The 124,822-nt window shown below is 36.2% G+C and overlaps 15 protein-coding genes across 20 annotated transcripts; 5 read left to right on the forward strand and 10 right to left on the reverse strand.

The window, feature by feature from the left end:
* Nucleotides 1–1,666: 1,666 nt before the first annotated feature.
* Nucleotides 1,667–14,737, reverse strand: LOC137721726 (uncharacterized). Of its 2 annotated transcripts, XM_068460748.1 has the most exons (11): nt 14,476–14,737; nt 13,646–13,836; nt 13,480–13,540; nt 13,300–13,348; nt 6,099–6,153; nt 5,935–6,022; nt 4,949–5,067; nt 4,630–4,755; nt 4,140–4,233; nt 2,643–2,797; nt 1,667–2,424 (listed from the first exon to the last, which is right to left on the reverse strand). In XM_068460748.1, exons 1-11 carry the CDS (start codon nt 14,663–14,665, stop codon nt 2,371–2,373), a joined length of 1,182 nt encoding a protein of 393 aa, XP_068316849.1. In that variant the 5' UTR covers nt 14,666–14,737; the 3' UTR covers nt 1,667–2,370. The 2 variants fall into 2 exon arrangements, 1 of the variants encoding a protein (XP_068316849.1); XR_011066708.1 differs by lacking the exon at nt 1,667–2,424 and having other exon boundaries at nt 2,658–2,797; nt 4,673–4,755.
* Nucleotides 14,738–16,540: 1,803 nt separating this feature from the next.
* Nucleotides 16,541–21,890, reverse strand: LOC137723685 (uncharacterized). Its single transcript, XM_068462880.1, has 11 exons — nt 21,411–21,890; nt 20,134–20,273; nt 19,333–19,466; nt 19,006–19,214; nt 18,572–18,850; nt 18,416–18,474; nt 18,138–18,174; nt 17,957–18,028; nt 17,657–17,807; nt 17,376–17,519; nt 16,541–17,269 (listed from the first exon to the last, which is right to left on the reverse strand). The coding sequence occupies exons 2-11, from the start codon at nt 20,258–20,260 to the stop codon at nt 16,859–16,861; spliced, it is 1,623 nt and encodes a 540-aa protein (XP_068318981.1). The 5' UTR covers nt 20,261–20,273; nt 21,411–21,890; the 3' UTR covers nt 16,541–16,858.
* Nucleotides 21,891–28,480: 6,590 nt separating this feature from the next.
* LOC137723305 (uncharacterized) lies at nt 28,481–36,293 on the reverse strand. Its single transcript, XM_068462465.1, has 7 exons — nt 35,691–36,293; nt 34,235–34,334; nt 33,629–33,694; nt 31,250–31,364; nt 30,464–30,546; nt 29,609–29,670; nt 28,481–28,960 (listed from the first exon to the last, which is right to left on the reverse strand). Exons 1-7 carry the CDS (start codon nt 35,888–35,890, stop codon nt 28,852–28,854), a joined length of 735 nt encoding a protein of 244 aa, XP_068318566.1. The 5' UTR covers nt 35,891–36,293; the 3' UTR covers nt 28,481–28,851.
* Nucleotides 36,294–48,690: 12,397 nt separating this feature from the next.
* Nucleotides 48,691–51,446, forward strand: LOC137723307 (probable peroxidase 26). Its single transcript, XM_068462471.1, has 4 exons — nt 48,691–48,948; nt 50,024–50,203; nt 50,656–50,815; nt 51,003–51,446. The coding sequence occupies exons 1-4, from the start codon at nt 48,691–48,693 to the stop codon at nt 51,428–51,430; spliced, it is 1,026 nt and encodes a 341-aa protein (XP_068318572.1). The 3' UTR covers nt 51,431–51,446.
* Nucleotides 51,447–51,610: 164 nt separating this feature from the next.
* On the reverse strand, nt 51,611–62,348 carry LOC137723306 (rab GTPase-activating protein 22). Of its 4 annotated transcripts, none has more exons than XM_068462470.1 (12): nt 62,228–62,348; nt 61,735–62,022; nt 59,339–59,437; nt 58,634–58,737; nt 57,190–57,998; nt 56,936–57,058; nt 56,705–56,793; nt 56,422–56,622; nt 55,499–55,894; nt 54,214–54,297; nt 53,096–53,281; nt 51,611–51,868 (listed from the first exon to the last, which is right to left on the reverse strand). In XM_068462470.1, exons 2-11 carry the CDS (start codon nt 61,861–61,863, stop codon nt 53,240–53,242), a joined length of 2,076 nt encoding a protein of 691 aa, XP_068318571.1. In that variant the 5' UTR covers nt 61,864–62,022; nt 62,228–62,348; the 3' UTR covers nt 51,611–51,868; nt 53,096–53,239. The 4 variants fall into 4 exon arrangements, with proteins under 4 accessions (XP_068318571.1, XP_068318570.1, XP_068318567.1 ...); XM_068462469.1 differs by having other exon boundaries at nt 51,611–51,861; nt 61,723–62,022; XM_068462466.1 differs by having other exon boundaries at nt 61,723–62,022.
* Nucleotides 62,349–64,639: 2,291 nt separating this feature from the next.
* Nucleotides 64,640–67,750, forward strand: LOC137723308 (ubiquitin-related modifier 1 homolog 2). Its single transcript, XM_068462472.1, has 5 exons — nt 64,640–64,783; nt 65,754–65,803; nt 67,008–67,083; nt 67,196–67,278; nt 67,446–67,750. Exons 2-5 carry the CDS (start codon nt 65,781–65,783, stop codon nt 67,561–67,563), a joined length of 300 nt encoding a protein of 99 aa, XP_068318573.1. The 5' UTR covers nt 64,640–64,783; nt 65,754–65,780; the 3' UTR covers nt 67,564–67,750.
* Nucleotides 67,751–68,891: 1,141 nt separating this feature from the next.
* On the forward strand, nt 68,892–72,015 carry LOC137722318 (peroxisomal membrane protein 13). The gene is made up of 5 exons (XM_068461286.1): nt 68,892–69,048; nt 70,074–70,310; nt 70,405–70,733; nt 71,037–71,129; nt 71,459–72,015. Exons 1-5 carry the CDS (start codon nt 69,024–69,026, stop codon nt 71,690–71,692), a joined length of 918 nt encoding a protein of 305 aa, XP_068317387.1. The 5' UTR covers nt 68,892–69,023; the 3' UTR covers nt 71,693–72,015.
* Nucleotides 72,016–72,401: 386 nt separating this feature from the next.
* Nucleotides 72,402–77,002, reverse strand: LOC137722317 (uncharacterized). The gene is made up of 5 exons (XM_068461284.1): nt 76,785–77,002; nt 76,475–76,580; nt 73,632–75,276; nt 73,279–73,372; nt 72,402–73,077 (listed from the first exon to the last, which is right to left on the reverse strand). The coding sequence occupies exons 1-5, from the start codon at nt 76,874–76,876 to the stop codon at nt 73,038–73,040; spliced, it is 1,977 nt and encodes a 658-aa protein (XP_068317385.1). The 5' UTR covers nt 76,877–77,002; the 3' UTR covers nt 72,402–73,037.
* Nucleotides 77,003–82,105: 5,103 nt separating this feature from the next.
* LOC137723193 (uncharacterized) lies at nt 82,106–89,024 on the forward strand. The gene is made up of 10 exons (XM_068462364.1): nt 82,106–82,274; nt 83,137–83,293; nt 83,397–83,580; nt 83,900–83,970; nt 84,580–84,717; nt 84,811–84,902; nt 85,893–86,164; nt 87,432–87,517; nt 87,731–87,832; nt 88,630–89,024. The coding sequence occupies exons 1-10, from the start codon at nt 82,159–82,161 to the stop codon at nt 88,789–88,791; spliced, it is 1,380 nt and encodes a 459-aa protein (XP_068318465.1). The 5' UTR covers nt 82,106–82,158; the 3' UTR covers nt 88,792–89,024.
* A 299-nt stretch (nt 89,025–89,323) lies between these two features.
* Nucleotides 89,324–92,300, reverse strand: LOC137723194 (pentatricopeptide repeat-containing protein At1g62350-like). The gene is made up of 3 exons (XM_068462365.1): nt 91,874–92,300; nt 90,290–90,676; nt 89,324–89,613 (listed from the first exon to the last, which is right to left on the reverse strand). Exons 1-3 carry the CDS (start codon nt 92,234–92,236, stop codon nt 89,587–89,589), a joined length of 777 nt encoding a protein of 258 aa, XP_068318466.1. The 5' UTR covers nt 92,237–92,300; the 3' UTR covers nt 89,324–89,586.
* A 520-nt stretch (nt 92,301–92,820) lies between these two features.
* LOC137723629 (uncharacterized) lies at nt 92,821–93,491 on the forward strand. Its single transcript, XM_068462825.1, has one exon. It carries the CDS (start codon nt 92,908–92,910, stop codon nt 93,394–93,396), a length of 489 nt encoding a protein of 162 aa, XP_068318926.1. The 5' UTR covers nt 92,821–92,907; the 3' UTR covers nt 93,397–93,491.
* A 2,168-nt stretch (nt 93,492–95,659) lies between these two features.
* On the reverse strand, nt 95,660–98,224 carry LOC137722892 (peptidyl-prolyl cis-trans isomerase Pin1). 2 transcript variants are annotated; one of them, XM_068462006.1, is made up of 3 exons: nt 98,061–98,224; nt 96,971–97,373; nt 95,660–96,059 (listed from the first exon to the last, which is right to left on the reverse strand). In XM_068462006.1, exons 2-3 carry the CDS (start codon nt 97,209–97,211, stop codon nt 95,935–95,937), a joined length of 366 nt encoding a protein of 121 aa, XP_068318107.1. In that variant the 5' UTR covers nt 97,212–97,373; nt 98,061–98,224; the 3' UTR covers nt 95,660–95,934. The 2 variants fall into 2 exon arrangements, with proteins under 2 accessions (XP_068318107.1, XP_068318106.1); XM_068462005.1 differs by having other exon boundaries at nt 98,053–98,224.
* Nucleotides 98,225–103,248: 5,024 nt separating this feature from the next.
* Nucleotides 103,249–103,745, reverse strand: LOC137723251 (uncharacterized). The gene is made up of 2 exons (XM_068462406.1): nt 103,596–103,745; nt 103,249–103,491 (listed from the first exon to the last, which is right to left on the reverse strand). The coding sequence occupies exons 1-2, from the start codon at nt 103,743–103,745 to the stop codon at nt 103,249–103,251; spliced, it is 393 nt and encodes a 130-aa protein (XP_068318507.1).
* A 1,917-nt stretch (nt 103,746–105,662) lies between these two features.
* Nucleotides 105,663–109,464, reverse strand: LOC137723010 (peptide methionine sulfoxide reductase A5). The gene is made up of 5 exons (XM_068462164.1): nt 109,150–109,464; nt 107,217–107,540; nt 106,700–106,812; nt 106,460–106,604; nt 105,663–106,162 (listed from the first exon to the last, which is right to left on the reverse strand). Exons 2-5 carry the CDS (start codon nt 107,517–107,519, stop codon nt 105,965–105,967), a joined length of 759 nt encoding a protein of 252 aa, XP_068318265.1. The 5' UTR covers nt 107,520–107,540; nt 109,150–109,464; the 3' UTR covers nt 105,663–105,964.
* Nucleotides 109,465–113,128: 3,664 nt separating this feature from the next.
* Nucleotides 113,129–117,389, reverse strand: LOC137723080 (peptidyl-prolyl cis-trans isomerase FKBP16-3, chloroplastic). Its single transcript, XM_068462234.1, has 8 exons — nt 117,291–117,389; nt 117,019–117,181; nt 116,289–116,572; nt 115,497–115,580; nt 115,019–115,068; nt 114,007–114,055; nt 113,463–113,537; nt 113,129–113,383 (listed from the first exon to the last, which is right to left on the reverse strand). The coding sequence occupies exons 2-8, from the start codon at nt 117,053–117,055 to the stop codon at nt 113,264–113,266; spliced, it is 699 nt and encodes a 232-aa protein (XP_068318335.1). The 5' UTR covers nt 117,056–117,181; nt 117,291–117,389; the 3' UTR covers nt 113,129–113,263.
* Nucleotides 117,390–124,822: the final 7,433 nt, after the last annotated feature.

Raw genomic sequence — 124,822 nt, forward strand, 5'->3', positions numbered from 1 at the left:
AGATACCTCTTAAATCTTGGTTTGTTTGGTTTCTTTACAAATTGAAATGAAATAATGATTTTTGTGAAATTGAAAACTAGTTTGTTAACTACTTCTGTACTCTAGCTCGTAATTATTTTCAGTTTTTAGACCAAAAAGTGAAAGCTTCTTTGGTTTTAGTTTTCGATTTTTTTTTAACTTGAAAATTAAAAGTGATTACTAAACGAGTTTTCTATATTTTAACAAACATATACTAAAACTAAAATTTGAAAAAAAAAAAAAAAAAAAGAGTTATGAAATGGGGTGTTTCGGAGCCTTGTCAGGGCAACTCCACCATGGGGGAAAGTGCTTTAAGAAAAAGAAGAGAAAAGCAACCAAAAATAGAAAAGTTACTTGGTGAGTATATGAGTTAAGAGACTAGTAATCGTTGATTTTTAGGTTAGTATCACAGAAGTTAGGAGTTTGAACTTTTTAAAGTGAAAATGATAATATAACTTTTTTAAGTGAAAATGATAATATATATTGATTGAAGAAAGGAACAAAACCTAGTGGGAGAAAGTTTGACTTGTGTCATAAAGGATTATGCGAGTTGGACTACAATGACCAAAGCAACATACCATTTCCCTGCTCAGGGAAATTGAAAGGAGTCAGACCCCTAACTAAATGCCCCTCTTTCTTATGTTCACAAGCTAATAAAACTCAAATAAAGCATCCAAAAGAAAATGTAGAAGATCCTCGACCCACAGTCTCCACGTTAAATGACATCCCGAACTACGGTTTGAACTTAAAACTTGTGCTGGGGACCTTTTGATCAAGTTGGGTTTGGGCCTAGGTGAAAACTCCTAGCTCCCCTTATTCGTTTCCATTGAAATAATTTGAAAGAATTAGCATGTCTTAGAAAGTATTCTAGTTGAATTAATGACTCTAATTAAAGCGTGGCGTGGAAACTAAATGCTTATTAGTTTAGGGTGAGAGAAAACCTGTGCATGCTTACATACTTTTAAAAATGTTTATGTGGTTTCAAAATTTATCGGAATTTAAATATTTTTAGGTTAAAATGTTCATAAAATTAATTTAGGATAGCCTACATAATTTTTTTTTTTAAAAGTTAATTTAAAAAAAAATAGCCTTAATTCATTCTTTGATAATTTGGGGCTAAAATTTTGAGCCAGAAGAGTTGGAGTAGAAAAACTGTTTCTGGGCTAAAACCTAAATTTTCTGGGCTAAATATTTTTAGGTTTTAGGTCACCATTGGAGATGGTCTTAAGTGAGGAGGATAACCTACTCTAAGGGAAGGTTAATTGAATCAAGTCCAACACTAACGTTCTAGCCATCCACATGAGTCAAACTTGAAATCACTCACTCACAAATAAAGAAAAATATCACTCATACCACGTTACTAATTGGTTCCACTTTCCCTGTGTTAGTTAAGTCTTATCAACATCTGAAGGGATATCCCTATACCTATGGGATGGCTACACGGAAAACGATAACGATGAGAACTTGAAAAAGGAAGTTCACGAGAAGTAGTGAACAAAAGCTTGATGTCTCTCTTTATCCAACACCACCTCACAAGTCATAGGCACATTTTTTGTATGCGTCTCACTGCAAGTGTTGGAGGGATTTTGAACATGAATCTTAGTTAGGTACAAAATTATTGTATTAGCCAAAAGGATTCATTGATTGCTCAAAAAAAAAAAAAAAAAAATATTACAAATATTCTTCACACGTAACATTCTTTTCGGCGTTGCATAGTATAGACGAATTAATAATTCTATGAAAATGTCGAAGCATGCTTAAGTAGAAAACTACAGAAACAAGTGAAGAGGGTAACTAGGCAAGTAATAAAAGTGGATTCACCAGAGAAAAATACATGGAAAATAAGAACTTGTTTGGATGTGCTTTTAAAATAACTGAAAGCGTTTTTAGAGAAAATGTTTTTTGGTTCCAAAAGCACTTAAAGTTCTTTCTGCAAGAAGCATCAGTTATTTGCTTCTTTCAGGAAACACTTTATGTGATTTTCCTTACTAAGGATTGGTTCCAAAAACATTTTTATAAAAAAACGCTTTCAATCATTTTAAAAGCACATCCAAACGAGTTGTAAGACGACAACATCATCTGATCGTTGCAAGAAATCGGAAAAGGTGATGGTGATTCTGAGATATTATGTGGATGATTCCTATGGCTGGCGCAGTTACTGGAGAGATCTCGATAGCCTATCCATATGAACAATTGCTAGAATGTACTTCCAAGTGCATTGCGAATTTAGTGTGGAAAAGAAAGAGGAACAAGTTTCAAACATTCATCAAGACAGGGATCGGAGAATAGTACTTGAGAACGCGAAGCCTTGTCTGAATCAAGGATGCTAAAGGCAACATCTTAGGAACCTATTTAGTGCATCCATCTCTTTGAGTGCTCCATGTATGGCTCTAGAAATCCAATAAACTGAAATGCCACGAGGAACACAATCATTTTGTTGCTTCTCGAAAATTCAAAACTAGAAGCTTAAGCTAATGTAATGCGTTTTAAGTAAACGATACAACTGTTGTTAAGCTCATAAAAAAAAAAAATCCAACTGTATTAATTAGACACAATCTAGGGCCATGGTGAAACCTTAGATTGAGAGTACAGATAAAAACACAGTTAGAAATGGATGCAGATACCTTACTACCATCACTCGACCACCGTGCACCATATCCTTCAGCAACCCTGATTTCAAAGACGGCGGCATGTGGTTGAACAATATGCACATTTAACCAGCAACAATGTGTCATTAAACGACTGATCACATCCAATGCAAGCCTGTTTTTATTGGAATCTAAAAGGAGAAAGAAAGGTAACAAAGCCTGATCTTAATACAAAAAATACAAAAGTTTACATGTATGAATAAAACTTGGTTTCAGACACAACGAAAACGAAAAAAAGACAAGTGGGGCACAAAGCTTGTCATATTCAACCGTGGAATTAACATTTGCAATTTATTACCACAACCCAAAAACATGACAAAATATTAGGAGCTTATCGGATCATTCAATGCTTTTAAGGAGGTCGACATCAGATCTGGTATGACAGATGATAGCGTTATTCAATATTGCCCTTATCCTCAGGCCTACAATTTTATGTAAATATCTAAGAAATATGAATGATTCTTCTGTACTAATCCACAGAGCCGTATCACTACTTACAACTTTTAAAGTGTTCGTAACAGATGTATTAGCCGTTATATTTACTACTATCTATTACACAGATAATAACAGATGTGTTGACTACTATCTACCAAACACAATCTATGATAAATATAAACGAATGGAAATAATACACTTGTAAGGCTGACACAATATCAAAAAGAATCATATTGCATAAGAGTACTCTACCCGTGAAACAAATAACACTATCTTCATGTGAAAGAGTGACTTGTATTGCATTAGGATAATTTATCTGTCCCATGAGCAGGGACAGAGCTAGGATTTTTTTCTCGGGTGGGCTGTAACTCTAGGTTACATAACCTGTTAAAATCTTAATATAATGAGAAAACCTCAAAGACTCAAACATACAACAAAAGCAAGAAACAAACATGCAATGCAAATATGTACAACATAAACTACTTATAAAATCAATATAATGAGAATACTTCGAAGACTCAAACAATTGCACAAAACAAGCTCGACAAACAAAAACAACCGAGTACAATCCTCAATCACATAACCTAAATTAAGTGAAACGCGTGAAGTATTAAAGCTTCTCAACACTTACTCAGGAAGGCTGAGTTTGACTAAATCATTACAACTACTACTAATTTTTTTCCCTTCTAATATTCTCACTTAGGCTGCAGCCCAAGGCCTGCCCACAAATAAATTAGTTCAATTTTTTTCTCCATAATTATATTCATTGTGGGTCTTGTTTGATAAATATTGATGAGGTTTACACGAGATACAAATTTAGAAAAAAAGGACATATGCAAGAAAAGTTGGAGATTTGAATTTTGTAAAATGTAGTACTTATTATATTGCACCCTCTGGTTCTGATACTTAAAAGATGTATAAACATTCAGACTCAGAAGTAAATATCATAATTATATGTGTAACTCAACCCATAAAAAACAAGATGGTAATGACATCTCCAGAGTCTAGATTTAAATCAGGGCACTAAAAGTTGCTCACCGTTTCCATCTATAGTACCCCAATATTTACTGATACTCCGCTCTGCGTGTTTTGCCAGGGCCCTAGCTCCATGAGTCAATGTGCTATGTTCAACCTTTAGCCAGAAAGAACAAAGTTCATTAAGCATACAAAGATACATAAAATCAATCTCCAAAGCCTCTAGGAATAAAAGACATGCCGAAAAGAGAACCTCAAATTTTTAGTATATTTTATTCCTTTATCAATATATAATCAGACTTTGTTATGACAACCTGATCTACGTTTAATTGACAGGGTCCAATGTCTGTTGAAATATATGTAACAGAAAACACCAGAAGATTGATGCAAATACATATGCCTACATGAAAATCAACAGTCAAGCTTTCCTTTTTCTGATTTGATCATTTTAGATGTTAAAAAAGTTTACATAAGTGGTTCTGAAATGCCTACCATGCAAAGTTAAAGGGAATGCACAACACATTTTTCCAAGAAAGGATTATCAGTGTCTTACATTCAATTTATATGGCAGCATAAACGATGACAGAAGAGTAGACCTTGGAGGGGGAAGAGCCTCTGGAATAGTCCCTGTGGTATGTGCCAGACCAAGAAGGCCTTGAAGACCTCCCTTATTCAATCCCTGAATAGAACAATATACCTATCAAAACTTTCATAAGACGTAGTGAACTTTTATCAACTCAAGGCAGCTTGATTACAGAATTCCTCAATATGATGGTATCGAGCACAAGGTTTACAAGTGATCAGACTAAACTAATTTACCCTATCCACACGATGAGGTGAATGTCTAAGAATGCAGAAAGAAATACACTTACAAAGAGCATGCCAGCTAATAAATTGTAAGGCTGGAGAGGCAATTTTGAAACACTAATCGCTAGGACACCATTTGACATTTCCTTCTCCTTGGTGTAAAACTTTCTGTAAACTTGCACACCTGTAAGTAGCATGCCCTTTAGTCTTGAACAATTGTAATCAAGGCCATAAATCACTTGTTGATGATTAAAAAAAAAAAAAAATTATTAAGACATTTAGGGCCTATTTGTATTGAATGAGTTCTGGTAATGGATTTGGATTCGGAGGTCCAAATCCAAAACCTGTTGCTTGGGGCTGGTTTTAGTAATTGAATTTGGATTTTCCCCAAAGGCTTCCAGAATTCGAACAGCTAAATCTAGGATTTCAAATTATTGCGAAATCCACAGTAAGCCCTCCCTCCTTCCTTTGATCAGTGTCTCTATGATATTATGTATCAGTTAGCAAAATCCAGAAACAATAAACTTCTGACTCTTCTTCCAACACATGAATTAGTTTCGCAACTCATATTGTAAATGCAAGTGCAAGGGATATGCTAAACTTTGCACCAAACCAGTATCGCTGCCTTTTCTTCCCCCATCTTCTGCTCAAAAAATTTGGTTCTTATGCAACATTAGAACACAGAACACACGAACTAGCTCCACTTTTAACATGGTCATTTGACGGTTAATAACTTACTAGTACATGATAAATCATTACAGCATGTGAGGCAGATTGTTTAGACAGTTTTCTCATAATCAAGGACGGACAAAAAATTTTGCACAGAATCTCCCTTTTACATTCAAAAGATTATAGTTTCATGGTATTTTATAAATAGCTTTCTGAATAAGTTCCAATTCTTGTGAATACCAAGAATTGAGATACTCTCACAACAAGCGCTATCTTTTTTTGCTGTACATTGAACCTTTTTATCATGGTAGCATCTAAGATTCTAAGCTAATAAATAATAACTACAAACTGGCACAGTAGGAAATAAAATATAAGCAGCTACCTTGTTCAATGGTTTCAACTCCAGGAAGGACTTTAGATAGACCCTCAGCCTCCATCATATCAGAGAACAAAGAATAACTGTGAACATCCTGCAAATCCATTAACTCATAGCAGAGCCAAGGTGAATATATGAAACAAGAAACTAATAACAAAAAGCACAGGCACCTGAACTTCAATTAGTAGACATTTATTGAAGAGAATCGAAGATCCTGAGACAATTCTGCATCCATAGAAAATAAAAATTAAAAACATGAAAGATAAATTCATTCGATATACAAAACCCTAGTGGATGAATAACAACTATACACATTGTAACATTGATGAGATGGAAGTAAAACCCAAAATGAAGAGAAATCTAGATAAATTCTTTTCACTTAATCACACAAAGCAACAAAAGCATGGTCCATAAAATACATAAGCTCGTGCAACGTCAAAGCCAGTTCACAAGTAGCTATGAAAGCACAATATGCTGCAAGAATGAGATATTTTCTACACCAAATTAATATAAAAAAAATGCATCTAGTGAATAGAAAAAACATAAAGCTTATAGTGGACAAGAAATTAAATAAAATATACAATCCCCAAAACAAAATCAGTCACCAACAATAATCAGAGCACCACTCCATTACACCCCCCATGAAACTTTTTCGTTCGGGAGGAAACATGATTATGGTATTAAGAATGTGAAGTACAATGCAGATGGAACAGCAGTGCGAGATCCACAACCCTCATCATAGAATAAACAAGAGAGCCAAAACAAAGAATATGACGCTACAGCATCCACCCATGCCTAAAATAGAAACAGAAGACACCCAAACAACAGCCAGGACAGCTAGACAGAGAGTAGACAATCATAAAAGACAAAGAGGCCAAAGCCTACAGAGACCCAACTTTTCTCTCAAAAACTAACTTTTCCTTTCCTCCATCTTACCCAGAAAATAGCTAGCACATTATCCACATTCAAAAGCACAAAATTGTAGAAACAAGTATCTACATGAAAAGGCCGCACCCTACTCAACGATTGAGTGTCACCTAGAAACCTGAAAACAATTATAACGCAATCAAAAGGTCACTGAACAATGAACAAAGAGATGGTCAATGCTCCCAGCATCCCCATACAGTGAGATGTGGCCTCTTCAGTTGATGAACCTCACTAAGTATTCACCCTTCCACGAGTAACAATTGAAGCAAAAACTGAACCTTAGCCTTCCAAATCTACAAGGGATGGACTGAAAGTGGGAAATTGTAATCCTCAAATAAGGAGCGGCAAAAGTTAAAACCTAAGGCTTGAAGACTCAAGATGTTCCATAAATTCTAAAAGGTGTCTTGAGCTCACTCAAATTTCTGTAAATGTTCAAGGGCCAAATCCTTTGGCTTCCAAAACTAGATCTGAGAAAACCAGTCTACATAATGATATGCCTTCTAAAAGCCCTTTTCTCAGTGATATACTCTTCTGCCATCTCATATGCTACCACCACTCTGTGTATAATTTGGCTAGCTCTCACCAAAGGCACTTTAGGAAGGCAAGATTGAGTTGTCAAGAACCTCCCTAAATCTGAATGGCAGTACTTTGGCTAGAACTTTTTATAAACTAGAAACAAGGCTAATAGGTCAGTAAGCATGAATCTTCAAGGAGTCCAATTTTTGGTTATTGAGTGCATGATAATAGGGCAAATGACAAGTCATCCAATGTAGTTACTGTTAAGTAGTATGATAAAGCTAAATGTAATCAGTTATGTTAGTTACTGTAATTAGTTAAGATAGTTGAGGGTATTCTTGTAATTAGACTAAGGCAGCTAAGGCTATATATATTCACATCTGTGTAACTGATTATTCTATTCAATACAATCAGAAAACTTACAGAGGAAGTTTTCTGTTTCTATATGGTATCACGCCATTCTGCTTCCCAGCACTGATCTTCTCTTCCGCTCGACAAATCGATCGTTTCTTGATCGTTTCTCTCTGATTCTTTGCTTTTTTGTCTTTGATCTCTCTTGAATCTTGATCTCTTCAAGATATGGCTGCTCAATTTGACTCACCACCCACTGGATCGTCTTCTCCGATCATCTCTCCTTCGATCCAAAACCCTAATTCTTCCTCTAATCCCAGTCCTTTGAACTCGTATACCTCTCTTACGATTCACAACATTGGCAGTATGGTGCCGATCAAGCTGAAACGATCCAACTATCTGCCATGGCGAGCACTGTTTGCTCCCATTTTCCGCCGCTACAAACTTCTTGGTATCATTGATGGCACTGAGATCTGTCCTTTGCCCTTCTTGCCTGATCGCTCGATGAACCCTGCCTTTGAGGATTGGTATGAAAAGGATCAAAATCTTTTGATTTGGCTTAATTCTACCCTCTCCGAAGAAATCATTCTGTTCACAGTTGGTGTTTCTTCTTCTCGCGAGCTCTGGGTAAAGCTTGAACAGCGCTTTGGTGGTGTTTCGGAGGCTCATATTCACCAATTGCGATCGCGGCTCCAATCAATTCAGAAAGGCTCTTAATCCATCTCTGATTATCTGCAACAAATCAAGGAAATTGCTGATTCCTTGCAAGCTGCTGGTGCCTCAGTGTCCGATCGTGACCTAATTGCTGTTTACACTTCATGGATTGCCTAATGACTTCGAATCCTTTATTGATTCAATTATGTTGCGGTTATCTTCTACCTCCCTTGATGAGCTCCATGGTCTCTTACTCACCAAAGAGTTATCTATGGCTCGCCGCCGGCCTATTATTCCTTCTTCTACTACTGAGCCTTTTCAAGCTTTTTCTGTCCACTCTCAACCTCCCCTGCTTCCTACTCCATATGCTTTTGCTGCTCAACATCAACCTCTTCACTCTGCTTCTCGGTTTAACTCCAACCGTGGTAAGCCATCTCGAGGTAACTTCTCTTCTAATCGCAACAGTCGCAATTTTCACAATTCTCGTGGTACTTTTTCTACAAATCGTGGCAATCGCAATTATCAAGGATCTCGCCACTTTCAAGGTTCTTCCACCTTCAAAGTTCCGTGTCAGATCTGTGGTTCTACAAGTCATGAGGCACTTGACTGCTTTGATCGTATGAATCCGGACATCTGTGGTCGAATCCCTCCAGCCAAACTTGCTGCTATGTGTGCGCATAATTCAGTCAAACCATCTCAGCCTTGGTTAATTGACTCTGGTGCCACTTCCCACATCACCAATGATGTAGCCAATATTTCTTCTCCTACTCCCTACACTGGAGAGGACAAAGTCTACATTGGCGATGGTAAAGGATTGTCTATTCATCATATTGGTTCATCATCTCTGCACACTCCCCATAATTCCTTTAAACTGAGCAATGTTTTACATGTTCCTTTTATGAAACACAATCTCCTATCTGCTTATCAGTTTCTTAAGGATAATAACTGTTCATTGACTCTTGACCCTTATGGATCCATTGTCAAGGATCGCATTTCGGGGAAGATGCTTTTGCACGGCCCTGTTAGGGATGGTTTCTATCCTCTCCAAGGTTCCACCAGTCTCCATCCATCTCCCTCAGCTCTTCTCAGCATCAAAGCACCTGTCACACTATGGCACAAGCACCTTGGCCATCCTTCCTCCTCCATTTTCCGAAGGGTTATATCTACTAATAATCTTGCACTACAAGGCAAGAAGAGTGTTGATTTTTTCTGCTCAGACTGTGCACTTGCCAAGAACCACAAGCTTCCTTTTGGAGTGGCTTCTTCATCAACAACTCAAAGTCTCCAACTTCTGCATTGTGATCTATGGGGCCCTGCCTCTGTTACATCTAATAGTGGTTTCAAGTATTACCTACTTCTTGTTGATGACTTTAGCAAATATAGTTGGTTTTTTCCATTGAAGTCCAAATCTGATGTATTTTCTACATTTGTTACTTTCAAAAGCTATGTAGAAAACTTTAGTGGCAATAAAATCAAGATTCTGCGCTCAGATTCAGGGGGTGAATTCACCAGTCACTCCCTTGCTTCTTTTCTTCGAACACATGGCATATTACATCAATTTAGTTGTCCACATACTCCTGAACAAAATGGTTGTGCAGAGAGGAAGCATCGCCATCTTGTTGAGACAGCTCGAACATTACTTGTTGCCTCTCATGTTCCTCAAGTTTTTTGGGTTAAAGCCTTCTCCACCGCCATATATCTTATTAATAGGCTTCCTATTTCTGGTCTTACACAGTCTCCTTGGGAACTTCTCTTCAAGCAACATCCAGATTACTCTAAACTGAAAGTTTTTGGCTGTCAATGTTATCCCTGGCTTAAGCCTTACATTCCTAGCAAACTGGATGCTAAAAGCAAAAGTTGTGTGTTTTTGGGGTATAGTCTACAACATAAAGGCTATAGGTGTCTTGATCCCGTGACCAACAGGATCTACATATCTCGACATGTTGTGTTTGATGAACATTCTTATCCATTCAAGTCCCTGCTGAGTCACAGTTCAACTTCAGAGACTTCCTCTTCAGCCTATTCTCCATCCTTGGATCTTCACTTCCGCCACTATGTCTCAAGTTCTCCTACACCTAGTACCTCTTCAGAATCATCATGTCCTTCTAGTTCTGCCCCTCCACCTCCACCTCCACCTCCACCTCCACCTCCACCTCCACCTCAGCTCTCACCTCCACCTGAAGTTCCTTCATGCACTCGGTCAGTGGATCATTCTTCTAGTTCTCCCAGTTCTTCCAGTTCTGTCTCTCTCAGTAATTCCTCTCTTTTGCCTCTTCAGCCAAGTCATCCACCATTTTCTGGGAATACACATCCTATGATTACAAGATCTAAGGCTGGAATATACAAGTCTCGAGCTTATTCAGCAACCAAACATCCACTTCCTGTTGATCTTGACCTTGTCCCTAATACTTATCTGCAAGCATCAAAGCATGCTCACTGGAGAGCTGTCATGCAAGCTGAATATAATGCTTTAATCTCCACAGGAACCTGGTCTCTTGTTCCTCCTCATCCTTCTCAAAATGTAGTTGGTTGTAAATGGGTTTTCCGGGTTAAGAAACATCCTAATGGCACTCTTGACAAACACAAAGCCCGCTTGGTGGCAAATGGATTTCATCAGCAAGAAGGGGTTGATTTTCAAGAAACCTTCAGTCCTGTTGCTAAACCAGTTACCATTCGAATTCTTTTTGCACTTGCTGTCCAATATAATTGGTTCTTGAATCAGTTAGACATTAGCAATGCCTTTCTTCATGGTGACTTAAAGGAGGTGTTTACATGCAACAACCCCCAGGTTTTATTGATTCCAATTCTTCCCATTTTGTTTGCAAGCTGAAGAAATCCTTATATGGTCTTAAACAAGCTCCTCGAGCTTGGTTTGATAAGTTGTTTCACGCCCTTCATACCCTTGGGTTTCACCAATCCCAATCTGATGCTTCTTTGTTTGTCCTTCATGGTCCTCAGTTAGTCATTGTTCTTGTTTATGTGGATGATATCCTAGTCACTGGCCCCCATTCTCAACTCTGTCAACATTTTATCCAGCAACTTAGTAATCTGTTTCCAGTGAAAGATCTTGGTCCTTTACACTATTTCTTGGGATTGGAAGTTCACAGGTCTTCCAATGGCCTCTTTCTTCATCAGACTAAGTACTTACTTGATCTCCTCAAGAAAACAAATATGGAAGGTGCCAAACCTTGTTGCACTCCTCTCGGGTCTCAGAAGCTGGACCACAGTGGGCCTCTCTTATCCAATCCCACTGAATATCGTTTCATAGTTGGTGGACTACAATATCTCACTTGGACTCGACCGGATCTTGCATTTGCTGTTAATCAGATATGTCAGTTTATGCATGCTCCAAGAGAACAACACCTTCAAGCAGCAAAAAGGGTTCTCAGATTTCTTAAAGGTTCTCTGTCTCATGGGTTATGGTTTACTAAAGGTACCCTCTCCCTTTCAGCTTACTCTGATGTTGATTGGGCTGGCTGCACTTTTGACAGGCGGTCTACTAGTGGATATTGTGTTTTTCTTGGCTTTAATCTCATCAGCTGGAGTGCAAAGAAACAAAGCACTGTTGCTCGTTCCTCTACAGAAGCTGAATATCGTTCTTTAGCTCATACTGCAACAGAACTCACTTGGGTTTGCAAAATTCTCAAAGATCTTCATTTCCCTCTTCCTACTCTACCTACCCTATGGTGTGATAATATTTCTGCAATCTCTTTAGCCTCTAATCCTATTTTTCATGCTCGAACCAAGCATGTTGAGATTGACTATCACTATATCCGGGAGTTGGTTCTTGCAAATCTCATCAAAGTTCAATATGTTTGTAGTGAAGACCAATTGGCTGATCTTCACACCAAATCTTTGTCCAAGAACAGGTTCTCTTTTCTCTGTTCCAAGCTTCCAATTGGAATCCTCACTGATTCCTCCTTTAGCTTGAGGGGGTGTAATAGGGCAAATGACAAGTCATCCAATGTAGTTACTGTTAAGTAGTATGATAAAGCTAAATGTAATCAGTTATGTTAGTTACTGTAATTAGTTAAGATAGTTGAGGGTATTCTTGTAATTAGACTAAGGCAGCTAAGGCTATATATATTCACATCTGTGTAACTGATTATTCTATTCAATACAATCAGAAAACTTACAGAGGAAGTTTTCTGTTTCTATACATGACTGTTGCATTTGCAATCCCAAAGATGAAACCGCTATGACACCACCGTACCCACGTGAACCAAATCTAATGAAAATTCCCTGTTTGCTAATCGTGAAACTGAGACAACTCTTGTATCCCAAGCTACTGTTGTCACTCCAGACCTACCTTAAGAGGGAAGGAACACCCAATCCTTGAAATCTTGAACCTTTCACTCTACCAATTATTCTCCTGTCTATGTTTTCTTTTTTTCAGTTCCTGGAGCAAAACAGTGGCAAGAGCTGCTTTGAAACACATCACTGGGGTCTGATTTGAAACACATCCCTGCAAGAGATGGAGGACCCGAATTTATACCTATGTTTATCTTGTATATGCATTGTCTTTGTGGTGTTACATGGTTTTTACACAATTCAAAATCTTGTCTTAGGGCTTTCATCGAATAAGTTGATGGGTGTGAAAGTTCATTTTAGATTGAACCTCCAGTTAAAGACTCTTCATCACTTTTACTTAATGCAAATTACACACACCATTAACAGATAATGTGAAATGTGTGTACAAAATTCATGGAAAAAGAACATAGCAATGCGTATAAGTAACTAATTAAATAAGACTCTTGGTTATCATATTAGACACCAAAACCCATGCCAGTCAATTGAGTTTAGAGAATGAACTTCAATTGGAAACAAGAAATTGTATGGTACTTTAAACTGAAAATACAGATAAAAATATACCAATAAGCCTGCACAGAAACCGGTATATGCATAAAACTTGAATGGTCATACCTACAGTAGTCACCAATAGCACACCTTCCTTCAATTGTTTTGAGGCCATCTACAGGCAACGTCAATTAAGTTGATAGAATAAGCTTCAATTCATAGAGGATGTTTTATCATCCTATTTAAAATGAAAATTATAAATCTCGTCATGTGCCTGCAAACAGTGAATTTTATAGAAATAACTACCTTTAAGCTGTGAAAAGAAAGGCTCCTGAACATGAAGCTCAAAGTCAACAGCCTTTAACATCTGGTGACAGGCAACAAGTTTTTCTTCACTAATTAATCAAGCTGCTCTTAAAACTGAAAACATCAATAAAAACAAGCAAAACCGAAAAGGCCAATTGTACTCTACATTAAATAATTCAGATCCCTTCTCTGATATCAGCTTCTGCCATCCATTTTCTTCTTCTTTCAAGGAACTTTCCTGAACATCCGAGGCCACATTGTGACGTGTGCCAAGAAAGGTGCCAGAAATTATGGATTCGTGCAAAGCCAATGCCAGACACTTGTATAAAGGATACGGTGGAATCCCTTGAAAACAATCTGCAAACAATTGCCATATTTGAACACAATACAATCAAGTAGACCCATGAATATAATTCAGATCAAAAGTCAACCTAGACATCATGCATTGCAAATATACGTTTATGGTTCTCCGCTTACATTTGCTAGTACCATGTTGCCAAATCATCATTATGACTAGTTACAACAGTTTTGATTAGTTTGGATATCTGTCAAGATTAGTTAGTTAAAACTTAAATATGATTAGTCATCCGTCAATGTATAAATAGCCGAAGTTTATCGTAGTTGTAATTTAGTTCAGATCAATTGAATGAAATCAGTTCTTCATTTCTTCTTTGTGTTATGCTTCCTTAAGAAACCCTAGAATTTTCTTCTCTTCGATTCTTGCTGTGAGTAAAGCTAATTTTAAGGATTATGACGGATTTCATGGCTTCGATATCAGCATACATGTGTGTGTGTGTATACATATATACACACAGTTGTTAGTCATACACATACATATGCATGAATACACACACATTGGGCAAGTTCTCTGTTTGGTAGATAGGAAAAAATTTGAAAATTCAAAAATTCGAGAAAATAAACACATAAAATTTTGGCTAGAAATTGTTGGAAAGCAACGGAAACAAAAATAAAATAGAAAAGGATGAATTGATATACCTGTAGTATCGGAGAGGGAAGGGGGGAAGAGGTCGTCGTTTGGTTCGGGTTCGGGTTCGGGTTGGAGTAGTTGAGAGCAGAAGTCCTTGGGCAACCCTAGATCGAATTCTAGGGTTCCATTTACGAAAGATTGGAGAGTGAAGTTAAGGAGCTCTTCGAGAGTGTCTGCCAGGTTTACCCGTTCTGCCATTTTCTTGCTCAGCTTTCGGATTCTTCTCCCAGTTTTCTTCCTAGCGCCTTTTCTTCCCCCTTTTACCAGCCAAATAAATCAAAGACACGTGGTTGGCGCCAAACTACTATTTTGGTTTTAACCTCTTGCACACTCTGATTATCGTTACGTGTTTTCGTTTGATTTATTATATTCGACGGTCAAAAAATAATAATAATAATGTGTATGAGAAGTTAAAATATGTGTAAAAATTATCTCCTTTTATTTATGAGTTCATTAGGAAAACTACCTCAGTTCTAAGAGTGATTTTAAATTGATCTGAACATGCATTTTAAAAATTTGACATTAATTAGGTCATCAACGTGAATGAATAAATAAACTAAACAAAGTCTTTCTAACCGACAGAAGCAGTCGTTGTAACGGATGTATGATATTGAAATAAAAGAATAAGTAATATATAATATTGAAATGTTTTTAAAATATTGTATGAGGTTGCAATTGAACACAAACCTAAAGGTGAAAATATATTTTACCCTTAAATATTTGAAATTCAAATTTATGTAACTGATGCATTAGTTATAAGACCAACTCCAACTCTTGGAGTAAGTCTCAAATTTTCCCTTATATTCCCCCATTTCATCCCGACGCTTGTGCTAGAATGGGGTTAAGTGTTGGAACTAAAAGAAAAAAAAAACCCAAATTCCGGCCAAAATTTAGGCCAAACTCAGTGATGGAGCCCACATATGAAAGTGAAAAATAACAATTGAAACACCCATGCCAGGCAAGGACACGCGCCTGCGCCAAGCCCAGCAGGTCTGCCGGCATCACCCATGTGGGCTTGTCGCCCACTAGTCCCATGCAATAATGAGCCTAACGGCTCTATTTCTGATTGGGCGGTCAATTTTAAATGGGCCGTTGGTTGATCCAACGGTCCACGTTCAAACTTTTTTTTTTTAGTTTTATATTTATATATGTATTGAATCTAACGACTAAGATCGAATATAATCAAATCTAACTGTAAAAAAAATAATAATAATCTAACTGTCCAAATTTAAATCCAACGGCTAAAATAATTAAAAAAATTATTTAACTCAAAATTCACCCAAAAATCTATATATCTCTATCCTATGTTTCATATTCTTCCATAGTGTTTTATGTGTCAATTTAGTGATTTTTCAATATTTATCGGAATTTAAATATTTTTAGGTTAAAATGTTCATAAAATTAATTTAGGATAGTCTACATAATTTTTTTTTAAGTTAATTAAAAAAATAGCTTAAATTCATTCTTTAATAATATGGGGTTAAAATTTTAGGTCAGAAAGGTTGAAGCAAAAAAGTTGTTTTTGTATCAAAATCTAAATTTTCTGAGCTAAAAATTTTAGGTTTCAACCTAATGATTGGAGATGTTCCAAGAAATTCAAATATTTTCTATCTTTTACCACAAACATGATTGGACTCACTTCAAAAGTAGTCTATGATTTTGAACCTCGATCTAAAAATCCGATTTAGCTTTTAAGTGCACTCTCAAGTCTCAACTAGTATAACTTCAAGTCCCCACAAGCAATACTTTCACACACAAAGAAAATAATAACGTATAAAGTTGACTAGAATGAAGTAAATATCTCTTGCACTACAAGTTTCCATACTTTGGAGGCAAGTTAACAACTACACGCTAGTCCAGAGCCGTAGATTACAAGCTCAACTCCAAGTTTTGGGGTCCATCTGTGGTTTTATGCATATAGCTGTTGAACGTATGTGTGTTAGATGGTTAATGAATGAAATAATTGTGAACCACTGTTTTGTGTACCAAATTACATTCGAATAAATTTAAGGTTCCATTATAAAATCAATGACAACATAGAAAGTTACCCAATTTACTTATAAGCTAACATGAAGCACGTGGTCGTTGGACTTCATATGTGGGACAACCTGCTTTGATACCATGAAAAAAGTTGAGGTTCCACCATACGACCAATTGGCAATATGCAGAGTAATCCAGCTTACTTATAAGCCTATGCAAGTCTCTCATCCCATCAATGTAAGATTTACTTTCAACAGTATTCCCTCATTCAAATATTCTCTCTTGTTTTTTTCCATTTATATCAGCGTATGTACATGTACAATTTTGTATCTCTATAGTCTATGTATAAGAACTCCGATGGAACTCGCTTGCGCTTATCATTCCATATATCTGAGAATTGGTTGCTATATTCTATGCTAAGCTAGGATTTGGGTTGTCCTTAACGGCAGTAGCGGCGCCCAACTCCATCACATTTTCTGTTGCAGACACAGAACCATCTGCAGAATGGTGGTTTCGTTCATGATTGGCTTGTATTATCCATAACAGAACCAACAACACCATTAGTGTTGCAAGAAAGGCCATTGCTGCCCAAACCATCTTAGCGTATCGCTTCAACGGTTTGCAGTGTTTGACAAGGATTTCAGAAAATGCATCCTTCACTGTCTGACATTCTACTAGGCTTTCCATTCCTGGGTATGAATTTAGTATACCTTGTATTGAACTTGTGTAGAGTTCCACCAGTTTGTAAGCGCTGTCCGATATAACTGTTCCATTCTCGCAGGTTCCACTGTTGGCGTCTGAACAAGTAGCTACTCTCAAGACCTTCGGAAATTAAATACAGATGATCGAGGGTTAGACAGTGATAAGTACCCAACATGTTAAAGCATAAGAGCCTTGGTCAAATTCATAAAACTTGTATTGAGCATACCTCTGGGATGTCTCCTATTGGAACGGAATTATTTGGACATTTTTGTGGTTGGTATTTGTATTCTGGTGGTTCTGAGAAGGGATTGCAGACATATTCTATATTCTGAGATGATGTTTCCTGTAGAGATGATATGTTTGCATTTACCTGGAGATTTACCAAAGGTATAAAATTTCAGATTTGCAAGCATTTTTATGTTGAATGCAGTCGACAAATTAATTTAGATTGCTAAACCAAAAGACATTAATCACTCTGCTAAACCGAAAAACATTAATCTCTCTTACCTCATTAACAAGTCTATAGATCCCGGCACCAACATCATTTAGAAGCGATTTTGCTGAGACCAATTCATCGCAGGGGAGGATTGAGCTCAAGCTGTTGTTGTTCGGATTTTGTTGGAAACTTTCGAGAGCTGTGCATGTATCGTTTGAGAACCTGAAATCGAACAAACGGTTTTCAATTAACATTCCTAAACCTTTTGTTGTATATTGTTTCTTGTGTTTTCATTTACGGAGTCCTATCAAATGTTCTTTAAGAATATACATGTATAGAACACTTAAGGAAAGGAAAAGAGCTACACATACTCTGCCAAGAAGAAATACAGCCCAAAAAATACCCAGAAAAGAGTAGTTAACAACCAGCATAGTATAATGAGCCTGCAGTAGACAGAGAAAAAACAGTGTGTTAGGATTTATATCGTTCTAAATTGTTTCATAACTAATTTAGTACCTGTACAAATCAATTTAGTAAATTTTTTACACTTACAGTTGAACTAGCCGTCGTAACTTCAAAACTCCAGACACTGCAACAGGGAGAATTACAGCTTCAGCAATAATTACAGTTGAAATGATATACAGGAATTCCGGCAGTTTTAATAGCGACTACTGGACATATCCGATTCTTAAAAGGCTTATATTGCCTTGATCGTCTTCATGGAATCGACCTAATGTGTGGTCCTGATTCACAGTCTAACAATAAAAAATTTACGAAGAACTAGTAAAGCAGATGATAAAATGAATCTTGCAAACAACTCAAATACCCACCTGACAGAGCAATCACTGCAACCAGGCCCAAGGAAATAGGCACTGTTGTTACAATATACCTGCAGGCGCAAATATATCACATTATTATTAACATCCAATGAAGGGAGTCAATTGTTACTTGAGACTTGGGAGGGAACTGAAAGTAGAAAGACTTACACTATCTTGAGACCCTTGTCAATCAAACGCCGGTTCTTCCTAGCCTGCCTTTCTATATCTGCAGCTGCAGTATCAAGCTTTTGGGATGTGGAGGTGAGGAAGCTCGAAACCTCAGTGTTTCCAGTTGAATCAAAGTTGTTGCTCATTTCTTTCATGGCTCCTGTTGTGTTGTACACGGTACCTGATGCTTCATTTGCAGTAGTTATGATAATGTCCACCACTGATTTTGCTTGTGAATGAAATCTCGCGTTGCCCCCTAAAACTAATCCGAATGCAACTCTGCACGCATGGATGATAAAGGAACTAGTATCATGAAATTATATATTTGGAAGTCATTGGAGAAACTTGTTTCCATTTAGAAAAATACAGAATTTGTGTGCAAAATTAGATTTACGTGTTTTAAATTCGGTGCTAGAGTTGGACTGACTACTTACATTGCAAAGATGGTGAAGAATATGGCGAGGAAAATGTGCCATTGCCAGAGGTAACACTGCTTATGACAAAGTAATCTTTTCTTTAGCTTTCCACTCTTCCTATTTTTACAACAAAGTTTGGTTGCTAATAGGAAGCATCCATATAAAATTCCACACAAAAGCCACAGCATCCCAAGTGCATATCCATGAATTCCAGTAAATATCGTTGACTGCATAAACACCATCAAAGTTAGTTACTTTTGGATCAAATTTGAATTCGAAGCAATGGATGTGTATGCGAGCGCAGGCGAAGAGAGTGAGAGAGAGGGAGGAAGAGGAAGGGCTTACACTCCAGTAGTGCTTGTTGGTAATGTTGTATCCTCCTCTATATTTTTTCAAATCATCTAAAGGATCCACCCTTACAGTATCATCTGACTGTGTCAAGGGCTCTGAATCATTGTTTGCCTGAAGCAAATTGCTCCCTGGAAACGAGAATTTAGGTAGTTAGAATTGAATCCCATTCCACTCCCTCAGTAATCATGTTTGGGAATTAATGCACTACTTAAGCAATACTAATCTATCTATGCTTCTATCCATATTAAGAATCTGTGATTTTCTCGACATTTTTCATCCTCAATATTGCAGTGGTGGAAAGTAATCATGCTTATATACTCTAGTGTAGGTTCGATCCACACCGGTCTTCCTCTCTCTTAATATTAATAATTTAACTCACTAACATAATTATTTTAGAAAAATAAAAAGAATCTATGGTTTTTTTTTTTCATGACTTAAATTTTTTACTGTGTTTGACTTGCTTTTTCTTTATTTAAATTTTTTTGAAACTTTGAATTGGAGAGCATTTAGAAGTGTTTCCAAGATTGGAATCATAATAGGAATACCTTTTGGAATTTTTTTTTCGAACATAGTATTTCGGGTGTAATGACAAAAGCTCTTAATTAACCAGCTAAAAGATAAAAATAAATAAAAAAGACGTGTGTTTCCATGGCAGGCCGTGTTACCAGCAACAGTGTATACAAACACTTAAGTGCTTTTATCTTACGTGACAAATGGGGAAGAAATAATGACGCATAAATTGTACAGCACCAAGATGCAGGAAAGTTCACTACGGGTATATGCCATGCAACTCACCTGGTACTTGTGGTGGGGGTGCAAAGTTGGTCGACCCAGTAGACTGTCCTTGTATTTCTGTGATCATCCTCAAGGATAAAATCAGCATCATGGAAACAACTAACGATGTGCTATATGTGGAAGCCATCTGTAACCTTAACCTGCCCAAGTAAGTAATAGATCGATGCTCTGATTAGCAAGATGATCACAATTCTTTTGCAGAGAGAGGGAGAGGGAGAGAGAAAGGAATGACAATTTGAATGATTTTCATGCTTTAGTATTGGATTAGTTGTGGTTAATTTATATTAGGTGGTGTCATTCACATATCCGTTTTACCTTTAAAAAAAAAAAAAAAAAAGGAAAAGAAGAGAGTGCGTGGATAGCATCACACTTTATATTTGAGCAAAAGAGTTGCAAAAGGAAACTAAATTCTCAAAAGAAGCATGTATTTTGGGATTTGCATGAATTTAATACTAATTACATTTCCGTCTTCTACAAAATAGACTAATAATGTATCCATTCAAATTAGTTTTTATCAGATTTTTTATTAATTTTGTGTTGGATTTGTTTAACCACTACAATATGCTGATGCATGTATATACACGTTTACGTACTTAGAATGTATATGCAATTTCTTCTTCACAAAATAAAGAACAATATTAATTAATGGAATTGTTATTGGCACTCTAAATTTCTCATTCTACACCCCAAATTTTCTATATTTAAAAAAAAAAAACATTTGTAGAGAGTGTAAAATAAAATTTTTAAAGTACCGATAACACTTCTCTTAATTAATTTAGGCAGCAAAATTTTGATCAAGAATGCCTCGTAGGGGCGCACGGCCCACTAGGAATGGGTAGCAAACAAAAAAAAAAATTGATCAAGAATATAGGAAATAGGTAAAGTGCGTATTAGTTAACAAATTACTTTGTAACGAAGAAAAGAGATGGTGTTTTACTGCAGAAGCAGAAAACAATATTGTCTATATATATATATACTCTGGTGCTGGTTCAATTGCCACCAATATCTCTCCTTTAACAATTAACTATTTAACTCGTTAATGCTATCGTTAGTAAGAAAACAAAAAGAAAAAAAAAACGATGAAGTTCAATGAATTGTTTGTAAAAAAACGAAAGATATGTTGAAGTTCAATGAACGGCAGGAAATTTAGGGAAGAAAAAAAAGTTAACAATATTTCCCGGAAAAGAGGTCGGTGTGGATTAATTTACGAAAACAAAACCATTAACGTGCGGTAGAAATAAAGGAAAACTCGTTTTAATTTAATTCCACGAAGTTACCTGAAATTTAGAGATGAAAAATGGCAGGTTTCTCAACGTTGAATGAATACAGATCAGTTGCTTCCAATTCTTCTTCAATGGCTTCTTCTTTGCAAAGGCTTCGTCTTCGCAAATTGATCACTAATTGCCTTAAATAACTCAACCAAATGACTAAATAACTTCAAATCTCTCTCTCTCTCTCTTCGAAGTGATCGATCAGCCATCTGTCTCTTTCAAAAACATCAGATATTATTTGATGAATTTGTGAACGTGTAGTTATCTAGAAACTGAGACTCTTCAAATGCTTGCATGTCTTGGCGTCCTTCTCTCCGTCAGAGTGTTAAGGGACAAAACAAAGTCACGACCCTCAACTGAATAATCTTTTTCTTAATTTTCAAACTCGCAGAAGAAAAGGCTGCTGCTCCAGAGCCTCCTGATTAAATTGGTAATTAAATAAGAGAGAGATGGAGAATACATGAAGGCTAACGAAACCGTGTCAAACACTATATACTTGTTTCGTCTGCAGATGTCATCATATTGCTAGAGAGAGAGAGAGAGAGAGAGAGATTTGGTTTGGTTTTTCCAGCTTAACCCATTTCTGACGTTCAACTACTTCATAACTAGGTTCATACATAAAAGTGTATGTACATACATACATACATATATATATATATATATATATATATATATATATATACGTGTGATAGGTATCACTATCTCCCACATTTGATGGAGTTGGAAATTAAATACTTATGCTTCCCTACCAGAACCTCTTTCTCTCTCTCTCTCCTTGAGTCAAAAAACAACAAATATTAGTCTGGTCAAGTTAAACGACTTTCAGGTAATGGAGTCGATCCATCGAGGGCAAATACGTCAGCTAACTGTTCATCACATATGCTTTGATTCATTTTCCTTTATTTTTTCTAGTAAGGTGGGTGCGTAGAAAGGAAATCTAAATACGGTCAAAGCTCTAGAACGCAACTTCACGTATTCAAAAACAAAACCCCTTAAGCAAAATAAAGGTGGCTTCAAGCCTAAAGTTACCAAAACCAGAGACCTCTCTCTCTCTCTCTCTTACTTTTTTTTTTAACGACATAAATAAATTACAACGAAGATGCTCGTCAAATTTTAAAATCATACATGTCAAAATTTAACCTATGAATAACTAAACTAGAAAAGTTATTAAACTGGATACAAAATTAAGAATAATTAGATTTTTTTTAAAGTCAAAATGGTATCAGAGATTGACATAACTCCTCACTTTGATCTCCAACATTTGAAATCAATAAAAGTAGTCATGAGTATGCCTACTATCAATCATTTTGCTCATTCCGTGAAAATTCTGTTAAACAACGATCAAAAGGACAAAAATGTCTTCAACTTAATAAACAATGAGCCAAAATAATTTGACAAAAATTTAGAGTATTTTTGTCATTTTATCTTTATTTAATGAAAATTTTTCATGGAATGATCAAAATGCTTGATGGTGGACAAATTCAAGGATCACTTCTATCGATTTTAAATCTCATGAAAAGTGAAGAATTATGCAAATCTTAAGAACCATTTTAACTAAAAAACCGAACAATAATGACCAAGAATAGCAAATCCGTCGGCTACTATATTTGCTTCCCTATATATATGTAATAGTGACATAAGAAATTTTCTCGTTCTCTTCCCTTTCGTCCATACTTTGTATATGGATCTTTTCTAAGTATTTATATCAAAAAAATGGAAAGTCAAAAACATACAAAATAAAAGAAGAAAGAAAAGCAGCCCAAAATTGTCAAGGTCCTTTGCGTCATAACATGTTGGAACAGAGAATGGTACCGATGGCTTCGCGGCAAGAAACTCATGCGCTGTTCTTCAAAAAAAAAAAAAAAAAAAAATATGAAGGAAGCCGCGCTACATATATCCAAGATGTGACTGGTATGCATTTGGAGGGTTAGGAACTTAGGAGTTAGGACTATATATAGTAGATAGATTAAATTCTTGCAACACTTATTTTTTAGGAAAATATTCTAAAATAGGATAATTTTTTAATCTTATGATAAAAAAAGGACAAACCGGTTATACACACCATGCACAAAATCAAAATTATTAAAATACCCACATATAATGAGTTATTCCTCTCATTTTTTATTTCTCTCTCTACTCTTTCTCCCTTTCTCAGATCTCCGAGCTTCGATTTTGAAGAGATGGAAGTTCAAAGAGAAGCGAGAAGAGTGAGCTGGGTTTTGGGTTCACCACATACCTTTGATTTTGAACAAGGGGATCCGAGATAGAGATGAGAAGAGTGAGCTAGGTTTCGCACCATATTTTCTATTTTGGTCAGAAAGTTCTATTTTTGTCCAGCGACTGAAGCTTTGGCAAGCATAGTAAGGTAGGGTGTTTAGTTTCAAGTTCCTTCATCAATGATTTATGGAATAAATGAGTTGTTTGTAAGATGAATTAATACTAAGAAGTTAAATTAGGGTTTGTGTTTCATGTTAGCAGTCTAGGTTGTGGAATAAATTTCAAGTTTTGACGTGTTACAAGACTGGGATGGAACAATTTTTGGTTCAAGTGTTCAATTGCATAAATTTGTGAAAATTTTTCCGTAATGTGCAAGTGGTGTGCATATGGTATGCATGGCTACATCTTAATATGAAAAGCTGGAATGTTCACTAGTTATGATGCACGTATGTTGTGCCCCAGAATTTGGCGAGTATGACCACAACCTAGTTGGCCTCAGCGAAAAACAAAAATTAAGAAAAAACTTAGAGGACGTTAAAAGTCATGCGTGTTCGTGAAATAACGACAACGAATATCATATTTTCCATATGCATAGTTAAGCGGTGGTTGATATACGTAACAAGACTTTTGAAACTATCATTGTAACCTTATATACATAACAATTATTTTTTAATTGTATCCACTATACCAATATGTTGCCGTTAAAGTTTCTCTCATTCTATGCATATCATATGCATGTGACTGTACATATTATATGCATGTGGTGTGCATATAGTGTATTATGTGTAGATAGTGCGTATTTACTCTTTGATATTCTTCGCATTAACGTAGTTTATTACTTTTTCCTTTGATTCAGAGGTAGACCCTACAAATACAAAAAAAGCGAACGAGTTCGTGAAACATTTCCTTTGATTTAGTTGGATTCATTTGTACCCATTCAAACTGCAATTTTATTTCAAATTCTTAAAATATTTGAACCCAATCAAATTTGATACCAAATTCAAATTAATGAATCTTGATTCTTCATATAAAGTTTAGGGTCATTTATCTAATTGCGTCATTTTTGCTGATTTTGAAGAGAGAACTGTGAGTTATGGATTTTTGGGTTGAACTCAGATTTGTGAGCATAACATGTGCATGTCGTGTACACACAGTGTATGATGAGCTTAATACGAAGAAAGTGAACGAGTACGCGAAACAATTTCGTCCATATCCTTCTCTCTTCCTTCTTTCCACTTTGATTTCTCTCCTTTCCCTCAAATTTATCTCTTTTCCAAAAGGCAACTGACCTTTAATATGTTTTTTCATTTAATTGCAGGAAAAGCAAAACCCTAATTTAGTGTTCGTAAATATAGATCGAGAGAGGGAGTAGAGGAAGGGAGAAGACATAAGAAATGAAACCCCACATATAAATCAGAGAAATGATAAAAAATCAAAAATCAAAATTTAAGGATTTGGGTTCCTCCAAGAAACACCAAAACCAATCACTTCAATTCCAAAAATCCATCAATCAAAAAGCAAAATTAAGCAAATCCAGTTCACAAAACCTACTAATGAAAAGGTAAAAATCAAAGAAGATGAGTAGGATAGAGAGAGAGAGTTCTTGTGCATATTCGAAATGTAGAGAGAGAGGAGAGAGAGCTTGGATGAAGAATATGGGTGGGTTAGATGATAAGAGCATATTTATGCGACTTTGTTATCTTATTTCTTTGCATCTACTTAGCTAATTTCAATTTATTTTGGTAATCTAAGTTATTTTTGTATTATTGTAGGTCCAGTTGGTAAAGATGACAATAAATAGTCAAATGGAGCAATTTGAAGCAATTTTGGACTTGGATTGGATAGCATGCGTGGATAGTATATGGGCTAAATGTTTTTGGTGTTTAAATGGTTAGACACGTGCTAAAATATGGAGAAATTAAAGTTGATGCTTGGAAGGCCAGGAATTACACAAGAAAGAGAAATCCTAGTTGGAGAGGAACATTATCTTATCCTATCTTATCTTATATTATCCTATCTTATCATACATTATCTTATTTTATCTCCAGCTGCAAGGAAGAATCCTAATCACATTCCAACACTCTCCACCTAATTTTTAGAGTTCTAAAACGTCAAAAACCTTTCATCCTTGGATTCAGCCATTCCCTCCCTATATATATGAAATTCCTGCATTGATTTAGGTGTGATGCGCCTACCATTCATCCATCGAAGTTGCTGAAATTTTCAAAGTTCTTTCTCTCTCTCTTTGTTTTAAGTTTCAATGTTTGATTTAGATTGCTTTTCAGTTACAATGAACATGAGTAGCTAAGTTTCTTTTTAGCTAGAGGTGAATTTGAAGCCATGATCACATGTTTTATATAAATTGATTACATTCAGTTATTGTTTCATAAAACATGAATGCGGTTTATTTATCAGCTTTATAGAGAACTTATTCTTGTATGTTTATTAAGGATGCATACTTAATTTGCATACAGGGATTTGATGCTAGAATACAAGAGAATTTCACCTAATCGTTATGAACTTATATTTGTAAGTAGTAAAAGTCACTAGTCATGATTGAGTTAAGTAAATTCTTGTCAACGCTTATGATTTTCACAGAACTTAATGATCCTTGAGATGTATCTCTATCATGCTTTTTATAGTTAGGGAACTTGAGAAGAATAATTTGGATGCGTCACTGAGTCCAATTCAATGAACTTAGGAGAATCTGAGAGTTAATTAGTACTGTTCACAATTAATTTGGGGCATTATCATTCATGGTTTATATAAAGAATAATTGAAAATCGATTTGTATGCATATGTTTCATGTGTGGAGAAGAATCCTTTAGCTATCCTTTCATCCATATTTCATTCACAACTTAATTTATTCTTTGCCCTTTACTTTTGTTTTAATTAAATTCGTCCAAAATCCCCCCAGTCATTGTTTGATGTTAGTTTAACTTAGTTTTTAGTTTTATAAGTTTAATTTGAGTTGATTAGCATCCCTTCTAATCCCCGGAATAGAACTATCTCTACTTACCTGTACTACGATTGCATAATATATAAAGTTTAATTTGTGTGTTAGTTTCTACCACAACATTAGAAAGAGCTCTTGGATGAAGAAGATTGATGGGTTAAGGTTCTTCAAACTAGAATTGGGGGAGAGAGATTGTCTCTCTCCTCTATGTTTCTCTCTACAAAATGAGAAATGAGAGCTTGAATTTCTGGATAACTCATTTATATGGGAAGACAATTTGGTCATTTCATGGTGTAGGAAAAATCCTATTTCTGTCCGGTTGTTGTGCATGGCATGTGTATATTCGAAATGTCATATTTCTGTTGCAAGATTAAGAAACTGTCCTATTTCTGAATATTTCCCTAATTTTTAAGACAAAATCCCATCACCTTTTAAACCTCTAAATAAAACTCAAATTTCAGATTGCCAAGTACACAAATAAGTAACCGAATATTACCAAATATTTGTAAATATGCCATAACATCTTAATTATGATAACAATTTTAATTATCCACCATAATGATGGCAAATAAATGCCTCCTATTTAACATTTATGAAAGTGGGTTAAAAGTAACTTACCTTCATAAATATTAAATAGGAGGCCAAAATATTCTCTTACTCATTTCAAAATATTATCTTCACTTGTAAGTGAAAAGTTTTAAGTTCGATTCTCGTTAAAGGCGATTCTGAACCATATTATTGCTAGCCCATTATGAGGCTAAATCCATCTATTACCCGTAATAATATCGTTTGTTAAAAAAAAAAAAAAAAAAAAAAAAACTACTCTAAAAATAAGGACAATACTTAGTGAGTACCCACCTATGCACGTAATTGAACATGAAAAAGACAAATGTCATTTAAAACTTTCTGAAAATTTGGCCAAACACCTATTACAAAATATTGTGTAAAAAATATGAGGTGACAGAGAGTCCATGAAGAGTTCCACTTTTGAGAATCTCTCAAAGTGAGATTCTCCGTGAATTTTCTATCACCTCACAGTTTAACGCAATTTCGTACCAATGTTATAAATTGTCGTGCCAAAAATATGAGATGACAGAAAAGTCACACTTTTGAGAGTTCTCTTAGCAATTCTCTTTATCTTGAGAACCAAACATTATCAATTTTCAACAAATCGTATAACCAAACAATAACTTTCTTCCCCACCAAAACCCACTACCAGACCGTCCAATCTCATGAAGAGTATCCAAAAGGAACCAACCTCACCCGTCAAAAACGAACCATTTCAATTTCCACGAAACTCAGTTTCATGCGTCCAAAAATATATGGGTTCCTTCCGATAAACCAAGTCTGACTCCAATCGCTGAAGAACAATCACACTCCAACATGGACACGCCTAATACTGAAAATTAATCCAAGCCTAAGGCCTGTTCTGATTGTATATTATGTTTTCTGTATTCCTCTTCCACACGGATTGCTTTTATGCTATTCCTATAAATATTAATGCTACGTGTGGAAGAGGAATACAGAAAACATAATATACAATCAGAATAGGCCTTAGGCTTGGATTAATTTTCGCGAGGCATTGAGCATTAATAGTTCACCCTATAGTATTCTCCCTGTGAAGACTATGAAGAACAAACATTCCACCCCATCCCATAACTTTATTCAATTATCTTTCACCTTCTTCACAGGGAGAATACAATGGTGTCTGAATGAAAATGCATGAACATTTCAAGTAATGGAGATCTTTTACGTGTTTCACCTTTGAAAATGGTAATAATTGCCCATATGTTTTGCTTATTCATTAAGTTTCACTGAAAGATACAACAAGTATCAACAACAAAGCCTTATCCCACTAAATTTCACCGAAAGATACAACCCAAAAAAAAAAAAAAAAAAAACATGAATCAAGTACTTATTCTTACTTTTTTCATTCCCCCAACACATACGAAATACAGCAGAAAGAATTTTATTTCCTACTTTCTACACGAAGGCTAAGTCATGCCTAGCGATAGAAACACCATCATGAAATCAAATCTGAAATACTAAAACACAAAAGGGAAATAGGAAAAGATAAAAGAACTGACATCTCCATAAACAATTAGATCCCCTGCAGATTTTGAGATGGCAAAGGCGGGTCAACTCCGTTTTGTTGCCTGGAAGCCAGGATTTGATTTGAAGAAACTCCGGCCAAATTGGGCGTCTGGATGTGTTTTCGGTACTAATCAGAAGCCCTTTTGGAAACAAAGAACGCGGATGGGAGCTGAATAATGATCACGATTGCATCTGATGGGGTGGTATGCCCACATGGGTTGCTAGCTCTTCATTCATTTTCACCGGAAGTGGGGGCATCTGCTTCATTACGTCTGGCATGTCATTCAAGCTGTAGAGAGATTTGAAAAATAGGTTTATGAATATACATACACAAATGTAACAACTCAACACGTATCAATGTTCATCGTTTTAATAGAAAATTAGATCACTTGAGGCATTTTCTTCGCTATCGCAGCACATATAAAGTCAGCACTCGTGGCCGGTAATCAGACAGAACAATAATTTTTTAACAATGGAAGGCTGTGAAGGTAAAAGCAATGATGTCAGATTATGCACTACGGAACTCATGCATTTGAAGAACCCTACAATCAAGGTGAGTTTGGTGCATGCAGACTGCCAAGATAAATGAAGCTGTGTTCCTCACAGGACAATCTCCAAGTACTTCTTGTTCTCTATTGTTAATGAGCTGTCGTTTAAAACCAAAGGTCTACAGAGTAGAAGTTCCGAAAAGGTGGGTTTAATAGCTAGGAGAAGGGTTCAGAGTTGTAGGAAACATAAGTACGTCAATTTTTCAATATCTGTTCTCACAACATAAATATAAACAAAATATAAAATATGGCATTTAAGTGCAACTGTTAGCGTCTAACAAAAGAAAGAGAACACATGGGTATTGCAAAAATGAAGAAAATGCCTTAAATGATCCCGTTTCAGTTTATAATGAACAAAAGGAAAAACAAAGGTAAAGATTACAGCATACTCATTCATGATCTTGAGGATGTTATCTCGAGTTTGGCAGAAGAGGTTGACGTTCTCCTGTATCTGAAAAAGGACAGGAAAAAAAAAAGCCCACTCCAGTTACCAAAGCGCCAACAACGTATCTATGAGGGACATTATCACCAAGCTATTACATCATCTTTTTGGACAAGTCCTATCTTAAAAGTATGCATAAATTGTTTATATGCCAATAATAAAAAGAAAGGTCAAATGATTTTTAAAGCGAGTAATGAACAGTGAGGTCAAACAAATTATGATTTTTAAAGACAAAAACATGAAATGATCCTCCGATTCATCAACCACATCACTGAGCCATCCATTAGAAACAATTGGAATACACGGATCAAAAAGTTGTAGGTTAAAGGACTCAAATATAACATTAAGGAGAAAACTGATGTAAATTTCTAGAGTTTTGGCATCTCTTTGGCCATTGGTATCATCAGAATTTAGGGAAAGCACAGTTCTGCAGTATCTTCAGATTGGAGTCCAGCAATTTCTTAATTTTCTGTTGATGTCAGGGATGTCTTGCTCGTTTTGGTTGACTAATGGTTTTGCTTTTATTTTTTTTGCTTTACAGGACATCTTGACAATTGTCTTGTTTCCCTAAAAATAAATAAATAAATTTGAGGCCAAGGAAAAATAAATGCAATTTACACATACAATTACTCGGCGTTCTGTTGATTATCCAGACAGTATCAAGAAATAGATGTCAATTTTCATCACCATGCATAAACGGCATGTGCTTTAGAAACCCTTTTGCTTTGAGATTTCTGATACCATCAGGAGTTCGGATAAAATAACATGAAAGGAAATAAATAATTCCATGACAGATCTATACCTGGAAAGCTGCAAGGTTTGCTGAGATTTGATTCAAGGCTTGGGCATTTTGCTCCAGAAGCTCTCCTGTAATACCACCAATAGCTGAAAACAAAACAAGCAGATATTAACAAGCCATTGCAACAATAAATTTCAAAGAGGAAGCTCTAGAAATTAGAAACCAAAAACTTCTTAGTTGGAAAACGAACAACCAGCAGTCCATATCTATAACATAAACACCACTCAACTGCCAATAAGCAGAATTAATGTACGTACTTATTTTAACTTGAACGAAAAATTTGACTTGACTATTATTATTTTTATTATTTTTAAAATTAGAAAGAAGCGTTCAGGTTATACTTGCACATACCAAGGTCTATATCTTAAAAAGACACCCATTTCCTCCTCAAAGACATGAAAAGGGCATGTAGAATACATCCCAACTAGCTGTTTCACATATTGTGCTTTGCCTTCCCACAAATAAAAATGTAAGAACCATGGCTCCAATTTTATATTTAGTCTAAATGGCTATCAAAGTCCATAGGTGCAAACACCGCCCCTGCTCCGCCAAGCCCAAAGAAACTTAATTGACATGTAGTGAGCAACTCAAACTAATAAGTAGAGGTTCATAAGGAAATCAGAGAAAGCACCATTTTTAGGCATATATATTAGGGTTTGGTTGAATTCCTTTTTATTATAATCACAATACATTCAGCAATAATTCTTTCTCGTGTGGGATATGGATTTAGAAAACAACGCCAAAAGTATTTGAACCTCTGCAGAATAAATAGAGAGTTTATAACTCGACCTTTGTATGGGATACCATCATCGTTGTCCATAGTAATCATTGGGGGAGCATAGGGAGCAACATTAGGCCGGGCAGCAAAGTGAGATGGCTTTGCTGAAGTATCATTTACTCTCTCCTGAAAATCAAATGCAAAGATATTCAATGAGGACTTTGGCACAGAAAAAACAGGTATGCAAACTTTAATTACAGGGAAATGATGCAACATTATATATGCAATGTCATGTTTAACAAAGCACGAATTAGGGATAATCCACGACCAAAACAAGACGAAGAAGAAAGACTTCTCACAGCTCCTCACTTTTTCTTATGGAGTGAGAGCACAAAGAAATACAATACTTAGGCTGGAGAAAACACTACGTTCCTATTGTTAAGTTTACAGAGCACTGAGTAATTGTTTGAAATGAGTTATGAGACAATTAAAAATCTAAAAGCACAACTGCTGCAAAAAAGTTCCGAAATCCTGTTTATCAATTTTAGAATGAGATCCAAAAATGTTTTGAAATTCATTTTATCTGGCTGCGTAAGTTTGTAGTTTTTCAAGATATTGCTAGGACATTGCAAAATGTTTTGCATCTGCTTTCTTCCTCTATAGAAATATAGTAAATTATCTGTGTATCTGTACAATCTCAATTTTAACTTGATTTCATAAGTAGATTGCTAATAAAAGAGTGTCATTTTATCAGTCTTCCATTTGCTTATATATGCAAGTAAAGAAAACAAAAAAATTTATCTCTTGATCTATAAGACTTGTGTATCAATTAGCAAAATTTGGGCTTTGTTAGCGTTGTTGCAATCTTGTTCTTTGGGCTTTGTTAGCGTTGTTACAATATTGTTCTTATATTTATGCAACATTAGGGATTATTGTAATAACTCATTTCATGGTATTTGATGTCTTTCCCCTTTTGTGCTGATTGCTGATTGAATATGAATGTTTGGAGATGTTTTTAGCAAACCAAAACAATATTATAGTGTTTGCTTGAAACAGGCAGAAACCATGACAAGAACTGAGTGCTCACAAACAATACCTAACGAACAGGTTCTATTTCATAAGGACTACCAGTTCTATGTATTATTAACAAAAGTGAGGTACTGAATAAAATGCTTCATGTAGAAGCACTACATATGATGTACAAATACAGTTCCAGAGCTAAGCTGCTGATTAACCCCAATCCTATTCTCTCCCCATCTCTTCTCCTTCTATTCACAGTTAACCCTATTCTTGCAATCCACAACTTAACATGGTATCACCAGAACCTGAGCTCAAAACTCTGCAACTACAATTTCCGCATTCATTTTAATTCACTATGCTAGGCTCTCTAGCGGCGGAAAGAGGAACAAATGAAGGCAGCGTTAGAATATAAAATAATTGTTAGCCAGCATACTTATAGTTTAATTTGAGGAACAGTAGCAAACCAACAAGATTTCTCAAACTTACACAGCAATTAATAACTTTTGTGCTCCTAAGAAGGGACAAAAAGCATAAACGAAGCTTAGATTCAAAACTGTAATTGGGCAACATTTGATACTTTACTGGAGAAATAGATAAGGACTGGTACCACTATAAAACATAGGCGATAGACCAGTCCTCCACTACCAAGCTAAAATTGTTACAGACTTGAAATCAGATAAAAAAATTCCAAGATCACCATAACCTCAGAAGAGCTACTAAACATGGCTTTCTAGATGCAAGAATGATGTATATCACCACTTCAGCATACCATTAATGAAATATAGTAAATAGGATTGGATTCACCAGAGAGAGAGAGAGAGAGAGAGAGTTAGAGAGATTAAATCCAAAATGATTTAATCCTATGTTTGGATGAGGGATGAGAAACTTTAAAGTACGAACGAGCTTTAGACTCGATCATTAAGAATGCACTATAAAAACACTACCAATGAACTACTCAAGCACTACAAAGCTGCTACTAAAACACTAAAATGCACTGCAATGACATTACACAAAGGAATTTCAAATGAGACCTTTCAAGGTGTTATGCCATTTGAGAGTTCTCCCAAATGTAGTGCATAGTCAGTTCAAGTCCGTCTATCTAATTTCTGTAGTCCCCCCCACAAATTTAGCCTAAGTTCCATAGGACCTTGAAGTCCCTCATCCAAACGCACCACAAGGCTTATTAAGTGATTTGCAAAAATTTACAAGTAAAGAAACTAACTGATAGGGAATTAATGTGAATAAATGACAAACATTCTGTCACAGGGACATGACAAATTAGAATATTTCACACTACTTTACAGAAACAGATATGTATTATAGACAAACCAATAAGCAAAAAAAGAAGAGCATAATCAAACCCTTTTTTAATACGCATGAGCCTCAGGCCAAGTGTTATAGGATGCAAAGGGTGAGAGTACAGATTGTACCTTTTTATCCTTGCTTTTCCTTGTTAAGTTATGTTCTTCCTTCCTTCTCTTGCTGATTTCCTTTTTCTGGGAAGTAAGTGAACCATGAAAACAATCAAAATATAGTTTCAAAGTTCTACCCAAAAAAAAAAAAGTGCAGATTAAAGATAGTAAAGAATATTTCAAACAGATACTAGCTTCAGTAACATGATGTATTTGCATTATTTTACTAGTTTATACCAAAAAGCTACAGGTATCAATGCGTCTCACAAGTCACAGTAGATATAATAGGGATAGTACTTTCCGAAATGGTAAGAGGATAAGCTTCAACAACTAGCAGTCTACCATACAACTTGAGAGCAGCCACTCCATGCACAAAGGCTCAAGAAAGGCCTTATGTCACAAAGATATTGACCAAGAGAGTAAGTATTGTATGTCTTATTTACGCAAATTTCAAATGTAATGTTAACAAGTAATTTCACTAGGCTATTCACATGTTTTCAAACTTCCAAACCAAATATGGTAGTTAATAGTTATACCAACATGAGTAAAACCTATAAGCCCAAACCCACACACATTTGAAGTCTTCAAGAGCAAGGGGCAGGAAATAAAGGTAATAAAGCTTACAGTCATCCATCTGCAACGTAAAGCCACATCTCGGACAGTCTTATTCTGCAGCTGCATGGCTATCTTTGCATACCGGCTTACGTTTGATTCTGTTGGATATCTGTGAGAGAAAATACAAAGGCCATATAACTAGATACCCTAATGAATGAACAGGAATAAGGAGGAAAAAAAGTACACGAAAACTAAATTCCACAGCACAACACGAAGGTTTTGTAAAGTGTAAACAACCATCATCATATGGACAGCAAATTAGATGTTGTTTTTCGCTTTTCTCTCTTTGTCTGGAGAAACTGACATGACTTACATCAGTTTTCAGCATATATTTTACTCATTTTTCGTGCATATGGTGAGGTGCATCATATCTCTGATTTGGGTTTTTACTTTTTGTAAGAAACTTCCTTTGAAAGTATTGGGAGTACACAACCTTACAAAACAATGACAATCAAGGAGCAGTATGCACCAAAACAGGGAATCTACCAAATGTAATAAAAAGAGAAACAAGAATAGCAGCAAAGTTGTATGTATGGTGGTAAAACTTTGGCTTTGGTCTCCAGCAAGCTACATTTTTCAGACTCAAATCCCAATTCCTAACAAGCACACCATACCAATAACGAAATATCTTGCTTCAGTACTACCCTACTACATATCACAAACAAAAACTCCTTGATAACTGGAATTATTTCAACAACTGATCATTTAGGACATGAGACCCAAATAACGAGCAAATGAAACATATTTCTCAAGCTACCAAACAAGCAATTGGTCAATTTCAAATTCATCATTCCAACACATCCAAAACCAATTTGAACGTATAAAACTCCAACAGAATAGTGCGCTCAAACTACATGATCATCAATAAATAAGGAAAGAGACCAAACGACCAACTATAGGTGTTAGATGAACGTATGTATGTATCTGGCATCTGCATATGATATCCTAACTTCTACTCTGTCACTTAACTGAAATTTTCCAGCAAAGTTTCTTATTTGACATGTATGTCAGAATGGAAAAGTAAAAAGAAACCCTAGATAGCTAGACTCTGCATAAAAGCTTCGTTTTGATTTCTTTCAAGTACTCGAACTGAAGATTACTAAACATTATATTGCAGGCTATCTGAAGGCTTCACCTTCCATAATTTTCATTAAATGCCATAATACCTGTAATTCCTATAATCTAAATATCAAAGAATTGTAAATAAATAAAACTTTTTATAAACTCGTACAAGCAAACAGTCGCCCACAAAAAATGAAAAATATTATACTTTAAGACTGAAAATTTAATTTATAAGAACAGAAAAGCTCAAACTTCAGGCAATTTCCCAATTCAATCAAGCGCCCAAAAAATGACTACAATTCACCTAAAATTCAAAAGAAACTTTAAAATCCAAGCTGAGTATACACACTACAAGAACCTCAAACAGTCAAAAAAAACAAAAATCCCCAAATTCACAACTTACTTGGTGAGTCCATCTTCAAGAATTGCCTGCTCCTCTGCGCTCCAATCCATAGAAATACCCGGGTTATGTTTCATGGCCATGGCGGTGCCGGAACTCTCCGGAGCCGACACCGGCACGGAGTTTCCGTTACTCGGGTTGGTGCCGTTGAAGGACGACGAAGTGTGGCTAGGTTCTTGGTGGTTCCCAGATGGGTTCGCCATGAATAATTCTTGAACTTTTCCTCAAAATTCAAAGAAAAGCGAACAAACTTTCAATTTTTATGGCGAATCTGAGCAAAACCCAGTTCTCAGAATCACGTAATTCGGCAGTTGGTTCCCGCCAATTTCGTTGTCCCCCTCCACGAAATATCGAAAACCCAGATAGAATATATGCGTGTATTGAAAACCAGAAAAACAGAGTACGGATAAATGAGAGAGAGAGAGAGAGAGAGAGAGAGAGAGAATTTACAAATTCAAATTATTTTACATGTGAATATACAAGAATTGAAGACTGAAGGGAGCTCTAGGCAAAGTGATGTACTGAAAAAATGGAGAGAGAGAGAGAGAGAGAGAGAGGGGGAAGAGAGAGGTGTACGGAAAATCAAAGGGGGAGGGTTTTGAGTCACGTTTGAAGGTGTACTGTTTTACTAATGATTAAATATTCATTAAGCATCTAATAAAATGATTAGAAATTATTAAAGTGAATTTGTATTTTCCGTTGATATTTTGTTTGGACAAGTTTCTATTTCGTTGATCCTGCAACTTGTGCCGCCGCAGCCCACACCGAATAAGGAATATCTTTGCACAGACAGAAAGGAAAGAAAACGATTGACAAAAATCGTTCTTTTTCCCACTTTGGATTCTTTCTTTGAAGTTTTTATGAATTTACATTCCACATTCCACTTGATCGAAATTATCAATTTTCAACTACGTAATGTTTGTATAAGTTATTAAGGAATTTCAAAGTGAGACGATTGCAAGAAAGATTAACTTGTCTTGGTTAGTGTATGTAGTTTGCTCGTATGATCATGTATTACTCTCATTATTGTCATCTAAAAAGGAAATGATTACAAACGCTTTTTATGTCCTACACCACCTTATTTAATTTTGTTCTTAGTCAATGTGCAATGATCAACTGGCACCGAACTCTATTAAGGCTCGAGTCGTGGCAGACTTTATTGTGGAGTTCACCTCTTTCTGGAATAAATGACCAACCAACTCTGGTTGGTCAACCTGCGACCAATGCATGCGCAACTCAAGGATCCCAAGTTGGCAATCTCAACCAAGCAGACCACTTGCATGACATGCATATGAATCTTTTAACCATAAAGGCACAAGTGAAGGACTTGTACTGATAACCCTTGATGGATCTATGCTTGAACAGTAACCCTCGCTTGGATTCAAGGCCTTAAACAACGAGGCAAAATATAAAAGCACTACTTGCTGGCCCACGGCTAGCAAATGAATTATCAGCCAAAAAGCTGTCCATCCATTTTGATTATCTACTAACCACCAATTAGGCATCCAGACAATACATGACAAAGCACTCAAGGGTGATCCAATACTTGAAAACAGTTCAAAGCTCTTCAAAGCCTTTCCAGTTTACACTATAACACAAGTTTCCTGAGCAGAAAAATCTCATGTTGATGCCCTTGCCAACCTCGGATATACCATGAACCACCAATTTCGAAGCTCAATCCATGTCGAACACCTCGAATGAACTAGCATTGACAAGGTTCAACCCAAAGTAACGCAGATTGACACTTCGCGTAGCTGTTAAGACCTTATCATCGACTATCTCATGAACGAGACTCTTCCTTAAGAAAAGTTGGAAGCTCGCAAACTACAACACAAAGCAGCCTGCTTTTACATGAATGGCGGTGCCCTACACCGTCAAGGATTCACTAGCCTTGACTTGAATTTCATCCCCTACCCTAAGATCCTAGCCATCACGAGTGTCATACACAAGGCCAATTATGGTAACCACACTAAGGGAATATATAAAAGCACTACTTGCTGGCCCACGGCTAGCAAATGAATTATCAGCCAAAAAGCTGTCCATCCATTCTGGTTCTCTGCTAACCACCAATTAGGCATCCAGACAATACATGACAAAGCACTCAAGGGTGATCTAATACTTGAAAACAGTTCAAAGCTCTTTAAAGCCTTTCCAGTCTACACTATAACATAAGTTTCCTGAGCAGAAAAATCTCATGTTGATGTCCTTGCCAACCTCAGATATACCATGAACCACCAATTCCGAAGCTCAATCCATGTCGAACACCTCGAACGACCTAGCATTGACGAGGTTCAACCCAAAGTAACGCAGATTGACACTTCGCGTAGCTGTTAAGACCTTATCATCAACTATCTCATGAACGAGACTCTTCCTTAAGAAAAGTTGGAAGCTCGCAAACTACAACACAAAGCAGCCTGCTTTTACATGAATGGCGGTGCCCTACACCGTCAAGGATTCACTAGCCTTGACTTAAATTTCATCCTCTACCCTGAGATCCTAGCATCACGAGTGTCATACACGAGGCCAATTGTGGTAACCACACTAAGGGCATATCACTCACCTACAAGGCCTAACTCACAGACTATTGCTAGCTTACCCCTTGCCAAGATGATGAAAACTTAGCCAAGCAATGTGACAAGTGCCAGCATTTCAAGCCCTTCAAAAACGCACCAGTTGACAAGCTCCATTCGCATTTCAGCCCTTAACCTTTCTGCAATGGGCCATTGCTCTAGTTGGCCACTAGAGATAGGAATTAAGAAAACCACCATGCTTATTGTAACCACATACTACTTCACTAAATGGGTAGAGGCTAAGCCAATCGCCTCTATCACACAGGTGGCTATCAAGAAATTCTTATAGAAAAACATAATTTGTCGTTTTGTAATCCAACATACTATCATTAGCAGTAATGGGCCCCATTTTGTCGGTGCAAGATTTAATGAGTTATGCGAAAGATATGGCATAAGAAAGCAAATGTCAACCCCTCAATATCCTTAAGGAAGTGAGCAAGTCAAAGCTTTCAACAAGACCATTCTAGATAACCTAAAGAATAGGCTACACCATGAGAAAGGAAAATGGGTCAAAGAACTTCCCTGAGTGTTATGAGCATAGCACACCACCAGAGGAAGACCACTTAGGTCATTGTTCTCCCTTGCTTACGAAATGGTGGCTATTATGCCTCCTCACATCCTAGTCTCTTTTCCGTTTACCAATATGTCAAATTTGGAGCAAAATGCATGAGAAATGGCAACCAACAATGATCCCTTAGAAGAAAATCGTGACAAGACTGTATTACGAATCCTACTATCAGAAAAAGGTTTAGCCCATATATTTCTTAATTTGAGACATAGTTCTAGGGAAAGTTTACGAGACCGTAAAGGGAGAAGGATCCTGAGAGCTAAAGGCATCATAGAAGGATACTACATCATAGATTGAGTCGGTGAAAATGAGAATTACACCCTAACTACCATGAATGGCATCATCCCACGACTGTGGAACATCTCCAACTTGAGAAAGAAATATGCATAGCCAGTCTGTTGTTGTAAAGCACACCTAAGACTAAGGCAAAATCTATCTTTATTTTGATATTATTATCTGCCAACACCTGTGTAAAGTCTGTTTCAAGCTATCGATAGCCACACAGTAACACTCGAGGTGGTAAGAAAACTCAGCAAGCCAGACTACACATATGACAACTTATTTTTACTACTGCTCAAAGACATTTGAGAACATGTCATTGGTGCCTGATACACTATAAGGATGCCTAACTGAGGTAAAACACCACAAATCAATGGTCAACACTTCCAATAATGTGCTCAAGAAGTGTAAGTTATTACCCTTATCCTCATGGTCTGCCTTATGAGCATGAGTTAACACCGATCAACCAACTTTATCTCAAGTCTGTATGGTTTGCCCTAGGATACAAGATCTAATCCCTCATTTTCAAATATTATCTCTAGAATCTCGAGGTATGATTTGGTTTTACATGATCTGCTTTAAGAGCCTAAATCGAAACTAGTATGCATTTCCAAATAGAAGTGCTAGACACTAGTCCGCCTAACAAGCAAGTTATAAGCTAAAACTCCATTTGCATGGTTTGTCGTAAGAGCACAAGTTAATGTTATTCGGCCCAACTAGAAACTCCCTTTCGTATGGTTTGACCTAGGAGCATGAGTTAACAATCAGCCTCTTAAAACTCGTCTCTGCATGTTCTGCTCTAGGCATCTAATATCGAAACCCTTGCTTCCAATGATCCGCTCTAGAAACCCTATCTAAGATTTGGCTCGCATGACTTGATTTAAGGGTCTAAGTTATAACTGGTTTTCACGTTCAATGACTCGTTCTAAAAGTGCTCTGCTAATTTTAACCTTTCTTCTAATGACCCGTTCTAGAAGCTGAAGATATGACTTATCTTGGCATGATCCACTCTAAAAGCTCGAGTCAAAATTAATCTGCACTTCCAATGATTTGCTCTAGAAGTGCTGGAACTAAACTTAACTTTGCATGACCCACTTTAAGAGTTCAAGTTGACATTGATCATAACTTCCCATAACAATCTCAAGAAGTTCGAGGGCAAAAGGAAATCCATCTCGCATGCTCAACCATCTCATTCGACAAAACTCAAGAGTTTACACCTTTAAAAGCTAATAAAAGGCGAAAACATGTGTAGACTGACTCCCGATAATAGCCCACACAACATGCCACCATTGCCAGCGTATAGTAGGTTGAATGCCAATTAATGCGAAAAAGTGTGCCTTACCCTGCTCACTGCTACCAGACATCGACAAAATCCATTGGCATGACATGTTCATAACGAGTTGTGCCAAAAAATGTTGATCAATTATGCCAAGACAAGTGTCCCACAGATAGACACATACATGGGCCATCGGCAGCATGAGTCTAAGACAAGCCAAGATGAGTCAACGTTGTCACGCATAGCCTTCGCCTACACTATGCCCTCCCAACAGTTTTGAGCTCATTACGAGATGACAAGTCAATCAATGAGTCATACTAAGCGGAAGACAAACGACATAATAAAAGACAGTTTCCAAAATATTTGAGTAATCAAGTAATAGGAAGGAGACAAAAATCTCTTTATTCAACAACAGAAAAGAAGTTCGACCAATGACCAATTAGGTGGAGGATACTCATCGCTCTTGCATTCAGAGAAAGATATTCTAAAAATTTCTTGCATAAAAATAGCCAAAAATATTCAAAAGACTTTCTGAAGAAAAAAAAAAAAATAATAATAATAAAAGGGCATCGCACCAGGCATCAGCCCAGCTAGATATGGCGATTATGTCGTGCGTTACCATATTCGTGTCGTTTTCGTGACGTATTCGTATCTTAACGGATCATGTTGTGTCAAATACATTAAAATGACAGGGTAATATGGCCCAACTCGAACTTGACCTATTAAAATTAACAAGTAATATGAACCAATTTGTCACCCGTTAAGAAGAAATATATTTTACTTCGATAAATAATTAAATAAAAAAAATTATACTCAATTAGTATCAACATACCACATTGTCACATAAATATTACTTCAAAACATAAAAACACAAAGTATTACATGCCCAAAAATATGAGCCTAATAAAAAAATATTAATACATTAGTACATTACTACAAAATACTAAATGTACAAGGATATACAAATTGAAAAAATGAACGGATTCTTAATGTATCAAAGCACAGTAGATACGCTTGTGGTTGTGGTAGTGGCTTGGACGGAGACAGAGAGATGGTAAAGAGAGAATGACCATTGAGAGTTGAGACAGAGAGAATAAAGACAAAGATGGTATTGGGTTACTCGCGGGTAGTAAGGTTTTTTTTTAGTAGTTAAAAATTATCAAGCTAACTTTTTCTTAATAGGTTGAAACAGGTTACTCGCGGTAGACCTGTATTAACGGGTTCTTAACAGGTAGTCTGATAATGACTCGATTAGTTAACGTGTTGATTCGAAACCCATTTTTTTCATATTGTTTCGTGTTTGATAAACAAGTCGTGCAAGAAATTGCCATGTTTAAGCCTAACGCGCCAGTGCACTTGGCAGGAAGCCCAACCGTGCTCTTTCTCTCCCTTTTTGTGAGCACACCAGACCTAAAACCTCATGAGCCCCTTGCCCTATCTCCAAGCTCTACGACCCACTTTCTTCTCCCTTGCATAACCTAGCACCAAGTGTCAGCGGGCCGACTTCCTCTATCCTCATCTAAGCAGATCGAGACCAACGCCAGGCCTAGTCAAACTTTGTAGGGTAAGCCTAACGCTCGCCTCTCTTCTTGCGACTTGGCCCGCACCAATCCATTTGCATCGCGGTTCCCAGCCGTTTGGCTACAGCCGAGTTATTCCAATTTTGCACCGCGCCCCCTTTCGCACAATTCTTCTCCTCGACTCCATACTGAGCCGCACCAACCTAGCCCCATGGCATCCAAACGCATCGTGGCACACAAAAAAAATAAAAATAATAAAAAACTTTTCTTTTTCTTACCTTGGGTGCGGCGACAATGATGCAAAAGGTGATAGTCAACTCTTCAAAGGGCAAACAAAGAAGAAAACTGGAGGTGGGGAACAATTTCCTCTAGTTACCTCTCTTTTTTGTTTGAAAAAAAAAATTGTTCTCTAGATTTATCTAAGGGTAATACTAGGGAAACTAAATTTTTTAAACCCATTTTTGCAAACCAAATGATGTAATTGTAGATGGTTGGATTATTAATTATCGGTTAATGTGTTTGTTTCTTATTGGTGACACATAATTTAGTCTTCCTAGCATTATCCTTTTTTTTTTTTTTGTTTTGTTTTTGTTTGTCAAACAATAGATTTTGTTATATTAGATATTAGATTAGCCACCGACGGAGTCCGAATCCACGCCATCATGCAAGGGCTCAACACCTTTCGTTAAATAAATTCAAGAATAAGTTGGATTCCTTTTCCCATAAGACCTTCATTTCAAATCAAAGCTCAAAATCTAATGCAAATTAAGAAACTACTTTGGGCTAGCCTACTCAACTTGGGATTTCTACACCTCATGCACATTTCTACGCACAGCACAACAGGTGTTGAGGCATTTGTGGAGTAAAAAATAATCTCAAAAATCTTGTAGCTAAGATGTGGACTTTTATATGCAACTGACAAGAACGCCATTATTAAATTGGTGAGACCCACGTTTATTTCACGCTAAAGACCTGAGTTAATGACTACAATCTCTCCAAGCTTTAACGCCTATGGCAAGGAAATAAGACAAGGGAAATGAAGATAGGACTAATAACTAATCCTTATCTTTAAGCTTTTCTTATTAAAGATCAATTAAATCAAACAAAGAATCACAACTAAGGATAGATAATCTCAAGATATTATTTAATTAATAATATATTTGAAACAATTCTTTTCTCCATCCTGCGGATATCACACCTTGGTCAATTAATGAAGACACATGACGTAGAAAACCATTAGCCAACCTCCTATAAATACCCCATTCTACACTAATTTTAATAAGATTTTGTTACGCTGTTAAGCCTTAAATTCTATCTCTTTAGAGAAACTGACTAGATTTTTGCGACCATTGAAGGGTCATCATGTCAGGGAAAATATTGAATCATAAGGTAAGATGTAACTAGTCCCACCCAAATAAATAAGAAGCATAAGGGTTTGGGCTTTTGGTTAAATAAATGAGCATGCGAGATCCCAGAACTGAGTTGGAGTGAAAGGGCTGCAGGTCGGCCAGTAGCCGAACGTGTTGCTTCAGTAAGTAATGTCTTGTTGAATGCTTTATGCTTTACCCGTCAAGTAATCAATCAGAGATAAGCAAATGGATGAGCTTTCACACCTGATTAGACTGCATTAATTAACAACTTAATAGATATTGCTTTGACCAGAAAAGACATGCATGTTGCTTCTATTTTCCATACAGAAATCTAGTTAGGAACTGGCTTCTCTGCCCTTCCAGTTTCTATACATTCATATTTCCTTCTATTTGTACGATCATGATTAAGTCACGTTAACATTAAAAAAATTAATATAAACTGTTAACTTAACTTAATCGTGATCGCATAAAATAAAAGAGAATTGAAGTATATAAGAACTGTAAAGGTGGAGAAGCCGGGTCCATCTAATTAAGCCAATAGAGTTTGAACTTTGAAGCATGCATGGCAACTTGCATGAATATTAATAATTGAGCTGGCTGGGGTTGACAGCCTTTTGTGGAATCCAGCATTCGCCGCCATATTATTATCACAGTTCATAAATTGGTCTGGCTCTTTAAATATTTTAATACTGAAACTAATATAACAGGTTCATCAATTTCCTTTTTAGTGTAGCTTGGAATTGAAAATTTTATATTTCAGATGCATAAATGTAACGTATAGATTCTAACATATGAGTTTTTTATGCCCGTGCAGAGGTGTCAAATCCCACGTGGACGTTGGTTGTGTTTGAACGAACCCACTTAATAAAAAATTAAGCCTAACTTATTTTTAGGCCTAATCACTTTTTACCAATTGTGTCATGCTTTGCCTTATTTAAATATGTCAGTGCCCATACCATGCTCGTGGTCCCCGACTTGTTTAACACCTCTGTGCTCGTGTGAAATGCATCCCATATCCATTTGCAGTTAACAAGTGTAAAGAAAAAGGACTTTTTAGCCAAAATGATTCATGAAATTGTAATAACTTTTCATTTTGATCTTTGAAATTTAAAATTGATAAAAGTGGTCCTTGAGATTATCCACCGTCAATCACTTTGATCATTATGTGTGAAGAGCCTATGTTTCTAATCTCCAAGTTTACCATGAATGTGGTTCTTTTTTTTTGGGCAAAAAGGAATGGAATTGTGTTCTTTGTCGACAAAAAATGCAGTAACAAAATTGTGAAGTTTATAACAATCAACGCAATTAGTCGTTGAACAAAAAATATGTAAATATTAATTCCTAAAACTTGTCACAATGCAAAGCACTGATCCTTTTTGGTAACACTGTCAGGCCTTTCGTCTAACATATAGGGTTTTAGGATGCAAATAAGGGAGGTATCGGTCTCTCTCCGGATGAGGAAGTTGGCGACCTTGCAGGCCTCTAGATTTGAGTCATCCTACCGACCTCAGTCTTTTCTTCTGGAATAGGATCCTCTCCTGAGCAAATGTTCGGGATCCTCATGACCAACCAACACGGACCGTTGAATTTTGATCCAACGGTTACAAACAAGGGATCATTTTAAAAGTTATAATAATTGTAGCCGTTTGATCAAAATCCAACGGTCCGTGTTGGTTGATCATGAAGATCCCGAGCATTTGCTCAGGAGAGGATCCTATTCCTTTTCTTCTCGTATAGAATGAGGCATATATAGCTAGGGCTCCTTCTTGTTGTCGGCGTCGCTTCCGACCCCAAATATCTCAAGACCGACCCCAGAATTAGCAATAAAATTAGAAGGTTTCTATGGGGCTCAGCTCATGTTAAATGGACGGTCAAAAGTGCTGATATGCTGTTGATGCCGATAAATTAGCTTCAAGTTTCAGAGTTTAATAACACGAGAACACAAACTGTGGTCTACTTTTAGCACGCGATTGCCAAGAACGATAAAAAGATATGTCGTCGGATACATGTGCACACCAGACTTCACTTTTTGCCAGTCAACAATTACATAGGTAAGTTATATCATTGGCCTTTGGCAGATATGCATGCATATTATATATGATATATTATATATAGAATAATGTTAGAGTAGTATATGTTTATATATTAGTCTCATTCTATTGGAGCATCTTTAAGTAACTTTAGTTGAGAGACACCTTGTGATTTCATTCTTTAACTTTTTTTAATAAGATTTTTTAGTCAAAATGGTTATTGAGATTTGCATAACTCACACTTTGGTCCCTGAGATTTGAAATCAATAAAAGTGGTCATTGAGTTTGTTCATCATCAATCATTTTGATCATTCCTTAAAAAATAAAGGACCAAATGACAAAAATACCCTCAATTTAATAAATAATTGGCCAAAATAATTTGACAAAAATTGAGGGTATTTTGTCATTATATCTTTATTTAATAAAGATTTTTCAAGAAAATACCAAAATGATTGATGGTGGACAAACTCAGGGACCACTTCTATTAATTTCAAATCTTAAGGACTAAAGTGAGGAGTTATGCAAATCTCAGGAACCATTTTGGTTAAAAAAACCTTTTAATAATTATAACTGTTTATATTTTAGTGTGTCAGTCAAAGATTATCCTTGCAAAAAATTGCCCGCAATCCAAAATCACTAAGACCTATCATTGTAGTGAAGAAAATGGACCAATAGGATTTTTTAGATAAACACTAATATCACTACCATTTAATTCAACGTTCAAATGATATCGAATTTGGGTGATTTTTTGTAGAAGTAATTTTTGAATAAAGATCTAAAAGATAGACGCTTAGGTCATTGAAATACGATGTAGATTGAGGGATCGCTTATTGAAAGGAGAGTGTTATATATCAAGATGATTGAATATATAGTCTTAGCAAAGCTTGTTCATGCCTTAGGAAAATGTCTTCAAAAACCTTCAATATTCTTCAAATAAGCATGATTTAAAAATAAATAAATATTAAAAAAATAATGGTTATGAACTAATGAGTCGCCATACCTTCAGCCATATCCAGCATGTCGAATAACTAAAGCCTATATAGCACTTATGAACTTTTTTTTCTTTACATAAATCATAAACCTCCTTAACTACCTATAATTCTCGTAAGTGTTTCTGTTAAGCGTGCTTTTATTGTAAGTGTACACGTAAGATTTTAATGAGAATTCAAATGGTTAATGAAAATTCACTTTTAAAACACTTTTATGGGCCATTATAAGACCTTTTAAATATTTTCTGCTAAATACAGTCAAAAGTGCATTCGTTGAACAGAAAGGGCTAAAAGCACTTTCCAATAATCAAATTCATTTTTTATTTAAGTTATAACGAAAAGTCTGCGGTACTGTTTACTTTAACGAAAAATCATATTTTTACACTAAAAATCAACCATGGTACTATTCACTTTATCCTTTATTTTGACTTTATCGTTAAAACTCAAAGTTTTCAAACACTTTTCATTAGTTTATTTTTTTATTTTTTTTTACAATGCTTGGCAAAAGTAGCTCGAAACATTTTTCTGTTTACAAAGTTATTAACCTAATCTGAAGGTAATAAACTAATCTGTCACAAGCTAGTGATCGACTCAAAATTCAATCAGTCAATTACTACTAACTTGGTAACTTCATCAACCAATACTTGCACATATCAAATGTTAACAGCTGGTATATGCATCGAGTACCAGGGACATCGATCTAATCGTATAATTTATGAACCTGGGATTCTAAAAATTTATGGGATCACAGAATTTGTCTTGGTAATAAGATTAGATTTCAAACCCTAAAACCTAGGCTGAGCTCGCATGCATCGTTAAATTGGAGGAATTTTTCAATGTGCTGGAAAAATGACTTAGTACATCAAATGTTATAATACAAATTGTTGGATACTTAAAAATAAATAGGGTATATTATCAATTTCCCCCCTAAACTTGTGACCCTTGGCCAATTTCCCCCCTGAACTTTAATTTTGGCCAATTTCCCCCCTCAACTCTCATAATTAGTCAATTTCCCCCCTCAACTTTAATTTAGCCAATTTCCCCCCTCAACTCTCAAAATTAGTCAATTTGCACCCTACTGTTAAATTTTTAATTTGATCATAATTAAACAAGTGTGTGTAAGAAACTAAATAAGATGTATGTTAATCATGTTCCTATATCTTTATCCTATTACAAATAGATTAAAATTTAGAATTTTACAATTTATCATAGATAGTATTATTAGTCATAATAAATCAGTATGGAGTAATTTTATTTGTTTTTTGACTATACAAACTTGATAACAAAAAGGATTGATGTGTAAATTTTTGTATGTGAATACAATTTTCTTTATAAAAGTGAAAGCTAAGTTCAAGTAAATTGCGGAGAATCGAGCTTTAGTAAAAAAACGGCTAGTCTATTCATAATTTTCGACTCCTTATTAAGAATAACCCATTTTATTGAAATAGGTTTGATCCATGAGTTTAGGATTATTATTTCTTTTTGTTATTATTTCTTCTTCTACATGCTTTAAACCCGATTCATAACTTTTTCTTATAATCAACCCATGTCACATACTAATTGTATTATGTTTTTGTACATTTTACCCTATATTATGCAGGTGAGTTTATGTTAATTTTAGTACTTTGTTGGAAGCTATTAGAAAGATTGAAAATTAAGAAAAGAATAGATGGAAAATTTAAAAAAAAAAAAAAAATAACAGTAGGGTGCAAATTGACTAATTTTGAGAGTTGAGGGGGGAAATTGGCCAAATTAAAGTTCAGGGGGGGAATTGACTAATTATGAGAGTTGAGGGGGGAAATTGGCCAAAATTAAAGTTCAGGGGGAAAATTGGCCAAGGGTCACAAGTTTAGGGGGGAAATTGATAATATAAATAAATAAAATAAAATAAAAAAACCTACAACAACTTGTATTATAACACTTGTTGTATACGTCCGTTTTTTCAACACACTGAAAAATTTCTCTCTAAATTGGTCCATGTTCCTTTGTAACTACGATATTATTTAGCTCGGTTATCACGGACAAGATAGCGTGTAAGAAGGTTATTGAAGCCAGCCCTTGCCCTTGGTGCATGTGAACAGCCTATTTTCCCCCGCACTTCCGTCACACGGTGCCGTAAGACTGGGATCTAAGTCACCAACATCTTATAGCTATACCACCCCAAGGCCCTTAAATAATAAATAATTAGAATAATGTACACAAAATTACATATCCAACTTGGCATTGTCGGTCACTCCATGTGTACGAACCACAGAACCCTGAAAAGTTCATGTATATAAACCCCCTTAGGGTTTCTGAAACAGTACAAGTCTCAGTGCATGCAGAAGAGCTAGTACTCGATCGGAACTATTTCCTGAAACGAGGGTTTTTTTGGTGGGAGAGAAACAGCAGATTAAAGACGATGAGAAGCCAGATGAGATTTGTGCTTCTCGTGCTCCCATTTTTTTGTTTAGTTGCAGTGAGCTTCTGTCTAGGGTTTGTAAGTGCAGATGGTTCGACAGTGCCAAGGCCGAAGTTGACTTGGCATTACTACAAAATTCACAATACTTGTGATGATGCAGAGGTTTATATCCGGCACCAAGTGGAGTTGTTTTGGAAAAGGGATAAAAGCATCACTCCCAAGCTCCTCCGGTTGGTCTACTCAGATTGCTTTGTAACGGTACGTATTTTGTTTCTACTGTCTACCACCTCCTATTCGTTCTATCACAGATTGGATCAATTTAGTTTGACGTAATGCTAGAGATACCATTCACTAAATATGATTTAAGTAGATCTTCTCCCTAGCATTTTCATTGAAGTAGCGCAAAGAAAACAATATAATATTAATATATCATTCCCTAGTCAACAATCACTCAACTTCCCCACGAACTACTTGTATAAAATATTCTAGGCCCTCCTGACTCGAAGGCAAGGTAATTACTAAAATATAACACGATAAATTTCTAACATTGTTTAACTACCTTAGTAAATTGTGATTTGAGTGTGTGTTGGCTTTTTTATTATGTTTTTTTTTCTAGTAATTATCTTACTTTTATTTTTATTATGTAAGTTAATGAAGAGAAATAAAGAGAGGAAATAAAGAGAGTTTAAACTTGAAATGTAGTAAGAGAGAATTTGTTAGTGAGTATCTGATTGACTACTTTTTTTTTGTTAGAATATCCACCTCATTGTGGTAGCGAATAAAACATAGGGTAATGCTATCAAAATCAAATTTTTAAATCATATTTTGTAAATTTAATGATGTGGATGTTTAAGTGTTGATTAACGTTCTTATTTTCTACTGGTTACATACCATTTAGTTTGTTAGTTTAAAAATTTGGTCTCTCTAGCATTATCCTAAATTATATAACACGCTGAAGGATAAATTCTCCATTTCCTTTTTTTTTTAACAATAAATTTACCCTCCTTTTTTTTTTTTTTTTTTTTGTGTGTGAATATAACCATGAATATTTCTTTCGAAAATTTCAATTGAGGTAAAAAACATATATTTTGGACATTAAATTAAGCGAACCTACATTTTATGACTCAAAAGAGAGCTCAGTAAAAAGAAATTTTAGCACGTAGTGTACAACTTTTTTTTTCAGTAAAACGTATTTCTATTTAAGCTATATGATGAAATAACAAATCATTTAAATTTCTCTGGTTTTTTTTTATTTTTTATTTTGTTTTGTTTTGTTTTGTTTTGTTTTGTTTTGTTTTGTTTTGTTTATATTTTTATACATATGGAAATGCAGGGTTGTGATGCATCAATCCTCCTTGATGGTGAAGACTCAGAAAAAACTGCACCACAAAATTACGGGCTTGGAGCTTTTGTTGTCATTGACAAGATCAAAACCGTCCTCGAGCAGCGGTGCCCCGGTGTCGTCTCTTGCGCCGACATTCTCAACCTCGCCACTAGGGATGCCGTTCATTTGGTACCATATTCTCAAACTATAAATGAATTGAGATCCTCTTAGAATATCGAGGAGACATATTCTAAACTTCGAATAACTTATTTTAATCTTATGGTTCCAATTAATTAGCTCACATCACACAAATTAAGGGTTCATATCTCTCTCTCCCTCTCATGAATAATCCCGATTTCTCTATATCTCGCCTCCAGACTTCTAGATTCGCAGAGGATCTGAATTCTACTATATACAATCTTTTGGTCCGGCTTGAATATATGTAGTACTCAGCGTTATTAGTATTTTAATCGTTAGATTTGATTTCTAATTGTTAATCGTTTTTCGTAACCCTCAGTGCTACGTACCATTAAACAAAAATTGATGATTCTCAGGAAAAACTACTATTTGCACCCAAAATTTATATTGTTATTATTTAAAAATAGTAATAATTATCCATGTATTTATTTATATATCAACAGGATGGCGCACCATCTTATCCTGTTCTGACAGGAAGAAGAGACGGTCTGACATCAACCAGGTCATCAGTGGATCTTCCCTCACCCTCCATCACGTGGGAGGATGCCCTAAAATACTTCAATTCTAGAGGCTTGAACGTACTGGATATGGCAACCCTCCTAGGTAACACCACCATCCAAAATCGAAACTAAATCGCCGTTTCATTAAAAACCATTTCGTTTTCAGTTTTCAATTTCACTAATAACCAAAAACAAACGGCCCCTAAAACGGAAAATTAGATTATCGCAAGTGTAACTTAGATGTGGGATCATTGGTTTCTCAAACTAAAATGCATTTCAATTGGTTTCAGGTGCACATTCAATGGGGAGAACACATTGTCGCTACATTCTTGATCGGCTGTACAATTTCAATGGCACCAAAAAGCCAGACCCAAGCATGGACCCTTCACTCTTAAAGGATCTGAGAAAGAGCTGCCCGCCGAGAACGAAAAAGGGACAGACCGACCCTCTGGTGTACCTAAACCCGCAATTCGGTGCCAACTACAGATTCACACAAACCTACTACTCCAGAGTTCTATCGCACAAAGCCGTACTTGGAATCGATCAACAGTTACTGTATAGCAATGACACTAAGGAGATCACTCAAGAGTTTGCTGCCGGTTTTGAAGACTTTCGAAAGGCATTCGCTATGTCTATGTACCGGATGGGAGAGTACCAGGTTTTGACAGGAAACCAGGGCGAGATACGCAAAAATTGCCGAGTTCCAAACAAGAAGTAGATGGCGAGTAGCAGTGTGAACCGTCGAGAGATTCGGGAAGGGAAATGCGGTCATCTCGGTGGTGGTGTTTTGTGTTGGTTAAGGAGGAATAATTTGGGTAATGACCTAAAGAAAAGTACATTTCCAATTCATAAATAAAATTATCTAACAAAGTTTCTTAGATTGTGACTCAAGTAACTCTCAGCATACGATATTTTGTATAACCGTCAAACAAAACTCTCCTTCCAAGTTTTCACATCCTCAACTCCACAACATATAACGAAAACTAAACAGACTCTTGGAAGTGTAAGCGTCATTAAGTAACGAAGATTACAAGATTAATAAAAAAAAAAATCATGTTTTCCAAACCTGTAACAGGTATCCATCAAAGCTTAAGCAATCAGAACTCCAAGCACGAAAACAGAGAAACCTCTTCCAACTTTGCAATGTCGCTGCTGGCTTCAAGATAAGGAAGAGAACAATATAAGCTCTGGCAAATACTAACTGGAAGCATAGAGCTCCTGAAAATCATTTCAGGAGTAACACCGTAAATTTGTTAATATCGACCCGCTCGAAAGTTAAAAAAGAAAAATATAGACAATTAAGGAGAAAGGGAAACAGTTATGGAGTCCAGAGCCGACAGATTTTAGGAACAAGTTTGTAACTAGAAATCTAGCAAATATTTTGAATAGAATATCTGCTGGGGAACCAAATATCTCCCTTTGCTCATTGCCTTTCCATAGAGATATCAAAATTTATGGTCAGGCACGAAACTGGTGTAATTAAGGGTGACAATTCGTGTTAACAGATTGTTTTCGTGGCGTGCAATTTACAGTTCAATTCGAAAAATGGTCAACCTTAACCAGACCCATATGATCAACCCATTTATAATAGCACGGTATCATGTTCAGGTTCTCCACCGTATGTTGTGAAACTAAAAGCTTCAAACTAAGTTTCCTTTATTTCTAAACTAAACCTGTCCTTTATTGCTAAACCAAACGTGTCCTATATTTCTAAACTAAAACTTCAACCCATTTATAAAAATTCACGACCGGTATGATTGTGCCGCTCACTGTCCCTTATGTTTTATCCTCATTATATCTTCACCTAATTAAATTTTTTCCTCATGTGGCCAGAAAAATGACCACAATGCAAAAGCAAAGCATCAAACGTACAAGAAGATCCCATTTGATCGGAAAGAAAGATCAAAAGATAAGATACTTATATCTGCATGTGACCAACCAGTTCAAGAATAAGAAGAGTGGTAGAATTGGCAGGAGAGAAGGGATGTAGACCAAACTACGTAAGCTCAAACAAAATGCCCAACAAAAATCCAATTACAACAGGTCCTTTTAATAGGCAGTCCAATATTACCTTCCTATAGTATATAAGCAAATAATTACTATTAAATTGAAAGGTCCTAAAAATAAATCTAGATTCCACTCTGCTAAAACATAAATACGGATTCACTTTGTCATTAACCCCATCGACAAATAATATAAAATAACACATCATGATTTTCAGACAAAAAATAATTATCATTTGATTGAATGTTATGCAATGTACCAAAACTAGGAACAGGAAAAGAGAAAGCACTCATCTGGGAACATTTCCAAATCAGATCAAACTGAAACGATTGCGGGGTTTCCATACAAATGAAAGCAAAGAGAAGTACATGATAATTACCTTGCAAAAAAATGTGAAGGAGACAACGTAAGGGCAAATAACTGGACCAATCTGCAAACCTCAATGGCACATCAGCTTGAACTTATGACTATAATTAGATCAGAGTGTGCTTCAAGCATGATACTATCTGGGAATGAAGAAAGCCTAGTCACCATTCCGAGCTGCAGGGCTGTTTCTCCTGATAAGCTGGTTCAAACAGAAGTTTCAGGAAAAGCATCCACAAAGCAATATCCACAGTTTCAGGCAACAAAATGGTAGTTCCATACGCAGAAATGGAAAGTCTCTGTACATTTCTATTATTGGCCACCTGTGTTTTTGTCTCATTCTTTGTTTATTACTTATTTTCTTTACTTTTTCGTCCACAATCACTCTAGTGCATTAAAAATGGTGCCTTCCATTGTATTATATTAATTTTCTAACTTTTCCAAATTATACGAGCAGACTTGCAGTGCATCATAATTATGCACATATAATCATGTGTAGACCTAATCACAACACCTTGTTGGATGCTTGAAAGTTGCACCTGTGGACATTATCTAAAGTGGACGTCCACAAAAGAGACTACCTCTATATGCACGTATGTAATATGTATATGTATGGTCCCCTCCTTGAAAAAGTCCCTTTTTCCTAAAAAGCAAAAGGGATCCGATTGTTGGGGTCACCCCACAATGTTGTCCAAGGATCCTAACCGCCTATGTTTTATGTCCACAATTTAAGAAAACTCTTTGCAAAAATTTAGGTAAACCGAAAATCGCTTAACAATTTAAATAACTAAATGGTTTTCCATTTGGATATTATTCCATGATGATTTGTGAATAGGGAAATAGCACAATGAGGGTTGGCCCCCTCATGCAAGCCCTTTTGCTTCTAATCGAAAGAGATCCCTGTTTATGAGTTCCCCCCATATATAGACACGCACATTGGATTTTAGATTGCAAATAGAGAAACTTCACGAATAACAGAAAGGGGACACGCTAGCAATGTGTAGTGCTATCCCATGATTTATTTCTTAATTTAGAGAATGGTGAGAAAATTCCCTTCAAAATTTACAGAGAACTACCAGTAGTCTAACTCACTCACTAATTGTTAGAGGGAAATAGTAAATCAAAAGATCTAACCTTGTAGAAATATTTCTTCCGAAGCTTGACCGCTGAGCGGATGCATCTTTTCACATTGATTTTCAGCAACTTATCATTGAAAGTCTGCGGAGCAATGAATAGTGTCAAATAATGATTGTAATACTATTAGCTGTGTCCAACACCCCCCCCCCCCCCCCCCCCCCCCAACCCCACAACCCCCCCAAACAAAAAAACAGTAATTGTCCCTTGATATTACACACACACATAATTAATAGCAACACTTGCGCAGCTTTGACTTTAGGATACCCCATATCATTACAGGCCTCTATGAAAACACACATACTCCCAAAAAATTAATACATATACTCCCCGGGTGCTAATCCAACATTTTCAATCAATATCATTTGACGCTTATACAACTTTGACTTTTTAAATCTGTATCATTCTGCACTTGTGTTCACAATGCAAACTTGGTCGCGGCTATTGGATGTGTTTGGAGTGGTGAGGGGTGTCCTTTACATTTCTATTTCCTGTTGGTGGAAAGGTATTCCTTTTGGGAATGACAACAAGGCAGTCACTTTCTTTTCGTTTTCTTTTTTGAGAAGAACGATAACACTCTATTAAAAAATAACATGAATTACAAAATATTGGATAAGAAATCCACCATCTAGCAAAACTAGCTAAGACCTCTCAAGTAGATCTATTTACAAGTAACATAACCTCAACCAAAATCATTTAACGGCTGCTAACAAGGCAGTCACTTTTGTGCAATATTAGCTCTTATGTGGATAGCTCAGTTGAAATGAGCAATTGGTTTCAGTGATGACAAGTGGGAATGAATTTTCTTTAGACATTCATTCCAAGGAAGTAAAAAGATATGCCTTTAATATTATTTATCTTGAATTAGGGTAATTTAAACTTAAATTTGATTTGAGCCCTTAGTTTGAAGGTGCATCTTAGATTTTACGAGCTTCTCATCCATTCTACTTAATACTTTTTTCCAGTCTTAAACAAAGGTTGTGTTGCCACTAGCACTTTGGTATAGTGGTATTCCTCTAAGTGGGAGGTCTATGGTTCAACTCCCATGAAAGGCGACTTCCATACCAAATTATGGCAGCCCATTGTGTGGCTTAGGCCAATTCCCCACCGCCCAATATTGTTGTATAAAAAATATTAAAATATAAAAACTGTTGTGTTTTATCCGAAAAACAAAAGTGCAGAAAATCTGACCCAAAATGTTATATCCCAGGTCACCAGAAAAGTAACCATTGACAGGCTGAAAACAAACAGAGAAATTGAATAATTAAGGGATAGCAGCACCTACCTTTATCATATCATCAATTGAACGCGTCTCGCGAATAATTTTCTGACGGTTCATGATGAGGATTGCTGCAACACAGAAGACCGGTAATTCATCATCTCCATTCCTTGTTGATGAGACCACAGAGCAGATGTGCATCCGGTCATTCCTTGACCAAAAATTCCTTGTCAACCCGCAAAAATTATAGGCTGATCCAGACTTCATTCCAGTGTCAGACACGGAGCATTCTAGATTGCCACTATTTGAATGTGATCCGCTCTTTGTATGACCACCACTCTCAGCAGTTTCAACCCTCAATTCTGCTTCAGAATCACTCGGAAGTTGTACTACCAAGGCTTCCAGACAGTTGTCATCTAAATTGTAAGCCAAGGATTCTTGAAAATCAGCGGCCCACATCATCTGCATTTAACATACTGACAAGTTAAAACTATACAAATACACGCTGCAGTTTATGAAGTAAATATGTAGTAGAAAATATCTCATTCTAACTTATCATATACATTCCGGCCAAAAGAAACAAAGGATAATAAAAAATAAAAACAACATTATAGACATGCTTAGAGCTTACTCTCCAAACTCCTAACTCCATAGGCTAAGTTTCTTTCCCATTTGTAATTTTTATAACACCAAGCTCATCATACGTACTACAATACAAGGAAATGCGCTTATAACCCTAAAACCAATATTATGAAATATGCCCCTTTGACGTCAAATAATTCAGGAAAAGTCACACAGCAAAAGAAGCAGCAAGCCATCATTTACTGTATGAAGTATGGCAAGGTCACACAAATTAATATTTGCATCTAACCAATACCATAGCTCATCCATTTTGTAACTGTCAATGCAGGCTATGTGGCCCAAATTTTCATCAATTCTTTGGGTAGTCAACCATATCAAGCATGAGAGAGCAACTGAAGAGCACAAACCTCCCACATACAAAGAGCATCATTAAAAGACAACTCCCGACGAAAGAGAACAAGCAGCATCCGGAATGCAAAATGCAGGCTTTCAGCACCTATGTGTGACAGGTGTGAAAACATTTCCCTGTCTGTGAGTTCCAAGATATTCCACAATCCTTGCAACTGCTTCATTACCCCAGTCGGTCCTTCCATTTGGAAATTTTCACGCTGAAAGAAGGTTTTGAAAAGAAAATGTAAGTGATGGAGTATAGAACTATCAAGCTCAATTTATATGTAAAGTTTAGAATACCATTCTTCTTAGAAGCATCTCAAAGCACCAAAATGCATCAGCATCATCCTCAAAGAGAACCACAAATGGAGACAGCAAGTCACTCATACCTAAAATAACAAATTTCCTTTCAAGTCAAACTTACGTCTGCAGCTTTTGAGATAAGTTGGTAGCTTAAGATTTTACTGTTAGAGAGAAATTATGTGGTGACAGAAAAGAGCCTTAAGAAAACAAACTAATAACAAAAACAACCTTGACAATATCCCGTAGCTGGATCCACCCATGCATAAACAGCAAGAATATCTGACATCCTAGCTAAATTTTTAGCATCCTCGTAGAATTCAAGATGACTATCTGTTCTTACCACATCAACAACTGAAAAAGGTAGATTTAGTCAACTTAAAACAATTCTTTAAAAATATCCATGGATGAGAACGAGTAAATTTCCCGCCTCCATATAGAAGTACGTAAATACAAGTAAGAATAAGTAAGAAAGGAAAACTTACCTATTCGGTGGAGAGTCCAAAGCCATTCAGATACCCTGTCTTCATTCACAGCCCCTCCTTGAGACATGATTGTATTTCTAAATTCTGTTTCTGGTACATCCGATATTTTCAACCCGTTTACCATTTCTGTCTTGTTACCCATATTATTCAGCTGCGTCACCGATTGATGGGCATCAGTAGAAACCAATTCAATTTCAGAGTTAATGACACATGAAACTTTCTTGGATGGTGAGCAGTTTGATTCAATAACTAAGTCTACATTGTTATTGACTTGAAAACTGTGCATGCTGTCCTTTTTCGACCTGGACTTATGTTGCAGAGAAACTTTATCATCGTGCACTCCACCTTCTTTTTTATCTTCTTCACACTTTCCAAACAAATCAGCAACAGGTAAAGGAGGAAAGTCAAAATAACTTTGTGGTACATGTTTTGTTTCATCTGCTTCGCTCCCTAGCTTTGGGGAGCTGCAGTCATGTGGCCCTGAAGTACGTATGAAAGAAGAAGAATCATATGCTACACTATCTGTGCTCTCCCTCAGACTGACAAGGTCAACCGAATCGCTAGAACTCTCTTGTTGGCATGCATATGATGTATCTGTACAATTATTATTCCTATCACAATAATTCTCTACTTTGTTAGTATTATCAAAAGAAGTTTGTCTATGTTCAACTTTAGCTTCCCTCCCATCCTCCTCTTTAGACGGTGCCCTCACATCCATAACCTTGGACCCAACAACATAAGCAAGTGAACCAGTTCCAATGCTTGAATGGATCATTTGGCACTGCTTAATCAGGTCACTGTAACGTTCCCTGCATGCATAATGAAGATGATGAGTACAAACAAATCCAACAGATTGTACTTCAATTGCACTTACTAATTCAAAAAATAAATAAATAAAATAAAATTCTTTACTGAAAAGAAAAGTTCATGGTGCATTTTAATGTGTAAAAGGGGAATAAAAGCTGAATTACGGCTTCTGATTTATTTTCATTCTTAATCCCTGTCTACACTAAGGATAAATCTACTCCAGAATTTATTTTACAGACTAACTTACACCATGGCTAGATGAGATGAGACCTGGTTTGCCATCTAGTTTAATAGCACAAGCAACATATCAAAGGTCGAGCTTGGGTGATATGCATGACAAGCCATATAACCAGTCACGTTATGGAGCAAAATGAGTCTAGAAAGGTTGGGGCATTTCCCTTCAGACCAAAGAAAAACCGACTTTGCATTGTCCTTATCTTTTGACTAAAGTGAATGGAAAGGTACTACATGCCCTGCATACATGACGTCAAATTGACCCATCATTGACCACATGAAGGCCAGTGAATGAAGATGAGGACTGGAATAAGTGATCACTTTCCCAGTGGTACAAGAGATTTAAAAAAGTATAAAATTAAACAAAACAAGAACACTAAGAACTAAGAAGAAAGAACTAGACCTCCGGGCTGTCCGCAACTGCCGCCGAGACTCTTCAGTGCTACCCAGAGCATAACAACCAAGTAAAAATTCCCAGACTTCTGGTCTTATAGATGGATCGACACCCTATAATGCAGCACAAAATTCATTGTAATCATAAGTTAAAATGTTACATTAGCCATCTTTAACACAGGAATCTCAATACTTTAAAATCACAAAATGACTCAACATTCTTGAAACAAACACGTATAAAACAAAGTTAGCTTTCACAAACAAATCAACACAGTAAACCAGACAATGATTACTGAAAATGCCAACAGAATACCACCTGAATAGTTAACGTTTATGCCATAGTGAAATGAGAGTTTTTTTTTTTTTCGGTTTTAAATGAGAGAATGTACACCAGAAATTCCATGCCTATTCACAGTTGATAGTACAAGTTGTACCAAATAAACAAATACGTGCAACTTCTCTTCAAACACGTTTACCACATTTCTAAAGGCGATGAAATCAAGTGAAAGGATTAGGGATGTTGCAAATAGAGGTCATCTGCAACCCTAATAATGATGTATTTATAACCCCAATCATGATCCTACTATTTGTAAAACAAATTAGTCATAAAATATAACATAAACAGACCTTTAATTTATAGAAAATTCAATTGAAATGTTAGAAGAAACTCGCTACCTATTAGACACATATTATATTCCATGGTAAAACAACATACCCCCAATGCTATTAATTTGAGTGCCTTCTGAAAACCAAAATTCTTCCCATCGCTATCAAATGTTGCCTGCCACTTCTCCGGCTTAAGCATTTTGTTCACCTGAATCATTGGGACATAAAACATCAATGCTCCATAACAATACAACAATGAACAAAAGAAAACTCATTATGGTAATTTCATTACATGGAGGTCGATTAGTGGTCCACTCTTCACAAATTGTTCCACCCTACGTTATGGTGGTCAACTAATGGTCAGTCACAAAATGTTCCAGCCTAGCCATGACTCTACTATATCATACGTAACTCCCTCACCCTTGTTCCAAAGGCCCAAACTAATAGAAAGATCTGAAGTAGTTTATTTGTGACTCTAATATCACTTCCAATGCCCTCGTCCTTGTCCAACAAAACCCAAACTACCAGAAGATTAAGACGTAGTCTGTGACTACTGGACTGGAGGATTAACCTACCAACAAGGTACAAGTAGAGTTCCCTTGATTTAATAATGACATTGGTGCATGCAGCGTTGGAAATTTCTTCGATATGGTTGATACTTTTGTGGAAATATCGAAAAATCAGGGAAAGATATGGAAACTGGGGGTGAAAACTTCACCCCATATCTTTCGGGAAATCAATAAATTTCTTTGAAATTGTTTATATCAGTGCAGAAATTTTGGCAGAGAATATGCAGATTGGTGGTTGATTCATTTTCTTCTTTGTTTCTTTTTCACGTTTTCTTTTGGTATCATTTGCTTACTTGAAGATTGAGTTTTCAATCTGTTCCGTGAATTCAACTTGCTGATTTCTAGTGTAGCAGAGGTTTGGAAAAGTTTGGCAGATCAACTATTTTGATGGGTTTCAGGCTTTCAGCAAGGTTATGGTTTCAGTCCTTCTCGGTGATATATTTCGAGATTCGTTTGAAGTTGTAGGCACGATGCCATTCACTAGGCGCACGTAATCTGTGATTATAGAGTTGAATTATTTTTGGGTTTTCATCTATACCATATGGGGTTTCAAGATCAAGCGCCGAATTGGACACAGTTGTCTAGTGCACTCTTGCACGTAATCTGTTCGACAAAATGTCTTAGTGAATTGAGGTTCTGCCTTCTTCAATTTTACATTCAGTATTATTTCAAGATTCTATCTTTGTGACTCTAGTATGTTGCAACTGGTAATTTTGATATCAAGGCACGAAGCCAATTGTTAAAACTTAAAACTTGAGGTTTTGGGTACAAAGCATGTTATTGAATGTTCTCAAATGTTGAGCTTTTAAACATGATGCTTGCTCTCTTGTTTTGGGTTTGTTCATGTCTCGATTCATTGTTTGGTTTGCTGAGAGCCTGGTTGGAGGAGAACGATATGTTAAGGCTTAAAGCTGTTAAGGATTTAGAATTAGGTGTCGAGAAGTTTGTGTCGGCATTGGTGCAATGGGAAAGTACTACGTTGGAAGGCCTAGTCAAAATGAAAGATTAAGATATCAGTTTTAACTACATGAGCCTATGCATTCTTTATGGATTAGTTTTTTTCTTTATGGTATTAGTTTAATTTAATAAGACTTGTGTTGCTTTCACGATGAAAGTTTCAATTACGTTATGTATAATTTTATCCATTATATCCTTTACTTTATTCTTGTCATTAGAAGGAAGTTGTCATTCTCACACATCACATACTTATTTTTTTACATAGTATTGAATCATTAATTCTTGATTCATACATATTGTGGTTTCACATGACATTCTCTCGAGTTTGATTTTAAATTTTGGCATTTTTGAGCAAATTTCTATCATTTCGGTCAAAGGCAACCGATATCGATATTTGCACAAATTTGCATATCGATATTTCCACTGATGCCGATATTTTAGACATTGGGTGCATGTTATGCTCCAAAAAAAATGTGGTGGAATGCACAATCTCACATCAGTCATAAACCAAATCCTAATATGTTATATGAGCTTGATTCACCAGAAAAAGGCATGGCATTATACGGTTGTATTTGACAACTTTTTTGGAAACTCCTTGACTCCTTACCTAATTAAATAATACCCCACCTGCGCTCACTCGCGCGCGCACACACACACACATACAATGTATATACATATATCTAAAAATGTTCTCTAACGAGAATCTAAACTATAACAGATATGCTGGATAAAAAATCCACCTGATCAAGTTCAGACAGGTTGTCTAACAATATAACACGTCAAACTATCTGACAACGGAACATGTTAACATATATATGTGTGCAAAATTCAATATTCTCAAACTTAATCAAGCATTAAAACGAACCCAAATACGCACATGAAAGGTAGTTGGATTGACAATTCACAGGCCATAGACGGAGCTAAGTAAAATGCACAAAGACAAATATTGGTAACGTGAGAATCTTACAGTTATAACCACCTTTATAGGTGACTGAGAGAGGCATGGGTCGCTAATCTCTCGCACAATTGAACCAACTCTTTGCAAATTAATGGCGGCACCTGATTTCCCACAACCACATTGCTTGTCCTCTTCACCTCCACAAGACATGCCAATACCAAAGTTAACCGAAACCCGCCAATACAACCACTACCTATCCTCTTCTTCTCCTTCTCCTTCCCTCTTCTCCTCAACCTCCACAACTACCATTACACAGCGGGGAAAATAAATAGGAAAAACCTCAAATACCCAATCCAGAAATCCAATCAACTGCCAAAGGACAATCCACAACCAAAAAGATTAAGAATTTACGGTGAAAAATGCAGCAATGAATGGAAATGAAAATTGAAATTTGGAACTGGATCCAGGAACTGATTGGTGATCAGACGGCGATCGGATCATTGATACAAAATGTTTGTGTGTGAGTTTGTGTCTGTAAATATCCACAGAGAGAGAGAGAGAGAGAAGAGCTTACCTAAGGAAGAGAGGCTACGGAATAGCATGAGATCTTTGGAGGGGAGAGAGAGAGAGCGCGTTGAGGAGGAGCTCCTCCATCACCATTTAACTCACAAACCGTTTTTGTTGGATTCCCCCTGTTTTTTTTTTTTTTTTTTTTTTTTTTTTTTTTTTTTTTTTTTTTTTTTTTTTTTTTTTTTTTTTTTTTTTTTTTTTTTTTTTTTTTTTTAGACTCTCTCAAACTCTGGGCTAAATGCCAAATTTCCCCTCTATTCCCTCCCCCCCCCAAACTCAACCCAACCCAAGCCAAATCTTTTGGCTAAAAGATAAATCTCAAATGAGGGCCAAATTCCTCTCAAGAAATAGCCCAAAAATGCATGGACTCTCCCTTTCCTAGCCCACTCTCAGCCCGGTCACTCGCGCCACTCGCCCCACACGGGCATTAGCCTTCAGCACCCGATAGGGTGGGACCCACTATCAGGGCAGCTATTAGAAGCAATTATGAGCCCAATGGCTCTTTTGTTCATCGGATGGTTGACATTATTGGACCGTTGGTTGATCCAACGGTCCAGATTCAAATTTAATTTTTTTTAAATGTTATTTTAAAATACATTGAATCCAACCGTTGAGATCGAATATAATCAAATATAACGGTAAAAAAAATTCTAATGGTCCAAATTTAAATCCAACGGCTAAAATAATTAAAAAAAATTGAAGGCTTGCTTTGGGGAAAGATTAGTGATTTTTTAATATTTATCGGAATTTAAATATTTTTAGATTAAAATGTTCATAAAATTAATTTACGATAATCTACAAAAAAAAAATTAAAGTTAATTTAAAAAAAAAGATTAGCCTAAGTTCATTATTCAATAATCCCGGCTAAAATTTTAGGTCATAAGGGTTGAAGCAGAAAATCTATTTCTGGGCTAAAAACTAAATTTTTCAGGTTAAAAAATTTGATTTTTAACCCAACCATTGGAGTTGGTCTAACAATTTTTTTTTTTTAATTAAATTTGAACCGATCAATCTATAAGCCGTGAAACAAATATTACATCTAGATAAATGGATAGTTATTCAGATAATAAATGTTTGTAGATTTAAACTTAATCAAATTGGAATTCTATTATTTATAAAAATAAAAGAATAAAATAATAATGGTTCACAACAATAATTAAATCGCTAAAACAATTTTCAACTTGAACGAATGACTCAGGATTGTAGTACTAAAAGGCAAGTGGGCTTCAACAAGAAAATAAAGTCGCACCAACTTATTAGATGGTCAGCAATAGAGCACTCTGATATGACATATGTCTACAATATTTCAATAGTATTAACTGATCATTTGGAGGGTTGTCATTAGAATATCAATATTTTTTACATTAAAAAGAAGTTGGTAGGTATTTCTTTGAAACCGTAAGCTTTTTTAGTTAGTTAATTTCCTACGTTGTATTCAATACGTGTATGTAATCATTCGTCTTAAATTTCTTTTAGTCTTTATAGGTATATAATTAGTCTCTGATTACTTGGTCGACACGGCAACTTGATGAGAATATCTTGTGGACTTCATATGGTAATATTCATATGCATTCACTTAGAAAATGATTGTTGAATGATTGAGTTATTTTAGGATTGTGAGATCAAATCATTTAGTCAATATATCAATTTACGACTTTGTTAATTTAAGTTAATTATAGAGGGAAATCAGTTTTGATATTTGTTAACGTATGGTTCTTTAAAACCCTAAAATAATATATAGTTGTAAGTTAGACCCAGAAGTTTTATAAATGTAGCATTGCGTGTGGGCAATAGGCAAAAATGTGATAAATGTGTCGATACATTAACCAAAAGCCATCAAGTATCTAAATGTAGCATTGCATGTGGGCAATAGGCAAAAATGTGATATTTTGATTTTCTTTACATTGCGTAATTTAATTAACACATAGTATTTCAGTTATTTTTTTCTACTACAATTTATTCACGCACTCAAATTTCGATTTTTTTTTAAACGATAACATTTGAGTTAAATTGTTAATTGTTAGGGAGAAGGGAGATTGGAATGATTCAAATCCGTTCTAAGATGCACCTTAATTCCTGCCATCCTTTTAATTTCACTTACAATGAAGCACCTTTTCAATTCCTTTCACTTTCTAACATGACCTTCACCTTCGCCTTCAACTTCATTCAAAGCCTTGCCTTTTGTAGAAAGAACTTAGGGCGAGAAAAGGTTCCTTACTCTGTCGTTCAATCATTTTATTAGAAGTCAAATTCAAAGTGTAAACACAATCACTTAATCAAACGATCGAAAAGGCTAAGCAATGAACCCTTATTGGGCCCAGATTATTTATTTCCCTATTATAAGCCCAAACTATTTAGGCCGGTTTGATTGATTAGCCCAAACGGGTTGAACCGTCTGCTTCCCACTCCTATAGCAATTAGCAGCACTACACTGTTGCAAAGCAAAGGCGCCAACGAACAGAAGAAAAACGCTCTCGCCCCTCTCTCTGCGTTCTTCAATTCCCGTCGCGAACTCGTTCTTCTAACTCTCTCTGAGCCTCAGCCGTTCCTTCTTAAAAAGGTAAACAGCTCAATTTTCTCACTGTATGTTTGGTTGCATGTAACGATCCCTATATCCCCAATTTAGGGTTTAGGGTTTAAGATTTAGGGTTACATATTGAAATTGGGTGCGTTAGCAGCTACTTATTAACTTAGAAATTGGGAGGAAGCACGAGCTGTAATATAAACATAGAAGAAAGCATGAAGGATGGTGTCTGTGAACTGCGGCACCGAGCCTTTTTTATTTTCCTTTCATTTCCCCTTTTAAAGTTCATAGAAATTAGAAATTATAAAAAAGAATGAAAAACGAATTATGGTTTTGAAGAAATGAATTACAAATCTATAATTTTTTTAAAAATTACTCTTCTGCTGTGCTCGTTGGGTTAGTGACTTAGTGTTAAGGGTTTTAATTGTGGTAGTGAGGTCATTTTCCGACGCAGCCATTGTATGAACAGAATGATGTTGGATTACTGAAATTTTGGTGTTGTGATTGATGATTTAGCTATTGAAATGATTGACAGCGTGGATGGCCTTTAATAACGGAGTACTAGCTTTTATCTCACCAGAAAATTATTTAGCTTTGTTTGCGCATAACCGAGTATTCAGAACTCGTGGACCGTCTTTCATGCTAGGTAGTAACCCATTGACTCAGGTCCAATCCCCTTTCTGCATATACAGTTGAGGGTTGTTATAAATGTAATGCTTATTCCATTGTGGCACTCGCTCATTTGTTCCAAATGTGGTTTCATTTTATTTGTTTATTGACCATACCCTTTTCATCGGCATTTCATTGTATTAAATTTATAGCGTGAACATGCTTCAGTTCCTTTGGAATTTTGATCATGAGCTGCACTTTTATAATGTGCATGAGCACTTGATTTTGATTTAAATTTCTGAGAATAACAAGAGTTTTATGAAGCTGACCCTGCATGGGAATGATGTTTCAGTTAAATTGAGCTCTCATTCCTTCTTCTCACTCTCTTGTTCTATAGGTCTGTAAACTCTGCAGCTTTTACAATATGCAGCTGACCCTTGAATTCGGGTAATAAATTTATTTTCCCTGTGTACTATTTTTCAAATTTTATTAATGGTTTATTGTTCTTGAGCTGTTGATTGGTCTTGGTTCTTGCTTCAAAGATTGTTTTACCTAATATGAGCATTATCCTAATTAGCTTTGAAAAATTTATTAAAATTTGATTTTTATTGTACATTGTTATATATATGTTGTCTTCTTCAGATTTTCAGCAGTGGTTCCTGTACTGTTTTCGTGTAGAATACTAGAATGTGCAGGCGGTTATGATGTCAATGATTTTGAATTCATAGCTAGGTTGGCTACTTTGATATTGTAAAACTGAAGGTGCTTTTGCATTTACAGTTGAATGGGGAAAATAAAAAACCTAGCTCCACCATTTTTCTTTTTCTGTTCTATAGAACAATGGTGAAAAGAATTTTTTTGGTATTCCATTGAATTGTATCTTTTCTGGCGATGGATTTATCTCATGATGAATATTGTACTTTTTTGGACTCTTAACACTTTCTTTTTAACAATATCTTTGCATGTCACTTTGGTGGTCAATCTTCTATGAAAATTATTTCGTATGTTTCCTTTTTAGGGTTAGGTATTGTCCACTTTTGATGCTTTGGACATATAGTAAACATGACTATGATGAAATTCAAAACTTCCATTAATAAAACATGACATCCAGAGCAAGATTCACGATACCATTTTGGGTCTCTTTGCACTATGTTGTAGAAGTTTGCAACTCTTTTGTGTTCCAAGAGATTTGAATTTTTTTTTCCGGTTTTCTCAGATCTTAATTGTAGTGGGAATTGGCATATGTCATTACATAAATGAAATACTCTAATACCATGACACATCATAAAAATAAAAAGAGGACAGCATGACAGTATAGCACCATTAGCTTTATGGCTATCTACGAGCCATTCTTAAAGTTGACCGGACTTGTTTCTGTATTGCACTTGGTAGTCTCCCTTTTCTATCGTGGGCAAACTCTTATCATGGGAGAACTTTTACATCAATTTTTTTTATTAACTTTTATGCCTTATATAAGGTATTCAGAGTTTGAGTTTGACTTTTTGACAATATCTTTTGCGTTTTTATGGCAATCCATTTCAACTGTATGTGTGTGCGCACTCTTATCCTTTTTCTACCTTGTGCCTTTTGAACCTGAGTGAAACTATGTTTGTTTCCTTATGTGGCGTGGAATCATGTTTTCTTTCTGCAGTGGAGGATTAGAGCTTCTATGCAACTCTGTAAAGATTCATAATGTCAACGTTGAATTGCAAAACGGAGCAGAAAAGGTAAACTTCAGCTTCTGTTAAGGCTAAGAAGAATAAGTAAAAATCTGAAGCGGATTTGGTCGCTTTTATTTATTTCTATTAGTCAACACTGTTTTCGTTTTCTTCTTCTCAGCTAACCATGAAAGATTTGCTCTCTTGGATCCGTACCAATTTGATCAAGGAGAGGCCTGAAATGTTTATGAAAGGGGATACTGTGTAAGCTAAAATCTGTTTCAGACTTGAATTTAAAGTGAACATGTTCCTCGGTCGCTTTGATAATTTTGTAATAAATATGCGGTTAGTGGTTTTGATAGGTAAAACAAATAACTTGACACAGGGCTATAATACTCTTGTGATAACATGAAGCTTCGGTTGTCTTGCAGGAGACCCGGTGTTCTAGCCCTTGTGAACGATTGCGACTGGGAGCTGAGTGGGCAACTTGATACGACGCTAGAGGAGAAGGATGTCGTTGTCTTCATTTCAACCTTGCACGGTGGATAGTATGTGGATCGTTGTATTGACTTTAGATTCTCACTAAAGCCTATATATGGCATGTGATTGTTATTTCGATATAGGATAATGACAAATGGTTTCGGATTCTCACCAAAACATCATACTGTGTGAGCTATTCTGTTGACGTCTCGACATAAAAGCTGTGATGCCGGTTGTGATGGGGCTTGTTGGATTACTATTTCGTTTAGTTTTTGTGCTGTTTTGTGAAAGGGATACAGTGAAAGTACATGGGAGAATTGGAGAATGGAGGAAGAATGAAGTGGGGTGGTAGGAGAAAACAAAAACTTGAAAGTGAGGTAACTTCAAATTGTTATTGATCGTTGGTCTTTTAGTTGGGAGATTTCAACACGCTTTTTTGCTGGTACACGGGAGTGGGGGAGTATGCTAAATCTCATAATGGACAAATTATTATAATGTGATTCAAATTCGTATTTGGCAAGAATCAAGCTTAAGACATTTCACTTACAAGTGAGGATGAAAAATACTAAATTACAGTACTAAGTGAAATGCCCTTTAGTCTTTTAGTTTTTTTGTTTTACAAGAATTAGGTTTAATTCCCTTCTTAAAAAACCCTATTCCCTGCTTTATTACTTTTAAGTCTTTATATATTACTATTTAAAATAATCAAATTTGTGGTTTGTCTTCTTTCGTCAACTCATAAATTCAACAAGACTCAAATTCGACAGAGATCTTTTCTTAATTGAGGTTCTCTGCATCAATTTGACATTAGAACAAGATTCGAGTCATGACAACACATTCAAGTAAAAACTTCAAAGAAAAACATATAAAAAATATTCAAATTCATATGTAAGACAGAAATATAAGTAGGACGTAATCTTAATCAACTAACTTAATTCACTTTACTTTAGAATAATTTATCTCTATTAATTAATAAAATCTTATTTGTCAATCAAAAGAGGGTGAAAAGACAAATTAGTTTTCAATCACACAAAAAAATGATGGGCAATAATATAATTTTATATGCAATGTTAAAATACCTTCAATATTAAAAAAAAAAATATCGAAATCAAAAACCTCGCACTTCCCTCACCTACTCTCTCTCTCTCTCTCTCCCTCTCTCCTCATTTTCTAAAAAAAATATATTCATACACCTAAAATGCCTAGGCAAATATTAGTATTTATAATGTAAACTAAGAAATTTCCTCGTAAAAATGAGAGAAAGTCCACCAAACAATTACAATGACCGATTCAAGGCCGCCATAGGCGTAGGGCCCAACAGCATTGACGGTCCACACTGCAATATGATCGTTCTTCACATTACCCAACAGAATTCAGAAGCCGACAAATCGCGCTGGCCAAAATAAATAAATAAATAAAAAGATAAATACAAAATAAAAGAAAATAACAATAAAATCATGAGAGAAGGATAGGGTGTCTTGAAAAGTGGAACGACCTCCTCTGTCGGTTGACGTGTTTCTGCATTCCGGATGGACTCGAATTCCCAGCCCTCAGGTTCCAATCCCTAATTTTTCATGAATTTTGCAGCTAATCGGTTTAATTTCTTGTTATTCTTATTGAATTTCACGGTTTAATTTCTGGGTTCAGCAAAAATTGAATTTTTCTTATGCCTTTTTGTATGATTGTTAGTTTGGTATGGAGGGTTTTGGGAATTTTGATTGGTTGTTCGGGATATTGGAGTTTTGGGGTTTTTGATTGTTGATTAGGGATTGTAATTTCTGGGTTTGGGAATTGTTTTTGAGGTTAGGGTATGTTTGTTTCCCGAGAAAAATTGTGAGGAAAATGGAACGGGTTCTAGTTTGGGATGATCTGTTGTTCGTATTTTATCGCTCTGTGTAATTGACTGAAAATTACTCCCCTGCTTTGCTCGTTGGGTTAGTGTTAAGGGTTTTAATTGTGGTAGTGAATTAATTTTCCGACGTAGCGATTGTATTAACACAGTGATGATTGATTACTGGAATTTTGGTGTTATCAATGATGATTTAGCTATTGAAATGATTGATATCGTGGTTGATTTGTTAAACAGAGTACTAGATTGTATCCAAGCATAAAATTATGTAGCTTTGCTTGTGCATAACTATCTTTCTCGCTAAAGCTATCGTTAAAAGTTGTGTTCACCAATTATCCAGAACTCGTGGACTGTGTTTCATGTTAGGTGGTAACCCCTTGACTCATTGTCCCCTTGCTGCATATAACCACACAGTTAAATGTAACGCTTATTCCGTTGTGGCGCTCACTTCTTTGTACCAAGTTTGTTCTAAAATTTCAATATATTCGTTCATGGCACATACCCTACTCATCGGCAATGAGTTGTGATTTAAATTTATGGGATAGCAAGATTCTGATGAAAACTAGGATGATTTCTTTTATTTCTGCTATGAATTTTTTTGGCTTTTATAAGACATTTGTTTGTGTAACTTCAACTTTTACTAACTTGGCAGATTGTGGTTAAGTTCATGTGGTGGTCATGGTATTGTTTTTGCTTTGGAAATTGAGTTACATTGTGTTCATTTTTGCAGCTAATGGTCCTCCCCCAAAACCATGGGAGAGAGCAGGTTCCTCATCTGGTCCTGCACCTTTTAAACCCCCATCAGCTGGAAGCACGAGTGATGTAGTTGAGGCGTCGGGAACTGCTAAACCTGGAGAAATTGTTCCAAGTTCTGATAGAAATACCACTGCTAATAGAAATGCTCTGGCTAGGCCGGTTCCCTCAAGGCCTTGGGAGCAGAACTATGGAAGCAGCACCAACTATGGAGGTTAGTGAAACATGATCTTCTCCGTCCCCTTATTTTGGCTTTCCAAATTACTTTGTTGGCTTTCTAACATTAGTTTTTGTTTTACCCATTCCAGGATATGGTTCTACTATGAACTATAACTCGGGTTACGGTTCTGGAATATCTGGAACGTCTGGAATGTATGGTTCATATGGTGGAAGTGGAGGATTATACGGTGGGGGGATGTATGGCAACAACAGCATGTATAGGGGAGGGTATGGTGGTGGTGGTGGGCTTTATGGTTCTTCTGGAATGTATGGAGGTGGGATGTACAATAGTAGTTTAGGAGCCCCAATGGGTGGTTATGGAATGGGCATGGGTGGTCCTTATGGAGGTCAAGATCCAAATGATCCATATGGTCCTCCTCCATCTCATCCAGGGTTTTGGATTTCAGTACTTCGGGTGGTAAGCATTTGCTGTTTTTACTTGTTTATAGTTTCCTATTGGTCGGATGAAAAATGCATAAACATGAGTGCATTTATAAATTAGGTAGGCTTAATTAACTATGAAGCTTTCTAATTGGCTAAGATGCAGCAAAATGAGAAGTCTATGTATTTCTCATTTATCTTGTTTTGTGGAGCCAGCTCACATGTCATCTACAATTCTCTTTTGGGATGGGAATTGATAGAACAAGAAGAGGATGTAGTTATTTCAGGATTCTGATGACTTCCGCGTGATTACTTATTCAAAATTTTATTATTCTTGCAGACGCAAGGTGTGGTTAACTTTTTTGGTCGAATTGCAATTCTCATAGACCAGAACACCCAGGCATTCCATTTGTTCATGTCTGCACTTCTACAGGTTTTTCATCTGTCATTACATCTCTTTATCCGCCCTCAGTGTGGAATCAACTGTTGTACACATATGTTTTAGAGAATTGCATCTTGTTCAATTGCACACGGCACATCCTTATATTGTATGACCTGAACTCTATTGTGTTGTTTACAATACCTTGCCATTTTCCTTTAGTACATGATATTAAAAGTCAACGGTAGGATTTCTGGTTTATAAGTTGCCATATTCCTCATATCGTTTGGGTTGAATGGAAGACTAATGACAGATTTGAGACCATTTTAAGACTTAGAGCTTGTTTGTGCATTATGTAACTGTTTGACTTTACTTTGATGCAGCTTTTTGATCGTTCTGGATTATTGTACGGAGAGCTAGCTAGATTTGTATTCAGGATGCTGGGAGTTAAAACAAAATCCAAGGTTCATCCTCCAGGTCCGAACGGGTTTAACGGACCGCATGGACCCAACGGACCCCATGGACCCTACGGAGGAAACCAGAACTTCATTGAGGGTCCGAGACCTGCTCCTAGTGGTGGTTGGGACAATGTTTGGGAAAATGATGCCGGTAAATGAAGAGACAAGTGATATTTTGCCCGCCCGGCGAATCGTGCTTGCAACCAGGAAAACAGGGAGGAAGAAAGGAATATCTTCAACCCCCACTTTAGTGAACAAGAGTGCCAATAGAAGCGAATGTAGATGTGGAGTCCTGTATCTTTGGTACTGGTACCAAATTGTTTGTGGGTCGTTAGATGAGCCAGTGAAAAAAAAAAAAAAAAAAAAGTGTGACAAAATAAGATATAAGCATTGTGGACGTCTTGAATCTGAAATGTTTATGTTTAATTATAAGTTGTGATTACATTCTTAACATTAGTTTCATCTGGAAATTTATTATTCAACTAAGGGCGTGTTTACTTGTGAGGAATAGAAATTAGAATCATTTGATTCTCGAGTATCCGTCGTTTACTAGAACAGGGGCTGAATGAGAATCATTTCACTGTTTAACTTTCTCGTGTTCTTACTCATACATATGGAATCGAAAAAAGTACCAAGTTTTCCTTGAAATCCGTAATCAAATAACTAGGAATTGGAAATTAAATCAACTAGTAGGGGGCTAGTTGATCCGATTTTCTTTCCTTCCCGCATTTCTAAGCTCTCCAATTTCTTAATTTCCCGTTTACGTTAAGTAAACATGCCCAAAACTAAAGATGAAAACTTGATTTCCTAGACGGCTTTTACGTTTGTGAATCTTTGCATAAACAAATAACTACAGCACGGTAAACTGTTTACAGTACTAAAACTGGTACTTCATATTATTTGCAGGGGAAAACATGAACCGTTGTATAAACAAATACAGAGCACATAGTCGCACTTGCAAGGTCCAACAAAAAAACTTCCTAGTATGAGTTCCGAGGTACAAGGCTTAAACTCGACGAGTAAGATTCCTCGATCGGCTGGAACCAGAAATTAAAATTGTCTCCAACTAACATGGTTTCTTGTTCTCAGGTACCAATAGTTCTTGTGTAATTTCTATACATACAGCTATACATTTCGATGGTTTCCTCATGCAGCTAACAGAACTTATGATATTGTGGGCAGGGGTCACGGGACAAACCGTTTCATAAATAATTGCAGATCTCTGCCATGCAAGCACCTATGTAGCTCCAGTCATTTAGTTAAGGCTCAAATTTCCAAGATTTGATTGCTGGCTGGTCTTCTTCAATGAGTAACAAGCGGCAATGACGAATAAGTATGTGTTAAGTCCATATTAAGTTCTTGACCTCATTGTATAACTAAGCTCCTTCAACTCGCGGCGAGAAGAAAAACAAAGCCGCAGTACAAGCTTGAGGATGAGTGTGAAAGAATTCAGCATATTCTTCTGGAATCTTCTGAAAATGGACAACCAAAACCTCACAAGATGCTATAGTAGGCCCATCAACTTCTTTAATGCTTCTATTCCACTGCATATACAGAAGTTGTGCAATATCAATACAGACATCAAGTGTTTTAAACAAGTTTTTGTTTAAGGCACTACACATCGTCTTCTGTCTGACAGAGTCAGGATCTCTTTAAGAAAATAATTTCAAATGCTACACGGATCTAAGCAGAAATCTCAATGTAAAGCAAAGTTACAATCATCCAGAAAAGCGAAGCACTGATACCTTTTTGGAAAAGAGGGTATTAAATCCTCAATTACTTGAACAATTATTGTACCATCATCATTTTCCTGAGCAAATGTCTGTTTTTCTTCTACCTCTGTCATGAGCACAAAAATGAAGTCTTTATGTTTTCACTTTCTACCACAAAGTGGGGGAATAAGGGTAACAAAAACGTAAATCATGTACCATTTTATTAGGAATCTTTTTTATTGTGGATACAATCAAGTCTTAAGTAGTTATGAAAAAAAATTAAATCCTAATGATGGGTTTCATTTTTCTCATTAGGATTTAATTTTCTTTAGTTCACTCTCCATATGACATGAGAGAAGGAAAAAAGAATAATAATAGTTGGATACCTTGATAATCTTCTTGAGCTGCACAATTACCTCTGAGATATAAACAATCATCCCAGTCTAAACCCAATCCTTCTCTCTGTGCAAAATCATCCAACATATGACCAATGAGATTATACGCAATCATGCTTGTCTCATCACATACCTCTTGGACGGCAAGGTATTCATTCTTACAAGTAGTTTGCTTATTAAGCGCCTCTTCTGGGTTGAGATGCAGCGAGTTTTCTGTATCCATTCCAGTATTACACTCAGGTTCATGTCTCTCATTGAAATTTCCATCAAACCCTGTTCTGATACCACTGCAGTCTACAGAATCAGCTTGAGTGGAGAGCATATGTTCAAGTCGCTCACTGTTGTGAGATGTAAGGAGGGGATAACTGCAATTAGGGGTAGTATTAGCAGTAGGTGGCTTGCAAAAAGATGGCATTGACTCCCCAGTACTTTCAACTTCACCATACGAATCATTAGAATGAGATCTCTCACTTCCAGATATTCTATCTTCCTCGAACCAACCCTTGTTGTCAATATTATCGTCGCCATCGTCGTCATCATCATTATCATCACTTTCTTCCATTTCTTCCATATATGCATCAGAGAAATCTACATCCAAGTCATGATCAGGAAACGTATCCCAAATAACCTGCTTTATCTGAGCACTCACATTCAATATGCATTCTACCTCTTCTTCAATTTCATCCTTTAGGATGCGTCTATCCGATTTACTTTGGGAATTCCTATTGATAAAAACAAGTGCTTCTAATAAAGACTTGGGAATGGTATCCATATCACCACACTCGAAAAGAAATTCAGTTAGCATTTTCCTAATTGCTCTCCGCAAACTCCTGTTGGATACTTTAGCATTCGGGTCTAGCAGAATCTTCAAGTTTTTCAGCTCTGGTATTGTAATCTTTGTCTTAACTAACCAAATAGCTCTAGCTATCTCATCCTGCAATATCTTTATTTCTGGTGAGAATTGGTGAAACTCTGTTGCAGTGGAATTATGAAAACCTGGTATTAACTTCATTGATAAGCCTACTACTGCCAAGGCTTTGGCTAATGGCTGCTGCAGTTCATCACCTATGCCAAGTTCTGTGAGCATCTCCTCACTTGTTTCCCTCACTTGATTAATTAGTCTATCTCGATTCCATCCACTTTTTTTAGACTGTAGTTGAGGCAGACTTTGTCGCCCTCTAAGCTTTTTGTTCATTGCAATTAGAGTCTCAAGAGGCATGTCCGGGAGTCTATCCAACAGCTTTCTAGCGGCAGCACGATTAGATTGTGATCTGGAGGATAGAACTGTGATAAAATTATCTCGGAAATATTGCGGGTCATTGAGAAGTTGAGAAAGATATTGAGAAATTTCCACTTTATCATCATCTTTATCTTGGCTTCCGAAAACTTTTGGCAAAGATTCTCTGATAACCTTTTTCATCTTCCAACGAGTTTTCTCAAACTTGGCTGAGCCTCCTGTTAGTTTCAAAGCAAAAAGGTAAAGCCCCTTGTTAGTCAAGTCATCAAGGCACGATGACAAGACTCTGTATATATTTGGTGTGTCAAACAGTTGTATATCATCTTGAAATACTCGATTCCCCCCAACTTCACATCCTAAGGCTGCATCGACACAAGACTTTGCAACTTCATAGAACATCTGACAGACAGATTGAGTAGATCGTAAGCATAATTGAAAAAAGGTAACCAAACAACTTTGGAATAATGCTAGAGGAACACAAGCCAGGTAGAAGAAACACAGAAGAAAACTAAGGTTCTGCCTGGTAGTGCTTCTTTATGAAGCACTTCCAACCAGCAGATCTTCTGTTGGAATCACAATTTAGAATACACACACACATTTGTTTATATATTGATAGATAGACCGAGACAGAGATGAAGCTTCGATGAGGGATTCCTCAAATATTTTATTTGAAGGATATCTTTTAGGGGCCCCTATGTATTGTAGATTAATGATGTGACCATCAATTTTTTAAGTCTTCCCTCAAAGACCAAACTCTGCAAAAAATTTACCCAAATCAGAAGACAAATAACCATTTGATCACAACTAGATGTCTTAATGGTTTACAATTTGTCTTAACTTTTTTCCAAGGAAGATCTATGATTGAAGACTCCAAAACAGGTTATTGGATTATTCAAATACGCTGGGGATTGTGCCCCACAAGGGGTCGCTCAAATAAGCTTATTTGAGGGATCCCTAAATGGAAAGGGACTCATGCAGAAGTGCTTGAACTGAATCCCACTAGCACCTTAATACAATCAGCTGACTATGTAGAACCGATACCGGTACAAGAACAATGACGATCATATTAAGCATGCATTTTGGAAGACTAAAAGGTTAATATTGATGCATACTAAATTCTGTATAACAGCAATAAGCACTTTTATTATGCTGATGGTGCATGTTTACAGCAGGAGGATCTAAATGTCACTGTCAATCTTTTTGCTTCTGATTAAGAAGCTCCAGCTTTAATAAGAGCAGTTCAAAATAAAGAAGATAAGGCATAAAACCTCTGTATGCATAGTTCCAAAAACAATGCATTGGTATCCAGTGTTTGTCTACTTAACACGCACTCCCACACGGCAATCCGATTATCTATGTTGTAATCTACATTACATAAGAAGAACCAATAAGAATGGCACCGCCACTTAATCTTAAAATGTCGCGACGAGGCCACACCTCTAGATTCCCGAATTGGTGAAAACACAAATTATTCATATTCCGGGGTTATCATATGCTACTGGACACTACATCTATGCCTATGAATGCACACATTATATGCACTCTTCTTTCAAACGCAGTAAAAGCACGTATCTATCGACAAGAGAAATAAACTCACATCGTCTTCCCTAAGAAACGATTCGGGCAATGCCTTGTTTTCTAAAAACTCAGGATTCTCAAACTTCTTTTGCTCAGCATTGGAAGCAGGAAGCCCCAACAACCACCTGCACAGAAAATTCAAAAATTCAAAAAATTAATCAATCAATAAGCATAACTATTGGTCAATTAAAAAACTTTTAAGAAAAACAAAATTTTTGGGCACAGAAGAAAGAGCTTAAATTTATCAATTCGCACACAACCAGGAACTGAATCGAAAGAAAGGAAATTGGTAAATCGGAAAAGCAAAAAGAAAAGAAAATTTGAATGACCTCCTTTTGAGTTGAATCTGCTTCTCTTGGTGTTTAATTTGGGACCAAATAGAATCGTTATCTGTGTTGTAAATCTCAAAGTCTTCCTCCATCAGCGGCGATTTCGATTTGATATTTGTTTGAGAGACGGAGAAAATGTATCTGTCTGCACTCTCTGTAGGGTTTTAGAAGCCGAGGGGTTCTGAGGGGGGAAGGGTGCGGGAGGACAAAGTCTTGAGTCCCGCATCGCACGTATCTGTACGGGCCTTAAGACAAAATCCCGAAGCCCACCACAACCGGGGTGGGGTCATGAGTGACGTGTGAGATCGTGTTCTTTGTACATTAAAAAATATTTTGTGTGGAAGAAGTGTGGGATACAAATGAAGTCAGATGAACATGAAAAATCAGGAAAGGTGGGGTAGGGAAATTATTTTGTGTGTGGGGCCAACAAGCTAGCTAGTCTGGGTCTTGTATTTTAGAATTTCTTTACCGCTACCTATGTAATGACTTCACCCTCTTCTCACATCACCCTTTGGCCCACCACCTTCGAATTCCTCACACAAGAATTTCCCATGCGAGAGAATCTTGACTCCAAAACAACCTTAGCACCTTTTACTAAGTTATTCCGCAAGTCAGTGCGTCGTCTGAAAAATTATATCCTTAAGATTTCTTAGTCTAGTTGCCCCCTTCGGACTCACTTAAGCACGACATCGCTGCAAGACGTACTGATTTGGTACGCTAGTCCGGAATAGAAGTAAACGTACTCTGGCCCTCGGCGGCAAAATTCATAAGTATTACCCGCATGATTTTCGAAACTCCCTTTGCATTATTCTCTCAAATGGTTAAAGCCCGGTTTGAATCGTATAACCCATAACCCTTGAGTTGCATAAACTTTCCAAAAGCCAGATGGTTGGTTGGATCATCGAATAGCAGGTTTAGGTCCCAAAATTCGAAGTATGCCTAATGTAACCGCTCTTAATACATTTACTAAAACTATTATAAAATATGATAACATACTATTATGTCAATTTTTGTATCATAATCTACTTTTTGCTGTTATTAGGCATACTTATAAAATGAGATAAAAAGAAATTCATTAAGAACGCCCAATAACTTACATGAGACAAGCGTGTGAATGTGGTTAAAGCAAACAACGAGGCCACACATGCTAAAAGAAATAACACAACTCCATAACTACAAGCTCATTTGAAGTACAATACAATTCCTCAACCACAAAAGATCCAAATCCCATCAACACAAAAGATAACACTCACGATAACTAAAATGTGCTAGTTGCATAACTATCGAAATCATCACAAGGTAAAGACCGCAACATCATATGCTGATCTTGTAATTGTCGACAAAAAGCATCTGTACTATGAGTCAACTTGAAGTTATTCTTGATAGTCATTTACCATGCTTATAAACCACTAAACCACAATTCAAGATTTAAACAATAATCGTTGCTCTAAGATCCAAGGTTGAATGGTAAGCCACAACTGTTAACAAAAGTTCTTCTTAATAGAGTGAGAGAGTAACCACAATCTCAAAGACTACTACGAAAACGAAGAGTGATCACCACTAAAAACATGAACAAAAGGTTCTCGCCAACCCAAAAGCTAAAAGGCATGAGTTGGAAGTGGCATAGCTTTCTTTGTTTCTTTTTACTGCTTGCAATTTTTTTTTAAATTATACTTTTTATTTAGGACACACTTACAAGATTTTAAGACCTAACTTAATGTAAGAGTTTTCGAATCTTCCCCCTCTAATAATTTATTTAAAAAAATAATAATTTAAGGTCATTTGATAACCATTTCGTTTTTTTTTTTCCTTTTATTTTTTTAAAACAGAAATCTTGTTTGGCAACTACATGCAGTTTAAAAAAGTGAAAAGTGAAAACTATTTTCTCTAGTTTTCAAAATTTGCTCTTGAGTTTCAACCTTTGGTATACTAAACAAAATTTTAGCTTTCAAAAAAGTGAAAACTTAACTAAAAACGAGATGATTATCGAACAGTCCTTAGACCATCTCCAACTCTTGGGTTAAAACTTAAAATTTTTAGCTAGAAAATTTAGTTTTAACCCAGAAACAACTTTTCTGCTCCAACCCTTCTGATCTAAAATTTTAGCCCCAGATTATTAAAGAATAAATTTAGGCTATTTTTTTTAAATTAACTTTTTTTTAAAACAAAATTATGTAGACTATCCTAAATTAATTTTATGAACATTTTAACCTTAAAATATTTAAATTTCAGTAAATATTGAAAAATCACTAAATAGACACATGAAACTCAAGAAACACAATGAAAGAATATGAAACACAAGATAGAGATGTATAAACACAAAACACACAAAGCACATATGAAGCATATACAAAACATATGATAGAGATGTATAACACATTAAACACATGAAACACACAAAACAAACGAAACACACACCAAATACATACAAAACACATGAAACACAAACCTACACACCTGAAACGCAAACCTTCAATCATCCTCTATATAAGCATATGTTGAATATCTAACCATCACACAACATATTCACCAATCATCCAACTTTCATAGTGTTTTTGTTTTCTCAAAATTATCAATATCTCATTAATGAGTGATAGAATAATGCGTAGATTGGCAATGTAAAGGGCACAATACCAAGCAAGCCTTGCAACTAGGGATGCATAAATGAACAACGAAGAAGCTGAATTTGCAAACTCGCTTATGCAATGTGAGCACCATGTCGGATCTAGCTATTGTGGTTCTGTCACGGGGCGTTCATTTGTGCAGCGTGATAAAGAAGAATGTCATAACCGGATGATGAAAGACTATTTCATCGAACGTCCAAGATATCTTCATCGTGATTTTCAGAGGCGGTATCGAATGAGGAGAGAGTTTTTTTGAAAGCATCTTAAATGCATTTGTCCATCATGACCACTACCTTGCAAGGAAGATAGATGTCGTAGGCCGATAAAGTCTATCACCTCATCAAAAGCTCACATTTGCATTCAGATGCTAGCTAATGGGTACTCTGCAGACTTAACTGACAAATATTGTCGACTTGCGGAAAGTACTGCTATTGAGAACCTTAAGCGCTTCTGTAAGACAATTAAAGCCATATATGGAGCCACATACCTCCGAAAGCCAAATCTTGAAGACTTGAAGATGCGTCTACGCAAAGTAGACAAAAGAGGCTTCCCTAGCATGATAGGAAGTCTCAATTGCATGCATTGGGAGTGGAAAAATTGTCCTACTGCTTGGGCTAGCCAATTCAAGGGAGTGCAACCATATGTACAATAATTATTGAAGGCCCCTTGAATTATTGAAGGCATCTATTATACATAAAGTGTGCAACAATATATACAATAATTATTTAAGGCCTTTTGAATTATTGAAGGCATCTATTGTACATCAAAGTGTGCAAAAATATGTATAATAATTATTCAAGGCATCTTGAATAGAAACAATAATTAATAAGCTATAAATTTAATACAAACGATAATTAATAAGTCATAAACTTAATACAAATGATAATTAATAAACTACACAAACTTAATACAAACGACAATTAATAAACTACATATACTTAATACAAACGGCAATTAGTAAACTACATAAACTTAATACAAACGATAATTAGTAAACTACATAAACTTAATAATGATATCCATCACCTTGACTTGGTGGTGGGCTTGGGATATAGCCTTGAGATGAATCATCATCTTGAAAGATACTCTTTGTGGCATGCTTTCGTAAAATTTCCTTTTACTTATCACGTAAGACTTTCTTCCTATATGGAGTGTATTTGTTGAGGCCTTCCCTTATCAAATCACATTCGAACCTTTCTTGCTCCCTTTCCCCTTCCTTCATAAAAGCCAAGCGCAATCGGGCCGCTTTTTCCTCCCGAGAGCTATAGCCTTTAGCCAATTTTGCAAATTTGGTAGAAATCGTTGCACTAACCGGATCTTGGAACTTCCCTTTTCTCTTTGCTTCCTTTTGCTTATCTCTTCCCAGGGGCCTTGCAAAAGAAGAAATTAGGGTCAACAAATCGACACATCATTGACATCATTTGTCTTTGTGGCTTCACTACCAAATAATTTTCCCCATTGTTGGTCCACATCGGTTCCCCACCTTTGACAATCCTTGAGGACGTCCCAAGCATGATGCAACTTAAAAGCTTGGTTTTTTGGTGTAGTTCTTGTCTTGTAAATTGTCATTACTTTGTCACCCTATGCAAGAAATACACAAATACAATTAGTTACAAAATAAGATTATGTACATGACAAATAACATATCAACAAAGAAACTCACCACTTATACGGCGCTCCTTTCACTAGCCATGTCAATCATGACTTTCTCCAAGCTTCATTTCCATAAAGTGCATACTTTGTTGATAACCTTCCACTGATCGTAAATACCACCAAATTCCCTTCGGCCGGAGTTAGAATTTTCATTGAACTTATCAACGATTTTAGCCCACAAAACCTTTTTATTTTGATTCGTGCCAATGGCATAATAGCAACTCATGCCACGCAAAAAGCAACATCTTCCTCAAATGACCAATTACGACCTCTAATATGATCTTTTGCCATCTTGAAAATTTTGGAACTTGGAAGAAATGGTTTTGGAAGATGGTAGAAAGAAAAATTGAAAGAATTGTTGGAGAAAAGTGACTTTTGTGTGGATATTTGAACATGTATTTATAGAGTTTTTGGGTGAATTTTGAGTTAAATATATATTTTTTTGTTTTAGCCGTTGGATTTAAAGTTGGACCGTTATATCTTTTTGTTTTTTACCATTGGATTTGATTATATTCGATCTCAACCATTGGATTCAATAAATATATAAATATAAAACTATAAATTGAATAAATTAAAGTGGACCGTTCGATATCCAAGGTCCATTTGATTTATGGCCATTGGATTATAAAAAAGAGTCATTGGGCTCGTGTCACGGGGCGACAGCCCCACATGGGTGGGCTAGGGAAGCTAAGGTGGGCAAACATGTGCGGGCTGTGCGCGCGTTTAGACTGGGCGAGTCATGTTCACTTTCTTTGTTCCACTCTCAAATATGGGCTTCACCACTAATTTTGGGCTAATTTTGGGCTAAATTTTGGCCGGAATTTGGGTTTTTTTTATTTATGAGTTCTAACACTTAAACTCCATTTTAGCACAAGGGTTGGAATGAAAGGGGGGCATAGAAGGGGAATTTTAAGACTTACTCCAAGGGTTGGAGTTGGTCTTAAGAACTAACCTGGGAGGAAAAAAATGTGGAAGACTAAAGTAGAAAAACTCTAAAATTTAGGGGCAAATATGAAATAAAGCCGAACAAATTAATGTTGTAACTGGTAATGAGGTCCAGAGCATAGGATCAGTGAGCGCAGAAGATCTAGTCAACCATGAAGAACAACAGCAACCAAAACAACAGCAGAGAAGAAGAAAATCACTCCAAAGATGAAGGTTCTATCTCATCCCTCGATTCAACATTCAACCAAACGCTCCGAAATGTTCAAGGGTACCTCTCCCTCTTCCCAACAATAGCTCTTTCTTTTTTCGTTTTAAATTTACAGTTTGTTTTCTCATTATTTGTGAATTTTGGTAAAGATTTTCCTCAGATTTGAAAACCCATTTGGAAAAAGCTTGTTCTTTTACTACAATTAACTATTGGGAATTCTTAATTCGACTGTCCATTTCACACCCACAAATGATTTCGATTCGTTGCATTTGGGAAAACCCATGATGGACTTGGTCCAGTACGTAAATTATAGATTTTTTTTCTCCCAATTTCTACAATTTGGCCGAGGAACGAATGTGGGTTTTGGTGGTTCCTTTTGTTATGTAAATCAGTGGAAAGAGTTCAGTGATTTGTGAGATCTATGTGCTTAGATTGAAGAATCCATTAATGGTCATTTCTGTTTGGTTGGTGAGTAAATGGGGACAACAGATGCAATCAGACTATTCGAATTTAGAGTTAACGGGCGATTCACAGTTTTAATCCCGCTTATTGTGCTTTGTTTTCCGTCCGCCTATTGTATAGATGAAACCGTAAATTGATGTCATATTGCTGAAAATTGGTTGTAGGAGATTCAGTTTTTTGCTGGATTTGTTTCAATGACTAAGAAGCATGTGTGTCTCAGATTTACTGATTTATGGTAGAATGGTCATGTGTAGGATAATTTGGTTTGTTATATTGAAGTTCGGAAGAACGATTCAGTTCTGCACTAGTACTGACTTTTACATTGTCTTACTCCTGCACTTTCCATCAGCATCGTAGTTAGATATTAGTTACATTTGGTATAAGTCCGATTGTGTTTTGTCTTAAAGTTAGCTACATATCTTATTTTATTTATGTTCTGATTCTATTTTCTGATATCTAGGTTGCTCAAAGGGCGTAGCATTCCTGGTAAAGTGTTACTGAGTCGGAGATCAGACCCGCTAGATCAGTCAAACATCCAAGACCCCTCTCCAAATTATGAAAGGAGCTTCTCATACAACGAATCTGAAACAAGCGATCGTATGGCCAATGAACTGGAGGTATATTTTGATATATCTTTTGTGTAATAAATTTCTATATCATAGTATTTGCACTAAATGATTAACTCAGAATGTAAAAGCTAGGATTTTACTTCTAAAATAGGAAGAAGTGCAGAGCTCAATCAAGCCAAGCAATAATGAAAATTCAAATAGCCTAAATTCATCCACTTCCGATACTGAGAATACTTCCAAAGAAGCTCAGAAATCCACCACGGGTGCTAGATGTACCGATTCTGCTAGAGTTGCAAAGTTCACAAAGGTTCTCTCAGGGACAACAGTCATACTAGGTATAATGACTTTCTCATCACTCTTTCCCCTGTTATTTTCACCTGCATATATGGTGATAATATTAATATTATAGCAGCAGGGTGGCCCTTGGACCTGTTAGAATATGCTCTCGATTATGTTTCTTTACGTTTTTGTATACACGTATCATCATGATTAAAGGACAACCTTATCACTTGAAATCTGAATTTTCCATTATTTTCTCTATGATATATCTATCACTCCACAAATTTTGGTTCGTGCTGAGCTGACTGAGCTCTGTATTATTTTAATTCCTCTTTCCCTTTTCTTTTAAAAATTAGTTTTTAATTGTTTGTGTAGAGAAGTTGCGTGAGTTGTCTTGGAGTGGCATACCACCATATATGCGACCAGACGTATGGAGGCTTCTTTTGGTAAGCTTGAGGTTTGGATCCTTTTAAGAATTTGAAATTTTTTGGATGCTAATAATTGGTTGATTGGGCTTTAGCTTGTACGGATGCTGAAAATATTGAAATATTGCCCATAGAGCATTATGCATGAAAAGTATTCAGTGTAAATGTCACGACTGGATACTTTGTGTGGCTTGCATATAGTATACTCTGTGCTAACATTGTGATAGGAAGCATTATGGACATTAAGGATGCAAGGTTCTCCTTAAGGTCCATTGTATTGGCTTTTGTAATTCTACAGTTTTGTTCATTACAACCATATCTGCAGCTGGGTCATGTTTGTCAAGTGCAACCTGCGGGTGGCCATTGTTCTGCCCATGCTTTGAAATTGATGTTTCATGCATTTTTTATCCTTTTGTGGTTATTTTTCACTTCATATCATCGACTTTTTCTTGTTTATGAATTTTTTGTTGCTTTGTTTTTTATAATTGGAATGGAAGTTTTAAAGAATTTGTTTAGATAACATTATGTCTTAGAAAGGGAGTTCATTTTTTATAACCCCTTGTAATAACCTGGGATACCTTTATCTGGTAAGTTGTTACTTGTATGAAATTAAACATGAACTGACAACAGGGATATGCACCACCTAATTCAGATAGAAGGGGGGGAGTTCTGAAAAGGAAGCGCCTCGAGTATCTTGATTGTGTTTCCCAATACTATGACATTCCGGATTCTGAGCGCTCAGATGATGAGATAAACATGCTTCGTCAGGTGCCTTGATATATACCAAAATGCCCATCTGCTTAGTTCTAAATTTCTAATACGTTTTTTGGTGAATTTAACAATAACTTATTGTTATCTTAGATTGCTGTTGATTGCCCAAGAACAGTGCCAGATGTATCCTTTTTTCAGCAAGAACAAGTCCAGAAATCCTTGGAGCGGATCCTTTACACATGGTTAAATACTATTCCTGGTCCCCCTTGGGTTTTATTAACATCTTATGTGTTAATGTGAGAAAAGGAGACATGATGGCTTATGGAATATCTTCTTCAACCTATGTTCAGTAGCTCATGAACCCAAATATGTTTGACCTTTCTGTTTTATATTTTTATCTTCAACCTTTGCAATAGCCTGTATCTATTGGACTGCTTATGCCTAACAACAAGCATAAAATACTGATCCCAGATATATGGTTTATCTAGAAAGTTCAGACCAATTTTCTTAGTTTAGGGTTCATGCAAAGGACTTTGGTTCATTAAACATGCGGATAATTACGCTGCAGTTACAGTATGGAACATATATCATTTTGGCTCTGCATTGTTGTCTTCCATCTTGAGTAGGGTTTAAAAACCAGCCCATGTCCATGTCTATACTTTTAGAGGTTTCTTATTAATAAAGAGACGTAGTTGGATTTTTCTAACTTGCCTTAAAGGATTTCCTATAGTATTAGTTTCAAATTGTGTGGTTCGCGGATGGTGCTTTCAAGTTTGATAGCTACTTGTTTAAGTTCTTATGTTCTTGTTCAACTGCGCTATATTTTTGGGTAGGATTGACTGTCTATTTAGAGGGATGGGAATACAGGGCCTGATTCTCATACCCCAACTGTCACTCAACTATTAGTGAGTATTATAATCAGGATGTTTTAAGTTCTAGGTCTATTCCATTGGCTTTCCATGGAGCATCTTTTTGTAAATGTGGAGTGTGCACAGATAGTATGTGATACAACGTTTACTTATCAAAGTGAAAAAGATTATACGTTTACTTATTCTGCTAGCATTACGAATTGGGTGAGCAGTTTTTGGGTTTCTGTAATTTAGATTTTAAAAATTGAGTCAGACATGGAGCATGGTTATTATAATCATTTTGAGTTATTTGTTTCTTGAATTTTTTTGTTTTTATGATCACTAGTGACATGTTTTCAACTTACTTTTCCTAATTTCTTTCAGGGCCATTAGACATCCTGCAAGTGGATATGTTCAGGGAATAAATGATCTGGCTACTCCCTTTCTAGTAGTTTTCTTGTCAGAATACTTAGAAGGGAGTGTGGATAATTGGTCAATCTCTGATCTGTCTCCCGATAAAATATCTTATGTTGAGGCTGATTGCTATTGGTGCCTATCAAAGTTACTCGATGGTATGCAAGATCATTACACATTTGCTCAGCCGGGAATCCAGAGGCTAGTGTTTAAGCTAAAGGAATTGGTCAGGCGGATTGATGGTAACTCCCATCTTTCAGTATCTAGTTTCTCCTTCTTGCACCTCTTTTCCTGCATGACCCAGTACTTTTTTATAATGAATTTACAAGCTACATTTGGTTAGTTTTATTATTTCTGTCAATTTTTTGAAGAGTTGAAACATTTCCTCTGTCATGGTTTTCAAAATGGAATTTTCTTCTCTTTGTTATGCATATTAGGACTTATGGGTAACTACAAGCGGTGAATGAGAGAGCCAAAGCAACATGCTCCATTTCCTGTAGGGTACTTTATAATAATTTTTTGGGTGTTTCTGGGGTGTATGTTCGTATGTTGTCAAAGAGAATAAATAGGATGTGTGGAAGGCAGAATGATCTGAGATTAGTATGGCAGGCGTTGCTTCACATATGGATGCTTTGGCTGCCTAAAGATGGGGCGTTCTAATCATGCAGGAATTAATGAAGGGACATATAGAATTTGTTTTAAACTTATCCAAATTATACTAAAATATAAGCTTATATTTTATTGCCCATTAAACAATAGAGGACAGGAACCAACAAAAAGAAATAGAACAATTTATTTCTAAAATAGACCCTACCAAAACACAGACATATTATACACACTGCTGTTTGCCAACATGAGCAATTATCTTGAAGATAATCCCTTAATTTAACAGAAACAGTTGCCCAAAGAAAGGACTTAAACTGAATTGGCTCCATAACATCTCAGAGCCCAAATGCGATCATATGCTTCAAACTCTTTCTGTTCCTCTCCTACCAAACAACCCAAAACACAGTCAAGAGCATGGAATCCCATATAACTCTGGCTTCTTTCCCCTACCTGGTACTTATCCTTCTCAAAAAGAAGGGAAAATAGTCCCTTGGAATAACCCAGCTTACTTTTATTTCTCTAGACAGTTTTAACCAAAGATTTGAAGTCACAGGGCACACTTTCGAATCCTTCTTACACATTATGCACCATTGAGAGTTTAGGCAAACATTAGGCTAAAGTTGGGCTGTGTTAATAACTTAATATATGCTATACAGCCATGGAGGTGATTTTCTTTGCTCTTTCTGTTTGTCCAATTTTTCATGTGATGCAATAAAATGATGGTGCACGTTTTGTATTGTACCAAGGAAAATTCTTTTATTGGTGAATGTGAATTCTTGATAGTGTATTTCTAGGGTTTGTTTTCTTGAAGGCAAGAACAACTTTTGCTTGTATGACGGGCTTTAATATAATGCATTTTTCATGTGTATACTACTATACTCAGTATTAATTCTATTGTGCTAGAACCGGTATCTACACACGTGGAGGAGCAAGGGCTAGAATTTCTTCAATTTGCTTTCCGCTGGTTCAACTGTCTTTTAATACGGGAGGTATGATTCTAAAGATCTCTTCTCCATGCCTTTCTGTAGTTTTCCCTATTTGAAAGAGATTCACATATGATGGGCAAAGTCACTCTAACTAATCTTGAGGTTACTAGAGTAGTCACTAACTAATCTTGAGATTACTAGAGTAACAGAAATTTGGTGCTTTTATCATTTATTGCAAAGCTAATGGAGATGTTTTCTTTTTTTTTTCCTGTTTAGATTCCTTTTGATCTCGTCACCCGCCTGTGGGATACCTATCTTGCTGAAGGAGATTCATTGCCAGATTTTCTTGTGTATATATTTGCTAGTTTTCTTTTAACGGTAAGACTTCTTGCCTTTGCAAGGATAGTTTCCTTGGTTACTTGTACGGATGTATTCACTGTGAAAAGGAAATGCATCTATCGATTTATTGTCAATTGGCAGTGTGTTTTCTTTGCATTAGGTTAATAGTGGAGAGGTGTAAGGCTAGCATTTTGATTCTCGGCCTTTTGGCTAAGTGCTAGTGTGGTAAGGGAGGCTAGTATGTTACCAGCTTTGGTTATGGAAGAAATCTTGTTGCTTATGATACTTTTTATTCCTTTCATGAGGTTTTAAAGAAAATTCTGATCTGATTAGCATTTAAGAGATATACAATGTGTTCAAAACTGAAAAATTATACCGTCTACTGCTTCCCATTGACAGAAGTAATGGTTTCATTCTTTCTATTCATTTAAAGTGCCATTTTGTGCTTTTTTCTTCTTTTCCTTTTGAGTTTCTGTCGTAGTTTAGAATTTGGGAATGGTTGCATATGGAGCAAAAGCGTAAGGCCATGCATGATCTTTTTGGTCATGACTGGAAGGCGGAGGCCAAGGTAGTATTGGCTTTTCTGCTAAATTTTTCCTTGTCCATATTTTCCATTTCTCGAGGGTGTTTCTGCACACACCTTGTGGTCGAGTCAATATGACTGCAGAGAATCCAAAGGGCCATATCTGTATTCTTTGGCCAATTAGATTCCATATGAAAACTTAATGCCTTTCGTTTATTGCATGTCAACCGAAATTGCTTTTCAGTTTTTATTATGATTATTATAAATGAAGTAGAGGTCAATGAGTTACAGACCACTGTTGTTTGATATGCAGTGGTCAGATAAGCTTGTGAAGCTGGAATTCCAAGAGTTGGTTATGTTTCTTCAACACCTTCCGACAGATAACTGGACTCACCAAGACCTAGAGATCGTGCTTTCAAGAGCGTTCGTGTGGCATAGTATGTTCAACAGCTCTCCTAGCCATTTAGCCAGCTAAAACCAATTTGTAATATTCACTTTGTATCGGCAGCTTTCCAGTTGTCTCCCTTTTTTCCTGTCTAATTTCCTTTTCGTTGTGCTTTAATTCGTTTTATACAAGTGTTCTCTTATGGTGGAGGACCATGCTCGTATATGCATCCGGTGTCTGTAATATTTGCATTTTCAAGCATTTCTTTGTCGATACGCCTTTTGATCAATTGAGGAAAAAGAAAATTGATGTATTTCTGTTTACTTTTGATTTATTTCTTAAAGGAAGGTGAGGAAATTTGTGGCCTAATATCAACTGTAATTGTTAAAAACTCGGGCTTCAAAGAGTTTGGGTAGAATTAACCGAATCCAGGCTTCAAAACTCGAGGTTATGAACTGGAATCCGACTACCTTGTATCCGAAAACCGACCAGTTCTCAACCCACCAGCGTAAATGGCTTCAAAGTTTTGGTGTAATATTTCTTCTCGATACAAAGGAGACCGAACAGAGGGGGAGAAGGGAAGGGTCGGAAATCTGACATTGCTGATATACGGTGAACAAGATATGTAAACACAAACTTTACTACTAGGATATGTGCCACAAGCCGAACTAGTTCCACTTTTCTTTAAACAAGGTCCCTAATACGAAGTACGAACAGTGCCCCAAAGCCAGAAAAGGATTACTGAACACCCGCATGTAGAACAGAGACAGAAACAGCGATGTTGAGCCATTTGCTTTTGTTCCTCAGATGTATCCGGCAGCTTTCGGTAACTGGTTATACCGCTGTTAACCAACCCTACATTTGCAGTCCCCTGAGTGAAAAATGTTAAACAAGATTGAGTGATCTCCTCCCCTGCCATGACAAAAGGAGCAGTCAGATTCTTAATAGGTTAAAACTAAAAATACCTTCCCGATAAAATTATGATCCAAATTGATGTGATTTTGTCATTTGATGTGAGTGGTGAGAATTTTAAGGAGAATGAGTTGCCCGAAGATTTTGCTTGTGAGTTGCCGACCAAGTACATGGCCATTCCAGCTGCTGGAAAGTCTATTGCCGTGAAACGCTATGATCAAAACAGACATAGTATTTGGATTATGAGAGAGTATGGGGTGGTGGATCATGGACAAAGAAATTCTCCATTGATACAAATGTCATCCCGAATTTCCGAGTTGTACAGGTTATTGGGTGCAGGGCTGTATGACCATGGAGGGAAGACAGGAGAGGTAGTCTCTCATGATCCTAAGAACACTACAGAAATGAATTTCTAGGAATTCATACAGATCCAAGGTATGCATGCATTGAATATTACACGGAGAGCCTATGTTTACTCGATAGAGAGGGTTGATGAGCATTCCATGAAAGAGGAAGAAAACAAAGATATCATCGCATATATAATACTGTATAAATCCTTCTTTGCCATTTTGTGTTCAATAAGGCATGTAGACCTTAGGTGATATCCTAAGAGATTACTCAATAAGGTGCTGATGAAATGATAGTGAAGGTGAGAACCCAAAGTTTGAACACTTACATGTTTCCGTTCAACTTCTTCAAAAAATTTCTCAGGAGAATCTACATATTCAGCACAATCTTGCCTGACAGAAGCCGCCCAATCTTCCTCTCCAGCCTTCTCAAGGTTTCTAATCAATATTGTAAACGTTAATTTATCTGGGGCACAGCCTGATGCCTTCATCAATTCATAGGTCTTCATTGCCTTTTCCGTCATGCCCACTTGTATATAAGCTCCAATCATCTCAGTGAATGCCCTTGTGTCAGGTTCTAAGCCTTCTTCCTTCAATCCAGAAAAAAGCTCTTCCGCCATTTCAATCAGTTTGTTCTTCCCCAGCAGTAGGATCATGCTACAGTACAAGGAGAGATCTGGCTTATACCATACTTCCTCCCGCACAAATTTGAAGACCTAAAACCTGAATCCAGTTGAGATAACATAGATAATTGAAAAATACAAAATGCTCAAATATTATCAACTTAGTTAAACATTATGAACAAGAACATTATGAACAAACTAGGTCACAACTTAGTTAAACAGCATCCAAATTGGAGTCCGACGTTCAGAAACTGACAAACTAGCCATTACCGAAAGAACAAGGAACCACCACAAGTTCAGATGGTTAACTGCAAAGGTACAAACTATGAACTGATAACAACATGCCTTTTCAAAATAAATAAAGTTCCCTACTTGGTTGAATGAGAAGGCAGAGTTGACAGCCAAGGACTTGTTTCTATTTCATACTTGAAAACGACTACTTGGCTGCTATTTCTAAGAAAATCGGAAACTCTCTCGGAAACACTTGAGGTCTACCAATTTTCTCCTATATTTCACCCCAAATAAAGTTGTCGAATAAGGACTTGCAAAGTATTTCTCAATTGAGAAGCCCTCTTACATTTAGAATATCGTAGACATAATTCCTTGCAAAGATGCATCCTTAGATAACAAAACTATACATAATTCATATCCTTATAATTAGACTTGTATTAACAAAATATACTCACAAAAATAAGTGTTCCATTACTTACTATCTGATTAGAAGAACAAAGTTCATTGAAATCATAGACTGAAAATACACTTATAAGTGTGAACAAATCCATTTGTGGTCCTAATTTCCTCAAATTTCATTTCATTTCTGTGGAGAGAACTCTATTACTTAGTTCCCAGATCCAAATGCAGAAGGAATATCGAACCTACTCTCACGCATCATGCTATTATATACAGGGTCTGTTTGGAATTGCTTCTGGAAGTGTTCCAACAACCAAAAAGAGCTTATGGAAGAAAAAGCTGAAAATGCTACTGGATCATAAACGCAGCTTCAGAAGAAACACCTGCCAGATGCTTTAGATGCTTCTTCAAAAAACACTTTGGATTCTTAATAAAATGATCAAGGTGTTTCAAATTGTATAACTTCCAGAGTAAGTGCTTATAAGCATAAGTGCTTTCTAAATAAACAGTCCCAAAAGAGTCTAAATTTGTTCACGTCCACCACTATTACGAACCCCATATTGAAGAAAAATTAGGCCTACCATTTTCATCTCGAAATTTTGTAAATGTAATGCAAGAGAAGAAAAGAAAAGAAGAGAGAGAGAGAGAGAGATGAGAAACCTTGAGTGCTAATTGGACTTCATTTTGTCTGTGCAACTCAGCCAAAGCGTCCAGCAAGTCAGCTTTCAAGAGCCTGGAGAGTCTTGCATCAAAAACCTCCTCGAGTTTCGATGGGGTTGATTTGGCAAGCTTCAGAGACTGAACTGCCTGAATGGCTTCTGTGGAGAGCACCCTTGACTTCCATAGAGGCTTTCTCGGTCCCCCTCTCAGGCCGCCACAGACGGTGGTGAATTTTCGGGAAGAAGAAGAAGGTGTTGCGGATAAATAGCGCAGGTGGTTGAGTTCTGGGTGATCTTGTTTCAAACCCTGTTGAGGAAGGTGGAATTTCATACAACCCAACAAACCCATCACAGCAGATTTCATGAATGCTGTTGGATGTGGATTGTGAAGTGAGGCTTTGGAAGATTAAAAAGAGAGAAAATGGTAGAAATGGTTTATCAATTTTAAGCTAATTATAACAATGGTGTTTTAACTAAGAATTCATAATTAATGGTCTTTAACGTATCAAAACATATGACTACGGTTATTTTTTGTCAATTTCATCAAAATTCCGTAAAAAAAAGTCATGTTTATAGAATTATTGCTACAATGAAGTTAAGTTGGGGACCATTGCTCTAATTAGATTAAATTTGAGGAACTATTGCTCTAATTAGGTTAAAATTGAGGGATCATTTCTTTAATTAGTTTAAAGTTTAGGATCATTGCTATAATTTTTTTCATTTGGCTTTCCATATTTTTCATACGTGATTCATTTTGACAGAAGTTTTAACAAAGTTGACAATAAGGACACGTTTTAATGAGTCAAGGAATCAATGATTACGAATTTTTAGTTGATAAATCATTACTTCAATTAGGCGCCTAATGTTGAAAGATATTATTCTAAATTGAATTAAAGTTAAAGGATAATTTTTGCAATTTCCTTTAAAAAAAAAAAACTCTTTCTTTTCGAAAAATTCGATCCAAAGTTTTGTTGGATCAAGCGTGTGAAACTCAAGGCACAGGCAGTCGCACAGAACACAATAGAGTGAAAGAGGATGGGAATCTCGGCCTCAAAGCGAGTCAAATCCTCGCTATCCAACTCGCCCGCCTTCGACTCGGCCTTCACTCACTGCCTCTCCCTAACCGAACACGCTTTCGACGGCGTCTTCCCCTACCAGCTCCCCACAGCCTCCGACCACCTCCACAAATCCCTCCACACCCTCCACCCGCACCCTCTCATCCTCAACTGGGTCCCATCTCCCCCGACCCGCTCCCTTGTCGACTCCGCCCTCAAGGCCGTCACTCGTCCCGCCCACGCCCAAACTCTTGGGCCGGCCCAGTTCAAGCAGTGGGCAGTGGAGCTCTTCGCCGGCGCTGTCGTCGAGAATGCAGGGAAGGCCGTGATGTTTCGAGTTCCGATCGGCATCGCCGGGATTGCTGGGATTGGGGCTGCGACTCGGTCCGGTAAAGACTTGGTTGGGGCCGTGATTGGCGTCTACTCACTCGGGGTTGCGGCTTCGATCTTCCTGAGTTTGTCTGGATAGGATACTTCTGTGGATGAAATTGTAATACTGAAATAATGGAATGCAATGGAATTGTCGATGCTAAATATTTTTCTTTCTAAATTCTCGTTCCTTAAGCAATTATTGGCATGATTTGTGTATAATCCGAGCAGCTTCATCAACCATCAATACTTCGGGCGGTTTCATTCCTTCTGTGTAGCTCGAAAATGCACATGTACCGTTATTCTAACCGATGTTTCCACCTGCACAAAGCGCCGTGATTATCAATCGCTCATCGTTCCCAAATAGAATTTTATCTCCAATCCCGTGCTTGCCATAATCTCAGCACGCGTGCTGTTACTTCTAACCCGGTTGGAGCGCGTGTTAATGTTCTGCGCTTGAATTTAACTGGGTCAAAGAGTGACATACCGATCACTGTCTTCGTTTTACCAGTCCCATATTTGTTTTATGGTGGAGATTGCATTTACTTAAACTGATACAGTTTGAAACTGCAGCTTCTTGGGAATCATTTAGATCGGAGCACATTGCCGGAACTGTACCAGACAGGTAGCATTTTTCGTTGTCAAAGTAAATTGAACAAGAATTCCTACCCTGTAAGAAACAAAGACAAACTGGATTAGTAAGTTAAAGCATGAAGACGGCTTCCACGCGCGAACAGTTGTTGTCATGTTCACAAGATAGAACGCACAGAGCGTATCTCTCTTGCTCGTAATTTGCACGTATCCAACTCTATCGATAAGCTTTGACGAGAGTATTGAGAGATTATTGCCTCTACTCCGATGAACATACGCAACAAGATACGAATTTCTGGGCCTGTTGAAACGATCAACGCATTTTGGTTTAGTATCAGTCAAGGCAATGAGATCTCCGACCTGTGGCACATATGTTCCTACCATAGTTGCCGGATACGGTGAAAGTGCTTCCGAGTTCCTCAACAGGTGGAGGAATGAAAGATTTGTAACTCGTCACAGTTCACAGAGCATCCGAGTTCCTCAACAGGTGGACACACAGTACAAATTAACCTGATTTTGGTGAAGATGTGGATTGAGAACATCCTCAAGTGACCAAGAGAAGACGACATTGATTAAGCCTCGACCTGCTGTAACTTCATAATTGTTCAACTTGCTAGTCTCCTCCTGACGATCCATTACGTTACCTATAGACTGACCGATCCATTACGTACAAATATTATCTCAATTCTAACCAATGTTTCACTTAAAGAATAAAAAAAAACATTTAGACCATTTCTCGATTTATTTCTGTTGGCCAATTGCGTTTTCTTAGGAAATAAGAATATAAAGTTATAAGATGATTTTATAGAAATGTCTTATTTTCAGTGTATTGAGATCTATAAAATTATATTCAAAACAAAAAGTCTAACAGAAAAGAATATACTGAAGGAATATGCTGAAAGAATATGCTGGACAACTAAAGAACAAAGTGGGTCAGTTTAAAGAGAAACAAATAACAAAGAAAACGAAAAATCAGCCAAAAAAATACTCCAAACAAGGCTGTCTTCTTCATCATCTTCAAAGTGCACCGGCTCTACAATTTAAAAACTTTCAGATTTCAAATGAAAAAATTTCACATTTCGGCAACTTTTAAACAGTAAGGATGCTTAGTTGAACGCCTCAAGCAAATCTAAGTTTAACCTTATCCCGTTGGGTAGAGGCGTTTTCATGATGCCCCGCCTCCAAAGCCGCTTACGCTCATCTTAAGGTGCGTTTTTTAAAACACTGATTCTAACCAATGTTTCCATCCACTCAAAGGGGAAAAACACTTGGTCAGAATACTAATACGGCTATACTGTAAATCTTCATTCGCTCACCTTTCCCAAATAGATTATGTATCCCAAGCCCATACTTGATTGTCATACTAAAGAGACTGATTAACCAATCTCACGAGTTGCGCTGTTTAGCTTCTAACACAGCCATACTGCTTGGGGCACATGTTAGCGATCTGCACTGCAACTTATAGAGGGCAAAGAGTGAGATGTCGACTGTCTTCGTTTTCCCAAAACACATTGGGTTGAGCAGATTGACCCAAAACGATATTTTTTATTTTAATACAAGCGATATTTCTATTTTAAACTTATGGAAAGGGATGGGTTTTAAACCAAAACGCATTGGGTTGAGCAGATTGACCCTAATCACCAAAACAATCCAACTTGCTAATCACTTCCTTTAGCCACCTTTCCGCATTCATGTGCAGGTGCAGGACAGGACTCAGGGGTGCATACAACACCAAACAATAACATCACTGCAAACTTATCAACTCGTACATAAGCATAACATCAAAATTCCGAAAACACAGAAATTGACAGGGAAGAGGCAAAGAAAACCTCAAACAGAAAATCCAAAGCACAACCATTACATTCTCAGAATAAACCATATCAGAAACAGTGCTTAAATCCGTCTTTAGGTACTCAAACGCCAACGAGACAACATCACTTCATACAATAAGAGTGCCAGCCATAGGCATTAATAATATCAAGGAACAAATTGTGTTTCAAAAGATACTTGGATTCACCCAAAGATCAAGAAGTTTCACTTTCGGTGCTCATCCAGTTCTCTTGATGATATGGACACCACTATCCGTATCCACAATGTCACTCATCTCACCAACCTTGAGAGCAAATGTTGCTTCTTCAAAAGGCTTCTGCATCTGGTTCCGACCAAAGGGACCTGCAACCACAATTTGACATACATTTCAACAATGCCCGTACCATAAAATTATTAACGGAATCTTATTTATGATGAACCGTTATTGTCAAGTTACATTCACTAATACAAACTCATCAAAACAAGGTTTATTTGAGGAATCAAAGTCAAACTTTTCTTGCAAATATAGACATTTTTGGGAATTAATCTCCTTCCATTCTAAGCAAGTCACCTAGGAGAGAAAGGAAATATCACTAGTACAAACCCACATTTATATGTTACTTGAAAAAAAAATATTTCACTTTTAATCGATTTCTAATTAAGTGAATGACATTTATTGGATGAAGTTGAAGTTAAAACAATAAATAATTTAACAAAAACATATACTAAAAATGTTGGGTAATTCTAACAAGCTTGCACAAATCTGTGCGGAGGCAGAAGGCTTTTGGGGGAGGAAAAAATTCAATGGAACCCGGAGGGATGGGAATTTTTTTGGGTGTTCCAGTTGGAAAGAGTACTTGGACTTGTGATGACTTTAAAGTGGAGACATGGAAGTTTCATGGGGTAACACAAGTTTTTGTACGGTTACTTAGGGCTTTGTTTCTTCGGAGTTTTGGGTCAATTTAAGCTAGAAAGCTGTTCGGACCTAGATAAGTTGTTGGATAGCTAAAGCTTTTTATTGCAATTATTTGTGGCCAATCAAATTATGCTTGTTAAATAACAATTGTAACTACTTTGGCAAATCAAATTACGCTTCTTTCCAAATAAGAAAATCGAATAAACAAAAGCAGCTCGTATTTCAGATATCAAACGCTACAATTTTTCTGTTTTGGACTTTCAATATGTTGATTCCCTTATCTGGGGTACTTTCTAAGGTCAAAACACAAATGCGGACATAAACCCTAATTATGAACTTCGTGAAGTTAAGTGCTAACCGAGATCGCCACCACGTTTGGCAGAGCTGCAATCAGAGTAGCGAGCGGCAAGATCATCAAACTTGGCCTTTCCAGAAAGGATGTCATCGCGGAGAGCCTTGAGCTGAGAGACGGCAGAGTCTCGGGTGGTGTTCCTGATGATCCGCCCTTCAGGATCCTTCCACGATGCCTTTCTTCTCGAACCCTGGTGCTTGATGAGTATATGGGACGCCCTCACCTGATTCCCCTCTGACGAGGACATTTTTGTCCTTTTGGTCTTTCGAGCAGCCTGCCTTTTTTCTTTGTCCTTGTCCGTGTGATCTGATGCACAGATCAAAGGAGCTGCTTTCTTACGCTTATGCCCGGACGAATCTATCTTTGCAGCTCAAACACACAGTTTTGATAATGTTTGCTTGCCTGTAGTCTGCATAAGGACATTTTACCGAGAATTATTAGCTTCTTCCATTTCAAGTAAAATTATATTTTCTCACTGGTATGAAACAACATTGAAAGCAGAGCTCAAACAACATTGACAGGTTTGCATTGTCACGCGTTTAACAGTGTCAATTTTCCCCGCAGCTATTCAAATCAGTTGGTAATAGTTATCGATACCAGAGCTCAAATAAAGTTTTGATTCTTTCTAGTGCGCAAAGGCACTTCACCCATAAAATTCTAAATCGAAAGATATCAGGAAACCGAAAAACCAATGTTTGAATTCATCCCTATCCTTCCCCTTTAAACCTACATTACCTCATGGACATGAACCCTAAAATTAAAGGATACACAGAACAAAAAGCAATGTTATAATTAGTCCTTGCCCACCATTCAAAATTCAAATACGAGTTTCACTGATGCTTGCTATCATACTAGCAATAAAAAAATACATGTTGAAACAAGAAATTCAGTAAATTTCCGATATTTACATGCATAATCTAAAGTTAACAATAAACAATCACAAAAGTAACAACAATTATCCGCAAAAAATTAAAGCTATTAATCTATAAACCCAGAAACCAAATCACAGCAGATAACGCTCATAGTTCAAAGATTTCAGCAGTTCAGAAACTAGAAGAAAAAAAATCATCACGAAATCCAAAGCTTACCGACAGACCTGCAACGAAGCAATCCAACGGCGGGTGTAGTGAAAGACCTGAGAGCGGGGGATCGGGCTGTGGGGAAGGGGATGGCAAGATAAAGATGCGAGGTGAGAAACTGAGAGACAGAGAGGGCGGCGACGGAAGAAGAAGAGATGGAATGGGTGGGTGGGGGGTTGTGGGAGAGCGACTGTGCGAGGGCAACCCAATATATAAATAAATAAGTACATACATTTCTGACTTTACAATCAACGAATAAGATGCGAAGATGGGATGAGATCCAAATCCGACTCCGCTCAATTATTTTTGTTTTAGATTTTGGCAAATTCATATTTATGTTCACATGGGAGTACACATACCTAAATTCTTAAAACTCAAATTTTGTTATAAATAAGTAAAAGTTAGAGAAATAACCTTTATAAGGATATGTGCGAAGCAGGTGTAAAATATTATATTATAACCTTAGTAGCTATAACACAAAAATGATGACAGATAAAGAGAGGGAATGATACTGATATTATTTCTCTTACTTTCTTTTGCAGTGCATTTAATAACAAACGGAGTGCTATATTTATAGAGACTCCCGTAATTACAACCATCCACAAAACAATGATGATACTTTTGAAAGTATTAAACATTATTCCTAAGTCTTGTTCCTTTTGAGTGGACATTCGTTCATCCATCAATCCATCAATTTTACAACACTCATTTTTGGATGTCCACATATCAACATCAGTTATCTCATTAAAACTTTGCTTGGAAAAATCAAGTGGAAAAAAACCATAGTGAAGGAAAAAAGTACAACTTTATATGGATTGTTGATATAGTGTTAAGTATGCTTATGTTGACTCGTTAAAACCTTGATAGGAAAAACCCAGTGAGAAAAATCCTAGTCGAAGGAAAAAGAGTACAATAAGCATGTATAATGAATGTTCTCCCTGATTCTGCATTATTCAAATTTAGCTAATTGGTAAGTCGACGTAATCCGATACTCTGCACTAACTTATAAACGTGCACTTCGGTAGAGATTTGGTGAACAGATCTGTCAGATTTTCATTGGAACGAATTTGTCTGACTTCAATAACTTTAGACTTCTAAAACTCATGTGCATTGAAAAACTTTGAAAATATGTGTTTAGTCTTATCGCCCTTAATGAATCATTCATTCATTTGGACAACACAGGTTGCATTATCTTCATGGATGACAGTTGGATTGTCTGTCTTCGAAGGTAGACCATATGAATTCCAGATATGATGGATCATTGATCTTAACCAAGAACATTCATGACTTGCTTCATGTAAAGCAAGTATTTCTGAATAATTTGAAGATGTAGCAACTAATGTTTGCTTTGTTGAGCACCATGAGATTGATGTATCTCCATTAGTGAACACATATCCAGTTTGTGAACCGGCTTTATGCGGATCAGAGAGGAAACCAACATTTGCATATCCAACAAGGATCTGGTCATTTGTGGATTTTCCTGAGTAGAAGAAACTTATGTCTTTTGTCCCATAAAGGTATCGCAAAACATCTTTAACTCTTTTCAGGTATCGCAAAACATCTTTAACACTTTTCCAATGACGAATTGAGCAGAGTTATACCTTACTAACAAGTTAATTGAAAAAACTATATCTGGTCTAGTACATTGCGCTAAATACAATAAAACACTTATTGCACTCAGATATGGTACTTCTGGACTAATGACCATTTCATCATCTTCTTTTGGACGGAATGGATCTTTTTTAATGTCCAAAAAATGAACGACCATTGGCGTGCTGAGTGGATAAGCCTTGTCCATACCAAATCGCTTCAGGATTTTTTCAATGTAAGTTGATTGGTGGATCAAAATTCTATTAGCACATTGCTCGATCTGTAGCCTGAGACAATATTTTGTTTTCCCAAGATTTTTCATTTCAAATTCGCTTTTCAGATATTCAGCAATTTTATTGAGCTCTTCAAAAGTTTCAACTGGGTTCATATCATCAACATATATTGTTACTATAGTAAATCCAAAATTTGATTTCTTAATGAACAGACAAGTGCCAATGATATTGTTGATATATCCTTCTTTGATCAAATATTTACTGAGACGATTATATCACATTTGTCCAGATTGTTTCAGCCCATACAATGATCATCTTAATTTGATCGAAAGCATACCTCGTGATTTGTTAATTGTTTCAGGCAACTTAAGTCCTTCTGGGACCTTCATGTATATGTCAGTATCTAATTCTCCATATAAATACGCAGTGATGATATCCATAGGTCGCATGTCAAGCTTTTCTGAAACCACTAAACTTATTAAGTAACGGAACGTAATTGCGTCCATTACAGGAGAATATATCTCCTCATAATCAATTTCAGGTCTTTGTGAAAAACCTTGTGCAACGAGTCGTGTTTTGTATCTCGTTATCTCGTTTTTCTCATTGCGTTTTCTTGTGAATACCCATTTGTAACCCACGAGATTTAAATCAGGCGGAGTTTGGACTACCGGTCCAAAAACACTTCGCATTTCCAAGGAATTTAATTATGCATGGATTGCATCTTTCCACTTAGGCCAATCTTGTCTCTGTTTGCATTCATCAACAAAGCGAGGCTCAATATCATCACTTAATATAATTTCACTGGCTATTGTGAATGCGAACATATCATCGATGATTATTTCATTTTGATCCTACAATTCATTTGTACATGCATAATTTATAGAGATTTCTTTGCTTCTATGTACTGCTGTTTCTTCAGAGACATGTGTCTCATCAAGTACATTTTCTTTTTCTAGAAGTATAGAATCATGAATTACGGATTTTTCATTCATTTTCTTTTCTTGAATGATTTCATTTGGATTTAGCTGTGTCATTGTCTTTCTCTTTAAATGGGCTGAATCTTTTGAACCTGGTGGTCTACCACGCTTCAGGCATGCACCAAATGAATCATTCGCTGCCACTTTATTTTGTCCAACAAGGACATCAATTTTTGCAGGTGTATTTGTAGCTGGTATATGTGATTTTGTCACTTTTATAGCATCATTAAATGCATCTGGCATTTGATTGGCAATACTTTGAAAATGAATGATCATTTTCACTTCATTTTCACATTGCTACATGGATCAAAATGAGACAAGGTGGGTACAACCCATGTTAACTCTTGTCGTTCTTTTGGAACGGTCTTTTCTTCCCCTAACAACGGGAAAACTATCTCATCAAAGTGACAATCGGCAAAATGAGCTGTAAACATATCATATGTCAGGGGTTCCAAATATCTAATGATAGATAGCGAATTAAAGCCCACATAAATTCCCAGTCTATGCTGAGGTCCCATTTTAGTGTGTTGCGATGGTACAATAGGCACATATACAACACAACCAAAAACTCTTAAATGTAAAATGTTTGGATGATGTCCAAACACGAGTTGTACTAAGGAGTATTGGTGGTTGACTATAAGTCTCAATCGAACCAATGATGCAGCATGTAAGATGGCATGTCCCCATGAAGAAACTGACAATTTTGTTTTCATGAGCAGAGTGCGAGCTATTAACTGAAGCCGCTTGATCAATGCTTTTGCTAAACCATTTTGAGTATGGACATGAGGAACACGGTGTTCAACATCAATGTCCAATGTCATGCAGTAATCATCAAAGGTTTGAGACGTAAATTCACTAGCGTTATCAAGTCGAATTGACTTAATGGGGTAATCTGGGAACTGTGCTCTCAACGTGATTATCTGAGCAAGAAGTCTCACAAAAGCTACATTCCGAATAGATAAGAGACAAACATGTAACCATCGGGTAGATGCATCAACCAAAACCATATAATATCGCAATGGTCCACAAAATGGTAGATTAGGTCCACAAATATACCCTTGAATTCTTTTGCAAAAATGATGGGGATTCAACATCAACATTTAGTTGTGATGGTCTAATTACCAACTTCCATTGAGAATAAGCCTTGCAAGGGGTATCATTTGAGATAACAATGTCTCTGCTCAAAAATGGATGTTCATTAAAGTTGGTAATGATCCTACATATCATGGTAGATCCTGGATGACCCAAACGGTCATGCCAAAACATGTAATCTTTTGAATCAATGAACTTCTGGTTCATGACAGCATGTGATTCAATTGTCCTTATGTATGTATAATACAATCCACTCGACAAATCACACAACTTCTCTAATATACGGTTGTGAGTACCATTGAAGGTAATGTATAGATACTCCACATTTTCTGCAATTTTCGTTTCAATGTGGTATCCATTTAAACGTATGTATTTGAAACTCAACAAATTTCGAGTAGATCGAGTAGCATACAATGTATTCTGTATGGACAATATTGTTCCATTTGGTAACATAATCTGGGCTTTCCTTGAGCCTTCAATTATATCTGATTGACCTGATATTGTTGTTACCCTTACTCTTGTAAGCATCAAGTTTGAAAAATACTTTCGATCACGAAGTATTGTATGTGTGGTTGCGCTGTCTGCAAGACAAATATCTCCACCATTTCTCATGTTTTGAGAATAACCATAACTTTTATCCATGCTTTATGAGTAAAGGGAATCACCGTCTTAGAAATTCAAATACCTCTTTTATTGAAATGCGAGTTTTTAAACTACAAGTTCAGAATAATAAAAGTACATCAAATATATATGATTCAGTTGGATTGATACACTTCATTCCTCCTTTTCACAATGAAGTCCAAGACATTTAGGTGGGTTGTGTTCAACTGTTCTGATAAGTCGCACATTGAATCAGGTATATCCATTGGTCTAGCCTAGTCGAGGAAATTAGTCTCGACGCCCTTCTCCTTAAGGGATGCTTGATATAGATCCACCAGATATTTTGGGATACGATAGGTACGCGCCTAATGCACATCGCCACCATACCTATTGCAGGTTCCATCAGAATTTCTAGGAGTATCGTTCATACGAGCTTTGCCCTTGTAGCGATTTCCATTTTTAATGCTCGAACCTGAATTTTACCTTGGAATCTAGTTGTGAAACTGACCACCATGATTCTTACGTTTCCTATTCCACCGGCCTTGCTTATGGTCACGTCTTCATTTATGATTATCTCCATCAGAGGATGTGGCGTTCACTTCGAGGGAGACAACATTTACTTCTGGAAATGGTGCAGATCCAGTAGGTCGAGACTGATAATTTTTCATCAGGAGCTCATTGTTTTGTTCAGCTACCAAGAGCACAGATATAAACTAGTTGTATTCAGTGAAGCCACGCGCTCTATACTGCTGCTGCAGGAGCACGTTAGAGGCATGAAATGTGCTGAAAGTCTTTTCTAGCATCTCTTCCTCAGTAATGGTATCCCCACAGAGCTTCATCTCAGATGTAATTCTAAACAATGCAAAATTGTACTCAGCCACTGAGTTGAAATCCTGGATCTTTAGGTGAGTCCATTCATAGCCTTTGGAAGAATCGTCATTGTCTGGTGATTGTATCTATTTCTCAATGTCTTTCAAAGAGCTAACGGATCTTCAACCGTTAAATATTCGTTCTTTAGTCTCTCATCAAGATGGCGACGAATAAAGATCATGACCTTTACCCGATCTTTAGAGGATAAAATGTTTTCTTCCCTAATGGTATCTCCAAGATTCCCTGCTTCCAGATGGATCTTGGTATCCAATACCCAGGTAAGGTAATTCTTCCCAGTAATGTCCAGGGCAGCAAAATCAAGCTTTGCCAAGTTCGCCATTTTCTTTTCTTTCTGAAAGAAAAGTGAAATGTATAAGAACTTGCAATAATATGTATTCCTAGAGGAATATAGTGTTAGAACTTCTGATTTTTACAAATTTTTCATTTTGATCTTCAGGCAAAAAATGATAAACACTCGAAACTTCAAGCTCGAAATTTTCATGATTAATAAGAAGGGCGATTGTACCGCACCATTCTCATCGAAACAAGCATAAGATGAGCGATTATTCCGCACCACTTGAACAACATGAAAATTTAAATATGCAGGGCAGTGTAGGTGATTATACCGCACCACCTAAAATTTGCATTAAAATTAAATCTGCAGCTCAAGATGGGCAATTGTACCGCACCGTCTTCGATTACAGTGAAAATTAAATTTGTAGTTCAAGATGGGCAATTGTACTGCACCATCTTTGATTACAGTAAAATTAAAATAAATAAATACTGGATTAGAAACCAGGAACTGCATCAAACAAGAAATCAAAGATATAAGTAATTGTTAAATTTAGAACGAGAAGCAGACATGGTGCTAGCAGTTCATCGCGAGGGTGCACCACACAGATGAAGCAGAAGAAAAAGAAAAACAGGAAAAAAAAGAAAAACAGGAAAAACCTTAAAGGAAGCTTTTTTTTTTTTCTTTCGATGAAGGAAGATGTGAACTATTTAAAGTTAGAGAGTCGTTCTGATAACGTGTTATAAATAGGCAAAAGTTAGAGAGATAACCTTTCTAAGGACAAGAGTGAAGTAGGTGCAAAATATTACACTATAAATTTAGTAGCTATAACACAAAAAGGATGACAGATAAAGAGAGGAAGGGATATTGATATTATTTCTCTTGCTTTCTTTTGCAGTTCATTTGATAACAGACGGAATGTTCTATTTATAGAGAGACTTCCGTAACTACAACCATCCACAAAACAATGATGATACTTTTGAAAGTATCAAACACTATTCCTAAGTCTTGTTCTTTTTGAGTAGGCATTCATTCATCCATCAATCCATCAATTTTACAACAAATTTGGGCTTTTTTTTTCAAATGTAAATTTCATTATTAAGAGAGCACAAGTACATATATGGAGGCCCAAATACATTTCAAAGCACAAAACAAAAAATAAACCCTCAAGGCAACACAACACGAGAGTCCAACCCAAGCTAAGAGCCCAAAATAAAGAAAACTGGCTTCCTCTGCCGCTGTCGAAGCACCTATTGCCGACCACAAATCAGCATCCCACGCCGGAGATCTCACCAAACACATGCCCCTAATCGGAAAAGAAGAAGACTCCATCTTCCTCCTCCAAACACCATAAAAATTGAATCCATAACCACCAAAGAAAAGAAGCCAGTTGGAAAATACTTTCTCCTAGCAACGAAGCCGAAAACGGTACATTTGGAAGGTGGTAGTGTTTACACCCGAACTGTAGCTCTAAACACCTTCCTAGAAAGCAATAAAACGCGGGTGGAAACTATGGTTCCAAATCCTAAGATTTGTGAGAACAATGGAGGACGGAAGTGAACGGAATAGTTAGAAAATTGATGGATTAAAGTCATGGAGGTGGAAAAAGTGGAGGGGGAAGAAAATTGAAGTTGGCATCGAGGCCGATGAAAGGCTTATGGGTCAGAAAACATGGAGAAAACCAAGCGTACAGAGGAGGGAAAAAAGGCAAAAGAGAAGAAAAAGGGATGCCACCAACTCTGGCCACTACTAGGGCCGGGAACTAAAAGAGCTGACGAAATTAGGAGCACTCACACACCAATGAAAAAGCCCCTCACTCAAAGAGGTGGTCTCACGCAGAGACTCAAAATTAAAACTCCAAATTCTCCCACCATTATTTTTTGGACCAAACTATAAAGGTCTAGGATTTGAATCTTTACGTTGGAGATGCTCTTAATTCTGCCAAAATGTGTGGACAATGTGAAAAACCCAATAAGCATTTATCTCACAAGTCTTTTTTATTTGGTTGTCTCACAACCCAAAGCCATCAAAGAATATTAGTATATTACCCTTCAGAATTCAAATGCATTTCCCTTGGCGACCAACAAGCCTGAAAAACTAGATATAACCAACCCTAACATAATGACATTGACAGAAGCATAGTACATCAATGAACTCAATTGGATTGTCTATTCTAAAGCTTGGGATTCTCAGCAACTAAGGTTGAACATGAACGGGCAGAGATCAATAGAGGGCGTGTTTGTCTAAAGTTCTAATCCGACGGCCAGCTACAGGTCTCTCAAAATGGGCCATCCCTTTTTAATAATTTCGTTGATTTTTGCATCAATCTGTCTCTGGATTTTCGGAGGGCAAAGCTCTGCAGCATATCCATTCAGTTTTGCAGCCAAATTTGACCTCTCAAGTTCCTCTTCCGGCAAGTTTCCAATTAACTGGAGAAGAAATGGCCTACGTTTCAGCTCAAACTTCTGCATTTTAAAATCAAATCAGCCACGGTGAATCTGAGTTGTTTGTATAAAAGTGATTAAGCAACCCCTGTTTTCTCCAAGTCGAGCACAGAGTTCATTTATACCATACCAAATTCTAATTTATGGCTTACTATGCTATTATCTCTTTTTTCACAGCTCGAAAGAGCTCCAGTTCAAAGACGCTCTAAAACTTCAGAAATACGAGTGAGGACCAAGAAAGTTTTACAATACAAAGATCTGACCCCAAAATGTCCTGTTAAAGATTGAGGAGAAGAAGAAAAGGATATTAAGTTGTACCTGATGTTCAGGCTCAGCAGGATAAAACGATCCCAGAGGTAGGATTTTAGTAGTTACACTGCTACTTTTTGACTTAGTTTGCTCTCTCTCTTTGCTCGTAGCGGCCAATCTGGACTCTTCAGTTCCATTCGTAAAAATGATAGATCTGTTTACATATGATAAAATCTCACTATGAGCAGTGACTGCAAGTGATGAGTAGATGTTATGCAAGAAAGAGTTGTTTGCTGTCCCAACTTTTACCTGTATTGGTTACCCACATCAGGACCTTGCCCAAATACTTGCCTATAATCATGACTGGACCAGAAAACCTCCAAAAGTTGCTTGAAGCTAATCCGCCTGTGATCATATACAACCTGCACAGCATTTAAAGGATTACACAAGTCACAATCATTCAAACAGAACAAATCAGCCTCAGTTAAAGACGACGAAGTATATGAAACCGACTTAGTAAAAATTGCATATTTGTAATCAAACTAAACTTTCGCCTACTAGCCTCATTCAATTCTATACTAAAAAAGAAAAGCAAATTGTAGGGATTCACCTTCTCGAATTTTTTCGCCAGGAAGCCAAATAACGATAATTATCCTATTTGGTCTAAATCTTTACAAGAAACAAAACAGACACCACTTATAGATAATTTTCTCCAATTTGAGCTTAATTAAACCCACCTTTGAATTGAGCCAAAAAGAAAAAAATAAAGGAAAAAAATAAAATCATTCATGTAAATCTAAAACCAATAGACAAATGGAAGACCGACCTGGATAGATTCGGCATGATCACCCAAGCTTCTGTACTCAGGGTTGGTTTTGGATCCGCCAGCATAACCAACAGTCGTCTGTACAACTCCATTCAAGCACCCAAAGACAGCTTCGGATCTCCAAAAGCTTCCCAGAGCGAAAACTGCTGTTTTCAGGGATTGGTTGTCAGGTAGGTCTCTTGTGGTTTCAGTGATCCGATCTGGGATCCTGATGGACACGCGTCTCTCGGCCGTAAGAATTGTCAGGAGCACGAATGTTGTTAATAGACGGCTAAGGGAAATGCTGCTGTGAAGAAAAGCCATTGGCTTTGTCTTAGACAAGGTCTGAAAGAAAAGGGCATAAGACTTCCTCTGTTTGGTAAAATTTCCGAGATGTTATGAAACAAAAGCAAATAAAGAGAATTACAATATAATATAGAGAATTGATGTCATATCAATAATGCCCTATTTTTCCAATTTACAGTGTTTTTATTGGATAACTGAAAATTCATTAGCTCCTAAAATTGATCAAGTTCAAAGGCCCAACCCAGAATAATCGTCTTCTCATTTCGGCTGATTGTATCTGGAAAACAATACAGTATTATGCCAGACTTTTGATCAACCGTCTTTTGAAACTCAAATGACCTGAATCAAAAGAAAATGACGATTGCGTGCCAACGTGACACTGACCAGATGCCTCCAATCTTTTATCAAAACTAGACAAGATGACCGCAAATAGTTCTTTGAAAAACCTAAAAGTAAAGAAATTGAATACGTATTGTCTATGGATGGTTGTCACCATGACAAGTGTTGGACCATATGCCAAAAAGTTTGCTAATACATCATCCATTTTACAATGGCCTTGTTCTTAAACATGTCCTACATGTAGCCCAGGCATGGTATTCCTAATTATAGCTCGGTCATGTTAAACTAGAATATGCACTTGAATAGAAGCTTGGGCTATAAAGTAGGCTTGTGTGCAGAACGCTCAATGCACAGCACTCCAATGTAGCAGCTTTTTAGCTTGTGCCTATATCAGCATGCATGGGACATTTAGCGTGTGACGAGAATTGCATGCTTAGGTTGTAGCTCAGGCATGCACCAAACATGACCTGACCGAGTTACAATCGGGCCTGTCTTTGATCTAAACTACTTGGCCTGGAGAAGAAAACTCCTGATAGCACACGAAGTCCTATAAGGCTATAACCGAAACATACTTTTGATCTTCTATGCATCATCTCCTTTATTCTGAGTCCACTCATCCAAGCATGACAATTGCCGAACTGGCTACACCTTCCTCAATTCAATCCATGAGCACACCAAATATTGAGGCAATCTAGACAAATGACGAGTAAGCATCTTCAACCCTAGAATCTAACACCTTGTAACTTATTCTAGTGTAATTTTTCTGAGGCGTATTTTTATACCAGTGTCATTGATCATTTAAACCGTAATCAGGCATTGCCTACCCCAACACGCATAAGAAAAGAAAATGCAACCATATCCAAACCCATTGTAATTTCTAACCAATAAGATTCTAACAAAAACAATAATCCAACCTTGCCTATTCAAATTCACTTTTTAATGAAAACCATGAACTCAAAACTAGCAGCCGCGTCACTTCAAAATGGTTATTAGATCCAACCCTAATTCCAAACAGAAATCCAAATTCAAGTTGATGTAACAATTTGTATAATTACACATATATTTCATATGAAATCACTCGATCTCATGGGTATGAATCCAATGTGGCGCATTGCTATGTTAACGGTATGAGTGCCACCACAATTCATACAAATGATCAACAGATCTAAACAAAGCCCATTACAAATTGAAATTAAGCATTGCATTGCACCAATTTTAGGAGATTTAGATGCGTGATTCAATAATTCCGAGCTTGATCGATCCCAAAAGTTTCAGCAATCATTAAATTTTCAAGAAATCCGAGGCTTACCTGCAAACCGGCAAGGAAGGAATCCAACGGCGATTGAAAAGTGAAAGACCGATCGGTCGGATGTGAGAGGGAAAAGGGATGATTGAGCTTCAAAACATGTGTTTAATGGGTGAAAAGGGATGGTATGAAAGACTGAGAAGGAGAAGGAAGAGAGCACTAATGGCGCTGTGATAGGGAACGAATGCAATTACACATAAAAAAATCTGGATTTTTGGGTAAAAAAATGAGAGCCGGATGGGAAGTGGGAAAATTGTGGGGCTTCCTCATCAAATATGGTTAGTAACGTTTACATCGGTGTCGGAGGTTAACTGAATTTTGTAAACAAGATGATGTAAATCTTAATGATCGACAATCTGAGTCAATCGGCCGGTGAATCTGACTTCAGATTTTTATTTTTGAGTTCAATAAATAATAAGAAGATAGTTAAAAAGAGAACACTACTGACCATTTAACGAAAAGTCTACAGTACTGTTTATTGTAACAAAAAATTATATTTTTACACTAAAATGTCAAACTTGTACAATTCACTTTACCCTCTATTTTGTCCTTATCATTAAAACTCAAAATTTTTAAGCCATTTTCATTAGTTTTCCTAAAATAGAAAGAAAAAAATGGATAAATCTCATGTTTAATATAAAACTTAGTCGTCACTGAGTACTATGATCTAGAGGTATTTTTTGTTTTCGTTAAAACGGGGATAATTAGTGGCAAGCAACGGCTATCCATCTTTCGGGCCTGGAGTGAGAGGTTTTAGGTTCGATTATCATAAAAGGCGAATTTAAACCACATTATTGCTAGCCTATTGTGAGAGGCCCACTCTTAGTGTAGATAATATCGGTTTCTCAACAAAACAATAATATATATATATATATATATATATATATAACTCTGTCATATCAAACTCAGCTAAAGGTTTTAAAGGAATGAGGATCATCTCCAGATCATTGTACGTCGTACAATCAGAAATTATTTAAATACTTTTATTTAAAATTAAATATAAATAGTATTTGACGAAAACTGGCTGCACAATATACGATAAATGAACACGATTTAAGAATCCCTAGGATCCTCATTTGTTTTAGAGCATCTCGATAGCAAAAATTTTCTTTAATAATGTCTTTTGCTAACTCATTCAACATTTTTATGCTACTTTAAAATTTATCACTCTAACTCACTCTTCAACCAACTCTTCAAGTTTCACTCTTCACCTTAAAATATTAATATTTTAAAGTTTATCTTAGCTTGTGAAGCCTAAATGTTATTTTCAAACTCTTTACTAAATAATATTTTTTTAATAAAATATAGCAAGACCTAATTTACTAACTTGAAGTAGCAATTAATCTTGTATACAACTACATTTCAATTTCAAGGGCAGAGCCAAGATTTTTTTTCTTGGGTGGGCTAGCTAAAATTAGTGTCCTAATATCATGTGTGTATTTTTTCTTATATAAAATTATATGATCTTAACTAAATATTAATAGAATGTTATTGTCAATGAAAATTTTATGAAATTATCATTCAAACCATCTAATTAAAATTGAATATAAATAAGAAATATGGGCAATAATGTAATTTCATACAACTGAAAAAAAAAATTTCAAAGCCTCACCTTCATATATCAAATAAAAAATAAAAATTAAAGCTCTCTCCCTTCTCTCCCCATTCTCACGCTTATCTCTCACTCTCTCTCTCTCTGCTTCCATTTTACAAATAAAAAAAAAAAAATTCATACACATTTTATGACCATATGCATGTAATCAATATAAAAGAAGAACAATACAATATAAACAATTCTTGAAATCATAACCTTAAATGACAACTTCAAGGGAAGAGGGTCCTCTCCGGATCCACTAGGATCGCCACATCCTAGCCGTTCATCGTACATCGTGCGGCCAATTTTTGTCAAGTACTATTTATGTTTAATTTTAAATAAAAAAAGTCAAATGATTTCTAACAGCACGATGAATGACTAAGATGCGAGGATCCCTATGATCCCCACAATTTGGATCCGAATGGGATCCAAATCCAACTTCAAGGACCATATAAAGAATTAACCTACTAAATAAATCAAGAATACGTAAATAAAAGCAATTAAGAACGTACCGAAGGTTATATTCATTGGAAAATCGTAAGGAAACATAAATAATTGCGGAGATAGGGATTTAATTGTAAACTAAATTCTTGAGTAAGAAGTACAAAGTCTAAATCGCATAGAGTAAATGGTAATTTTCTTCAATGAATAGGATAGAAGGGGGGAGGGGCGATTCTAATTTATTATTTTTAGCATAAAAAAATATTATTTATTACTCCTATACTAAATATACATGAAATAATAATATGAATTGGAATTGGGTGGGCTATATAGGCTACATCATTAACATAAGCCATTAAAGCATGAGTTTATAAAAAGGGTAGTGCTATTCACACACCCTTATTAATTTTTTGACATTTATCTTCATCAATTCATTCCATGTGAAGGTTGAAAACTGAGAGGGATGTGTGAGAAATAGAAATAGGTGTGTAGAGAGCACTACACTTACAAAAAACCTCATTGGGCAACAGTCCACCTTAGCCTTGTGGGTGGCTCTGCTCGTGATCAATTTGCTAATTGGGTTGCTACTTTCGTTTGAGTTGCATTTTTACTACGTGGCATAGTAAATCTAATTGAGTTTAAAAAAATAGACCAACACTTCGTTCTATAAAAAAAATTGAAATTTCATCATGATAATTAAGTAGGCAAACGATTTTGGATTGAATTTAATTTCTTCAAGAATGATCTATGAATCGAGACTTACAAAGTAGACGGTTTAGATCGTTGAATTTCAATGTGAAATGGGTCCTACAACTAATCCCCATTAAAAAAAAAAAAAAGGGAATTCCTTCCCTTAAAGCGCACATATCAAATAGACAAATACATAAAATTCAATAGTTAATAAAAGCACTTTTCTATTTATACTTTATTTTAATAATAAAGTTTAAATATTAACTAACATGTAGTGATGCCCATACTCACATTAGGAATAAAAAGTAAAATAATTAATTCCAACTTGTAGAACCCACCCACCCAAACTTCGCGTAATAATAGTTTGGGTGGGTTGGTTTGCTCATTTTCTTTGGGGTGGCAATGGGTTCTAACATTGCCAACCCGAGGCTATTGGGTTGGTCAATGACTTGAAGCCTAACTCGAAATCCACCCGAAGCCTACTCCTAATCCAAAAATGGGTCAATCATAACTATTTGGTTCGAACTCGCTAGCTACGGTACTAAGCGTCTTAACGCAAATATATTTTTTTAATTTTTTTAATTTTTTTTTTTGTGAATTTACATCTTAGGTTTGATTCGCCTCACTAAAAGAATAAGGCTAGTTATGATTTAAATCCATCTCAAGTCGGGTAAAATGATGTAAAATAATAATTTTGGGTGAAAAATGTAAGTATTTATATGAATTTGCATCTTCTTTTTCATCTCATAAGAGAAAAGGAAAGCAATAAAATGGAAGAGGTGAGTCAAACCACATTTACAGATCTCCAAAACACAAGGGCTTGTACTTAAAATGTTACTCCCAACAGAGATGCTGCTCCTGCAACCTCCTATATATCATTCGGCAAACTCAACTCTTAATTTAGGAAAATCAAACAGTTTGTGCCTCAACGATGAACCCCCTCCTCCCACCAGCAACCAGAGCTAGTTGCTTGAGAGCGACACGAGTCTTTGTCTCTCAGTGGCTTCTAGGTACCAACTATCGCTTAGTCTAATGGTGCTTCTTTGATTTCTGTTAGTTTGTGTAATGAGACATCCATGTGCGGATTTGTCCTTCTATTAAGGGTTGAAAAGAAAAGCCGCAACACCAAAGCGTGGAGAATTTGGACTTACCTCATCTTAAACAATCAAACTGACATGGATTTGATCAGCATAATATTCTAAAATCTCACGAAACAATTTAAAGAAAGACAATTTAATATTTTTTTGCAAAAAAATATGAAGAAAAAATTGAATTAATTGACATATTCAGTGCAAGTGCTTACATTATGGATCTTTTATGTTGCTCCTGTGTTCAGAAAAGATCAACAACTACAAAGAAAAAATAAATAAAAGAAGAGAGGCATCTGTTCTCTTACTCTTCCTCAATGTCAAGGCCTGGTACGTATTCCAAGCTCACATCAAAAACAACCGGACTGCTTGGAGCCACCCTTGGTCTTCCCGGAGCTGAATTGAGACCCTTGGGAAATGCCAACTAATCAAAAGCAGAGTAAAGGCACAAAGATTAGAACTGCCATCCTATGATTTCTTAGAAAGCCAAGTAAAAGCCTTACCGATCCTGGGATGTAGAGTCGTCGCTTCCCTCCTACTTTCATGGACAAGATCCCTTCATCAAGTCCCTTGATCACCTGTTCTACTTTGAATTACAAATATTAGCAAACATCCTTTTCCCCCACGAAAGTTGTTCCGCTTTGGAATTCCTATAATGAATTGAAAATGTGATAAAGCACTTCAAATGATGCAGTAAGAACCATTGAGACATCACTTTAGTCATGCACATCACAAGTGCTTTCATTCTTTAGGGTTTCTTCTTTTTATTAATTTTTTGCTTGCGTGATTGTATGATAACATGCTATCCCCAGAACAACTTCAATACCTCTTATTCCATTGATTACTGGGAAACCAAAAATCGTATTTGGGGCGTGTTAATTGTTTCAAGAAGAAGAATCAATGTTAAGTAGACTGAATTTGAAATCTACGCACAAACAGACCACAATATCATAAATCCAAATTACTCTTCTCAAGTGACGAGGTGGGGTGATGGAAACAAAATATGATGAATAAACATATATGCTTGGAGACATTTGTAGAGCTTACCTGACCAGAGCCAACACGAAATATATAAACTTGACCCTTCTCCAATGAACTGTACAAATGAAGAAAGAGTAAAAGAGTAAGAAACTGAGTCTAGTCCTACCCGCCATCAAAACTTGTCAAGTACAAGACATGTTCCACAGAAAAAAGATAAAAATGTACGACGGCTCCACAAATTAAGCCCGGCACAGCTAACCTTTAGAAAATAACAAGACTGTACAGTTATACATTACCAATATGAATTTTACTCTCTCAGATACCTTATTGTTGGATAATAGTAGCCTTTTATAAATATCATTAAGCAGCATGCAAAAGTTATGCACTGTGGTTTTGCACTAGTTAGTCTACACACGATACAACCAGTAATCAGCTCCCTGAAACCCTGAACCCTAAGTCCACTGTGATTTGATCCGAAGGAGAAGACCCACATTTTGTCTTTTTTCCCAATGGTGCACAAGTAGAGATTGAAAATGTGGATCATTTGTTTCTTCACTATCCAATAGCATTATACTGGTGGTCGAGTCTGTTCAGGGAAATTGATTGAGTTGGGTAAACCCAACTACATGCATAACCCTTTTTTGTGAGAAGCACAATACGTTTAGTGATGGTAAGAAGGCAAAAGGCATTATGGAGTAGGAGTCTGTATAAACTCGGATGTGGGGGATATGGGCTGGAGGTTTCATGGGACAAACTCAGAATTTGGTGTCCAAATTTTTCAAACAAAAAAATAAATAGAGGATTAGGTGAGAGTATCTCCTCATTACTGGTCAAAGGCACAAACTGCCACTCTCAAACCTGAAAGAGAGGACGATAATGACAAATAGAAACGAGGGCTCCAACGTTCTCTTTGTTGATTCAGAAATTCAGATCTCTTTAGAGGGACAACTTGTCTGCAGTGGTTGTACTATATTTTATTTTTCATAAACTTATGTTTCTTACCAAAAGATCATCTGATCTACATTAAGCCATTTCATTTCTATTTTCCACTTCTATCAAGATATAACAATATGCTTACCTGTCAAATATTTGTCCAGATGGAACCATGGCTACATAATTCGCTGCTACCTGTTAATACAGAAATTATGCAAACAGCGCCAATGTAATAAGAGTCAGAAACACAAAAAACAAATGTCCATAAATCAACGGGTAGATTTAAGTATGCACAATCCTATCTGCTATGGCTTCAGAAGAAATAACCACATGTGACTCTATAAAGGACTGTAAGAAGTCTATCGGTAAGAAAGGGGGAATCACAAAAGAGCCGAGATGAGGGGGCCAGAGACAATATCAGATAAGAAAAATTCATTCAATTTTTTTTTTTAATAATCAAGCGCGTGTTCATAACACAAACCAAGTATGAGAATCAATCAATCAATCAATCAACATACTCAAGAAACCCACAAACAATAAACGCTTTCAGAAAATCCCCTTTTTTTTCTAGATTGCAGTGAAATCTAGTTCTCACAAGCCAGGATGATTTAAATCTTACACACCTGAAAACCGACTGGTGGACTGGGGCCTTGACCAACTTTAATATCCTTGTACTGCAAACCAGACTCTGTAGTTACCATAGGCACCTTCAACAAAATGACAATTTCAAACATCATTTACCAGTACAATTGATAGATCATATCAACAAAAGGCATTTGCCACTGACAGACACCCACTGAACTCCCAAAAGAAAAGAATCGGTATGACTACTTTAATAAAAAACAATCCAGTCCTTACCAAATGAAGGCCACAGTGTGCATTCATATGAGCTGTTATAAAGTTGTGCAAGTATTTCTCAAGCTTAAGATGGCTCCTGCGGGAAGCGTTGTGAAGACCTCACTTCTACTCAATTTTCTTTAACTTGATATCTATTTTATTGACATGGTTGATTGTTTTAGGGCGTAGAATCATAATTTAGAACTTAGATTTATAAACTTGGATTGGTTAATAACTTAGAGATAATCCCTATCTATTTTGAAACTAAACGTTAATGCCGGGAAAATATCATTTAAAGCTGATTCTAAAAGACCTAAGTAGAACTTTTTCTTTGGGTGAGCTACAGAAAAAAAACTTCCCCCTACAACGTAACTTCGTTCATTCCAGTTTGAGCTAAGAGTTTAATCAAGATATTATTTCCTTAACTTTATATTATTTTCAAGGACTTACGAGAATAAATTGAGAGATCAGTAAAATCCAAGTTTTACAGCCTGCTAGAGTTTTGAAGTGAATAATTAACAACTGAACACCCATAGCATATAGAATGCAGCCAAGGGATCAATTCAACCTCACCATACATTTTCAAGCTCCTTCTCGCAAGAATTATCACACAGTCGAGGCTTCTCTTCTGGGGGCAGACCAGCTCCCTCAGCTTCAAATGCGCCTGCCACAGCGCTTGAAACTCCGAAAAGCAACCCAATCATATCTCTTCTTTTGATTACATTAAACTCATCCTTACATACTCTTGACCTTGTAGCATTTATAGTAACTTGTGAATTAGAACATCGGATAAGCATCCCTTGAACTTTGCTGCAGGAAACGCCTTGGTAATCTGCGGACATCCCTTTTCCAGAAGATGAACCTAACTTGTAGGAAAAGCAACAGAACTAATACTGTGATATTGCATTTCGGTAGAACTTAAAAAAGAGAAACAGCATATCTAAAGCCGCGACACACACACACATGAGCAAGCACAGAGCTTCTTGGATTGGATCACACGCCGTTTAAAACACCTTTTGATGTATCAATTTTTAGGCCTCGTTTGCTCTCGAGGATTGAATTGGAATGGAAAATTCACTACATTCTCGATTGGTCTCAACATTTTCGTCTCTCCCTCCAAACAGAGGGGCAAATGTTACAGTTACGAATTTAGGGTTTGTATTAGAACGAAACAGAAGATCGTTTTCAAAAGTTTGAAATGAATCGCACTGAGATTGATAAGAACTACGAAGATGTTAAAGTAATGCATGGATTGTAAATAAATAAATAAATAAATGAATAAGAAAAATGAAGAACAAAAGTGATTACCAAATGGAAAGAGCAGAGTGGAGGAAGACGAAGCCATGCTGGAAGTGAAGAGTTTGTAACGTCCACAAACGGATAACGAAATCTTGGTGTTTGTATATATATGGTCAGTCCAGCAACTGAGCGCAGATCTGCTGTGCCAAGGTTTCCTCTGCCCACCCTCTGCCTGCATTTCACACCAACTTAACTCCGTTAACTCTATAAAAAAATTAAAAAAAATAAAAAACTTAGAAAAAGACACTACAACCGGACAACACCAAAGCTCCCCAGCCTACCTCCGCCGCCGACAACCGCTCATCTACGCCGCCAGTTAAACCTCATCTTGCGCTCTCTCTCCCTCTTTCAAAATCTTCAGGGAACTTGATCGACAAAATGGGATGGGAGCCCGTTCACTGTTTTGGGCTTTTCATTTTCTTTTAAATGAAGGGACAGTTGTCAATATCAAAATGCAGGCGGAGGGTGGGCAGAGGAAATCTTGCCACACCAGATCTGAACTCCCAGCGACTCCCTTTGTGCGGCTCTCTGATGTCCACATCAGATTACTGATTTTTTTTAAGTCAGTACTTAAAATTCCTTTAATACAATCGATTAATTGGTGAAAGTACATAAAAAAAATGATAAAGTACAAAAAATTACCTCAATTATTAATGTCACAATACTTTTATACGTCATCTTTTTAAAATGACAATGTCATACCTCTATTAATTTTTCTGTTAAATACTGACATGGCTAGATACTGGGGACACTCACTAATCCAATTAGATTAAAATATAATTAAATATATTTTTTAATAATTAAAATTTAAAAAATTTAAAAAAAAATTATATATATAAAATTGTGGATCCACCTTCTCTCTCCTGTCTCTCTCACCTCTCTTCTCTCTCTGGACACCCACCTGCATCCCCAAAACCTTCCCACCCATTCCCCCCAACCTTCATCCCCCTCACCCTTTCTTCCCCTTGCCCCCATCTTCTCTGCGCAACCTCTCCCTCCAAAAACTCTCCCATCTAGAGCCCATCAACCTCTCCGTATCCCACCTCTGCTTCACCACTCTCCCGCCCCGCCGTCCCTTCCTCTCAATCACCTGCCTCGCCGTCAACCACAACCTCTTCTACGTCGCATCGGGCCACGAGAAATGCCTCTGGATCTCCGCTGTGTCGAGCCTGAAGATTTGGCAGAACTCAGATCTCCGTTGCGTCGAGTCGATCAAGGCGCATGAGGACGCTGTGAATGCGTTGGCAATGTTGAACAACGAGACATTGTACACAGGGTTAACGGATTGTCAGATCTAGGTGTGGTCCAAACCATTCGGGGAAGACGGAGAAGACGGGAGCGTGGGATCTAGGTTGGGTGGTTCTAGTTTTGAGTTTGGGTCGGGGTGGGATATGAGTTGGGTGGTTCTGGTTTTGAGTTTGAGGAAGACGAGGAGCGAGGGGAAGAAGGGGTGAGGGGGAGGAAGGTTGGGGGGGACGGGTGGGAAGGGTTTGAGGGATGTAGATGGGTGTCCAGAGAGAGAAAAGAGAGGCGAAAGAGAGGGGGTGGTGGAGGAAGGTTGGGGGGACGAGTGAAAGGGGTCGAGGGGGTCGAGTGGGAAGGGGTTTTGGGGATGGAGAGAAGAGAGAGAGGCGAGAGAGATGGGGGAGAGAGAGAAAAGAAAGAGATTTAATATAATCTTTTTTTAATTTTTAATTATTAAAATATATATTTATTATATTTTAATCCAGTTGGATTAGTGAGTGATCCCCGTATCTAGCCACGTCAACACTTAACAGAAAAACTGACGGAGGTATGACATTGACACAAATTCGTAAGATGAGGTATGACATTGTCATTTTAAAAAGATGAGGTATGAAAGTGTCGTGACACCAATAGTTGAGGTAGTTTTTTGTACTTTACCCTTAAAAAAAAAGGAAAACTAACCAAAAACCCCAAAAAACTTTCTTTTTCAACATCAGGACATGAATTTTCAAAAATGCCGATCCCACCTTTCAAACATCCATACAAGATTGCGTCAATACTCAACAAAGTTCACATGACTTCACTAAAGAATATATCAAAAAGGAAGAGAAAAGAGGACTGACATTTTCATATTACATTGGAATACAAAAAACAAGGTGGCAAACATTGTAGCAGCCAAGGCAACATGGATTCACATGCATAAAAGACATGTCAGCCAGCTTTCAGAAATAGTGCTGACAACTTTCAGAAACAATGTGTTGTCACTTTTCAAAAAGTTGTAAATAGTTGAAACGTATTCTATCTTAGGATTTGTATATAAAAGAGTTTTTCCTCCCATGCAGAACATACATTCTCTCAACATCTGAAAACATATCTCAACCTCGCAAACACTTAAACACCCTACTCTCGTACCATCTTCATATTTAGCCTTCATGACATTATTGTAAACGCTTTCTTGTAAACAATTATCTTTGTAAACATTCTATATATTAATAAAAGTTCAAGTGTGCATATTCAAGCAATCTACAAGTCTTAAGTAAGTTTTCTTTTCTTTCTTTAGTGTGTTTGTTTAATTAGACTTCTAGACCAAAACATGGAAACATTATTGTAGTTATTTAACCTGCTAAACTGACGATCATAATTTGTTCGAGCACTCTGTTATAGTTGAATGCTTGCCATACAAATAATTGGACATTAACCAAGGTACCTCTGAGTTCTTCATACCTCTGAGTTCATATTTGTATTGTGAGTGGCCGTCATACTGAAACATGTCGAGTTCCATGTGCAAGGTTTTATGTCTAATTGTTATAATGGTCATCCGACTATTAAACTGGGTGTTGATGTGCGATTGTGGTATCAGAGCCAAGTTTAGCATTTTAATAGTTTAATTATAATAGTAAAGTACCTTGAGGATGGAAGTCATTGATACAACTGATATCACACTTGTTCATTTTGTATGAACAACAGATATTATTGTCTTTGTAGACCTTGTCAACCATAACCACCAGGTTTTTATTGTCCTAAACGCCCAACTATAACTAGCATAAAGAGAAGATTAGCATACATATCCAAAAGAATTAGCACGACTTTGAAGAAGCAAAAGTTTTATTTTGGTTATCTTGAACATCCTTCATTTATTAGTAAATATAATAACACTGAAGTGCATCATAAAGTTTTAGAAGCGAAATGAGCAACTAATCAAGTTTTAGAGACATTAAGAGAAAAAAGAGAGTTTCTAAGGAACCAGTTAGCCGTAACTTTAGAGAAAGGTAGACTGTAATTTATGATAAAATACCTTAATTTAGAAATTAGTGAACCTCAAAAAAGAAAAATAACCTTAAACCAAAATAGTTTATTTTGTTATTTTCCATTAAGAAAGCATAATCATATTTTGCATAGTGAAAAAAAATCACAAGCTAATAATATTGTAGATCTTATTATTAGTCAAGCAGAAAATATAAAATTAGAAAATAATAAGCATGATCATTTATTAAACCAGTTGTTAGAACATTTTTCAGAAAAATTCCACAAAAACAATTAGACAAAATTTAGATTATATTATATCTTAGTTAGAAGATAATAATAAAAATATTCAAAAATTTCCTAGCAAAAGAGAGATAAAAGAGCTTATTGATCTCATAAATAGTAAGCCTAAGCAAGTAGAACTTACATCATTAGAAATAGTAGAGCAGTTAAAATTAGAAGTTCAAAAAATTCAACTAGTGCAAAAAGATTTGAGTGAACAAGTAGAAAAGTTGCGTAGTAAAATAGATAAATTATTAGTTTAATGACCGATTCTAGAACTAGCAGAAGATATATTCAAATTTTAAAAGAAACTAGTAAGTTAGATAAGGAGCCAGTAGGTTTAACAGTTTTTTCAACACAAATAGTTAGTAGCAATATTCCCGTTAGGCAAAATAATTTAATTATTCAATTAGTTTTAAGTTTGGCTGAAAAATTAGATCAAGTTGAAGAACAAATAATATAAATAATCCAAGTTTTACATAACGCATCTTCATCACTTCCACCATCTTTGTTAGAAAAATTAGAAATTTTAACTTTAAGTGCAAATAATCATATTAGAAGACATAAGATAAATCATTTTGATAATAGAAAATGCAACTCTTTAAGAGAAAATGAAAAAAAGTAGTTAGAGCTGAAGATATTTATTCAAATGAAGAAGAAGCACAATAATTTATTCGAAGAGGTTTTGAGATAACACAGAAAAATAAATATAATTTGTACCAATTAGGTTTATTTGAAAATAAAAGCAGAATTGTAAGTAGCATCAGTCAACATGAAGTTAGTTGTATTGATAAAGAAGTTACATTTAATTTAATTAGTAAAGAAGCAATTACTCATTTGAGAAAGTCACAATTTAGTTAAATTCATATATGAACAATATTAATTGGAATATCAAGATTAACTAGAGCACAAGTAGGCACAAAAACATTAGTATTATGTATTAGCTTAATTTATTTTGGTAAAGTGTCTGATAGATATAATCACAAGTTTAATTTAGAATTTCAAATTTTAGTTCAAACATTTGGTAGTAAACATGTAAATATGATAGAAGCAAAACCCGTAAATAATAGCTTTTTAGAATGAACTTAGTCGATATTACCTAATTTACAAGTAGCAAGAAATAGACGATCAGATAAAGTACAAAAATATGAAACTAGTACAGGTCAAACAACAATTAAGTTTATTAATTACAAGCAACTAGAAAAAATAAAAAAGGATGAAAGTGAGATTGAAAATGAGAATATTCATATAACTTTTGATAATTTAGATATTAATTTAGTTGAGCAAAATTTTGATCATATTGTAGATAAGTTTATAGAAGATATTAATCCTTTAGATGAAGAACAATATTTAGAAAATATAAGACATATGATTTAGGACTACACATAATTTCAAATGAAGAGATGAAAAAATTAATTTTAGAAATAGGAGTGGAACATATATTATGATCAAAAGAATATAATAATTTATTAGAATTGAAAGAAGGATGTAATCCAACAGAAGAAAGTAGTACATCAGGAGTAAAAAATCCAAGACAAGCAAGTAGAACTGATCAACAATTTTTTAGATCAATAAATGAACACTATAATGAAGAAGCACAAGTAGACCACATAGAAGAAAGCATGATAAAACCTAAAAAAAATAGAATTTTCATATTTGAGAGGGTTAGAACAAATTAATATACCAGGAAATATATTAAACTTAGATAATGTAGATCTACAAGATTGGGAGAGAACAATTGAGAGATGAGAAAAAGGTTGCATACATGCAGCATTAATGTTAGATTTTAGTAATTCACAAAATATGTTAGATTATTTTGAACATACTTTACATGGTTTAGTTTTTTATTATTTTCATTTATAGAAATTCAAAATCCAGAACAGTGTCACATCCCCGCCTGGGGGGACCACTTCCCGGGCTCGCTCCACCACCGTAGCACGATATTGTCCGCTTTGGGCCCCGACCATGCCCTCACGGTTTTGTTTTTGGGAACTCACATGAGAACTTCCCGATGGGTCACCCATCCTAGGAGTGCTCTCGCGCGCTACTCGCTTAACTTCGGAGTTCCAATGGAACCCAAAGCCAGTGAGCTCCCAAAATGCCTCGTGCTAGGTAGAGATGAGAATATACATATAAGGATCACTCATTTGGGCGATGTGGAATGTCACAATCCACCCCCCTTAGAGGCCCGACGTCCTCGTCGGCACACCACGGTCAGGGTTAGGTTCTGATACCAAATTGTTACATCCTGGCCCGGGGGGACCACTTCCCTAGCCCGCTCCACCACCGTAGCATGATATTGTCCGCTTTGGGCCCCGACCACGCCCTCACGGTTTTGTTTTTGGGAACTCACATGAGAACTTCCCGATGGGTCACCCATCTTGGGAGTGCTCTCGCACGCTACTCGCTTAACTTCGGAGTTCCAATGGAACCCGAAGCCAGTGAGCTCCCAAAAGGCTTCGTGCTAGGTAGGGATAAGAATATACATATAAAGATCACTCCCCTGGGCGATGTGGGATGTCACAACAACATCAGGCAGCTAAAACACATTTTAATATTGATGGTTTTGTTACTTTGATTAACTAAGAATTTTTAGATCATAATAGGTTAGATGGCAGAAGCGAACAAGAACAAATAAGAACAATTAGAAATTTAGAACAATTACAAATTTGTGATTTACAGTATATAGCTGAGTATACAACAAATTACTTTAAATATTTAGGAAGAACTGGTAGAATTAGTGATATTAATTTATTAGATACTTATATGATGAAAATAAAAGGACAAATAGGAGAAAAAATTTGGAATGATTGACAAAAACATCCAAAGAAAAATGATATTGCAATAGGACTCGAATTCAACATGTATATGACATATTTAGACAAGAGTGTAGCCAAATAAAAGCTAAGAGATAGATTACAAAGCAATTTTACATGAGCTCTAAAAATATAGATTTACCATAATAGTATGGTTGTTAAAAGAAAAATAAGCAAAAGAAAATATACAAAAGGAAATATAGGTCATATAAACCCTATAAGCAATATACAAATTTCAGCATAAGACCTTCAGGAATATATAGGAAGAGAAAATATATTCTGAAACAATTTAGAAAAAGAAGCGGCAGACATTGGATTAGAAAATATGAAGCACCAAAAGATAAGAGTAATTGTAAATGTTATTCATGTTGAGAAGTTGGACATATATGGACCTAAATGTCCAAAATTAGGAAAACAGCCTAGAGATAAAGTACATTTGATGGAGTTGTTTAAGTTAGAAGAGGATGAGGATATACAGTCAATATATAATTTAGATGATTTTAGTGATAATGAGAGTATTTATAGTATATAGAGTATTAACATAATAGATTCAGACTCGAAATATTTAAGTAGCACAAATAGTAGAAGAGTATATGTGCATATTCATAGAAGAACAACATAAATAAGAATATAAATACATTAATTTAGATTGGCCAGAAAAATATCATAAGTGTAGTAAATTAGTTGCAAATAAATACTATAATACATATTCAATATTATGTGAAAAATGTTATAGTAATAGGTTATTAGAAGTTAATTAAGTGTAATCACAAGAAAGTACTGAAATATTAAGAAATATTGTTTATAGTATAGAAAAGGCAAAACATAGTTCTTTAATTACCATAAATTGTGAAATAAAATTAACAAAAGAACATAAGATACAAACAACAACTATGATAGATACATGGAGTACAAAGAGTGTCATAAGAGAAGAGTTAGTACCAGAAAAATATAGACAAAAATTAGCAAAACTAGTGAGAATAACACAGTTTGATGAGAGACCAATTTATTTAACACATTGTATTAATAATGAGTCTATTAAAGTTGAAAAACAACAATTTAATTTACCACTAACATTTATTTCACCAGTAGAATCATACCCATTTATTTTAGGTTTAAACTTTTTGAAAAGCTTATAAGGTTTTTTATTTATGAATCCTTGCATAACATTTTTTTAAAAAGACATTACAATAATTGATCAAAGTAATACTGAAGAAGCATACAAAAGTATAAGTATAGAAGAGTTTAGTGGCCAAGATGGTTATTATTTAAAAAATTCAAAAGAAAATGATGAGCATAATAATATAGAAGGGTTTGATGAAGAAAGATTTGAAATGAGTATCCGATTTTAGAAAAATGAAGCTGTGTAGAAATATAATAGTTAGATAGGCCAAAGAATTTAGAAGAATTATTATAATTAACAAAACAAACTAATTGTAGGAGAAGACCAACAGTTACATTGGAATAAAAATAAAATATTAGTAAAATTAGATATAATTAATCCAGAT

The sequence above is a fragment of the Pyrus communis genome, chromosome 17 (genome assembly GCF_963583255.1).
Source record: "Pyrus communis chromosome 17, drPyrComm1.1, whole genome shotgun sequence".
Taxonomy (NCBI): domain Eukaryota; kingdom Viridiplantae; phylum Streptophyta; class Magnoliopsida; order Rosales; family Rosaceae; genus Pyrus; species Pyrus communis.

Bases quoted from the DNA above. Each gene is read 5' to 3' on its own strand.
- LOC137721726 (XM_068460748.1), bottom strand. From the start codon at position 14,665: ATGGCAGAACGGGTAAACCTGGCAGACACTCTCGAAGAGCTCCTTAAC. The intron at 5,068-5,934 runs GTAGCTGCTTAT...TGCTACTTACAG, and splicing joins AGTTGAAACCATTGAACAAG to GTGTGCAAGTTTACAGAAAG. The intron at 2,798-4,139 runs GTGAGCAACTTT...TTCTCCTTTTAG, and splicing joins GGGTACTATAGATGGAAACG to ATTCCAATAAAAACAGGCTT.
- LOC137723629 (XM_068462825.1), top strand. From the start codon at position 92,908: ATGGGAATCTCGGCCTCAAAGCGAGTCAAATCCTCGCTATCCAACTCG.
- LOC137723308 (XM_068462472.1), top strand. From the start codon at position 65,781: ATGCAGCTGACCCTTGAATTCGG. The intron at 65,804-67,007 runs GTAATAAATTTA...TTCTTTCTGCAG, and splicing joins CAGCTGACCCTTGAATTCGG to TGGAGGATTAGAGCTTCTAT. The intron at 67,279-67,445 runs GTAAGCTAAAAT...GTTGTCTTGCAG, and splicing joins TTTATGAAAGGGGATACTGT to GAGACCCGGTGTTCTAGCCC.
- LOC137723685 (XM_068462880.1), bottom strand. From the start codon at position 20,260: ATGGCTTCCACATATAGCACATCGTTAGTTGTTTCCATGATGCTGATT. The intron at 18,029-18,137 runs GTAAGTGTAAAA...TGTCTACTGCAG, and splicing joins TTACGACGGCTAGTTCAACT to GCTCATTATACTATGCTGGT. The intron at 17,808-17,956 runs GTATGTGTAGCT...GTTCGATTTCAG, and splicing joins CTGTATTTCTTCTTGGCAGA to GTTCTCAAACGATACATGCA.
- LOC137723305 (XM_068462465.1), bottom strand. From the start codon at position 35,890: ATGGCGAACCCATCTGGGAACCACCAAGAACCTAGCCACACTTCGTCG. The intron at 33,695-34,234 runs GTAAGCTTTATT...CTTACTTCCCAG, and splicing joins TACGTTGCAGATGGATGACT to AAAAAGGAAATCAGCAAGAG. The intron at 30,547-31,249 runs GTCGAGTTATAA...TTTTGTTTTCAG, and splicing joins TGATGGTATCCCATACAAAG to CTATTGGTGGTATTACAGGA.
- LOC137723193 (XM_068462364.1), top strand. From the start codon at position 82,159: ATGAAGAACAACAGCAACCAAAACAACAGCAGAGAAGAAGAAAATCAC. The intron at 83,581-83,899 runs GTATAATGACTT...TTGTTTGTGTAG, and splicing joins AGGGACAACAGTCATACTAG to AGAAGTTGCGTGAGTTGTCT. The intron at 84,903-85,892 runs GTTAAATACTAT...AATTTCTTTCAG, and splicing joins GAGCGGATCCTTTACACATG to GGCCATTAGACATCCTGCAA.
- LOC137723251 (XM_068462406.1), bottom strand. From the start codon at position 103,745: ATGGCGAACTTGGCAAAGCTTGATTTTGCTGCCCTGGACATTACTGGG. The intron at 103,492-103,595 runs GTAAAGGTCATG...ATTGAGAAATAG, and splicing joins TTTTATCCTCTAAAGATCGG to ATACAATCACCAGACAATGA.
- LOC137723194 (XM_068462365.1), bottom strand. From the start codon at position 92,236: ATGAAATCTGCTGTGATGGGTTTGTTGGGTTGTATGAAATTCCACCTT. The intron at 90,677-91,873 runs GTTTCTCATCTC...TTCAGGTTTTAG, and splicing joins AAGTCCAATTAGCACTCAAG to GTCTTCAAATTTGTGCGGGA. The intron at 89,614-90,289 runs GTAAGTGTTCAA...TTGTCATGGCAG, and splicing joins AAGAAGTTGAACGGAAACAT to GGGAGGAGATCACTCAATCT.
- LOC137722892 (XM_068462006.1), bottom strand. From the start codon at position 97,211: ATGTCCTCGTCAGAGGGGAATCAGGTGAGGGCGTCCCATATACTCATC. The intron at 96,060-96,970 runs GTTAGCACTTAA...TTGTGGTTGCAG, and splicing joins CAAACGTGGTGGCGATCTCG to GTCCCTTTGGTCGGAACCAG.
- LOC137722318 (XM_068461286.1), top strand. From the start codon at position 69,024: ATGGACTCGAATTCCCAGCCCTCAG. The intron at 69,049-70,073 runs GTTCCAATCCCT...TCATTTTTGCAG, and splicing joins CTCGAATTCCCAGCCCTCAG to CTAATGGTCCTCCCCCAAAA. The intron at 71,130-71,458 runs GTTTTTCATCTG...ACTTTGATGCAG, and splicing joins TCATGTCTGCACTTCTACAG to CTTTTTGATCGTTCTGGATT.
- LOC137723080 (XM_068462234.1), bottom strand. From the start codon at position 117,055: ATGGCTTCGTCTTCCTCCACTCTGCTCTTTCCATTTG. The intron at 116,573-117,018 runs GTAATCACTTTT...CCTACAAGTTAG, and splicing joins CACTCTGCTCTTTCCATTTG to GTTCATCTTCTGGAAAAGGG. The intron at 113,538-114,006 runs GTAAGCTCTACA...AAAGTAGAACAG, and splicing joins TTCGTGTTGGCTCTGGTCAG to GTGATCAAGGGACTTGATGA.
- LOC137723010 (XM_068462164.1), bottom strand. From the start codon at position 107,519: ATGGCTTTTCTTCACAGCAGCATTTCCCTTAGCCGTCTATTAACAACA. The intron at 106,605-106,699 runs GTAAAAGTTGGG...ATATGTAAACAG, and splicing joins GATGTGGGTAACCAATACAG to ATCTATCATTTTTACGAATG. The intron at 106,163-106,459 runs GTACAACTTAAT...TTTAAAATGCAG, and splicing joins CTGCTGAGCCTGAACATCAG to AAGTTTGAGCTGAAACGTAG.
- LOC137723306 (XM_068462469.1), bottom strand. From the start codon at position 61,863: ATGTCTTGTGGAGGTGAAGAGGACAAGCAATGTGGTTGTGGGAAATCA. The intron at 56,794-56,935 runs GTTGTTTTTGTT...TTGTTATTTTAG, and splicing joins AGCTACGGGATATTGTCAAG to GTATGAGTGACTTGCTGTCT. The intron at 56,623-56,704 runs GTATTCTAAACT...ACCTTCTTTCAG, and splicing joins AGATGCTTCTAAGAAGAATG to CGTGAAAATTTCCAAATGGA.
- LOC137723307 (XM_068462471.1), top strand. From the start codon at position 48,691: ATGAGAAGCCAGATGAGATTTGTGCTTCTCGTGCTCCCATTTTTTTGT. The intron at 50,204-50,655 runs GTACCATATTCT...ATATATCAACAG, and splicing joins CTAGGGATGCCGTTCATTTG to GATGGCGCACCATCTTATCC. The intron at 50,816-51,002 runs GTAACACCACCA...AATTGGTTTCAG, and splicing joins GGATATGGCAACCCTCCTAG to GTGCACATTCAATGGGGAGA.
- LOC137722317 (XM_068461284.1), bottom strand. From the start codon at position 76,876: ATGGAGGAAGACTTTGAGATTTACAACACAGATAACGATTCTATTTGG. The intron at 73,373-73,631 runs GTATCCAACTAT...TGCTCATGACAG, and splicing joins AGCTCAAGAAGATTATCAAG to AGGTAGAAGAAAAACAGACA. The intron at 73,078-73,278 runs GTATCAGTGCTT...CTGTATATGCAG, and splicing joins ATACCCTCTTTTCCAAAAAG to TGGAATAGAAGCATTAAAGA.